The 124150-nt window shown below is 50.1% G+C and overlaps 7 protein-coding genes, 1 long non-coding RNA gene and 1 pseudogene across 12 annotated transcripts; 6 read left to right on the top strand and 3 right to left on the bottom strand.

Annotated features, from left to right (window-relative positions):
• Positions 1-3338: 3338 nt before the first annotated feature.
• Positions 3339-8349, bottom strand: ITPRIPL1 (ITPRIP like 1). Of its 3 annotated transcripts, none has more exons than XM_081155839.1 (3): positions 8189-8349; positions 7467-7550; positions 3339-6627 (listed from the first exon to the last, which is right to left on the bottom strand). In XM_081155839.1, the coding sequence occupies exon 3, from the start codon at positions 6611-6613 to the stop codon at positions 4961-4963; it is 1653 nt and encodes a 550-aa protein (XP_081011965.1). In that variant the 5' UTR covers positions 6614-6627; positions 7467-7550; positions 8189-8349; the 3' UTR covers positions 3339-4960. The 3 variants fall into 3 exon arrangements, with proteins under 3 accessions (XP_081011965.1, XP_081011963.1, XP_081011964.1); XM_081155837.1 differs by lacking the exon at positions 8189-8349 and adding an exon at positions 7701-7942; XM_081155838.1 differs by lacking the exons at positions 7467-7550; positions 8189-8349 and adding an exon at positions 7701-7920.
• An 8183-nt stretch (positions 8350-16532) lies between these two features.
• SNRNP200 (small nuclear ribonucleoprotein U5 subunit 200) lies at positions 16533-45471 on the top strand. The gene is made up of 45 exons (XM_081157173.1): positions 16533-16682; positions 17106-17269; positions 21238-21409; positions 22083-22275; positions 22739-22794; positions 23904-24002; positions 24338-24490; positions 24594-24693; positions 24859-24995; positions 25541-25624; positions 25719-25892; positions 26172-26309; positions 26545-26700; positions 27258-27428; positions 28619-28812; positions 29032-29155; positions 30669-30818; positions 31029-31139; positions 31691-31822; positions 31989-32177; positions 32423-32620; positions 33013-33165; positions 33277-33357; positions 33613-33696; positions 34545-34651; positions 34998-35116; positions 35408-35562; positions 35670-35859; positions 36029-36202; positions 37346-37506; positions 37823-38050; positions 38371-38562; positions 38653-38831; positions 39054-39205; positions 39983-40091; positions 40882-40990; positions 41713-41902; positions 41986-42150; positions 42343-42464; positions 42676-42819; positions 42922-43098; positions 43361-43521; positions 43621-43702; positions 44848-44940; positions 45034-45471. Exons 1-45 carry the CDS (start codon positions 16638-16640, stop codon positions 45175-45177), a joined length of 6411 nt encoding a protein of 2136 aa, XP_081013299.1. The 5' UTR covers positions 16533-16637; the 3' UTR covers positions 45178-45471.
• On the bottom strand, positions 19312-19882 carry LOC308565991 (solute carrier family 25 member 16 pseudogene; annotated as a pseudogene). Its single transcript has one exon. The product of its transcript is annotated as a solute carrier family 25 member 16 pseudogene (transcript).
• A 778-nt stretch (positions 45472-46249) lies between the features above and the next one.
• Positions 46250-52017, bottom strand: CIAO1 (cytosolic iron-sulfur assembly component 1). Its single transcript, XM_081157174.1, has 7 exons — positions 51714-52017; positions 51049-51197; positions 50795-50906; positions 50600-50688; positions 50161-50362; positions 49430-49517; positions 46250-48354 (listed from the first exon to the last, which is right to left on the bottom strand). The coding sequence occupies exons 1-7, from the start codon at positions 51850-51852 to the stop codon at positions 48114-48116; spliced, it is 1020 nt and encodes a 339-aa protein (XP_081013300.1). The 5' UTR covers positions 51853-52017; the 3' UTR covers positions 46250-48113.
• Positions 52018-52156: 139 nt separating this feature from the next.
• Positions 52157-63320, top strand: TMEM127 (transmembrane protein 127). 2 transcript variants are annotated; one of them, XM_081156808.1, is made up of 4 exons: positions 52157-52314; positions 52688-53003; positions 60075-60239; positions 60968-63320. In XM_081156808.1, exons 2-4 carry the CDS (start codon positions 52760-52762, stop codon positions 61273-61275), a joined length of 717 nt encoding a protein of 238 aa, XP_081012934.1. In that variant the 5' UTR covers positions 52157-52314; positions 52688-52759; the 3' UTR covers positions 61276-63320. The 2 variants fall into 2 exon arrangements, with proteins under 2 accessions (XP_081012934.1, XP_081012935.1); XM_081156809.1 differs by having other exon boundaries at positions 52161-52314; positions 52614-53003.
• A 10545-nt stretch (positions 63321-73865) lies between these two features.
• Positions 73866-83799, top strand: LOC308566280 (ral guanine nucleotide dissociation stimulator-like; the record flags this gene model as incomplete). The annotated part of the gene is made up of 13 exons (XM_081156439.1): positions 73866-74024; positions 74687-74797; positions 76445-76638; positions 77996-78186; positions 78344-78687; positions 79422-79637; positions 79991-80094; positions 80564-80633; positions 82228-82296; positions 82732-82803; positions 83090-83122; positions 83467-83582; positions 83766-83799. 13 exons carry the CDS (start codon positions 73866-73868, stop codon positions 83797-83799), a joined length of 1713 nt encoding a protein of 570 aa, XP_081012565.1.
• A 12968-nt stretch (positions 83800-96767) lies between these two features.
• MTLN (mitoregulin) lies at positions 96768-97741 on the top strand. The gene is made up of 2 exons (XM_081155921.1): positions 96768-97064; positions 97634-97741. Exon 1 carries the CDS (start codon positions 96806-96808, stop codon positions 96974-96976), a length of 171 nt encoding a protein of 56 aa, XP_081012047.1. The 5' UTR covers positions 96768-96805; the 3' UTR covers positions 96977-97064; positions 97634-97741.
• Positions 97742-101594: 3853 nt separating this feature from the next.
• Positions 101595-109574, top strand: LOC308566035. The gene is made up of 3 exons (XR_014000103.1): positions 101595-101722; positions 102967-103141; positions 105619-109574. It is a non-coding gene; the product is annotated as an uncharacterized lncRNA (long non-coding RNA).
• Positions 109575-111818: 2244 nt separating this feature from the next.
• On the top strand, positions 111819-122462 carry LOC308566033 (augurin-like). Its single transcript, XM_081155920.1, has 4 exons — positions 111819-112117; positions 115889-115936; positions 117786-118027; positions 122106-122462. Exons 1-4 carry the CDS (start codon positions 111853-111855, stop codon positions 122247-122249), a joined length of 699 nt encoding a protein of 232 aa, XP_081012046.1. The 5' UTR covers positions 111819-111852; the 3' UTR covers positions 122250-122462.
• The last annotated feature ends 1688 nt before the right edge of the window (positions 122463-124150 follow it).

Raw genomic sequence — 124150 nt, 5'->3', positions numbered from 1 at the left:
TGGGACTCCTGTCCTCTGTAGGACTAATCAACATCCCTGACACCATTTGCCAGCCAGATGCCATCAGTGCCCCTCAGCCAATCTGGCAACCAAAAAAGTACTACTCTTTGTTGAAAGTCGCTTTTTTAAGCCTATTTGTTTTTTGCGTGATCTTGTTTTCCCAGTGATAGAGGAAAGAAAACACCGTATGCTTCATCCCCACAAATGACTCCAGCCACCCAGGAGCCCTCCTGGATGCCTCCCCCTCCCACTCTCCACCTACAACTCACTGAGTTCTCTTTACTTCCTAAAAACCTCTTCAATCCTGTCTTTCCTTGTCCCCACACTTGGCTGGTCTGCAGCAGCCCCACACCAGCTCTGGTCCCATTCTCTTATCTTTGGGCCCAGGATGGCGGTTGCCAAGTACAAATCGGACCTGTCACTTTTTCCCCAATGTCTAAAACCATTTGAAGGGAACTAAATTTTTGCCACCCTTAAGCTGCCTTTTTGGGATATTGATTTTAAGCTGTTTATTAGGAAATAAGACTCAGAAAGAACCTTTGACCCTTACTCCTTTGCTGCCCAAGAGATTCAAACAGAAAAACCTGCTTTAGGAAGGGAGCCTTGGCTTAATCACCTTAGCTTTCCGTAGCTTTAGTCAGGGACTGCAGGCCTGTTAGCTAGATGCCCCGTGTCCCATTGTTTCTGAATTGCCTGGCAAGAATTTCCTGCCATGTATGTTCCACTCTTCAACTACTTATAAATCTCCCATTCTCATTTTAGAAATCTAGTACTCCATTCACTCCCTTTCTCTTTTGTCTAAAAATGTCGTATATACTGAATGTTGCCTCACTGTCTTGAACAGTTTATGTTTGCGTGAATTTCCCAGAAGCATGTATTAAACATTTTTCTCCTGTTAATCTGTCTCAGTTCATTTGATTATTAGCCTAGTGAGAAGAACTTACAAGGTGGAAGGAAAAGTATTAATTTTTTATTTTAGCCCCCACACACATTCAAAAATTGCACTGCTCTGGGAACTTTTAAAATGTTCTGCAAGGTCCTAGGATCCTGTCCCTGCAGCCTCACCAGCCTCATCTTGCACCTTGCCTCCCTTTGTTCCCTGCCCTCCTATCACTTGGGCCTTCTTTCAGACTCACCCTCACCATGCCCACTCCCAGCACAGGGCCTCTGGCACATGCTCTGTCCTCCACATAGGATTCTCTTCATCCCCATCTGCACCCAGTTAGGTCATGTCACTTCCTCAGGGAGGCCTTCCCTGATATACTCAAGTGTCTGTACTGGAGGCTTTAGCAGAACTTGTCACCTGTGCAATTTTACATCTGCTGGGGTGACTATTTCATGTCTATCCCTTCCATAGACTGTCAACTCTATGAGGATGAAGCTGTGTCCTTGCTCACCTTTGTTTTCCTTGGACTTGGTTCTAGCCCTGGACACAGCAAACACTTAAATTTGTATTGAATGAGTGACACCGGAACACAAGTTTAAATCCTAGATTGGGCATCTTAACCTCTCTGGGCCTCATCTCCTTTCCCATTTATTGAACAGTGTAATGAGAATACCTCCTTTCACTGGGCTTTATGAGGAATTAGTAACAGATTAAACTCCCTTGACCACATAGGGTCAGTATACCTTAGGGTCGAGGAGTGTGAGCCTCTGGATTCTATGTCTGCACCTTCTAAGAGCAGTGGGTGCTGGGAAGGTGGTAGGTGGCACAGAATCAGGATCCTCTGAAGAACTGGCTTGGAAATCCTGGCAAAGAAATGCTACTAGGTGACCCATTAGGTAAGGCATGAGGCTGTTTTGTGGTTATAATAGAGCCTCCTAAGCTGACTGTTTGGGGCTCCATGTGCTGGGAAGAAGGGGCCCGCTCCACCCTCTGCTCTCTGTGAATGCAGGTAGCTCATTCACCTCCCACTCTGAATGCTCATCTTTTGTTTTGGAGGATTAGAAGTATAGAGGGTGTCAAAAGATTGAATCAATGGTGTCAATGGTGTGCAACACTCAGTTACCCTGTCTATACAAAAGTAAAGTAGTGGGAACCCTCCCCCATCCCTTCTCAGCAGAAAAGCAATGCTGAGGCCATTCACCTTCCTCATTTCACTCCTCACTGAGATTCTACTGCCCCCAGATGAAAGCAAACAGCCTTAGTTTAGGCGAGAAACAATAGTGTTATAAATTGGCTCCCTGAACAAGCAATTTTTTGGCTTCAAATTTGCCCTGAACTTGCAGCTTGCAGCTGGCTTTTATCATAATGTAGTTCATGATACAAACCATGTTGTCACTGGGGCTCAAAGGACACATAGTTGAAATGGCTTTACATTAATTTTGGTCTCTGAGCAAATGCCTTTAATTTTGTGATATGAAACTCCCAACGTCCTAAAGACTGGGCTAAGAACCAACGATTTTGTCTTCTGGAATTTCCAAACAACATACCACCCTTTGGCTTAAAATTAATACACTGCTTTTTGCTTTTCAAAGAACTTTAAGCTCTACATGTTGTTTGATTCCCAAGACACTGCTGGAAGGTTGCTGGGACAGGTAATTTTCTCCAGGCTCTGCCATTTACCAGCTATGTAACCTTGGGGAAGTTGTGTGCCCTTTCTGTGCCTGTTACCTCGTTGGTAAAATGGAGACGGTAAAGCACCAACTTCATGGGGTGCTAGCGTGAGGATTAAATGAGTTACCAGATGTGAAGCATTTAGAACATTGGCAATGCTCAGTGAACGCTACTATTTTCATTACTATAACTGCTGTTCTATCCTGGGTGCCAGCCAGGTATTGTTTTAGAAGAATACTCAGCTTCCTAAATATCTGGAGGTTTCCCCTTTCATTGTAGTATTCCCAGAGCACTATGGCTCTGTTCTTCCTACTACTTGTTTTTTCTATGCTCTTTCTTATACCTGCTGCCCCACCCAAGCTGTGCTGACTGTTCCCTTTGTCTTCTGCCCGCTCATAACTTCATGTTTTCTTTCTTGCCTCTTACTAGTCTAGAAACCCCACAGTGCTAGAACATAATACCACCTTCTCACTACCTGACAGACTTATGCTCGCTAGAACTTATGTATGTTGTCTGTAACACACTAAGATCTTTCAGTTTCGCTGATATTTTGGGTTGGGCACCCATGAAAATGAATGACTTAGATGTTCCTTAACATTCTGAATTATTCTTTTCTGGCTATTGGCCAGGCCACTGGGAAACCACAGGGCAAACTTGTTCAAGGCACATTGAGAAACACCAGGATGTGCTGGATGAGCCATCAGGGTAATGTGAACATCGTGGGAACAGGCTGGGAGAATGCGGATCTGCTGTGTGTGTTATTGCACAGATTCCAACTGATACAGAAAATAGTCTCCTTTATTTAGAAAGAAACACCAGTAAATTATTTTCTAAACAAAAAGCATATGGATGTTTATAATACATCAAAATCCCACCAGCTGGAACCAACCATCACTGCATCTTAACCTGAAAGCAGTTCCGGCAGATACCAGCAGACAACATGGGAGCACAGTAGCTACTGAGTAGTGGGAATCCCAGATATTGACTGGTATCAGCTTCTGGGACACTTGTAATTTATTTTTGCTTGGGGGAGGGTGTGGATTCTACAACCAAAGCCCATACAGCCAGCATCTTAACACCCCTGAGGTCAAGTTAAATGTGCGGCCCGGTTCTCTTCCGAGCAGATCTTCCTGGCTTGCAACGTAGGAACAGCATTGGATTTCCAAAACAGCCACACCCACAACTGTTGTCACATTTCTTAACCGTTCTCCTCAGGCTGCCCAGGGTTTTAAAGAACAGAAAAATAGATCAATCACATCTCCAGAATCGCGACTTTGTTCGAGTTGGACAGCTTCATAGTCCCTTCCAGTTCAGCCCTGCCAGAGATCGACTGTTCTGACCTTTCTTTGAAAAACTGCAAATATAGTTCAAGTAATCCCTTTTCAATCTTTGAAAAGAGAATATAAAGGCATTACCAGACTGAGAAAAGGCACAGCTACACATGGTAGCTAAAACTTCTTCCTATTTAACAAACAGGTGGCTCCCCTCAGAAACAGCTGTTCATCTCAGAGCCCCGAAAAGATCACCCTCTTTAAGGGTTTTATAATGTTGCTTCCAGGCACTGAGAAGTCATCAGATGTTGGCCATTTAATTTTAGTAAACACATTATCTCAATTATGGGACAGGTCACTATTTACTTAATATTTGTGAATCAATACTAATAAATTACTTGAGTAGTACTGGAATTTTTTCAGGTGCATAAAAACAGCTATACTGTCTCATATAAAGATTAGGCTAAATTAAGAAAACAGAAAATAAACATCTTGGTTATATCTTCAAATAGTGAAAGTCTGAAAAATTAGCTCCTAAAATATGAGGAGTGAGCTGGAATGGAGGTATTCTGATTCTTTCATTTCCAGTGTTGATACAAAACACAACTTCACAGGCCACCTCTGGATCTCTTTAGCAGCAAGATCCTCCGACAACATCCGTTTCCCTGGGCTCTCTGTGGGTCATGATGAAAGTTAAGTCAGGAGAAGAAAAGCTCTGAAGACCCACTGGGACCCATCTTTGTGACCACGAACTCCTTAAAGTGTCTTAATCTATCATAACCCCTATGCACAAGGTAAAGGTCATATACACCACTGATGTATCTGAAAAATAAACTCTTTTGCAGCCTGAAGAATCGGAAATATGCCCTGGCCATTGTTGCTCAGTGGTAGAGTGTTGGCTCGTGCACCGAAGGGTCAGGTTCAATTCCAGTCAAAGGCATGTACTTGGGTTGCAAGTTCGTTCCCTGGCCCCTATTGGGTTGCATGAGGGAGGCAATAAATCGATCTCTCTTTCATACACTCTTTTCCTTCCATTCTCTCTAAAAATCAATGAAAAAAATATCCTCTGGTGAGGATTAACAACAAAAAAAGAACCAGAAATACCTTCTCCCCTTTATTCATGGCCTTTACATTAATGTGCCCCAGCCAATGGGGCACAAGGCAGAGCTTTCACCTGGGTCAGAAGGTTGTGGAACTCTTCTAGTGCCTGTGAATGTGCCATGGGGTTTAGCACCAGGTGTTGGAAGAGATTGACAGGCTCGGCATTCCGAAATTTCTTAGGGATAGGGATGGTCAGGGGCAGGAAGCTGTTACCAATGAGGAAATGATGGAGGGACCTCTGCTGGAGGCCACGGCCCAAGAACCAGAGGATGTCCTGGAGCCGCTGGGAGAGCATGCTGTGCTGCCAGTCCGTGAGGGGCAGCCACAGCAACAGGTGCATGAGGGCTGTTTTGAAGTGGTAAGAGGTAAGGATGGGACAGGATGCTCCCTGGGGTAAGCTCTGAAGGTCCTGGAGACTTAAAATGATCTGGAGGCACTTGAGGTGACAGGTGTTCTCCGGAGCAAAACGCCCTATTAGCTTCAGGAACAAGTGCTCACAGGCTGCAAAGGACTCAGGCCAGTCCACATTAGTGAGCTGTTCCTGGTCAGGGGCCTGACTCACCAGATAGACCAAGGTATCTTCCCTTTGCACCCCCAGGACCAAGCGGATTGAGAGGAAGCGGCCTGAGCGATAGTCCAGCCTGAGCTTGCAGGAAGTGGTAGACGGTGGGAGGCTGAGCTGAAAGTCATACTTGTGAGCCACGAGGGCCCAGGCATTGCTCACCATGTTCCGGAACCACTGTACGGTCTTGCATACATCCAGGTGGGAGCCGGTGCAGAGGGCTGCTTTGATGGAGCTGCTGCACTTGCCCAAGAGGCCCGAGTGGTCCCTGTGGTGGTGCACCAGGCACAGAACATCCCCCAGAAGCTTCTCGCGTTTGCACACGCATTCTGACTCCACCAGCACACTGCCACAGCGGCGGCCTAGAGATGGATCCCTCATCTCCAGCACAAACATGGAGCCCTGGGGGGGAACAATGGGCACCAGGATATCGAATTCCTGGGTCTCATGGAGGGTTCCCCATTTCTCAAAGGCAGCCCCGATGCCCAGGCAGTCCTCCAGCTGTGGGTGAGCCTCCCGGTGGCTGACCACCTGGCGGCTGAGCACCCGACAGGCCTCAATGAGGTCGTCCACAAAGCTCTCCACGAACTCGCAGGTGCAGGGCAGGTCACGGGTGACATTCTGGACATAGTGTTTGTAAAAGGATTCCAGGGCCTCCTGTGAAGGGAAGTCAGTAAGCCAATTGTAGGAGGTGGCAGGCACCACCTGGACTTCCTCCTCCTCCTCATCACTGCTGGAATCAAAGGCTGGCTCGTGCTGCATGTTCTGTCGCAGAAGCTCAAAGATGAGAAAAAGGCAAAAGAGGCCGGCATTCCACAGGTTTTCCAGCATCCAGCTCAGTGGCCCCTCTTTGGCCTGGAACGGCCACCCCATGTCTTTCCTTCCGAGCACTAGCTGGTCACTGGATGTGTCTCCTCTCCACAAGTTCTGTGCCTTCTGCTTCTGCTCAGCTGCTCGCTTTCTCTCTTCAAACTCTATCTCTAACTGGCGCATCTCCTCACTCATGCGCTTCTCCAGCTGCCGACTTCTGGCTAATGTGTCCAGGTCCATCCGGTCGCTGACCATCAAGGGGTGGTGAACAACATACATCACTGCCAAGAACAGAAGGCTTAGCACAGCCATGGAGGCCTCTGCATCTGGAGAAGTAGGGGTGGGAGTCAGTGGTAATCTTCAGGACTCATCTGCTCCCCCAGTGCATATTCCCCAGAGTCCTGGATCCCTAAATCCTGGAAGCCAACTACCCAGGACGAACAGAAAGCTCAACAGAGCTGGGTTGAACAGAGCCTGGGTGATCTGCCCCGAGGAGTTTTGGGAGAAAGGGGGACAGCAGGATATGCCTCTCAGTCTCTCTACTGCTTTCCTTCCCCATGGTGTAAGTGGTATTTAGGCTTCCAGACTGTGGACATGGGACTGCTTTCATCCCTGTGTAGGATGGGGAGGGGCATCCTAGTGGTAGGGTGGCCTTACCCAACTCATCAGTCCACCATGGGAACCAGGTGTGCCCTGTTGATCCTAGAGGCTCCCTTCCACGGGCAGGAAGCACTGGTCTGCCTGGGCAGTACCTTTCCTCTTGCCAGGCAGTCAGACCTAGGCCCCACTTGTAGCATCCCACTTACACTGTGACTTCACAGTCCTCAATTCTATCTCTATCACCCATTGTCTTCAGACAACTCAGCCTCTTCTCCCTGGTGCCCAGTGGTCCAACTCCCAGTGAGCACCAGAGAGGCACAGTGCCCAGCCACCTCTCCACTGCTTGCTGCTGTGCTCTCTGAGGTCCTAAGGGGGTTGCCGGATGCCTCATCAGGGCCCATAGGCAGGCACAGCTGCACCTCTCAGCCTAGGAAACCTGTGAAAGGCCCGGTGGCCAAGGCCACCTGACAGCTGACAGTAGTCGGTTCCTCTGCCCCCCCACCCACCACAGAGGCCTGACGCTTCCTGTATTCACCCCACTAGTTCACAAGCTGGCTGGGCTTACCGAGATCATGAAGGAAGGGCGCTGAAGACAGAAGGGGTCCTCTCCTCCCCTTGGAACTTGGCCTTGCTCAGGCTCACCCGAGCCCTGTTAAAATTTACAAGATACCTGGGGCTTTGGCATAAAGCAGTGTGCCCCCTCCATTCATAACCTCCCAAAATTCCACCCCAAAGACCTGAGCACTCAAATGCCCATCCTCCCTGGGGTTTTCCCGGGACCTGGGGCCAGGTTCCTCACCATCGGTTGTCAGCGGGAACACGGTCTTAAAGAGACAGTGCGGCCTGACCGCTCCCGCCTACTTCCCCGCTGCGTCGGGGCTCCTGGTACCTCGCCGGGTCCGCCCGCGGGAGTAGCCCCATTTCCCTCTCCCGGGGAGCACACCATGTCTGTCCAAGTGTCCGGTGGTCTGTGCGCGCCGGCCGCTGAGACCAGACAGCAAGGTGCCGCGCGCGGTTCTGAGGGCGCCAGCCCCGCCCAGCGACTCCCGCCGTCCAGGCCCCGCCCAGCGCCGTCTAGGCCCCGCCCAGCCCAGCCCAGCCCAATTCCGCGGTGCAGGCCCCGCCCATACTCTCCCACCACACCCAGGCCCCGGAGCTTGCAGCCGTAGCTCGCCCTCGGGCCGCGGTGACCCTCGTGGCGCGCACCCACCCTCTGTCGCTGCCCCGGCTCCCAAGCGTTTGCGCACAGGGGCTGCGGCCCCGGACTCGTAGCTAAAGGGCGCTCACCCTGCAGCTGCTCAGCCCCGCCGGCGTGGCGGCAGGGGGCACTGCGGTGCGGTGGCCATCCTCACTCAGCTCGGTTCAGTGGGGAATAGACGAATTTAGGTGTGAGGGTGCTGGTGGCTTAAGTAGGAATTGACAAGGGAAACGTCCTTTCCACTTCGGGCCTGTGCAACATGGTACAGATGAGGTGAGCTGTCAGCATCACTCCCAGCCCACCCCCAGACCCGGGAGTTCCTCCCCAGCTCCTTCTGGCTCTCATGTTGGACCGGCCACACAGCACCCAAGGACCTGGCTTGAGGCCTTGCTTGCCACTCACTAGCCATGTAGCAATAAGAATTCTAAACCTACGGTAGCTCTGCTTATGAGGTGAGTGTATAAGAGAACTTTATAAAGTGTGGAGGCGGGACAAGCCCTAGGATTAACACTGAGAAACACCAACGGAATGGATTTCCTGAAGAGCCCCAGCCTTCTGCCCTGTGTCAAACACCCAGGGAGAAAAGGAAGGGTGATCTCGATAGTAACTAAAGTTCTTCTGCTGAAAGACAAGTTTCAGGTCTCCTTATCCCGTGGCAGTGAAGAGGGAGCCCCAAACAACTTTGACCATCCTTGCAAAAATATTGGCTTAATCACGGAGGGGGAAAGACTGTCTTCTGGATGACTGACTGAAGTTCCAAAGTTCCTCTTTATAAACTTGCAATGCAAAGAACAGACCATAGGCTGCTACTAAGCATTCAGGTGATGATAATGAAATTCTCCATTATTTTTAAATTTGTGACATGACAATGTCGGAATGAAAAAAATACATTTCAGAGTGCGCAACCCAATGGTGTTTCAAGCCAAGTCTTCATGGTCAGGTGAGGATTTTTTGGTTTTTTTTGTGTTTAAATGTGCTTATTGATTTCAGAGAGAGGAAGGGAGAGGGACAGAGAGATAGAAACATCAATGTTGAAAGAGAGTCATTGATCAGCTGTTTCCTGCATGGCGCCCTACTGGGGACTGAGCTGGAAATGTACCCTGATGGGAATGGAACTGTGACAGGATCCTGGTTCATAAGTCAATGACCAACCACTGAGCCACTGGGCTGGGTGTAAGGATTTGTTTTAAAAGTGATCATTGGGTTAGAAGACATTTGTTAATTCATGATTGGCACAAAAATGAAGTTGGTTGTTAAACAGAATTAGAGACTCCAAGCTAGAGAACTATTAGACATTTCAGCACAAAAAGCCCTCAAAGAGGGGACATTTGTTAGCCTGTTTTTTGTTGATTTTTCTTCTTCAGCATGATGTGAAATGACTGTTGGCTTAGTCAATGGGACTAATAGGAAACCAAGTCACTGGGACACCTTATCACTCACGTTAATTGGTTACTGTACACAAATGACGTGTGAGTCAATTGTAGCATTGGTTAGACTCCACTGTGGTGGAACTTACCTCCTCAAACAGTGAAACATGGTAGTATTTCCCCAAAATAAATTTATTTTATCATTTAAAGAAGTACATTATAACCCGTCTGGTGTGGCTAGTGGTTAGAGGGTTGGCCCAAGGACTGAGGGGCCCCAGGTTCAATTCCGGCCAAGGGTTGTACCTTGGTTGCAGGCTCGATCCCCGACCCCTATCGGGGTGCATGCAGGAGGCAACCAGTCGATGTGTCTCTCTCACATCGATGTTTCTCTCTCTCTCCCTCCCTCCCTTCCACTCTCTCTGAAAAGCAATGGAAAAAATATCCTCTGGTGAGGATTAAAAAATATATACATATATACATATGTTTGTATATATGTGTATATATATATGTGAAGAAGAAAAAGGTTGAGGTGGACCAATTGACAGTGTCTGTGAAAATGCAAGGGGATTAAAGCCTATAGTTATTCAGTGTATTTGTCATCAACAGATACTTTGTGGAAAATATTTGAATCCATCATGTATTAGTGAACAGTAGTGTCAATAGTGAACTTTGCTCACTCTCATGAACTTAAAAAATCATCAGTTCAGCCCTGGCCGGTGTGGCTCAGTTGGTTGGAGCTTTGTCCTGTACATCAAAAGGTGGTGGATTTGAGTCCCAGTCAGGCACATACCCTGGTTGCAGGTTCAATCCCAGTTGGGGTGCATGTGGGAGGCAACCAATCCATCTCACTCTCTCTTCCTTCCTCTCTGTAGAATCAACAATTTGTTTAAAAATCATTAGTTTGGTGAGTTTTGGTCAGAAATAGAAGCTAAATATTTTGACTTGCCCTTGCACACGTCAGTTTGGTGCTTGGCGGTTGTAAAGTCTTACTGCAATTTTTTTTATCTTAAAGCTGAGATTAAATTTTCTCTAAATGAGAACTGCCCTCAACTACTATTATCAAACACTGACTTTAGACGTTAACTTTTGTAGCAGACTTGATACTGTTTCTTAATGAATTCAACTTAAAATCACAGGGCAAAATGGCATTTATGTGTGAAATTTATACTGTGGTGATATCATTTCAACAGCTAACTTTAAATCACAAGTAATAGCAAGCTGCTTAATACACTTTTCGTGCTGTCAAAGACAAAACAAAAAGTAAGATGACCATTCCCACATAAATTTTGCTGCAGACATATTTTTCTGAGCTCAAACTACAGTTCCAGCAGTTTATTGGATACCAGTGCAAGTGGAAGGGACAGTTCCATATTTCAAAATCCATTTAACTTCACAGTTGAGCATCTCCTAGGTAACCTTCAATTAGAAGTGATTTATCTGTAACGTGATGACACACTAAAAGGCTAATATCAATAATCTAATTATATGTTTAAAGTGCCTGGCTCACAGGTTAGTCACCAACCCCTCCTGGGCTTGATATCTGTCATCTGTGTTCACATTACAAAATATGGCACTTACCACAGAAAACTGCACCCTGGTAGTTGGATGTCTGTTGGTTTCTCTAACATAAATCTGAGACTCTTAAGGGCAAAGACCAAAATTGGACCTAGCTCAATTCCTGTTGTGCAAGAGCTAAGTGTTTTTGAATGAATGAATGACACAGTGTTCCAGCCATGAAGAGTCGGAGTGTTTTGGGTTGGGTAGAGACTGTACCATCTTTGTTTGTATAGGCTGTTTGGAAGTTGGAGATAACTTATAGGAAGCAAGCTTAGGATCCATGCAGAATCCTAACCAAGAGGATGCAGAAATTGGGTCTGTGGCCAAAAATCAGATAAGTAAATAAACATTTAGAGCTTAAATAAAATGTTTGGGTTTGGGGCTAGCAGTGGGAGATCAGGGAAACTGAGCAAAATAACTGTGATATAATAAACAACCACAGGACAAGCCATTTTAACCATAAATTTCAAAAAATCATATTTTTTACAACTGCAAGATTTTAATTGAACCAATTTCTTGTTATCACAAGCTCAAAAATGTTTCTTGCTCTGGTGACAAATGTTTGTGAAGCTTGCCTGTGTAGACAGACTGGCATGTTGCTGATACTTCTGAGCATAAAGGGAAAGTAGAAAACTGCTGCATTGCTCTCAGTTCTCAGGGGAGCTTTGTGGAGGGGGATTATTGGTAGAAGGGCTGCTACCTGTGCACAGAATGCACCAAATCTGAACAGCATCTTTACTTCTCATGTATTTCTTAGAAAACAATGAATAGGTTCTTTCTTCTCAGATGTAACACTTGTACTGTGGGTATGACAACAATAGATGCTTACGATTAAATACATACTTGAAAGATGTAAGCAGGTTCCAAAGTTTGTCGTGACAAATTGTTTGTTTATGCACACATATTTATTTGAGCATTTTCATAAGCATGAAAGGTATATTTGGACCAAGATAACGAGAGGTATGAGAACAGGATCAAAGTTCTTGACAGGGGTCACAGTGCTACACACACGTTTCCCGAATTGTCTTCTCCTGCCTTGCTCTCAGTTTGCTGACACCCTCCTCTCTCCTTAATGTTCTGTTCTTCATTATGGATTTTTTCCCCCCCGCATTCCGGTCTATTTATTTACTTTTTCTTCTTGTGTGTCATTAGCATTTTCTTCCAAAGGTTTTTAGAGTTCTTATACAGATTTCTAGCCATTTATATATTTCTGAAATATTTAAGGCTTTGAATAAAGTAAATATTCAAAAATGCATAAATATATTTATCAAATAAATACATGGTCATAAAGGTATTCTATTTCCTCACAAATTACATTTTGAAAATGTAATTATTGATTTCAGAGAGAGGAAGGGACAGGGAGGGAGGAAGAGAGAGAGAAACATCAGCGATGAGAGAGAGTCATTGATCGGCTGCCTCCTGCACGCCCCCAGTTGGGGATCGAGCCCACAACCCGGGCATGTGCCCTGACCGGGAATCGAACCGCGATCTCCTGGATCCTAGGTCAATGCTCAACTGCTGAGCCACGCTGGTCAGGCAATCTGACACAAAAGTCCATGCTTCTAATCACATCAGACTGCCTCCTGGCTAAAAGGAGGGCATTGCCTCCTAAGGTAAAGACCTGAAAAGGAACAAAGCTTGTTTAGAAACTTACACCAGATGAATTAATTAGAAAATCAATCTCGTTGCTACATAGTTAAATCTTATATATATCTGCATATAATATCTTTCTTTTCATTGGCACAGCCCTAGAAACTGGTGCAGTGGCTGGCACATAGGAGACAATAAAATTTTGCTAAGAGGGAGTGAATAAATGAATAATGTGTGCATTATGGCTCTGGCTGGTGTGGCTCAGTTGGTTGGGCATTGTCCCATGCACCAGGAGGTTCCCTGTTCAATTTCAGGTCAAGAGCACATTCCTGGGTTGTGGGCTCAATCTCCAGGAGGGTGCATGCAGGAGGCAGCCGATTGATGTTGTGCACTCAACTCACATCAATGCTTCTCTCTCCCTCTCTCCCTCCCCCTCTCTCTAAAAATCAATAAAGTATTCTTTTTTAAAAAGTGTGCATTATGGATGGACTGATGTTCGAGGCAAATAGAGAGGGAACTACCATTTATTGAACCCCTTCTCCTTGTGGACACTGTGTCTACTGGAGTCATTCTACTAGAGTCATTTGACTTAGCCTCAGTCTAACCCTATAAGGTGTATGTTCAATCTCAGGTCAGGAGGCATTTCACCATCCAGTACACAAGTTACCAAGGGGCTTTTGGGTGACCTAGTACTCTTGTCTCCCAACCTCAGGAGTTCAGGCAACCTAAGAGCTTTCTGGACACGCCAAGACAATGACCAAGTTCCTTTGAGTTTGGTTCTCATTTCTAATGCTCCTTAACCCCTGTCAATGGCACCTGCAGCAGGTATGCCTCACCTCTTGCTTCACCTCTTGTAATAGCCTCCTAGCTGTACTTTCTGTCCCTGGTCCCCCTGCCCCCACTCCCAGACTGTCTTACCTTCCTGATGCCCAGCTTTGGGAGGAAGCCCCTGTACATTGATGCTCCTCTCCCTCTCCCTCCCCCTCCCCTCCCCCTCCCCTCCCCTCCCCTCCTCTCCTCTCTCTGAAATCAATAAAGGTATATTTTTTAAAAAAAAATTAAAAAAGTTATGTCTCAATAAAGTTGTTTTAAATTTTTTAAAAAACAAGATTATCCCTAGGAAGCTCAGGGACCTGGGAGCACCCCAACAGAGGGACTATTAGTTACGAAGTTGGGCTCAGATATAGCTTTGTTCCAGTGTGCTCCATTGTGCTGCCTCTCTGCAAAGACGACCTTTGGAATTCAGTACTTCCTAGCCCAGACCCAAACGCAGGGCTACCCAGGCTCCTGGGCCTTGCATTCCTGTACCTGAAGACTCGTCCCTTCATTTAGTTACCTCTCAAGTATTTATATGTGCACTAAACTCCGTGAGCACTTTTAGGGACTCAAGAGAAAAACAAGGTGCAATTAGAACCCTTGAGAAGTTTCATTCTTGCAGGAGAAATAAAGCACACAAATAACTACAGTTCAAAAGCAGGATGCAGCCCTAGCCGGTGTGCTCAGTGGTTGGAGCGTTGGCCCACGCACCGAAGGGTCTCGGGTTCAATTCCCTGTCAAGGGTATGTACCTGGTTTGCAGGTTTGATCCCCAGCTTTGGTCAAGGTGAGTCCAGGAGGCAACCAATTGATATGTCTCTCACATCGATGTTTCTCTCTCTCTCTCTCTCTCTCTCTCTCTCTCGCTATCTATATCATCTATCTATCTATCTATCTATCTATCATCAATCATCTATCTATCATCTATCATCATCTATCTATCTCTCCCCCTCATTCCTTTCACTCTCTAAAAAAAATCAATGGAAAAAATATCCTTGGTTAAAGGTTAACAACAAAAAAACAAAAGCGAAAAAGCAGGACGCAGTCAGTGCCACAAGGGGGCATTGTCGGGGATCAGAGTTTATTTCTGGACTATCAATTCTATTCCAATGACCTATGTTTATTTCTCTTTCAATCTTACAATAAATTGGCTCAAGCTTCATTCTACATGTTATGAGGACAACAGCATCTCTCCACTGCCAGAAATCTGGGAATTCTGAGGGACGTATTTTTCCTCCATTACCTCTTGTACCAAATTCTTGCTTTCACTGAATTTACTCTCAGCTCTGGACCTTGTCTTCTATGACCTAGCCTTCCTCTCTTCATCTCAACTTTCCCTAAACATTACCTTCATTCTTTCGTCCCCTAAAGTACCATGAACACAACAGTGTGTGGCAAACTTCCACTCAGGATTTGAGAAAATAAATGGAGAATGCTGCAAAGTTCATATGGGTAGCAGCTGAAAAACAATTTGAACATCACTACCTAAAAGTGCATCAGCCAATCTCCACAATGTGGCTCCTTTAGGTTTTGGCTGATTGTCATCTTCCTGGGCTCTCTTGCCTCCTGGATACCTTTCTCTTCTCTTCTCTTCTCTACATGCCAACCTCCAACTGTGGCTAATCTTCCTTTTCTTGTTCAGTTCTTTCCTTGATTTGCCTTTACCAAGACTCCCAGCCTCACCCTTTTCATTAAGAAGGCCCATGAAGTTTCCTTGAACTGGCGCCCCAACAGAAATCCCATCTCTAACATAAACATTGCCCCTTCCCTAGAGTGGCAAAGCATAGCTGTCATTTTTCCCCTCCTGTACATACATTTTTGTGGGATAATCCTCTCTTGGCTGTGCTAGGGGAGCACGCCAGCACCATCTCCTTCCTCCTTCTTCCCTCCGAGGGGACCCCACGAGACTCGCAACCAGGGGAGCAATGGGCAATGGCAGCTCGTCCAGGCTTACTTCCTGAACTGTCTCTAAGGCCCCCTTCTCTCTCTGACTTCTCAGTGAGCGAAAGCAGCACAGCTTAGGCTCTCCTGTTGCTTCTATGCAGCTTTCTTGTTTCACCGTCCTAAGTATACTTGACTGGATACTCTTTGACTCAGTGCTATGTAGCCTTTCCCTTTGGTTATCTTCATTCCCCATCCCCTTTTCCTTAAATTCAGGTTTTCTTTATTCATCGTCTGAGGTGGCTATTTAGCCTGCCCACGCACCACCGACCTTAACCTTTCAGGAATTTTCCTTTCCCCTGCTTCAGGCTTGATTGTGAACATGAGTACCACTCCTACAGAAATGCAGAGCAGAACCGCAGAAATACTTTTAAGACCCTTTTGTGTTAGGTGGGTGAACCACACCATGGAATTCAGATTCAGATTTCAGTAATCTTCAGTGAGCCCCTACCTTGAGCCAGGCACTTTGCTGGTGCTTTTAAACACAGTGCCTCGCCGGGCTGGGCGTGTGAGGGCAGGGGCTTTGTGGTAGGGTAAGAAATTAAGTTCACTGTCTTTAAGGGGTTGATCTCCAGGAGGGCAGCTGCCTTTACCGAGGGACGTGCAGAGAGCCTTGCCCTGGAATATGACAAGCGTTTGGGAGCAAAGTGAGGGCCCCAGCTGGCCCAGTAGTAGGGCAGAGGAGGGGACAGAGTTTTCCTTCAATTCTTAAATATAGACGAGAAACCCAAAGGAAGATATCAGCTACACACACACACACACACACACACACACACTTAACTCGTTCGCCGGGTTCTTCAGTTTCCAGACGCAAATGGGGCTAATAAGCCCCTCTGCCTGCACAGCTCTCAGAAGTTGCCAGAGCCAGAAGTCGGTAGAAAAGAGCTTGGGTCAGAACCAGGGTAAGCAGGCCTAAGCTTTATCATGAAGTTAAGAGTCTTGGAGGTCGAAGGCTGGAGCCCGAGGAGCGGGGGAGAGTATAGGCTGTGGGTCCGAAGGGGCAGGTGGTGGTCGGACGCAAAGCCCGAAGGATCCCCGGATTCCGAGACCTGGAATAAGCCAGCAGCACCTAGAAGGCCAGAGAACAGCGCCGCGCACGCTCCAAAGTCCCGCCCCCCGCACTTCCGGCGCGCGACCCGGAAGCGGAAAGGAGCTGTTTCTCTGCCTCCAGTTCGTCTTTTCTGCGTTGAGAGGGACCGCTGAGCAGCGGGTGTTCGCGGCGTGTGGCTTTGTGAGCGGGTCGCTGAGAGCCCTGAGCGGCCGCAGCCATGGCGGATGTGACCGCCCGGAGCCTGCAGTACGAGTACAAGGCGGTGCGTGTGGGCTTGGGGAGGACTAGGGCGCCCAGTGGGGAGCAGGCGGCTGGGGAAGGTAGTCTGAAGGCCTACCGGAGAACCATGAAAGGGGAGGGGAGGTCAGGTCCCGGGCCCCTGCCCTCTTAGCGCTATACCCATTCTCTCCCAGCTGTCACCCCAACGTGCCCAGCACTTTCCCCGCGTGGATTTTCATGGGCAGTGTAAGGAGCGGCATGGGTCTGCTGAATTGCTCATCCTTTGCTCACGCGCAATTATACGATGGTCTCTCTTCAGGAAAACATCTTTTTATTCCGACTAGTGATTATCAGCGCTTAGTTGCTCCGATTTTTACTTCCTTTGTTATCATCCGCTGGCGTCCTTCTGATACAGGAATTGGCCCAGCTTCTGTCAGAGCTTCGGTAATATTGTGGTCTGTTTCAGAACTCGAATCTTGTCCTCCAAGCTGACCGTTCTCTCATTGACCGGACCCGCCGGGATGAACCCACGGGAGAGGTGCTATCCCTGGTTGGGAAGCTGGAAGGCACCCGGATGGGAGATAAGGCTCAACGGACCAAACCACAGATGCAGGAGGAAAGAAGAGCCAAGTGAGTACCAAGGGGAGAATGACTTTTCTTCAGATGCGAAGACCATCTTCCCTTGAGCATTTGAGCAGCGCTTTTTGCTGAAATGCTGGTGCAAGATGAGATATCAATGGCATTAAAACAACTTAGTGAAGGTAAAAACAACAGGAGAGTTAGAAGGTTCTTTGGCCTTAACAAGTATATCTGAAGTGAAAAATAAATTTTAGACTTTTTTTTTTCATTTAAAAAGTATTTGCATTCCTTTTTATTGATAACATAACTGAGATACTTATTTTATACATTTAAATTATCTTGAGATTTAATAACAATATTAGCTACAGTGCAATCCATAAATGAAAATAAGCAAAATAGTTTAGGAACACATGTATTTCTACCTGCACATACAGTTATAAATCATACAAAGATACATACTTATTTTAAAATAAAGACTGAAGATGAGACCAGTTCATCTAATTTCTACCAAGGTGTGACAGATCTTTTATGCAAAAATAAAAATTGAAGCAGAAATAACACTTTCAGCTTAGTTTTCTAATGTCTTAAAAATTACATCAGTTCTACAAATTGCTATTTCTGAGGACAGAATTGTAACTGTTCCACTCCCATTTCTGTCATGCTTATAATAGAACATAAAAAGTACTCTAAACACAATACTTGGAAGTCTTACATTTTAAACCATTTTAATATAAAGGATAGCAATTCAGATCATTATTTGTTTTTAATCCTCATTGGAATACACGAGAGAGAGAGAGAGACATCTATGTAAGAGAAAAACATTGATTGGTTGCCTTCTGTTCTCGCCTCAGATGGGGATTGAACCTGCAACTCAGGCACAGGGAATCTATTCAGCAACCTCTCAGTGCACAGGGTGATGCTCAACCAACTGAGCCACTCTGGCTGGGCCAATTCACATCATTTTTACATTTCTACTTAAATTTATATTGCACTAAAATTATTTTACACGGAAGAACTAGTTGATGTATTATAATAATACTTTAGAAACAGTCTTTGACATTCACATCTTTATTAATGGATATTTCAGTCTACTTAAATAAATTTTCTAGCATACACCAAATCATCTAACAAAACAAATCTATAATGCTAATCTATTTTGAGAGCAGTTAGTATTTACTATTACTGCCTTTGGGAAATATATTGATGTTTTAAAATATTTACATCAGTCATAGTACCCGGGAATAACATTTGAGCAATACCTGAAAATTCTTCATTTATTGTTGAGTCTGCACATGACTACTTTTTATTTATTTATTTATTTATTTATTATTTTTTAATTTTTTTTTAATATATCTTTATTGATTTCAGAGAGAGGAAAGGAGAGGGAGAGAGAGAGAGATAGAAACATCAATGATGAGAGAGTCATTGATCAAACCCACAACCTGGGCATGTGCCCTGACCAGGAATCGAACCCCGATCGCCTGGATCCTAGGTCGATGCTCAACCACTGAGCCACGCCTGGCTGGGCCATTACTACTTTTTAAATACAATATATTTTTTAAAAATGACAAGAAAAAGTGTTTTTCCTTTTATTCAGTGGAGCAGAATCTTAAGAAGAGAATTGATAAGAATATTTCAATGCTGGCTTCTAAGCTATGGTTTATATAACTTAAAAGTTCAGTTCTCATCATTCTGTTGCAAAGCCTGTTATAATAATTATAACCAATATCAGTATCTTTGAAAATCAAGGTTATAATGAAAAGCTAGGAACAGCATGATAAAGCTAATGGCGGCTTCTTGAATCCCATTTTAAGTTACTTCTCTGTTCAAATAACACTTTTGAATGGTTTCAAATAACCTAACTGATTAGCCAGCATCAGTTTAGGAATTTTTTTCAATGTTCTGTAGTATAACTTTTGGCATCAGAAGGTACAGTAAGCACTTCTGATTTGTGATAAATAAAAAAATCAAGTACTAAAATACCAGGGGTTCCTGTGACAGGGTAAATACTCCCCTTCAAGTAATGTTTCCCCCCAAATTGAAGTCCCATTTTATTTCTCCCTCTGAGAGTTTATTAAGGAAAGGAAATTATTTCAACTGAGGTGAAAAAACTGCTTTATAAGTTCATATGTTGTAAAAGCCACTGCTTAGAGGGAATGCAGCAAATATAATTCAGAGGTAAACCATGATGTAATCCTTTCTGATTCCATGGTGTCCGCAAACATACTTCATAGTCTTCTGTGTGGTGAGGTGCTTTTCAAATTCTGGAAGAACAGTTCCTAATTGCATTTGCCTGTGAGTTATGTCAGATGGGTAGGATATTGCCTGTGCTATTGCTACAGCAACCACCAACCACAGAGTAAGCTTATGTGAGTTTTCAAAACTAAGACATTAGGATTGTCTGATGAAGGTCTGCCCAGAATGGTAGGAACATGGGAAAACCCAATACTCTTTAAGGTACCAAAAGTAAAAAATGAAACACCTGCATATGGAGCCATTCCTAGTATAGTATTCTCAGGCCTCTGTAAAAATCCAAGGAAACAGCCTTCCTTTGCATACATTGTTTTGAATGCATGAATAATTCTGTGTGTGTTCCCCTTTCACCTGGACTGCTAGGCGTACTCTAACCATGTCAAGAGGGTAAGCACAGATAACTGCTGTCATACCTGCCATGGATCCAGCCATTAATCTGCATGTGACCAGAAATTCCCAGCTTTGTAGTAACTAACATTTTATAATGCTCAAATACCATAAAGTGGACTGCACCACAGTGAAAGATTTGAATCATCATTGCACCACTCCCCCAAATTTATACAATCCAAGGTATCCCTCCTTTTGGGGAATAGCATACCATACTGAAAACATTCCTAAGTGTTTGTAATGGTGATTGTGAGCTTGTAATAAAACCTTTGCTCCAGCCAAAGAAGTAACTGTTTTAGCACAGCATCTCGCAATACCTCTGGCTAGGAAGGAGCGCAGCCAGAAGTCTCAGCGGGCGGCGGGCCATCTGGCTCCTGCTCCCTGCGGCATTGTGAGGGGGGTCAGCTGCTGCCAGGGCCACCATCACTGCCACCATCAAGACCAGGGCTGTGTGGAGCTTTAGTCACCAATTTACAATCCAAAAGCTGAGGCCATGACCATTGCTGGCTCTGACGGCAGTGACTGCTGCGCGGGTGGGGTAGAGTCCAACTTTTAGACCTTTTTCTAACTTATGCGTTTCTGGTCCATAATGTTTTCTTTATGATATTTTCAAGACCTTTGCTGTTCCCTTGTCTCAGTAACTTTTTTCCTTTCATTACTAACTTTCTACCCCTACTTAACTTCTGCTGTTGCCCGTTTCCTACTTTTGTTAAACTAATATTCAAGCATCCATGGTATAAATGACAGGATTTTTGTTTTTTGTTATTTTTTACTTTTTGGAGGACATGTTTCAAAACTTAAAAAATCATTCAACTTCATCTCACCCTGATCATCTGTTTTCCTCTTCCCACGAAGAAGTCTCAAAAATTTGTAGGCCCAGTTTTGATTAAAGTAGTTACATTTGAAGTGAGTTAATGCATTATTGGTCTTTCACTTTACGTAGTATGACTTCTTTTCCAGTTCTCTTATAATTTGTTGGAACTCAGTGGCAGTAGATACCTTTGCAGCTATAGTGTCTCTGGCTGGAAAAAGAAAATGTATCTGAAAAATCAGTCAAAATCCAATTGCATAATGTCATACAAAATAAAAAGGGCTGTGTTTTTTAAATGAATGAGAGGATGTCTCATTGTAGATTTCAGTGTGTCTAGTGAGAGAATGACAGAGGACTCCCTTTGTGTTAGTTACTATGTTCCTATAAAGAAGTAACTTCTGCAAGTGACTAAGGTCAAATGGGAATGATTTACTGAGGTACAGATTCATGTTTTAATATAGTACCTGTGTGCCATGAAGCTGAGAAGGAGAGGAAGGTGGGCCTGATTTAGTCTTGCCTCTGAGAAGCAAGGTTCTGCCTGTTCACCATCATGCTATGTGTCCATTAGGCGAAGAAAGCGTGATGAGGACCGGCACGACATCAACAAGATGAAGGGGTACACTCTGCTCTCAGAGGGCATTGATGAGATGGTGGGCATCATCTATAAGCCCAAAACCAAAGAGACTCGGGAGACCTACGAAGTGCTGCTCAGCTTCATCCAGGCTGCCCTTGGGGACCAGGTGAGGCAGCCAGAGGGGTAAAGTGATGGTTTTGGAGAGGGGGAGAGTCACAACTGAGAGGCACCAGAAGAACCTTGTCTGCAGAACCTTGTCTGTGGTGTTCCTCTGTGGGCTGTGCAGTTTGCGGAAGTGGCTAATGTTTCCCGAGCACTTTATGTGGGATAGCTCTATGATTAGGTGCTGTTAATACTCATTTTCAATTTTACACAAGAGAGATGTGAGGCAAAAAGTAGGTACATAATTTTCCAAGGTCACAAAGGTTGTATTTGCAGAGCCAGGATAAGAGCCTGGTAGTCAGTGTCCAGAATCTGCTCTTAACCAGGACCTTTATGAGTGTCCAAGAGGCTCTGGTGAGGTGGGCGCTAGAGGCTGTGGGGACAGAATTACCAAAAGTCTGGCAGGCTAGAGGAAGACGAGTGCCTCTGACACCGGGAGAGATATGGCAGGTGGTCATGGAAGTTGTGTCCTGCTTCCTAAGACCGCCTACCTAATATTTTTAAAATGAGTTTTCCTTCAGTTGTGTGAATGTTTTTTATTAATGTTAATGAAAACGATCAAAACCTGGTGTGCAGGTTTTAAAGGGGTATGACTTTTCACATCCAGTCACATAAAGCTGGTCAGTGGTATGCTGCCTCTCATTGTCCTAAATGTTTCTGTCGTTTTTGGCCACCAGCCACGTGATATTCTGTGTGGGGCAGCTGATGAAGTTCTGGCTGTCCTAAAGAACGAAAAGCTGCGTGACAAGGAAAGGAGAAAGGAGATTGACCTCTTGCTGGGGCAGACAGATGATACCAGATACCATGTGCTAGTGAACTTGGGCAAAAAGATCACGGACTATGGCGGAGACAAGGAAATCCAGAATATGGGTAACTGAGCTCTTTATGTCCTGATTATATTAACTGGTTGCTTATTGACCCCTAAACATGGTCTCGTTTTAATCATTAAAACACCTAGATATGTCAGTTCCCATATCCTGTTTGGTGTTTATTGAGAAGTTATGATTGATAGGTACTGGAATCCCTAGAACAGAAGCCATTTCTTACTCTGGACCCTTTTATTGTATAGAACCTGGGAGGGGATGGCTTGGCCAGAGCCTTGGGGGACTCAAGTGATTGAGCAAGTGGAGCAGGGCCATATCCAAGGTTGGCAGGTCAGAGGAGGTCTCACTGGTGGCAGTACAGATGGCTCTCTTACGTTGATCCTGAAGTGTCTTTGAGTCCTTAGACCTGAGGTCTGTCCTGAGGAGAGGCAAGTCAGGCAATTGGGGAGGAAATGTGCTCTGTAGCACCTCATTTCACTAACCCTTTCTCTAATCCCTCATTGTTTCAGATGACAACATTGATGAGACATACGGTGTGAATGTACAGTTTGAGTCTGATGAGGAGGTGAGTGTTAAAACAAATGGACCTCGTTTATTCTTGTTTTTTGAAATTGTCATCCTCAGGTTTTATAAAGCAAATTAAAGTAATAATTCTAAATTAATGCAGTAACTTAAAATAAACTAAGACCATCAACAAAAAGAAAAAGATACATTGAAGGTGTATTCTTCCACATTTTACTACATTTTTACTTTACTGTGATAATGTCCCACTGGTCAGTGCTCTGTCCTGCTGCCAGTTTCAAAAGATGTACATTGCCCACTGAGGTTTACCACCTAATCATAATTTCACGACTATAAATTGGAGCAAGGGGGGGCTCTTGAAAATCTTTGCAAAGTTGCCCTAGAATTCTCAGTGGGTGGGCTTGGCTCCTGAAGCTGAAATGCTGGCCTTGAATATCATATGCCAGGACGGGAAGAAGGGGCAGCACAGAAGCGGCAGGAGAGCACCAAGCTGGGAGTCAGGAGGTCTGAATTTTGGTCCTGTATCTTGAGCAGGTCATTTTGCTTCAGTTTTTCCATCTATCAAATGAGACGAGTGAAATAGTTGACTGCTAAGCCTCTTCCCTGCAGTACAGTTAACAGAATTTTAGATTTGCAGTAGCAAGACCCTGAAAGAATGCTTTACTTATAGAACTCATTCATTTAACAAATGCTTATTATTAAGTGCTTGCTTTAAACAGTACTGTTCTGAGTCCACCGTGTTAGTGTGAGCCAGTGTGTTAGTAAAGACTGGTGAGCAAGCTAAGTGTGGTCTGCACTTCAGGATCCAAGTGTGCTTCTGCATAGCTTGTCTCTGCTGCTAGCTGCTAGCTCTTTACATGTATTGATTGCTTGTGTGTGAGAGAGATTGTGGTCCAGTTGGTTGCCTTTGTGGTGGCCTCAGGTGAGAAGCAGAGAAGAGAGTAGAAGCACCTTATGAAGCCATGCCACGTGGACTTAGAGTAGTGAGGGTATCCCATTAAATGTATTCTGGATAAGGCTGACCCTGGTCCCAGTAAGCAGTTGGTTTCACCCCAAAGCCATTGCTCTAACCAGTCTTAAGTGACTCAGGGGAGAGGTTCTGTGGTGATGTCAGAATCAGCTCGAAGCCATGGGTTGGGGCTCTTTGCACAGGAGGGCGATGAAGATGTGTATGGAGAGGTTCGAGAAGAGGCGTCAGATGACGACATGGAAGGGGATGAGGCAGTGGTGCGCTGCACCCTCTCAGCTAACGTGAGTACAGACTGCTCTTGCCCGTGCAGCCCAGGTTCTTTTTCATACCAAGGTCCTGTTACGTCATTTACGGAGCTCCTTTTTATAGGGCGGGCCATGATAAACATGTAGTATCTTGATTTCCTTATGATTTTTAGTCAGCCATCCTCCCTCCCAAAGGCATGTGCTGATAAGCTTGGTGCGCTCCCAAATTCAGGATAGCAGACTTTTCTTTCCTCTGGAAAGTTCTCAATAGAAGATGGGCCATGGGTGGCAAGTAGAGCTCCCTTGCAGGATGATGAGAGTGTAGTTGGGGCAGACAGATGTGGTGAGCTCAACGCCTGGTACTCATGCAGCTTGTAGCCTCTGGTGAACTGATGAGTTCTAAGAAGAAGGATTTGCACCCTCGGGACATTGATGCGTTTTGGCTGCAACGGCAGCTCAGTCGCTTCTATGATGATGCCATTGTGTCGCAAAAGAAGGCAGATGAAGTGTTGGAAATCTTAAAGGTATGGCCAAGGTCATATTTTTGCATTTAGTGTATCGTAGGGGATGGGACAGTGTATGAAGCAGATGTCTGCATCCTTAATCCTGGTGTTCCCTTTTCTGCAGACGGCCAGTGATGACCGGGAGTGTGAGAACCAGCTGGTGCTCCTCCTCGGTTTCAATACTTTTGATTTTATTAAAGTGCTGCGGCAGCACAGGATGATGAGTGAGTACACAGTGCCCTGTCTGTAGCATGTGTGTGTATATATGTGCGATGGAGACCATTGTTTTCATAGCTCCAGCACATGTTTCATTCATTTCTATCACAAGGTTGAAGGTTGATTGTATTCACTACCTCCTCACCTTCTCTTTCTCCTTTTGCTGTTGATAGTTTTATACTGCACCTTGCTGGCCAGCGCACAGAGTGAAGCTGAAAAGGAAAGGATCATGGGAAAGATGGAAGCTGATCCAGAGCTATCAAAGTTCCTTTACCAGCTCCATGAAACGGAGAAGGAGGATCTGATCCGGGTAAGGGCTGGACTGGTTTTTCTGTCTGATTCCGGAGCAAGAGTGTTTGCTTTGGAAAAGAGACATTAGTTAGAAGATTGCAGCAGAAAGCTAAATGCCTGTTAACTGGAAGGTGAAGGAATAAAGTATTTCTCTAAATTTTGGGGGGGTTTGTCAGTGGTACAGATTAGAATTGACAAAAATCACAAGTGTGGTTGAGAGACCAGCACTGTGGGCCCTTTTCTGTGTGCACAGTAAATCATGGTATCTCCTGAAAGTAGAGGAAGGGACATGTGTTTGCTGAACAGAGGGAGAGCCCTTGATGCTAAATTGTTGACTGTCTGTGTTGGAAATCCCCACATTCCACATTGTTCCTTTAAGGCCATTCCCTTGCTTTCATCATCTGATGGTCTCTGTGGCAAGTGTCTGAACATAAAGAGCTGTCTTTCTGTTTTGGGGTTTACTGGTCAGCGCCCATGAGTCAGGTTCAGCTAAGGAGGGACTGAGGAGGACATGAACCTGGAATGGTGATAAATTGTCACCCTTTTTATCTTTCCCTACTGCAGGAGGAGCGGTCCCGGAGGGAGCGAGTGCGGCAGTCCCGAATGGACACTGACCTGGAAACCATGGATTTGGACCAGGGCGGGGAGGTTGGTGGTCAGGCCCTTTCCAAGGCTATGATGGCTGGAAGCTCATTTGTTTATCTTCCTCACTGTCTTTGTATTTCTATTTTTCTGTTCTCAGGCATTGGCTCCGAGGCAGGTTCTGGACTTGGAGGACCTGGTTTTTACCCAAGGGAGCCACTTCATGGCCAACAAACGCTGTCAACTTCCAGATGGATCCTTCCGGCGCCAGCGCAAGGGCTATGAAGAGGTGCATGTGCCTGCTCTGAAGCCCAAGCCCTTTGGCTCAGAGGAAGTGAGTTCTTTGCTTCTCGGTTTTCTCCTCAGCTCACCTCCATTCCCGTTTGGATTTCAACTCATTGACCACAGTGTGGCCTTTTCTCATAGACAGTTTATTCCAAAAATGGAAGCTTTCCCATTTTGATTTTGAGCCCAGGGAATAGTACTGATCCCTCTGGTCTGGCCTTCAGTGGAGATGACACAGGGAGCTTGCCAGGAAATGTAGTCCTGGAGATCCCACAAGAATACAGTCTGCTCAGGGTGCTGCCAATACAGAATGATACCTTTTTTTCAGCAATTGCTTCCAGTGGAGAAGCTGCCCAAGTATGCCCAGGCTGGATTCGAGGGCTTCAAGACACTGAACCGTATCCAGAGCAAGCTCTACCGGGCCGCCCTGGAGACGGACGAGAACCTGCTACTGTGCGCTCCCACTGTAAGCACTGCCCTGGCTGCCTCTTCCTTGTGGAATGTGGTGTCTGTTTTTGGTGGCAAGAGGGTTCATCTCAACCAGTACCCCCCAATTATTCATTCTTTGATGGAAGAGATGTTAAATGGTTGAATAAAATTCTCAGGATGTGCTGTAGTCTCTGTTTTGGTGGTAAGCCCATGGGAGTTAGGGTGGTGAGCATTCCCAGGCAAATGGTCCTCATCCCTGGCCTCTATTTTAGGGCGCCGGGAAGACCAACGTGGCCCTAATGTGCATGCTTCGGGAGATCGGGAAGCACATTAACATGGACGGCACTATCAACGTGGATGACTTCAAGATCATCTACATCGCTCCCATGCGATCCTTGGTGCAGGAGATGGTGGGCAGCTTTGGAAAGGTAAGGGTAGCACTCTCCTCTAGACGATGCTGCTGCAGCCATCACAGAGTTGGGCAGGCCGAGTGCTTCCCTGCTTTCTGTATCCGGGCATCTCTGCAGTGCCTCAGATGGTGTTTTTTCCACTTCAGAGGTGATACTTGACCCAGGTACAGAGTTTCTGAACCAAGAATGTCCTTGACCTATCCTGGCCTTCGCAAGGGTGTATCGTCTTTCTGTCACCCTCTGCACAGCAGTTTCCTCTAGTTGTTCTCATGACCATTGTTAGAGTAGTTGTGAAGCCCTCACGTGGCTGGGATTGATAATACACCTACTGCTGTTAGTCCAGGTCCTGTGATATACACATTTCCATTTTCCCCTCGTGTGCGGAGCTCCTAGAGAGTCTTTGTCTGCTTCATTTGCCCAAGTATAAACTTGGATTTGTTCATATGGCCAGTCTAATTCACCTGCTGTTTCCCTGATGGGTTGATACCTACTTCCAATAGCCTGTGCTCAGACTTCTCAGATTGGTGCCAAGGCCCCTGCAAGCATTCTTACCTGATGTGCTTTTCCTCCACCAGCGCCTGGCCACGTATGGCATTACTGTTGCAGAACTGACTGGCGACCACCAGCTGTGCAAGGAGGAGATCAGTGCCACTCAGATCATCGTCTGCACCCCTGAGAAGTGGGACATCATTACCCGCAAGGGTGGGGAGCGCACCTATACTCAGCTTGTGCGGCTCATCATTCTGGTGAGGAGGGGGCACTTGTGGTGGTGCAGAGACCAGTCTGGTCCAGGAACTTTTCTCCAGTCACTGGCCTTTGTAATGACCTCTGTTGTCAGCATTGCTTTTACCATTAAATGACGCTCTGCACTTCATTGACAATTTCCTAGTAGGTGCTGCATGGTGATTGCCATATAATTCTTTACGTCTTTTTTATGTTTGAAATATTTTTAAGAGAGATGTAAACAACAAATGAAAAACTAATTGTGTCCTTCCAGCACATCAAAGGACTTTATAAATAAATAGTCTATTCTCAGAGGGAATGAGCAAGGAGTCAGGATGTTGTGTTTCATCGAAGCAGAAGTACCCAGGGACCAATGACTGAGTCTGAGTGTAGTTTACATTATTGGGAAAGCAGAAAGGAGAGCTAACGTGTTCATTTTCAGTGTTCTAGAGGACGATGGTCCAGTGAGCTGTGGCTGCTGGTTTTTGTTTTATTGGAACACAGCCATACCTGTTGTTTAGCTATTATTTACATCTGCTTTTGTGCTGCCATGACTGAATTGAGTATTTGTACTGTGGCCCACAAGCCTAAAGCATTGACTATCCGGCTCTTTAAGAAAAAGCTTGCCGGCTCCTGCTTTAGAGCCTTGGTGCTCAAAGTCTTGATAGAAATACAGTTTCTCTGGCTCCAACCCACAGCTATTGAAATGCAGTGTGCATTTTAATGAGGTCCCCTGCTGCTTTGTGTCCACGATGAAATTTGACAAGCACTGTCTTAAGCCCTATAACTCACCCTTTGATGCACAGTATCTTTTGTTCTTGGTGAGGGTTACTGCCCAGAGGTGAAGCCTTGTATGATATAAATGTGGTTTGATAAAAAGCTTCATTTGCAGTAAAATATACCTTTGAGTTAAGCTATGAACCAATTTACTTGAAGTATCCGATTTTCTTGCCATAAAGCATCGTTTCATTGATCTGTAGCAAAGCAGCTTATGGCAGAGCATGTTATTTTCTGGGGTGTTTCATGGTGAATTTTGTCTCATCATTGGTTTATCCAGTTTGGGATCCCTTTCTTGTTTATCTGCTTGGGATCCCTTTTCTTGTCTTTTTTTACTTGGTATATTAGGTATATACCTATAAAACGTGACTACTCTCAGGAAAGGGGGCTACATTTCTCTAGTCCTGGAGGTGATTTGCTGCTCTCCATGTCTCAGGATGAGATCCATCTTCTCCACGATGACAGAGGTCCTGTCTTGGAAGCTTTGGTGGCCAGGGCCATCCGAAACATTGAGATGACCCAAGAGGATGTCAGACTCATCGGGCTGAGCGCCACCCTCCCCAACTATGAAGATGTGGCCACCTTTCTGCGTGTTGATCCTGCCAAGGGCCTCTTCTACTTCGACAATAGGTATGAGAAGAGACGGGGAGAAGTTTAACCAGGTGACCTTCCTGTTATCTTTCCCCTTTCCTGAGGAGCTCTGTGGGATTGGGTTTAGGAAGGGCCTTTGGGTTTTGATGTGGTGTGACTTGGAAAAGAGGAATATTGCTTCTGGGCAGTGGAAAGGACCATTTATTTCCTCAATATTCTGTGCCAGAAGCCTCATTTGTCTAATTGTTGAACCTCTAGCTTCCGCCCGGTGCCTCTGGAACAGACGTATGTCGGCATCACAGAGAAAAAAGCCATCAAGCGTTTCCAAATCATGAATGAAATAGTCTATGAGAAGATCATGGAACATGCAGGAAAAAATCAGGTCTGTCTGTGGTTTCTTGTCATTCTTGAACTCTGTTCTTTTGAACTCTTGATTTACCGATTGACAAAGTTAACAAAGATAGAGAAGACACAACACAAGTCACCAATATCGGGAATGAAATGGGATATTACAGAAGCTGTGGCCATTGGAAGGATAATAAAGGAATACTCTGAACAACTTTTTACACACAGATGTGACAACCTGGAAGAAGTGGGCCATTTCTTCAAAAACTACCAACTACCAAAACTCAGCCCAGATGATACAGATAACCTTAATAGTCCTAGAAACCATTGAAGAAATTGAATTTGTAATCTAAAAACTCCCAGGAAAGAAATCCCTAGGCTCAGATAATCAGTCTGTCTGCATCATCTAGGGTCCTTCCATAAAAGATATGGGTGGCTTATACTAAAAATGTAGCAGTGAAAAGGAGATGAAGCTTAGCTAGTGAAAGAGCATTTTACTAAAAGTATGATACGGCTTTTTTAATTGAAAACTGACTTTATCCATGTTAAGCAAGACAATAAGGAAAAGTGATAGGTTGTGCATTTATTTTTGATAAAAAGCAGTGCATTTAGGTGAGATGAATTTAGATGAAGAGACAAATCTTTTCTTGGCACTAAATACTTGGACGACTTTATTTCCTACAAAATGGTGCTCGTCTTACACTGAGACTTTTCTTTTTTAAAAAAATATGTCTATTGATTTCAGAGAGAGGAAGGGAGAGGGAGAGAGAGAGAGAAACATCAGTGATGAGAGTCATTGATGGCTGCCTGCTGCATGTCCCCTACTGGGGATCGAGCTTGCAACCCGGGCATGTGCCATGACCAGGAATCAGACCTCGATTTCTGGGTCATAGGTTGATGCTCAACTGCTGAGCCACACCTGGCCGGGCTCACTGAGACTTATTTTTTTTTAATTTTTAAAAAATATATCTTTTATTGATTTCAGAGAGAGGAAAGGAGAGGGAGAGAGAGAGATAGAAACATCAATGATGAGAGAGTCATTGATCAAGCCTGCAACCTGGGCATGTGCCCTGACCGGGAATCGAACCCCGATCGTCTGGATCCCAGGTCGACACTCAACCGCTGAGCCACGCCCGGCTGGGCAATTTCTTAACATCCTTTTATAAAGGGCAGTACCCATTATTTCATAAATATTTTAGTTGTTATTCTGCAGACACATTCTTCAGGTGGCCTTAGAATCTCATCAGGTGCCTGCACACAAATTCTTAATTGAGATTCCTGAGTTTGCATCCTTGTGTGTAAACTTGCTGTTAACGATGTGATGCTGGCCGTTAGTTTAGTTTCCCAGTGCAGGGCTTTCTCACTGTACTGTGTGGTTCATTCTCTTAGGGTCTTACCAGCCCGATTTAGGCTTCTGAGCCAGTACATTCCTGCCATGGCTCCTCTTCATGATCTTGGCTTCTGGATCCTGTGATGCTGCAGCTTCTGCTTCTTGCTGCTGGTGTCTTGGGAGCTGTCTCTTGACTGTGGCAAACCTGGTTTCTACTTAGGTGCTGGTGTTTGTCCACTCCCGGAAGGAGACTGGGAAGACGGCCAGGGCCATCCGGGACATGTGCCTGGAGAAGGACACTCTGGGTCTGTTTCTGAGAGAGGGCTCTGCCTCCACAGAAGTCTTGCGGACGGAGGCTGAGCAGTGCAAGGTGAGGAGAGACAGGCCAGGTACCTTATTCCTCTCTGAGAACTGGCTCAGTCGAGGTTGTCGAACATTCCCTCAGGACTGCACCGGTTGCTGCTGTTTGACCCGGTTAAGGTTGATTGCCTGTGTTTGTGTGGAGTAGAGATTTGTTTCCTCTAAGGGAGAGCTTGCACGGCAAGGCTCACCTCATCGCCTGTTTTCCTCTGTTCCACAGAACCTGGAGCTGAAGGATCTTTTGCCCTACGGCTTTGCTATTCACCATGCGGGCATGACCAGAGTTGACAGGACACTTGTAGAGGATCTTTTTGCTGATAAACACATTCAGGTGAGGGTGGCCCAAGCACAGACTTCAGAAGACCTGAAATGTCAAAAGTTGTACCATACGTTTGCGCCTGCTACTTTATTTTTTCTGGCTCCGGTAACCCGGGTCAGAGAGTTGTAGGCACAGTTATGGTCCCACTTCTCCCAGCTCTTCACATACTGCCTGGGGGAAGGGGAATGATTTAGGAAAGTGTCCAGAGCATAGCATGTTGGTGACTCCAGACAGTGCCAAACAAGGCCTCACACAGTCAGGGCCTTCCTTGTTGACTCCCTGTCTTAGGGGAGCCTGTGTGTTTAATGTCCAGTAACCCTAAGTTGACTACTTTAAGTCTGCACTTCTGCCTCATAGGTATCTCTAGATCCTTGAAAAGTCAGTTCTTGACTAGATGCAGTGCCCAAGGACTCCTTTCCTCTTTATTCTGGCCTCACACTGACAAGGATGGGACCCACCTCAGTCCTGCTAGAAGCTCTGGGGCTGATTGCCTAGAGAAGTTGGGGATATTGACCTCTGGTGGTAACGTCTATTTTCCTTATTATCTTGCTTTACCTCTGTAGGTTTTAGTTTCCACAGCAACTCTGGCTTGGGGTGTGAACCTCCCTGCACATACAGTCATCATCAAAGGCACCCAGGTTTATAGTCCAGAGAAGGGGCGCTGGACAGAACTGGGGGCACTGGACATTCTGCAGGTACAGATCCTCCGCATGTATTCTTGGTGGGGAAGGGTACCCCTTGTATAGAATGCCAGGATGCTGAAAATCGAGCAGATGGGAGGTGAGCATCTATAAAGGAGAACCCTGGAACCCACCCAACAGCCCTGTGTCCACAGCCCTCTTGGTTTGCTGTCTGCCCTAGATGCTGGGACGAGCCGGAAGACCCCAGTATGACACCAAGGGCGAAGGCATACTCATCACATCTCACGGGGAGCTTCAGTACTACCTGTCCCTTCTCAACCAGCAGCTTCCCATTGAGAGCCAGATGGTGTCAAAGCTGCCTGACATGCTCAATGCGGAAATTGTGCTGGGGAATGTCCAGAATGCAAAGGTAGGGAGGGTGTTGCCCTTGGCGCCTTTTGCCTTCTCCAGAGAGGCCAGGGTACTAGGAGTAGGATGGCCTTTGTGGTGCTGCAGCCTGACAGTTTCCTTGTTATAAGATCTTAGAATATAGTGAAATACTATAAGCCCTCAGAAGGCATGTAATATACATTGTTATAGTTGGGAGTTAATTTCTAATGATCCGTGGGAGCTTTTTTGGACACCATGCTAAGACCCACGAGCTGTCTCTCGTAGGATGCGGTGAACTGGCTGGGCTATGCCTACCTGTATATCCGAATGCTCCGATCTCCAACCCTCTACGGCATCTCTCATGACGACCTCAAGGGAGACCCTCTGCTGGACCAGCGCCGCCTGGATCTGGTTCATACTGCTGCCTTGATGCTGGATAAGAACAACCTGGTCAAGTATGACAAGAAGACAGGCAACTTCCAGGTGAGTGGGCTGAGGAATGGAAGCAGAGGTCTCAGCAGAAGTCATCATCCCAGGAGACGTTTTCAGATCGCCCTCTTGATTTGAGCCCTGCCTCATGCCCATTGCTCAGAACAGTAGAAAACAGGTGGGGTCGCGCTGTGCCAATTGAACATAAAAAGTCCTAAAAGGGCGCAGTCAAACCTTGCCAGTGCCTCCTTTTGGTAACTTGAGTGGAGGTGGCTACTTTATCTGTTTTTCTGTGTGGGCATCAGTTCACTGTAGGTCAGATTATTGTGCCGTCTATCTTTATGTGCCTGGGCCATGCACTTGACTGTAATGCGTTCACCCAGTGGGCACCTGTTCGCAGTGAGAGGTTGCAGCTCAGCATTAGATTACGTCTCCCTTCTTCATAGGTGACAGAACTGGGCCGTATAGCCAGCCACTACTACATCACCAATGATACAGTACAGACCTACAATCAGCTGCTGAAGCCCACTCTGAGCGAGATTGAGCTCTTCAGAGTCTTCTCGTTGTCTTCAGAGTTCAAGAACATCACCGTGAGAGAGGTGAGTCTGCGGCATGTTGGGACAGGAACTTGGTACTCACCGCCAAGTCTCTGGGTGTGTTCTCTCCTCTGCCACCTGGCTTTTCCTTGATCTGTTTCCTTCTCGTGGCAGGAGGAGAAGCTGGAGCTGCAGAAGCTGCTGGAAAGGGTACCCATTCCTGTAAAGGAGAGCATTGAGGAACCTAGTGCGAAGGTGAGCCCAGCACGTCTGCTTGGGGCAAGGATAGGTGGTTTTCAGAATCTTCTGAAAGCTGGACCTTGGATTGGGCTTTGTGCTTGGTCTTCCCAGCATTCTTCTCAACATGTTCTTTTCATGTGGGACAAGTTACTTAATGTCTAAATCAAGAGCTGTAGAAGATCTTATCTGGCATGAGTGCCCAGAGCAGAAGTGTGATTTATTTCCTTGGCCTGTTCAGTGATTGCCTTCTGGCTTACCTTACTTTTTCAGATCAATGTGCTTCTCCAAGCCTTCATCTCACAGCTGAAATTGGAGGGCTTTGCACTGATGGCTGACATGGTATATGTCACACAGGTGAGGGCAGAGTTGTGCCTCTGGGAGAGGGGGCCTGAACAGTTTCCTTCCCCGTGTGATGTGTGCGTGTTAGAGAACGTAGGTCTAACACTAGTAAGGGAGAGGGAATGCTGAGATTTGCCCTAGTTGGCTCATTGGTTGATGCATTTGTGGTATAGCTGCTCTGTTTCACTGCTCTTGGGCGTGTGGGAAAGGTAAGGCCTTGAGAGAGGGCTGCTTGGAGAGAACCACAACACACAGCGTCAGCTTTCCTAGAGGGAGACTTCCCACTGTGGCTGCTGGGCTCATAAATAATCCAGAATTGGCAAAAGGCTTTATTAACTACTCTTTGTCTTTACCTCCAAGAGCAGGTCACTAGCATCCTTACTTTTGCTAGAGCTCTAAATGCTAAATGAGCCAAAAGCTTTAAAATCATGCAGTGAGCTTTAGGTTAAAATGTGTAATGATCTCAGGCTGACTTTTTTAATTAGTCTGTGTTCAGCAAGCACCTACTATATGGAGAGGGAAAGAGTAATTACAGAGGAACTTTGTGTTTTGTTTTGTTTTTAAGATTTTTTATTGATTTTTAGAAAGGGAGAAAGAGAAACATCGATGTTAGAGGAAAACATCGATAGGTTGCCTCCTGCACGCCCCCTGCTGGGGATAGAGCCCGCAACCCCGGTATGTGCCCTGACTGGGAACAGGATGATTCCCAACTAACTGAACCTTACCGGTTAGGGTGAGGGACTTAGTTTTTGAGTTGGTGAGGCTGGCCGCATCAGAGTGAGGCAGTTACACTCTGTGTAGAGTGGCTTCATTAGTCTGGAAACAGTGGGGACTTATAGAGGGAATGCTTCTTTTTCCTCCAGTCAGCGGGCCGGTTGATGCGGGCCATATTTGAAATTGTCCTGAACCGAGGTTGGGCACAGCTTACAGACAAGACCCTGAACCTCTGCAAGATGATCGATAAACGCATGTAAGGTCCCAGGGCGCTTGCAGCTGGTCACCATGTTGGGGCCCCCAGGCTGAGGGTGGTGGGAAAGCCATAGTGCACCTGACCTCTGGTCCTGCTGCATGAAGTGGGACCTGCACCTGGGGGAAGTTGAGAAGAGAAAAGGCCCTGAGGGGTGGAGCTGGGGAGTGGGCACAGGGTGGTGGTGAGGGTTGCCTCTCAGGTCCCACAGCTGGCACAGTTTCGAATGTCTGTCTTTGTTTAACAGCTGTGTCTTATGTGGTCACAGCTAATCTGTTGGGAGCCATGATGAGGGCTGTTTGTTACAGGCCCTGCACAAGGAACTAAACAGTTTTTTCTCCCCGGGTAGGTGGCAGTCCATGTGTCCGTTGCGTCAGTTTCGGAAACTCCCTGAGGAAGTAGTGAAGAAGATTGAGAAGAAAAACTTCCCCTTTGAGCGCCTCTATGACCTGAATCATAATGAGATAGGTGTGTGGGAAGCTGTCATCTGCCTGGGCTTACAGCCCAGATGTCTTTCTAAGCCATTATACATTCCAGTTCCTAGGCCTTGTTCCCTGATATCCCGGTCACCTCTCATGCCCCACTCAAGCACTAGCCCAGCCCCTGGTCTTGGCCTTTGAGTCCTTTGGGCTCCACTGAGAGTGAAGGGAAGAGCCTGCCACACCTGAGTAGAATCTGCTGCTTCCCTGGAGGCCCCCAGGGTGCAGACACATTTGGCAGGCTGGGCTGCAGCCCCTGAGCCCTCTCATGTCCTCACAGGGGAGCTCATTCGCATGCCGAAGATGGGCAAGACCATCCACAAATATGTCCACCTATTCCCCAAATTGGAGCTGTCAGTGCACCTGCAACCCATCACGCGCTCCACCCTGAAAGTGGAGCTAACCATCACGCCAGACTTCCAGTGGGATGAAAAGGTAAGCTTTGCTTGGTGCAGGGACTGGCTTCAGTGTGATCTGGAGAGCTGGGTGGGAGGGCTGCGTGCCCACGCTGGCTCACGTCCCTTGCTCGTGCGTGCTTTCAGGTCCATGGCTCGTCCGAGGCGTTCTGGATTCTGGTGGAGGATGTGGACAGCGAGGTGATACTGCACCATGAGTACTTCCTTCTCAAGGCCAAGTATGCTCAGGACGAGCACCTCATTACCTTCTTTGTGCCTGTCTTTGAACCGCTGCCCCCTCAGTACTTCATCCGCGTGGTGTCTGACCGCTGGCTCTGTGAGTGTCTCCTCTGTACAGCCACCTAGGGACAGGTCTTCCCAGGGCAGTTGTGAGAATGAACTTGTTGGGGAGAGCAGGACATCTGCTGCCTTGGGGTTCCAGTGTACCCGGAGGGGATCCGGGGGCATTAAATAAAGAGGACCGCTTCCTGTCTCTCTTCTGGCAGCTTGTGAGACCCAGCTTCCTGTTTCCTTCCGACACCTGATCTTGCCAGAGAAGTATCCACCTCCCACTGAACTTCTGGACCTGCAGCCCTTGCCCGTGTCCGCCTTGAGAAACAGCGCCTTCGAGAGCCTTTACCAAGATAAATTTCCTTTCTTCAACCCCATCCAGACCCAAGGTAGGTGTGTCTCCCCCTTGTAAGGCCACCGAGAGAGATGTTTTCTGGACTGGAAGGGAAGCAGGGTGCTCAGGTCTCGGTAGATGTGGCAGCCCACCAGTGCCGGCGAACGGAGTGCTCCTCTCAGTTCTTCTCAAATTCTTGGTGGGGTTAGATTTGCTTTGCTTCTTTGTGTGTCCCATTGAGGAGGGTTGGTGGGGCAGGGTCTTATCAATCATGGAATGTTGTCATTTCTCAGGCTCAGGAGGCTGCCTGCCTCTCACATTCAAGTATTGGGCAGAGCGTCCAGCATTGACTGAGGCCTCTCCCTCAGCACTTTGGATAACAGCTGGGTCCACAGAGCATGCCTGTAGACCTAGGGCATCACGGATGTTTTCTCTTTTATTCCTCCCGCTAACGCTATGAGGGGTTTACTATGTGAGATATTACTATCAGTGTCCTACTTGACAGATAGGGAAACTGAGGCAGAGAGGCACTCAATTGAACGAGTTAATAAACAGGACTTGGACACTTACCCAGTCTTGATGCCTGGGTTAGTCCGCTCCCTTCTTTCCACATTAGACTGTTTCTGGGAAACATAAGCGCGTTGGAGGCAGTGAAAGGTAGCTAAGGCCCTTTTACTCTGAGTCCTGGGCCCTGAGAAGACCAGCTAAGAGGCAGAGGAGACTTGGCCTGCTTTTGCTTTGCTGCTGTCCTATAAGTGTCCATGGAACTGGAACCTTATTTTTAAATATATATATATTTTAAAATTGATTTTAGAGAGGGAGGGAGAAGGAGAGGGAAAGAGAGATAGAAGAAACATCAATCATGAGACAGAATCATTGATCAGCTGCGTCTTTCACCCCCCTTCCCACCGGGGATTGAACCCCCAACCTGGGCATGTGCTCTGACCCGGAATTGAACTAGAGACCTCTTGGTGCACGGGTTGCCACTCAACCACTGAACCATGCTGACCGGGCAGGACTGGAACTCTTTATTTTCATCCCTCCCTTCCTTCTGAGGGAGACCCATGAGGGGACAGACGGGCAGCCCGACTGCAGGGAGGGGCCCGCATCCCATCGCCCCTTGGTGCTCCTGCTGTCTCTGTATGATGAGCGCTGTGTCTCCTTCTTGGTTTCATGCTGCTGCTCTGTCGGTCTGCAGTGTTTAACACCGTGTACAACAGTGACGACAATGTGTTTGTGGGGGCACCCACTGGCAGTGGGAAGACCATCTGTGCAGAGTTCGCCATCCTGCGCATGCTGCTGCAGAGCTCGGAGGGGCGCTGTGTCTACATCACCCCCATGGAGGCACTGGCAGAGCAGGTAAGCAGGAGGACGCTGTCACCTTCTGCCTCCCCAGAGGCTGTTTCCATCTGTGAGTCCAGGTCAAAGCTGCTTTAAGCTCTGAAATTTGCAGGGTCGTTTGGGGCAGGACTGTTTGCTTTTCCTCAGTTGTTCCTCCAGTTTATGAACTAAAGAGAAGCTTCCCATTGCTTAAAGGTTGGTGTGGGTTATAAAGTAGCTGAAGAGCTTCAGAGCAACAGGTCTCTCCCTTTGTCTTCTCGGCTTTTTCTCATAATAAAGGAAACGTTGCCAGACCTGGCCTCACGCTTCCTCCCTCCCTCTTCCTGCCTGCCAGGTGTACATGGACTGGTACGAGAAGTTCCAGGACAGGCTCAGCAAGAAGGTGGTGCTCTTGACAGGCGAGACCAGCACGGACTTAAAGCTTCTGGGCAAAGGCAACATCATCATCAGCACCCCCGAGAAGTGGGACATCCTCTCCCGGCGCTGGAAGCAGCGCAAGAACGTCCAGAATATCAACCTCTTCGTGGTGGATGAGGTCCACCTCATCGGGGGCGAGAATGGGGTATGGCCTGACCTTGCAGCACAGAAGGGGACTGGCCAAGTGACCTTGGCATTGGGCCTCATGTTTGAGTCTGAGGCCAGGGACTAGGGCATTTTCCCAGGAGGACTCTCCTTGTCACCTTACTCCAAAGGGATGGTGTTAACACTTTTTGTGGTTCTTGTAGTGGAGATTGGCTGCTGTGAAAGAGATGGGATCCCTAATTAGAGGGGGAACTAGGAGATCATTTCAAGGGCATTGGGCTTTACACGAAGGGTAACTCAGGGCCAAGAGTGGCGCCTGGACCTGTGGTGACTCTCCCTCCCTCTGTCCCTCTCTCCCAGCCTGTCTTGGAAGTGATCTGCTCCCGGATGCGCTATATCTCCTCCCAGATTGAGCGACCCATTCGCATTGTGGCACTTAGCTCCTCACTCTCAAATGCTAAGGATGTGGCCCACTGGCTGGGGTGCAGTGCCACGTCTACTTTCAACTTCCACCCAAACGTGCGCCCCGTGCCCTTGGAGCTGCACATTCAGGTAGGACCTGCACTTCCCACTCCTTGTGGCCTCCTGTCCAGAGTACCAGGTCTTGTAACCTGTGTCTCTCTTCTTTTCCATGGTCCCCAGGGCTTCAACATCAGCCACACACAGACTCGCCTGCTGTCTATGGCCAAGCCTGTGTATCATGCTATTACCAAGCACTCGCCCAAGAAGCCTGTCATCGTTTTTGTGCCGTCGCGCAAGCAGACCCGCCTCACTGCGATTGACATCCTCACCACATGTGCTGCGGACATCCAGCGGCAGAGGTAGGGGAGGGGCCAGGCTCTGTCCACTTCATCTTGTCTGGTCTGGCTTCTGTGGGTGGGACTGAGGGGAGTTGGGTTAAGTGCGCTTGGCCCACCCTGAAGGGTGGTTTGTTTATGAGGGTGGGATTAGCCCCTCTGGCTAGGGGCTGAACGACTGCACTTTTGGAGGGTGTTTGTGGGGCCAGAACCTCTCTGAGCTGAGTCAGTGCCTGTGCCGCCCAGGTTCTTACACTGCACCGAGAAGGATCTGATCCCGTACCTGGAGAAACTGAGTGACAGCACGCTCAAGGAAACGCTGTTAAATGGGGTGGGCTACCTGCACGAGGGGCTCAGCCCCATGGAGCGCCGCCTGGTGGAGCAGCTCTTCAGCTCAGGTGAAAAGTCTTGTGCAAGAGTGAGATTATTTTTGCGGGGGTACCGCAGGTGGCGTGCTTTCAACTGCAGGGGGTGCTGCTAGCTCTTCAGCACACTAGACATTTTAAAGTACTCCACTGATTATTGAATCTGTTATCTCTTGCCATTCCCCCAGTGCTCAGCATGTTGGTGGGACAGATGTTATCCCTACTTGCTAGAGGGAGAGCAAGTGGACATGCAGGGCTGTTTCGTTTCAGAGCCTGGTTTCTAGACCAGCACCTTCAGCCTCTGTACCTGGTTTTCCATGGAAATCAGACTTGCCAAGGTTGTTAGACCTCAGAGATATGTAAATGGTATTACATTTTGGCAGTGGTGGAGCTGCAATGGAGATGGTCCTACTAGAATCACTTCCTATCAGCTTGAGACCCTTGGGTCTGTCTGCTTTGGGGCACACTCAGAGAGCTCAGTTTGAGCCAGCCATGGTGGAGTTGGTACTTTCCAGCGAGCAAGGCCAGTCTATCTGGCACGCATCTAAGCCTAGCTTTCCCTGGGCTGGGAATTTTGTTCTAGGGTTACATCCTTGCCTCTAGGATAGTCCCCCAAACAGGTGACACTGGCATGGAGCCACCTCTTACAGCACTGTGTTCACCCTCTTAGTCATATCAGATCTTGTTCCCAGTAAGCTTTGCTGGGTTCTGAAATAAGATAAACCCTGCCTGCTCAGGATCAGGAGGCAGTAAACCCTGCCTCAGCCAGGGAGCCCTGCACTTAGTTGTCTTCTTCCCTCTGCTGCTCAGGGGCCATCCAGGTGGTGGTAGCTTCTCGGAGTCTCTGCTGGGGCATGAGCGTGGCCGCCCACCTGGTGATCATAATGGACACCCAGTACTACAATGGCAAGATCCATGCGTGAGTCCAGCTGCGCTCTGCGCTAAGGGGAGCCATTCCTAAGATGGACACAATACCTGCAAATCCAGACACTAGCTGTTACTGAGCAAAGGTGTTCGGGTAACCAACAGCCAGCTGAGTTCCAGCTCAGCCTGGTTTTGAGGGGAGTTTCAGTTTCAGGACCTAGACTCACATTGGTTTTATAGTTGTCCTCTAGAGTTTCAGTAAGTGGAGAAACAGGGATTGAGCCAGAGGAACCTTAGGAATTATGTAGTTAGCTTATTGTTTTGTAGATCGGGAAAGTGACTTGGTCCAGGTCACACACTCTTGGGGTGGCAGGAAGTAGAAGATGGGGTTTTCTCAGGAAAAGCTCAAATGATTTAACTCAGCAATTTTTCCTGAAATGCAGATTATTTATGAAATGAGTTTTATTTTTAATGTCTGAACCTACTTGTAGGTTTGGTTTAAGTCAGGTAACTTGATAACTTATGAAATACATAGTTGTGAAGTTTGGGCAGCTTGATTTACACATGTGATTTTTTTATTAGGGAGTTACTTTTGCCATTAGATGGGTTTGTAGCTTGAATCAAGGACCCTGAATAACAAAGTCACAACTCTTATACTTGAAAACTGCAGTGACATAGAGATCAGCAAGTGAAACTAGAGTCTCAGCGCAAAAACACAAAGACCTGGAGTTCGCTGCGATGTGCCTGTATCTCCTTTGTTTGCATTTTGTTCTAACAGTTGGAGGCACAGCATCCTGTGAGGTCTCTGAGCTGATGCACTCTGCCTCTTTCGCTTCTGTCACCAGGTACGTGGACTACCCCATCTATGACGTGCTTCAGATGGTGGGGCATGCCAACCGGCCCCTGCAGGACGATGAGGGGCGCTGTGTCATCATGTGCCAGGGCTCCAAAAAGGTCAGTGCTGGCCTCAGCGCCATCTGGACATGCTGGGCCTCAGAACACGGTCTTGCATTTTTCTGTAGTGGTTTTAGTATTCTTTCTGTCATCTGCTGCTTATATTCTCCACATTGCTTTGTAAAAAGCTTTTCAGCTCCAGGGAATTTTATAGCCTTTTTTTTTTTTTTTTTAATATATCTTTATTGATTTCAGAGAGAGGAGGGGAGAGGGGGAAAGAGAGAGAGAGAGAGAAACATCAATGATGAGAAAGAATCATTGACCAGCTGCCTCCTTCACGCCCCCTACTGGGGATCGAGCCTGCAACCCAGGCATGTGCCCTGATCAGGAATAGAACCTCAATCTCCTGGATCCTAGGTTGATGCTCAACCCCTGAGCCACGCCTGGCCGGGAGCCTTTTGTTTTTGTTGCTGTTGTTGCCGCGTCCGTGTGCTGAGGTCTTCATCCTCTGGCTGGTTCCATCTTCCCTGTGCTGCTCAGCCCACGGCGAATGACTCTGTGTATCCCTGTCCCCACAGTGAAAATAACGGTGAAGCCAGTGGGCATAGGCACACCTTCAGCATTCCCCATGCAGACCCAGCTCACTTGTTTGTAGCTGCTTTCCTCCACTTTGGTGTTAGTTGTGTCTGTCACACAAGGGCCATCTCCTAATGATTGCCCTTGGCCCTTCTTTGTGACTATGGTGTCATTGACTAGTACTGTCTCCCCTCCCCAACCCACAGGATTTCTTCAAGAAGTTCTTATATGAGCCCTTGCCAGTAGAGTCTCACCTGGACCACTGCATGCATGACCACTTCAACGCTGAGATCGTCACCAAGACCATTGAGAACAAGCAGGATGCTGTGGACTACCTCACCTGGACCTTTCTGTACCGCCGCATGACACAGAACCCCAACTACTACAACCTGCAGGGTCAGAAGAACATCCTTTTATGGTTTTCTCAGCTCTTGCTGGCCGTCTCCCTGCGTCTCCTCACTAGTCACTCTCCTTCACAGGCATCTCCCACCGTCACCTGTCTGACCACCTGTCAGAGCTGGTGGAGCAGACCCTGAGTGACCTGGAGCAGTCCAAGTGCATCAGCATAGAGGACGAGATGGACGTGGCGCCCCTCAACCTGGGCATGATTGCTGCCTACTACTACATCAACTACACCACCATTGGTGAGGGCCGGCAAGGGCTGCTGCCCAGGGAGCCCCGCTCCAGAGGGGTGTAGCTATTGCAGGAGATAACGGGTTTCTAGTACCTGAGTCTGGTAGTGGGATGTACTGCAGGGGGCGGGGGTGCCCAGGCTGTTAACTCCTCCTTGCTCCTTTCTGCTGCTTTTGACTCCTCCCAAATCTTGTGTTTGTCAGAGCTCTTCAGCATGTCCTTGAATGCCAAGACTAAGGTGCGGGGGCTCATCGAAATCATCTCCAATGCGGCCGAGTATGAGAATATTCCCATCCGGCACCACGAGGACAACCTTCTACGGCAGGTGAGGACACTTTGGCTTCAGGAGAATGGCCTGTGCGCCCAGAGCGCATGGATCTGTCACCACAGGAAAATCCCTGCATGCCCCCATCACCCACCCCCTCCCTGCTCTGAGTTTTGAAGGGTTGTGAGCCTGGGATGGATGATGCCTTGGCCCAAGAGCTGGTCTTAGGCTGGGTCACCTGTTTATCACCTATTTTTTGTGTGCTTTCCAGTTGGCTCAGAAGGTCCCGCACAAGCTGAACAACCCTAAGTTCAATGACCCACACGTCAAGACCAACCTGCTCCTGCAGGCTCACCTGTCCCGCATGCAGCTGAGTGCTGAGCTGCAGTCAGATACCGAGGAGATCCTTAGCAAGGTAGAGTATGAGCGCAGTGTGGGTGTGGTTGGGAGGGCCTGTGGGGGCCTGCGAAGTAACAGTTCCCAGCCTCACCTGCTCTCATGCTCCTACCCCACTCAGGCGATCCGGCTCATACAGGCCTGTGTGGATGTCCTCTCCAGCAATGGGTGGCTCAGTCCTGCTCTGGCAGCCATGGAACTGGCCCAGATGGTCACCCAGGCCATGTGGTCCAAGGACTCATACCTGAAGCAGCTGCCACACTTCACCTCAGAGCACATCAAACGTTGCACAGACAAGGTCAGCTGGCTCCAGACCTGGCTGAGCCTGAGAGCTGAGTGTCCTGGACTTGGGGTGGGGGTGGGGGGTGAGTCACAGGAGGGGAGACCTCTAGTTCTGTCTCGTTCCCTTAAGGTGCTGTACACTGAGATTTAGAGAGCCTGACAAATGTGGCTGTATTCTGTCTGAAGCCATGTCTTTAAATGTACGGCCGTGTAGGGTGGACATTAGCAGCCACTTGGAGCCGTGTCCTTTGTGCTAGTGCGTGTCCTCTCCTCTGCAGGGCGTGGAGAGTGTTTTTGACATCATGGAGATGGAGGATGAAGAGCGAAATGCGCTGCTTCAGCTCTCCGACGGCCAGATGGCAGACGTGGCCCGCTTCTGTAACCGCTACCCTAACATTGAGCTGTCATACGAAGTGGTGGATAAGGATGGCATCCGCAGGTGAGCCAGAGGGGCCAGGTCCCTGCCCTGGGGTCCCTGCTCGTGTGCTCACCCCACTGCCCTGGTGCTGATGTGCTGCCCGGCTTTTCCCCCCACCAGTGGAGGGCCCGTTGTGGTGCTGGTACAGCTGGAGCGAGAGGAGGAAGTCACAGGTCCTGTGATTGCACCTCTCTTCCCACAGGTATGTTCTGGTGTCTGCTGGAGGCCTTTTGTCCATTGGTAGAGGCAGAGTAGAAGGGTGCTGTGTCACCGGGGAGGGAAGTTTAGAGTAATAATGAAGTCATGATTTACAGACTGAGATAGTCTTGGGGCCATTGATATTTTTTGTTTTTTTGCCTTAAAAGTTTAAATGGTCATTGTTAAAAATACCAGTTGAATGGTATTGTCAGTCTGTGACTGTTAAAAACACGTCTTTAGCCTTAAATTAAATGGCTCTAGGACAGTTGGGCTTTTCTAGGTGTTTCTTCTCTCTTCTTTCTCACTGCCACGTACTGTGCTTCCAGTTGCTGGGTTCTTAGCACCAGAAAGGAAATTGACCCCTTATATGGGAGAGTAATTGAAGGTTGAAAGCAGAGACCAAATGCGCTAAGTTTAATCTTACAAACTGTTCTGTTTTTTTTAATCCTCACCCAAGGAGTGAGAATATTTTTTCCATTGATTTTAGAGTGTGGAAGGGCAGGGCAGGGGAAAAGAGAGGCGCGAGAGAGGAACATCGGTGTGATAGCCACATCGATTGGTTGCATCCCACACACACACCCTGATCTGGGGTGCTGGGATCAGACCTGCTACCCAGGTATGTGCCCTCCCATCCATGGGCTGACGCTCCAACCACTGAGCCACGTCGGCCTGGGCCAAACTGGTTTAATACGCTTTGAAGAATGATGCTTGGATCTGGGCTTTCTCACAGTGTGGTGGCCAGCAGGTTTCTTGACAGAGGCAAGGCCCACTTCAGATCCTCTCCTCAGGCAGGGTCCTCTCCACGTTTATGGTTCAGTTTGGCATATGTGCCTTAAAAGGGTGTCTGAAGAACTCAGAGCTGCCAGGCCAGAGTCTAGATCTCTAATAGTGGAATCTTGGGTGCAGGGGCAAATACTGAATGAAGAGGTACTTTGGGATAAGAAGTAAATAAGCCAGAATGAAAAAATGAGTCCATTGAGTTTGAGATACCCTGTAACAGTTTCAAAATCTTAGTTTTATCAAATTTTATTTCAGGAGGAAATTTTAGAAAGCTTTCTGGTTTATGTGTTTTTTTTGGTAACCATTCTCATGGTCTCATATGGCTGTCAAGTTTTATGTGCTGAAAATCTTGGCTTTTGGTCACTGCAGAAACGTGAAGAGGGCTGGTGGGTGGTGATCGGAGATGCCAAGTCCAATAGCCTCATCTCCATCAAGAGGCTGACCCTGCAGCAGAAGGCCAAGGTGAGTGTCCACTGGCCCAGCATTTGTTCTGAGACGGGCAGGCAGGCACACTCTCCCTGTGTCCTCACCCTGATTCCTGTCTGCTCTCTCTAGGTGAAGCTTGACTTTGTGGCCCCGGCCACTGGAGCCCACAACTACACCCTGTACTTCATGAGTGACGCGTACATGGGATGTGACCAGGAATACAAATTCAGTGTGGATGTGAAAGAAGCTGAGACAGACAGCGACTCGGATTGAGTGCAGAGGCCTTTGCCTTTGCATAGAAGAGCTGAACCTGAGTTAGGAACTTGCAGAGTTGTGTGGGTCACAGTTGTGACCAGGTCTGCTGGCAGGGAGAACAGAACTGCCAGTCAGTGCAGGTGCTGTTCCAGCCCGCCTCCACCGTTTCCCTCTTGCCACCTTGCCATCCAAGCTTTGGACCAATGTCTGTAGGTGTTGTGTAGCTGTCAAGCAAAAACTGTACAGCATTTTTAGGCATGTTTTTGGTAGTTGATTAGTCAGACATTCTAATAAAATAAGTTGGAGAAACCATTTGTTTCTGGTGATTTCAGATTGTTTCCTTTTTCTAACCTAAGGTCCATGGTCAAAAAGATTTCTTTTTTTAACCACTGAACTTGCTCAGAAGGAACACTTTGGGAGAACAAAGCTGTTCTTTGGGCTGTCACAGGCCGCCATTTCAGCTAGTGCGGAGGAGGGGTTAGGTAGCTTCCCTTTCAGTCAGTATACCTGGCCTCCCACCTCATTACCCAGATATTACCACCACTGCAGGAACTAACACTGAGCTGCAAAGACAGATCACAGGCTAGAAATTTCTCAAGATCTGTAGTCCCCCCCCACCTGCCCCCCCCAGGAGGCATGAAATGTAGGAGCTGGGCGTGGCCCAGGCTTGGTACACTGGTACTGTGATCCAGACCTGTAAATCTTCCACTTCAGATTCTTGCCTTGTGTTCTTTAGGAATAACTGCATAAAATTGGAAGGAGATTCTCAAGGGTCATTTCCTTAGGTCAGTAGTTTTCAAATGATTTGGTCTTAGGAACCCTTTACACTATTAAAAATTAAGAACCCCAAAGAGATTGTTACCCATTGGTATTTACTGTATTGAAAACAGCCCTGGTTGGCATGGCTCAGTTGGTTGAGTGTTGTCCCATGCACTGAAGGGTTGGCAGTTCGATTCTGGGTCAGGGCACAAGCCCAGGTTGTGGGTTCGGTCCCTGGTCAGGGTACATAAGGGAGGCAACCGATCAGTGTTTCTCTCCCTTCCTCTTTCTCTAAAATCAATAAAAACATAAGAAAAATAAAAACAATGCATTAAAATTAATAACTTAATTGACTTTTTATAAAACTATTTCCAAAGCAAATTCAGGGAGAAGAGTAGCCTGTGACGTTTGTACAATCTCATTCCTGTCTGACTTAAGACAGGGATTCTTGTAGTTGCTTCTACAATTGAAGTAAAGCCGACTTCACACACATAAGCAGTTGGAAAGGGAGTTTTTAGCCATTTCAGGAAACTGGCTATTCAATGCTATAGCGAGACTCCACAAGTGATAGTTTCTTAAGTGCAATGTGAAATCTGAAACCTATCAATGAGCTTCCTATTCTGTTACATTAAGATCCATGGATATCTCTTACCCATGAATGATTCTGTAACATCACATATTACTCATTTGGAAAATGCTGATTCACTGAATCATGCAGATCTTCCAAATGTCAACATAATTCATCATACAAATCACTGGTTAGTATCACCACCAATCTCATCAGAAGAGCGTAAGTACTAGGAAGATGTCGAGCTTTCCAAAATTCCAATTTTTGCTTGAAAGCTGGAACACTGGCAATGCTATCAGTTGCCCTTGAAGTGAAAGGCTCATTCATTTCCTAGAAATCATCTGTCAAGTAGCCAAGTTTCACTACCACAATTTGCTACTTCTTTCAAATAAAAATGGTACAGAGCTCACTCAGCTACACCTTTGCTTCTGCATGCTGCCACTGTCACAATGTGGCAGCGTTCCCAAAGGTCAAGATTTTAGGCAATTTGTATTTGTTTTTGAAGGACATTTCTAAGTGAAGCTGGCAACACTACTCTGAGCGCAAGGCAGTGAAGACTACAACTACTAGCTGGTGCCACTGCCACGGTTCCTGCCCACATGGCAACAGCTGACTTCTTAGACCCAATCCCCAGGTGCTCGGGTTGGTACTGCCCCAGCTGTCTCTTCAGTCTGTGTCATGATTTTTGTGGGGTAACAAATTAATGAAGGCTGTAGCTTTGGGGCAGTCCTCAAGCCAAAACCCCTTTGGAAGTGACAACTTGAGTGAGATGGCAGGAATGATCGCCCATGGCACTGATTTGCCACCTTTTTTTCATTATCATTCCCCTAAGATGCTGGATAAGACATTTTTCCTACTTGCCTTCTCGATGAAAATTTAATACCACAGATACACTGTGTATTGTGTACTGCAGTCCCTTAGCCAGAAATTACTGTCTCTAAGTAATTTTTCTGTCCCCCTCGACGGACGAATTTTCAGCCCCATTGAGAATGTATAGCCTATGGACAGTAACAACTTTCCCTTTTAGGGTTCACACCCTTCCCTATTTTTTGGCATTCCCTGCAGGCACAGAAGATACACGAGGGTTTCTAAGGGAAAGGAGAGGTGTCTCTTACTCTAAACTAGCCTACATTAGGAAATCTTCAACCGATCGAATGTCTTATATGCAAGGACTTTGCCAGAAATCAGGAAGGCAGGACCTATTTCAGAAAAGGCCTCACCATGGAAATGTTTTAAATTGTGAATGTCCTAATAACATAAACAGGACTTGGGACTCAGATGGATTATTTCTATACGGCTTACAATTTCAGAAAGGTCTGAGATACATGTCTCCTGCACATACACATAGTGACTGTAAGTAGTACACCCCCCCAAACTTTTAACTCTGCGCCCTGAAGGGAAGCAAAACCTGTGGCATAACCAAGGTATTGCTCTTCATAGTTTTTCACCAAGGGCCCCATGTCAACAAGGGAAAGTGAGTGGTTCGTGGCCCTGCACATCCATCCAGGTTGGAGAGGAAAAGAGCCAAATGGAACGAAAGCCAGGCTGCTCCTCCAGTTCCTCTAGAGCTAGAAAAGTCTTAGGACATTTTGGGGGGAACCACGATTCCGTATAAAGTTGAGGTGGCTCAAAGGCCTTCAGGCCGCTGATACTTCCAGAAGGCCACCTCCCCATCGTCACTGCAGGAGGCCAGGAGCCCCCGCTCCTTGGGGTTCCAGGCCACACAGTTGACATCCTGGGAGTGGGCCTGAGGCAAATGGGCTGTCAGAGAGAAGGTGGGCTGCTGCGGATCCGCGCCAGGGTCCTCCTCAAACACTCGGATGGCATCGTCCCCACAAGCCGTAGCCAGGGCCCCTGTCAGCGAGCACCTGGGAGGAATGCGTGCATCAGTGCATATGCTGGTGGCTCCTCCCTCCCCAGCCCGGCGAATTAGTAGAAGTTATTGCTTCTAGTCCCCCGCTGGCTTTCTTCCCAAACTTCAGGTTTCAGCTAGCATCTCTTATTGAGGAGCTCCCCTAACTAATATACAGCCACAGGCATCACCCCCTAAGCATTCAAGTGCTGCCCTCCAGATTTACCCCAATATAATTAACCTAAAAAATTACCTAAGATTCTGAATTACACTTCTGTCACTTAGCATAAGCTATTTCCACTGTCATGAAGTCTGCTTAATCATTTTTTAAAAGTGATGTAACAGGCCACTGAATTTTACCACTTAGTTCTTGTTATTCCCAAATGCTTGCTAATGTAAGTAAAGCTTAGAGGCATACCAACTTTTTTCATTGTTCAGGGTTATTTCCTAGGGATAGACTCTTTGGGCCAGAACTGCCCCTTGACTGACTCTCCTATACGAACAGTATGGCTTTTCTAGACTCCACAAGGGTAGAGTCAGTGTCACTAAATCATAAAAAACCCAGCCATGCCTGGCCTGTGTGGCTCAGTGGTTGAGCGCAACCCATGCACCAAGAGGTTGCCAGTTTAATTCCCTGTCAGGGCACATGCCCAGGTTGTGGGATCGATCCCCAGTATGGGGTGTGCAGGAGACAGCTGATTGATCTTTCTCCCTCATTGATGTTTCGATCTCTCTCTTCCTCTCTCTTTTAAATCAATAAAAACATATTTAAAAACAAACACACAAAAACCAACCAAACAAAAAACCCAAAACAAAAAACCCCAGCCACGAATCCAGCTTCATTAATGAATATTTCTAGATGGCAGGATGCTGTGTGACCTCCCCTCTCCCCCCAAAGGCCGGTGCTGCCCTGGGTCTGTTCCAGACTCCTGTGAACCAGGGCCAGCCAGCTCTTAAGAGATGAAGGTGCTGCTCTCGATTCCCGTGCACTCTCAAAAGGGGTGGAGAGCAGCACACAGTCTGGCTTCTCGAAAATGTCTCCAAATTGGGGGGGGGTGCAGTGGAGATGGGGAAGGAGATGGTCATCTTACCAAGCGATGTCGTAAATGGTCCTGGAGTGGAAGCCTGACAAAGTGCAGATACATTTCCAGCTGGGGTCAGAGCTGCTGCAAGCCACCCCTGCATGACAGACTTCTCTTGAGTCCAAGACACACCTGTGTCCCAGGGACCTCAGGGGTCTAAATGCCTCACTGCAGAGGAGATCCTAGTTTGCCCTCGCTCACCCCTACCCTCAATCACCAGTCCTCATCTTCACTCTTCTGTCCCCACCCTCACTTATCTGCCTTACATACTGTGGCCAGACTGGTATTTTTGCAGCAGAATTCTGAGAATGTCTTGTTTTTTAAAAAATACTTTTGCTGCAGATCAGGTCTGACTAGTTAGCCTGCCTTTGAAGGTCACCCACCAGCCAGCCCAACCCACCTTATTTCTCCCCAAACCCTTTATATAAACCCCGCTTCATCTAAAGGAATCACTGCTCCTGGTGTAGATCTAGGCTTTCCCATCTTTAATGCCTTTGCTCATGCTGTTCTGTTTTCACCCAGAATTCTCTTCTTGTGCTAAAATCCTGCACACCCTTTCAAGCTCTGATGAAATGGCCTCTTCCACATAGCCTTCCCTGATTCTCCCAGTGCTCTCTGGTTCCCTCTCATGGCACATCTCCCCTTCTACCCTAGTTTGCTGTGCTTCATCTGTGTCTCAGCCCGAGCAGACTGTCAAACTCCTGGAGAGGAGTCTTCTTAGCTCTGTGCCTGGCCCTCACCTTGCTCATTGCCTGGTAAATACTGGCGCCAGATGCGCACAGTACGGTCATCACTGCAAGACGCCAGACGCTGGCCACTGGGGTCAAAGGCCAAACTCCACACGGTGGATTCATGGCCCTCAAGGGTGGCACAGCATACCCAGTCATCTTCTTCCTCCCGGTAAAGCTTCACTGTGTCATCATAGCTGGCAGAGGCTAATAGCTAAAGACATGGGAAAAACACAGCACTTTTGGCCCAGGAAGTGCCTGTGGTTCCAATACCTCTCCCTGCTAAGCCAGGACAGTCCCAGGTAGCTTCTTTATAACGGGAGTTAATGGCTTTTGGCCAGATACAGTGATCTCTATGAAAGCCAGGCTGAGGCTGAAGAGCAGAGGGGGGCTGGGCACAACCCTCCAGACCAGAATTCCTTCCCACTGAGATACTTTGCCAGACTCTTACCTCCTGGCTTGGGTGCCAGACCACATGCTTGACATCCTGCGTATGGGAATTGAGGACACTGACACATTCATACTCATCTTCTTCATCAACTGTGGAAAGAAAACGAAAGGAGCCCACGAGATGACCCTGTCAGGGTCACACAGCTGGTAGTCTGTCTGCTGGCTCCCACCTGCACCTGGAGGGACCTAGACTCACCTTCCCAGACCCACACACTCTTATCTCGGCTGCAGGTAGCAAGGAGGTTGCCAGATGGGGCCCAGGCCACTGACTTGACTTCATTTTCATGGCCTTCCAGAGTGGTCACACACTGTGAGAAGGGAAAAGGGATAGGAATCGAATGGCAGCTAAGCCCTCGGGACAGCCCACTGGCCCAGGCTGGCTTGAGAAGTTCCTCAACTGGCCCTGGGGAGCAAATGGGCAAGAATCCTGGTCCCATCCAGTCTGGTTACCTCAAAGTCATCCTGATTCTTCTTCCAAATGCAAGTGGTAGCATCAAAGCTGGCAGAGGCCAGGTAATTGCCGCAGGGGGACCAGGCCACCTTCCTCACAGTGCGCTGGTGGCCTTCGGAAAGGACAGATTTGCAGACCCAGTTGTCACCTAAAAGCAGAGAACAGGACAGGCACTTCGGCTGGGTGCATAAGAAGACACTGAAACACTATCACTGCCATCTTATAACTGGGGCTAGTACTGGGGGTCAAGCTCAATGGGCATATTTAATAATATGCTTTTAGGAAGCAGTAACTGACCTACTTCCTCTACAGGCATCATCTGAAGACCGTCCTAATTTAATATAGTCAATGGCTCCCGAATGCCCTCGGGATAAAATTTAAACTTCACCGTTGTCGCACATTACTCTGCAGGTTACTTTCCACTGCCCTTCTCTTATCAGTTTCCTGCCTCAGCAGCTATCACAATTTCCTCCACAGTTCCAGGCTGTCTCCTGACGTTTTGGCTTCTAGTACTTGCCCAAAAAGTCTTTTTTGGAGGAGCTCAAGTCCATCTCGAGGTGGCTTCCCTCCCTCTCCCTGGACGCACCCCTAGCCCTGCATCCGCACTGCACGCACGCACGCAGAACACCGGGCGGCGGGGTCGCGTGCCCAAGCTGGGCCTTACCCTCGGTGCCCCAGATGCGGACTCTGCGGTCGCCCCCGCACGAGGCCAGCAGGGTTCCCGCGGGGTTCCAGGCCAGGAACCAGCAGCGCGAGTCGGGGTGCGCCGGGACCCGGCCCAGCAGCACCAGCGAGTCCTTCATGGCGATCTGACGAAGGACCAGGAGGAAAGGGGGAGCGTCCCCACCGCCCACCCCACCGCGCAGGTCGCCGCGACCCCTACTCTACCTCCCGCGGCCGCCAGTCCGGGCACTTCCGCTTGAGAACCCGGTGGACCTGGGAACTGAAGAGCCCACTAATGCGGCCGCGCTGCCCTCTGGGAGTTGTAGTCGACCTCCTTCCCCGGCGTAGAGTGTAGAGGGATGGCTTCGAACTACCAGTCCCATGAGGCCCCACGCAGGGAGGTGGTGGTGCTTCGCTCTGTGACGCGTGCGGGAACGGGGCGGGGAGCAGGAGGAGGCGGAGGCAAAGGCAGAGGAAGCGGAAGTGGGTCGGCCCCGGGTCTGTCCGGGCGTAGTGGGTTTAGGGCCTGGGATCGCTCGGCCCGGGCAGCTTGGGAGCCCGTGACAGGACGGAGCGGCGCCATCCCTGAGGCCTGCTGACTGGTGAGAAGCAGCGACCTGCGTGGGAAGGGTCTTTTCTGGGCAGAAGCCGCACCCCAGGGCGCCGTTCCCGGATCCCAGGTCCTCGATCGCCGCGGCCCAGCCTGGTCTTCCTTGGCACCCTCTGGCTGAGACCCCGGGTTCGGGTCTGTCTCCCGGCAGTAACCCATATCCCCGCCCCCACTGCGGTCTGCCCAGCCCAGCCCTCTCCGGGCCCTCATTCCGCGCCTCCTTTCTAGGGACCCAGTCCCCATCCCCGCCCCCCGAATCCCTGCAGCCCTCCTGTCCACTCTCGGCCCCAGGTCCTACCTCCCCAGCCTCCGGTGTCAGCCCTGGGAGCCCTGCGCCTTCCTCACCTGCGTCCTCCCTGAAACAGGCAGACTGCGCTCCCCGCGGAAGTCGGCAGCGAGCATCTGCGACCGCGGAGCGGCGGCGGGCGGCCCCGGGCATGTATGCCCCCGGAGGCGCTGGGCTGCCCGGAGGGCGCCGGCGGAGGAGCCCGGGAGGCAGCGCTCTGCCCAAGCAGCCGGAGCGTAGCCTCGCCTCGGCCCTGCCCGGCGCCTTGTCCATCACGGCGCTGTGCACTGCCCTCGCCGAGCCTGCCTGGTTGCACATCCATGGTGGCACCTGTTCCCGCCAGGAGCTGGGGGTCTCCGACGTACTGGGCTACGTGCACCCGGACCTGCTGAAAGGTAAGGCCGCAGCGCCCCGGCCCTCTTATTCCTGGGCGACCCGGACTCCGGCGGGGAGCAGAATGTGGTGCTGCCTGGAGAGCTGAGACAGCCAGGGGCAGGACTTGGTTGAAGGAAACGGCCCCATTGCTGCCTGGTGTTCATGCCCACCAGGTGGCTCTGTTTGGGGCCCGGCCCCTCATTAATTACATGTTATTCAACCAAGCACCTACTTTTCACGTCATGCTAATCTGGACTGCTGGTATTTTAGGATTCTGCCCGAGGAAGGGTGCTGTATGCAGAGGAAAGATAAGGGAGCTAGACATTACAATTAGCTGTCCCCTTCTAAGGAACCTCTGGGATGTAGGGAGGTTTCTTTGGGTTGGCTGATGGACAAAAAGAACTTTTAATATGGCAAGATTAAAAAATATATTTTCCAATTTTACAGTAGTTGGATTTTTATTATAGAAAAAAGGAGTCTAGCATTTTAGATAACCAGGAGTCAGTTCCAGCCTCAGTAAAACAGTTGGAATTTGGCTCTCAGAACCATACACCTATGCTCGACGGAGCTCATCATGCTTCCCAGCCTGGTGTGCGGAAGAAAGGGGAAAGGGACTGGTCTCCTTACTGGACATGGGGAAGGCCACAGCCTGACAGGGGTGGAGGGGGGTTGGTCGCAGTGGCTGCTGTCCCAGGGAGCCCAATAGCTGCTCCTGCCCAGCCCTGTCTCCAGGAGTGAGGGTACAGGCTGTGTAGTGTGAGCGCAGAACTGCACTGCCTGGCTTTTATTTGACAAATGGTCAGTGGAGCCCATACAGCCCTTGGTACCAGCACGGTTCATCATTGCCACCGTCTTTTGAACCGTCCTTGAAGGTCTTCATATTTTCCCCCTGTGCCGCTTTGGCTGTGATGCGCTCCAGCTGTTTGCTGCACCATGTCTCAGAAGCCCTTCCTGTTGGATAGCTTCACGTCACCTCTTTAAGGACTCAGACACTGGCATTTGGTGAAAAGGTCAAGTTCTCTGTGCCTTGGATCTTAGGTTGAAAAGCTGTATCCTTTTGGCCTAATGTTGTCTTCCTCTGAGAGTTCTCCGACTATTTTGCACCTCTGGAGTTTTTGAGGGTTTAGGATGAATTAGAGAACAGGATGGGGCTTCTGGTTTGTTGCCAGGTTCTTTCCTGATTATAGCCTTCTCTAGTTTGGCTCATTAAGACAGAAGTTTTGCACATGACGGAGGCTTTGTGACATGCAGCTTTTTCTGTGGCGTGTAGCTGAGGGCAGAAAGACCATTAAGCTGGAGTTGAGTCTGGATGACTTTTCCCTCAGCACATTCCCTGCATTTGCTTTTGAAGCACAGCTGCCACCTTCCCCCCTCTTCATCCTGACCTGTGCACTGATCCCCTGCCTTTCAGTGCTTCAAGAGCCTGATGTCACCTGCAAACTGGGAGAGAGTTCCCGATGCTTCTCCCTTTCAGATCATTTGTAGGGAGGCTCATGAAATTCGTGGGGCATGTGGAGAGGCAGTGTGATCCCAGGTCCTTATTTCAGAGGTCCAGGAAGCTGTGTCTCAGAGAAGTGAAGTCCCATTTCTCCAGGGCCACACAGCAGGAGTGGTATAGCTGCGTCTGCCTCATCTATCGACTCAGTTTAAAATGGTGCTGTCTCGTTTATATTTTTACCCTTTGTTTTATTTCAGCTGTCATAGGAATGATCTCAGGGTTATTCTACTTTAGTGTGCATCCTTGTCAAAGCCATATAAAAAAATAAAAATAAATTTTTAGTGCAGGTTCTTCTTTGTTCACAGATATATTTTTATATATACAAAGCATGTTGCCTTAACCTTTATATTTGCTTATGTGTTTAGGGATCTTAACCCATGGACAGTTTCGGTCTGTGGCCTTCTCCTTGGCCATTGCAAGCTAGCAACACTTGGTGTCCATTCATAAGAGAGTTGACGGTGGTACCTTATGAGCTATCACAGAAGGTGGCAAAAATTCAGGAGTCCCTGATTGCTTTGCTTCTTCCTTTTCTCTGTAATGGTTGGTTTTTGGTACCCAGTGGGCCTTCAGACTTGCTCTCCTGTGTGATTATGCTGAACCTCAGGCTCTAACAGATGTCCTAGCATGGAAGTCTGGTGCCTATAGATGCTTCCAGAGGGAGAACAGTGCACCAGGTCTCTGCAGGTGACAGGGAGTGGGCTGGGCCAGCAGGCTTTGGAGCAGTTCCTTCCAGTTTCTTGGACCCCTGCTTAAGGGCCAGGCATTGTGCTCAGCACACTTCATGCCTGCCTTTAGTTTCTCCTAAACTACACCTTGATTCAGTAGGTACTGTCATCAGCACCACTTCACCGCGCCTTAGGCTCAGGGAGGTCAAGTGACTTGTTCAAGGCCACACAGCTGATCTGCCTCTACTCTTACCTCGCTGCTTTTCCTTTTGTCAGTGCTATCGAAGGCTTATTACTTCCCCTCCCCATTCTAGTTCTTATCACAAGCCCAGCCCAAGCTCTGCTTTTTATTCTTCATCACCTCAGTGTTCTCGCTCAAGTTGGTGATCTTGAGGCAAAGCCACTCATCCTCCCGCTGTCATTCACAGAGTCCTGGAGATTTTAGCAAATGTAGGCTGACTCAAATGACTTTGTCCCGAATTCTCCCACTTCCCAGGGCTGCCTGCTTCTCACAATGCTCTTCAACCTGGGCTCAGGTCCAGAGATGTGCTCAGGCCTCTAGTGGCCCCAAGCATGATAATCGTTCCTCCTGCACCCCACTCCCTCTCTGCCCCTCAAGTGTGGCAGCGAAGGGCAGCACTGACAGCAGCCTTTGGAGAATGAGGAAGTCTGGGATTTGAAGTCAGGTGAAGCATGATTGACAACAAGCCACTGGAAGTTCAAGGGCCAACCAGAGGGCCAGTATGCCTGAGGGGTGGTGACTGATGCACCTGGCACCTCCAGGCCCTGTGAGGCTGGACCTTTGAGGCAGCTTGGCTAGGACCATTGGTATCTGTGGTGAGGGCCAGCCAGGCACTAGGGGGCCCTGTTGGAGTCCTATGTCAGAAGCCTGTCTGAAAGCTAAAGTCACAGTGGGGAGAGGCTATGCAGGTGGGGCCGATGAGTGCTGAGAAGGACGGGGCTGGGGCCAGGGTGGTGCGGCAGTGCCTCTAACTCACAGGGACAGAAGAGCGGGGTGGTGGGACAAAATGGGAACTGGAGAGAGGCCACTTCAGTCTTTCTGCCTGCAACCTGTTTGGATTGGGAGGGGCTGAGAGCAGTGGGCTGGCAGACAGACAGGAAGAGCCAGGCCTTCAAAACAGATCCTGCCCCGTGACTCACCAGTGACCTTCGGTAAAGTCAGTGCTTTGGGATCCTGTTACACAGCAGCTTCCTCTTCCCTGGCGACTGGAGGGCACTGTCAAGCAGTAGTTAGCAAAACAAACAGGCCACAGCACCATGGGGAAGATAGGATGTGTTCTGTCTTACCCGAGTAGTGGGCTGCACCACTGGTTTGAATTTAAAATGAGGACCTTTCCCCATGTGCCCTTTCTCCCCCCAAATAAAATAATGCCTACACAACATCTGGGGATTCTGTTTCTCTTTAGTAGCCCTCTCAAGGGAGCAGATATTTGTGGTCCTCCCCACCACTCTGACGTCAGGCAGGGGAGGAGGGAAAGAGCCCTGAGATCCTGACCCAGGAGAGCCTCCGCTCAAGTGTGTCCCGGATACTCTGCCTGTCTTCTCTGCACTGAGACCCTCTGATGCAAGACCGCTTGGGCTGTGGGGCAGACTCTTAACATCACTTTAAGGGAAGTTCACATTTGGCTTCCCCACTAAATCTGAGGATTTGCTCACAGCTTTGGAGTGGAGAAAGGCAGTCACACTGAAACAAAACTGGTTTGATTTTGGGTCAGAAGTACCTTGTTTGTACTCGCCATCCTTCTGGTAGGGCACAAGCTTAGCCTGGCTTTAGCAGGCTTTCTCTGGCCCACACTGGCTGTAAGCAGGAAAGGCACTCCAGGGCTGACACTGCTGTGGCCCAGTGCAGAGTGAGTGGGCAGTTGCCACTTAGGGTGCTGAGCATTCTCTCCCAGTGCACCCCTGTAGATGGGAGCAGGCAGTACTGCCTTCATTTGACAGATGAGAGAGCAGAGGCCAAGGGCAGGTAAGTGACTTGCTCAAGGTAACACGTCATCTATGGTAGATCTAGGGTTTGGTGCCAAGTCCAGTGCCTTTCTGGTTTCCCCACTGCTCCCCAGATCCAGACTCTAATGGCTGCAACTTAGACTATACCAACCAGTTTGTGCCCAATAATTGCCAGTATGAGCACTTTTCTTTGCTTAATGGCCCACACCTGTTTTGCCTAGAAGGGATTTAGTGCTTCCAGCTGTTCTGCGCTCAGCAGCTACTGGCTCTGAGGGTGGCATTTATACTAACCATTCATTCACACCCCACACTTTAGGATTTGATGGATTGTCTCCATCAGGGAAAGATAACACGGCCAACTCTGGCGCTTGGCAATTCTGAGCATCACAGTGCAAGGGAGCCTGCCCCGGGTTGGGAGTCTAGCTCTGGTTTGGCGTCTAGCCCTGCATCGTGGGGCCTAAAGGAAGTCACTTAACATCCTGGAGCCTCCAATCTCTCACCTGAGCTGCATGATGGATCCCCAAAATGAGTGAGGCTTAACTGAGATAATGTGTGACCTGTCAGTGTGCATAGGCTCTTCCTGGAGGGGACAGAAGAAGCTGCCAACAATGTTTGTCTCGGGAGGGGCAGTTTGACATGTGAAAGGGAGGGATGTTCTCTCTGAAGCTTTTTATCATGTGCGGCTCTTATCAAAATAGGTGTATTATGAAACACGAGACATGAGGGAGTGTATATAATAGATGTACGTTTTTAAGGATGGTAATAAAATAAACATCCTGTACTCACAATGCAGCCTAAGAAAGTAGCTTTGAAGCCACCGAGTGTTACTTTTTTGCAGTTAAGACTAGTTGTTAAATGAAAACTTAGTGGATTTTTAAGAACCACAATTAAAGCCCAAGCCAAGCGCCTGGCCACATTAAGTAATCTGAGCACAGCCCGCTGCGGAGTGGAGTGTGCTGTACGTCCTTGCACCCTGCTGCTGCGGGTTATTCTTGGAAGCACTAGAAGTACACGTTCATCCTGCCTCATCCCTGCTAATGCCATGTGGACCAAGAGGAACTATCTCAGAGAGCTCTGAACAATATTCAAAGTAAAGCCAGGAGCATTTCCTCCAGCAAAGTCTCCTGCAAGCCCACAGCGGGTCTCAGGCTATGTAGGGCTGGCAGGGCCATCACACAGGCAAGCCTCCTGCTAGTAAGTGAAGGCCAGGCTGGGTGACTGGGTCCAAACAGATGGTCAGCTGAGAAGAGAGTGACAGAGAGCTCTGAGGGCAGCTTAGTGGATGACCTAAAGCCAGGTCTTGGCATGAATCTGGAGTGGGCTCAGCCACCATCTGCCTGGTGAATTCTTAGCCTGGGGCAGGGAATGCGTGCGTCACAAAGGCCCAGGGTCTCCTGGTATCTGCTTTGGTTCTGTGATCTGGACGCCGGATCCTCTGTCCAAGACCCCATGATGCCACTGTCTGTGGGTCTGAGTCTGCTTTGTTGGCTTCAGGTCCCTCCCTGGTTCTTGTCCTTTTTTCTCAGTCCCCCGTCCTCGGAGGCCCAGGATCTATGTTTTTTAGACGATAAGGCTTGGGCCACCTGCATGCGATTTACCCGGGCTGCTTGTTAAAATCCAGATTCCTAGGCCCTGCTCCAGACTGAGCTTAGAGTGCCTGGGGCCTGGGAACATGATTCCAGCCAGCGCCCCGGTGTGCGCTGGAGAGGGATGCGGGCCTCCCCCAGCCTCTCTGCCTGCTGTAGGGGCTCAGAAGAGGAGCCTGTCGTCTGAGTCTTGCCAGCCTCTCCAGATGCTTCTAAATCACTTGATGACCTAGCTGAAAGAAGAGCCCGTGGGGCTGGAATAGAGGGGAAGCTAAGGTACATAAATGGCTTCTTTTTAGATCAGCCCTTATTCTGTCTGTGTGTGTCTGGGAGCTGTGGCATTTTGTATAGACATCGCAGGGGTCTGACAGTGTTGTCTAGACAAAATTTAAAAGAAGTAAGATTGGTAAGACGGTCCTAGATTGGTTGCTCTGTGTGCCCGGTGTGCAGTTGTGGTCCTGGGGTTTCCCCTCACCGTGACCCTGGGGACTCGTGAGTGCTGGGTCTCCTTTCAGCACCTTCCTTGGCCTTGCTTCACTCCCTCACAGTGTGGAGTGTGCACCCTCTACGGTTTTGCACTCATTTTAGAAGGTGTTTGGTGCTGTCAGTTTCTGAGCTTTTCAGGTATTTGTGGTGTAAATCTGGTTGTGTCTGAGCTGTCCCACTTCTGGCTGACATCCCACTTACCCGGCCTGCGAAGGCAGTTCTAAGTCCCTTTAGTGTCCAGCTTCCAGAATTGTGTTTTGCCCTCTCCCCTTTGGGTGGGTTTATGCCTTTAAAATGTTTTGTTTTGTTTTGTTTTAGTAGGGTTCAGGGAGTGAACAAAACTAAATGTGAAGGGCTAGTCTACCATGTTTCCTAACTTATTTAGTACCCTCTTGTAAGGATACATTTTCTAAATGGCTTCAAGTTCTTTTTTAACAAAAAGGGGGGTGACTGAGCGGCTGGGTGGAAAATCGACACTGCTCGGCCTCTGCTTGCCTCCCTGGCCATCGCAGCACAGTAGTGAGTGGGCTCTTCCACAGACTAGGACATGCTTTAGCTGAATGGGCTGACATGTCATATTAATTGTCAGGATCTTTAAAAATGGTTAAAAGACCATGGCAAGCACGACAGCGTGGAGGCCTGCACATAGACTGGTTTTGTTGGAAGGGAAGGAGTTGAGTGTATGGAAACGGTGACAGGTCCCTGTCTGCTAATTCGGATGCTGTTCCACCTTGTCTGTGGGCCAGGTGGGAGCAAGAGTCATGACCACATTCTCTAGGACTCCCCTGGCACTCCAGGACTGACCAAGGGGGACAAACTCCTCCCAGGTGGGGACTTTCTGCTCCAGAGTGCTGCATGGGGTCCCGAAGATTTGGTTTCCCCCCACAGATTTCTGCATGAATCCCCAGACGGTGCTGCTCCTGCGGGTCATTGCAGCCTTCTGCTTCCTGGGCATCCTGTGCAGTCTCTCCGCGTTCCTTCTGGATGTCTTTGGCCCCAAGCATCCAGCCCTGAAGATCACCCGTCGCTATGCCTTTGCCCACATCCTCACAGGTAAGCCCAGGCCTGCTTCCAGTGGGGGAGGAACTGCCACAGGGCGGGGGCACACTGTGTGGAGTTATAGGTGGGGATGGCGGGGTTTCTCTGAGCAGACACTGGTCCAGAGGCTCATTTCAGCCCTAGCCTTTCCTGGAGCACTGGGGCGTGATAGCAGCTTGCTTTCATCATTTGCATGTATACCTGGCCCAGCTGCGGGAGGGAATATTGTTAGAATTCCCCAAGAAATCTCACGGCTCTCCAAGAACTGGGTTTGAGGCTCAACTGGGTCCTGGGGCCTGCAACCAGCAGGGAAGGAAGCAGAGTGTCTCACTGTGTCTCCCTGGAGTTCATGGTCTCATCGGATCTTTCCTCCCCTTTTCGCTTCCCCACAGACTAGCCTCTGCCAGGATTGGGCTGGGTGTTGATTTGATTTGTGGTGGTGCTCACTCCAGCTCCCAAACTGCATGGCTTGTCCGTTCCTTTCAAGCATGCAGTGACTTCTAGCAGCCCTTGTATTCCAATTCCAGGTTCTTAAGATGGAGAGACTGACTGGCCCAGATGGGGTCAGGCATCTGTCCCAGCCTCAGCCTAAGGACCCTAGAGTTCCCCCCCTTGCAGGACCCAGGGCCACACAGGTTCTCTGACATTGGGGTTTGGGTAGAGAGGCTGCAGTTGGTTCCCCAAGCATCCCAGCTGCTGGGTGCCTGCTAACCCCCCTTCTGTGCTGTCCCTCTGTCCCCCAGTCCTGCAGTGTGCTACTGTCATCGGTTTTTCCTACTGGGCTTCCGAACTCATCCTGGCCCAGCAGCAGCAACATAAGAAGTACCATGGTTCCCAGGTGTATGTCACCTTTGCTGTTAGTTTCTACCTGGTGGCAGGAGCTGGCGGAGCCTCAATCCTGGCCACAGCCGCCAACCTCCTGCGCCACTACCCTACAGAAGAGGAGGAGCAGGCGCTGGAGCTGCTGTCTGAGATGGAGGAGACCGAGCCTTACCCCTCGGAATATGAGGTCATCAACCAATTCCAGCCACCCCCGGCCTACACACCCTAATGCCAGCCTGGGCTTTCTGCCTCCCTGCTCCCACTCCGTGGCTCCTCCCACACCCAGAGGCTGCCTTCCCCCAGGAGGCCTCACTGGTAGGATCCTGAGCATCTTCATCAAATCTTCCCCAGGAGAGACTCTGCCTTTGGGGTTGTTCATGGATCCCTGCTCCTGAAACCTGGGGTTCACGGATTTTATATCATGCACTGTTTCCCCTCTTGCCACCTTCCTGTCCCTGAGGTCACTAGTCATTACCAACCAGGGATGGTCATATAAGTTTTCTTCCTTCATGGGCCATATCTTCCAGACCAGAACTTTCTTTTCTTGGGAAGCTGCTGACAGTGGACAGCCTCAGGTAGAGGTGACAACAGGCCCAAGGGAAAGAGGACTGTGCCCTACAGGCTTCCTTCGTGATGGTCAGCGTTTGTTCCACAGCTGCAGCTGTGGGCAGACCCGCCCCATTCCTCCTCAGTGCCCAGGGCCAGGCCGCCCGCTCTGCGGACTTCTCTGCACTTTAGTCTTTGGACTTCCCGTCCTCCATGTTCTGGTTTAACAGGGAGAAGGAATTGCTGTTGGGAAGCAGAGCGAGTCTTCTCCCTGCCCTGCCCTGGCTTGGGTGGCTGGAGCCCAGGCCAGGACAGAGCAGGTGTGGGTCTGAGACCACCTGGTGCCCAGAGAGGACCAGAGTGAAGGGGGCTGAACCACCCTAGCCCCTTCACTTTTGAAAATCGAGTGGCTTTAAAAGGAAAAAACAAAACCAGGCAACAGCAATGATAATCTGTTTTTAAACTCGTGACAAGACTGTTGTCATTCTTTCCATACTTATCCCTTTCTTTTGGGCTTTGCAGTGTTTTGGGCCACAGCTCCTTCCAGACCCTCTTAGTTCTTCCCTGAACCTCTCTCAGCAGAAGGCAGCCCTCTTCCCTTGCTCTTGCCCTCCCCGCTCCCAGTGGACTTCCTGTGGAACCCAGAACACCATCAGCAGAGGGCTAAGGACGATGGCCTGGCTGGCTGGCCAGCGTGGTGCTCCTCAGGACTGTGGCACTGAGATGGAACCTGGCCTCCGTGCGGGAGCAGAGGTCAGGCAGGGCAGGAAATCTGCCACTCTCTACATAGGAACCGCAACCGGGGGACCCTGTTGCGCAAGGCGTCAGATGGCAGACCTGGCTGTGTCCTTCAGGCTTAGTGCCTCCCCTAAACTGACTTTGGGGCAACAGTTTGCTGTGTGCCCCCTCCCCTTCTTGAATGTTCTCTGGTCTTGCATTGTGCTACTTGCTGGCTCTTTCTTGCCCAGCCATCGCTCTGGCTTTCCTGTATTGCCACACGTGGCTCTGGGTTTGGCAGAATTTTCTGCCCTGAGATAGGTGTCAAAGTGGGAGAAACTCGAGAGACCTGCAGTATGGGTCCAGATGGTCGACCTTTGGAATCAGTGCCCAGTGCGGAGCTGAAAAGCAGATGGCTCCCAGTCTTCTCCTCCAGGTGACGGAGTGAGACCGGAGAAGGGACACGGCTGTTGGACCGTGGCTAGGAAGGAACTGTTATGTGCCTCGTTCTTTGGCCGAACCGCCTGGGGATGTCTGGACAGACGCCTGTGTGGGTGTGAAGACCATGTCTCCACGGGAATGAGTGGCTGCCTGGAGGTCACTGCGATGTCACAGTGTGTCCATAGTGACTCACACTTCTAGACGCCACTGTTCAGCAAGAAAGACTGCCGTGTGAGACTTGCACGCAAAGTCAAGGAGTGACATTGTCTTGTCTTTCTGTCACTCCCGAGTTTGCCTGGCAGATACCTAGGGTGTGGCCAGCTCTCACTGACCTTGGGGCAGATCAGGAGACCAGGCACCGGACACGCATGCCAAAGTGACCGGTCACTTCGTGAGGCCCCAGACATGACCCTGTGGACTGTTCCATGTAATTCGGAATCCACTTTTTATTAACTGTCCACCCCCTGGCCTTTCTCTTCCCCTGCTATCCTGACACTATCATATAAATTCCCCTGGTTGTGTTTTTTTTTTTTTTTCTAGGAAAAAAATAAAAAGCAAAAACAAAACAAATGAACAGAAACCACAATAAGAATGTAAGTACCAGTGGCTCCCTGTCGTTTTTCTGTCACAGTTGCCCAGTTGGTTGTTCCCTTCCTCTTGGAGAAGCAGGAGAAATTGGTGAAGTGTGTACCCTAAAAAGTCAGAGGCAGCCCGGCTGGCGTGGCTTAGTGGTTGAGCATTGACCTAGGATCCAGGAAATCGTGGTTCAATACCCGGTCAGAGCACATGCCCGGGCTGCGGGCTCCATCCCCAGCAGGGGGTGTGCAGGAAGCAGCCGATCAATGACTCTCATCATTGATGTTTCTATCTCTCTGTTTCCCTCTCCCTTCCTCTCTCTCTGAAATCAATAAAAATATGTTTAAAAAAAGAAAAAAAGAGGGAGTACATGTGCCTACTCTGTGTGGGGCATTGCCACCTGGATGCCTCTCTAACCTGAGCCTTCCCACAGCCAGGCCCCATGGAGCCCAAGTGCCTGGCTGCAGACCCTCCTGCTGAGTTCTGGGTGAGCTGCAGGAGAACTCTTGTCTTGTGTGGGGAGAAATAGACCCCAGGGCTGGGACTTGCCAAGGAAGCTGTCCTTTCTTTTGAAACCATTAGGAGATGCATGTGACTGTCATCAGTCCAGGATGTAACTTGTTGGAGAACCATCCATCCATCCATTCATTCATTCTTTAATTCATTTCTACATTCAGCTGACATGCTGGGCCCCAAAATGTGCATCATAGTAAAAGATCTCAGGGCTCCCTTTGAGGAACAGCCTGTTTTGGTGGTTTTAAGCATTTTTATTTTATTTTTATTCCTGGGAAGAACACACATCTTTCTTGGGGATTAGGAATGTGTTCTCTCTCATTTCATTTCAGGCATTTATCAAAGGTGACTTGTGCTTTGTCCAAAGCATGTGAAACACCACGAGAGAAGCATGATGACCCTCAGGGCCCTGTCTCCACGGGCTTTATGTTCTCAGTTCTGGAGGTGAAGTTGTCCACAGAGAGGCAGTAAGTGGTCCAGGGCACAGCTGGGAGAGGGGCGGTGCCAGCAGGGGCTGTGCTTGTGGCTCAGATCTGAGTACCAAAGGTTTTGTGATGGCAGCTGGAGCTGGGCTCAGGGTGAGAGAGTATTCGGAGGTGGGGTGGCGGCCAGTCCTGCAGAGGGGCTAGCAAGAGGGAGGCACAACTGGTGGCCAAGATGTGGCAAGAGCAGAGCTTAGCAAGGTGAGAGGGCCCATTGAAGGCACTAAAAGCAGTGTGGAGCCCTGGAAGGGTTCTGAGAAGAGAAAGAAGGACCAGGTTTTTTTTTTTTTTTTTGGTTAATCCTCCCCGAGGATATTTTTTCCACTCATTTTGAGAGCGAGTGAAAGGGATGGAGGGAGAGAGAGAGAAACAGTGTGAGATAGAGAAACAGTGTGAGAGAGAGACATCGGTTGGTTGCCTCCCGCCTGCTCTCCGACCCGGTCAGGGATGAACCTGCAACTCAGGTACGTGCCCTTTACCGGGAATCGAACCCGAGACCAATGCTCCAGCCATTGAGCTACACTGGCCAGGGCAAGAAAGGACCAGGCTATTCTTAAAGACTGGTGGCAGTGTGAGGAGGGGCCTGTGTTAGTGGAAGGGTCTGAGGGCCTGGAAGTGGGGTACGGATGGGAGATGGTGTGGAGTCCTGGAACTGCCTGTTGTCTCAGCAGGTGCTGGAGTGGACCTGTCTCGAGGTGGGAGGGGGAGCCAGTGCTGTAGGCTGTGAAGGGCTCAGCAGAAGTCGCAGGATATGCAGGGCACTGAGGCCCTTGAGCCCAACTGTGTGTCTCAAGAGTTTGGTAATGAAAGAACTGTCAAAGAGACATCTGGTTCCATCTTGTTTAAGGGCTGCCGGGCTCTGAGAATGGGGCCCGAAGGGGCAGGACCGGCAGGCAGCCCTGTTTGGAAGCTTCCCCTCCCTTCTGGCTCTAGCAAATGGCAGCTAGCCCTGTGAAGGAGCACTTCACGGCGATGTCCGGCTACACCCTGTGGCCCAGTCTGCCCTCCCCCTTGGTTTGACCTTACTCTTGGGGTTCCTTACCTAGATTTCTAGTGCCACTGCTGTTGGTGGCAAGTTTCCTTCTGGAATAACCTTAGGATGGGGGGTGGGCTTTGCTTTGATCAGGGGAGGATGCTCCGTATCTGTTCTTACCCACTTGTTTGCCTCCCTGTGTTTTAGTAAGTGTGAGGGAAATTGGCATGTGTGCACTTGCACTCACTCACACACAGTCTCTGTCAACTGTCTGTCTTTTTTCTATGTGGTAAGTTCATTAGGGCCAGAGGGTCATGCTTTCTTTTGCAACGTTTGCTTATCAAAAGGAGGTAGGTACTAGTGCACACAGTCCTTGCCCTGTAGTGCCTTCCAATCCAGCTGTCAGGAGAGGAAACCTGACAAGGCAGAAACTTGATGCCCCTTGAGACTGATGGTCCAGGAAGGCTTCACGGAGGAGAGATGGAATGTTGGCCCTGAAGAATGGGTAGGTGTTCATGAGAGATGGTGTGAAACACAGTTGCAAGATGCAGAACTCTTGCCTGGCTGGCGTGGCTCAGTAGTTGAGTGTTGACCTATATGAATCAGGAGGTCATGGTTCGATTCCCACTCAGGGCACATGCCTGGGTTGTGGGCTCGATCCCCCAGTATGGGACATGCAGGAGGAAGCCAATCAATGCCTCTCGTTTCTCTCTCTCAAATCAATAAAAACATGTTTGTAAAAGAGCTTCATTTTAAAAAAAAGCAGAACTCAACACAGAAATTCCTTAATTTTTTTGTTTTGTTCATCCTTACGTGAGGATATTTTGTCCATTCCTTTTCAGAGAGAGGAAGGAATGGGGGGGAGGGAGAGGAAAAAAACAACATTGATTGGTTGCCTCCTGTATGCACCCCTACCTGGGGCGAGGAGTGAGCCTGCAACCCAGACGTGTGTGCCCTTTACAGGGAATCAAACCCTCAAACCTTTGGTGCAAAGGTTGATGCTCTAACCACAGAGAAACACCAATCAGGATGGAAGTACCTTACTTAAGTGGAATTTATTGGTTCCCGTAGCTGAAACGATGAGTTGGCTGGATCTGGGCACTCAACCAATGATATGAAAACATGATTTCTCTCTGCTCTGCTTGTGGCCTCCAGAGTCCTCCCAAAGGTGGTGAAGATGGTCACCAGCAGCCCCAGGCTCACACTCAGCTCCTGTTTAAGGGCTGGATGAGCCTCTTTTGCCCGAATTATATCAAGCCCTCTCCCTGAACAGTGACCGAGGACTTGGAGCTTCAGCCTGTGGCCCAGGATGAGGATGGTTACATTTGCCGAATTGATTCAGAGATGGCATCACTCATGGTGGGTGGAATGTGTGAGCCCCAGGGCGAAACTACACCAGTTAGAGATCTTGCTGGCATGAGCCTGTGAAACAGATGGGCCGCCCGCAGTCTCCCTCAGCCTTCCTTCCTGTGGTGATGGCTGCGGGCACTGCCCAACTCTGCTTCCTTGTTGGAGTCCGGCGCGTCCCATCTTTACCAGGGCTGGGCCTTGAAGTCAGGTTTGCACACTGTCACGCAGGCAACCTGGGTCTTGATTACACTTGCCTGGCCTCCAGAATCGGGTCTTTTCCTTCCCTCCTTCATGTGCCCCTTTCTTCCTGCCCATTCCAGTTAGAAAGAAAGGAGAGCCTATTACTTATGACATAGCAGAGGACTATCACCAGTTTTGTGCCAGATCCCTGAGCCCCCTTTCCCACAGGGTGATGTGAAGATGGCTGGTGATGTCAGCATACACACTGGGTGGCATCAGAGAAAAGGAACAGCGAGCTTGGAAAACCCCCATCTTAATAAGGGACAGTGAGAACTCCTGCCTCTGGCTCAGAGAGAGAGGCGTAGCTGACAGCAAGCCTGCCCCTTGCTCCTCCAGAAATGTGTCCTACCCACAAAGGAGCAGGGCAGACAGCGCCCCTTTGCAAGACAAGCGGGGCTGTGAGGGACCCCTGGAGGTGTCTCCAGCTTGGCAACATTAACTTTTACTCTGAGGAAACTGCTGTGCACAGCGCTGCTCGCCAACATGAAGCTTCTTCTGTGTGAGTCAGCTAAGGGCAGGGAACCTGATTCCTGCAGGACCCGGCTTAGTCATTTCACGCTGTGGAGCCATGTCTCCACTAACCTAGGGACAATACACGCTCGTGCCTGTCCGACAGCTTCTACAGGCAGGAGCAGCGCACGACATAAGTGGTTCCTCTGACTCGGGCCTCACCAGACCAGGGTTTGGCTGACACTGGGGTCCCCTCTGAGTGTCTACGAGGCAAGGAGCAGCTTCCAATCTCCCTCCGGGGTGGGCACAACCCGGTTTCCTGCAGGTAGAGGACTCGGGTTGGATTTCTGGCTGGTTGCGGGCTGCAGGCTGCCCTCAGCTCCCAGAGGCCACAGGGAGCTTAGCGACCTGTGGGGCTCCCCAGCACTGCCACTTGCTACTCCACAGCCCACAAAGGACAGGGCCAGCAACCCAGCAAAATGGGCACTGCAGGGTGTGTGAGGGAACCCCATCACTGTGGCGGTGCCATCACGGGGGACATGTGCTGTGCTGCTGGCTTCAGATGTGTTCCTGGGCGGGGCTGATGGGATCAGGTAACCCAGGTGGGTGCTAGGGTATCTTACCAGGAGCCACCATTGGGGCTGGGTGACTGTGTGTGTGTGAGGAGGGCGTGGGCATGAGGTGCCTGTGGACTTAGAAGCTTGGGAGAAGTGGCCGCCTGCTGAATTGTCATTTGGGTGATCTGACTGGGTCTGTCTGTCCTGCAGCTTGACCATTCCTTGATCCAATGCCCTGAAAGTTGGTAAGTGGAGCAGGGTCCCAGGACAGGAAGCGCTTACTGGGACTTCTCCCCAAAGGCCTGGGATCCCAGCAGCACAGTCCATGGAACCACCAGGGAGGAGGTGCGTTCTCCTGAGATCTGGGGCTGCATGTGGGATTATTGGGGGCAGGAGTCCTGCAGCTGGTAGTTGCAGGGTTTGGGCTTCCTCCAGGTCACACTCTAATGCCCAGAAGAACCGTCTCTGACCGGGGCCTTCATGGGCTTTGACCCTCTGCTCTGTTCACAGATGTAGACCCAGGCCCAGTGCAGCCTACCCCAGGCCCTTGAAGCCACCCCAGGCAAGTTCCCATGCCCTTGGAGGGCAATGGGTAAGATCTTGCTGCCTGAGCTCCAGGGGCCAGGGATGTTCAGGACATGTCCTCCCGGCCCCACACCAGGCCCCCAGCCCAAGGTTCCAGGGCTGGGAAGAGACGTCCCCATAGCTTTGGGCTGTGAAAACCAGCGGGGATTGTGGCTGATGGAGTAGAGGCTGCAGGAGTCCCAAGCAGCTCCTCTTAAAGGGCCAGAGCAGGGACACACCCTCTGAGCCCTAGCACCGGGCAGTACCTTGAAGGGAACCTGGGACATTCAGGAGGAACTAACTTGCCTGGAACCAGGGCAAGAGCTGGAGGGTCAGCTTTCTACCAGACAGAAGGGCTGGCAGAGGTCATTGCTCCGTTGGCCTTCACCCCACAGAGCCTGCAGGCAGGCGCCTTCTCTGAATCTCCAGCATCTGACTCACACCTTTGGCCCCGCCCTGGTAATTCCGGAAGACCCCGCTGCTCCCTAGTTGCAAGCTCATCCAAGCCATTTCCAGTGGCTTTTATATGCAAGTGGCCTCTCTAGCCTCATGCTTAGGACTTTCCTAAAATCTCTCATACAAGCAACAGCAGGCTCATAAGTAGCCCCAAGCCTGGTACTAGTGACAACCTGCATTGGTTCATAACTTGGCCTCTCCTGGACACCTCCAAGCCCAGCACAAGTAGCAGCCAACTACAGTTTGCTGTGTAGCTCATGCTGTGTGGCTCTGAGCATGGCACAGGCAGAGGCTATCTTTGCACCTCCCAGGAGGCCCCAGAGACAGAGCACCTGGTGGTCAGCTTTGACCACGCTAGATTGCAACCCTACTACATCCACGAGTGACAAACTCAAGGGGTGGACTCAGTGAACACCAAAGCTCCACTGAAGTAAATCCTGTTCCATAGAGGTGTCTCCAGCACACCAGCTCTTCAGTTGTAGCTGTACCAATTCCTGGGGATATAGCAGCTCTATCTAATACATAGAAACAAACACCAGGAAGTAGCCAAAATGCGGAGGTAAAGAAACATGTCATAAAGGAAAGAAGAGAAGAAATCTCCAGAAAAAGAACTAAATGGAGCCAAGCAAGCTACTAGATACAGAGTTCAGAATAATGGTTAGAAGGATGTTCAAGGATCTTAGTAAGACTATTAAGAAAACTAGTGAGATCATCAATGACATAATAACCAGTCAGAAAGGAAGGCCACACAAACTGAAATGAAGAATAATTTACAGAGAATCAACAGTAGAGTAGAGGACACTGAGAATCATATCAGCAATTTGGAATATGAGGAAGCAAAAAACACCCAACTGGAAGAGCAAAAAGAAAAAAGAATGCAGAAATATGATGACAGTGTAGGAGTCTCTGGGTCAACTTCAAGCGGCCCAACATTTGCATTATGGGGGAAACAAAATGAGAAGAAAGCAAAAAATTATTGAAAACCTATTTGAAAAAATAGTGACAGAAAATTTCCTCTAGCCGGTGAAAGAAATAGACTTACGGATCCAGGAAGCACAGAGTCCCAAGCAAGAGGAACCCAAAGAGGCCCACAGCAAGACACATAAGGAAAATGCTAAAAGTTAAAGACAAAGAGAATCTTAAAAGCAGCAAGAGAAAAGCAGTTAGTTACCTACAAGGGAGCTCCCATAAAATTGTCAGCTGATTTCCCAACAGAAGCTTTTCAGGCCAGAAAGCAGTGGCAAGAAATATTCAAAGTGATGAAAAGCAAGAACCTACAACCAAGATTGCTCTACCCAACAAAGCTATCATTTAGAACTGAAGGTCAGATAAAGAGCTTCACAGAAAAGAAAAAGCTAAAGGAGTTCATCACCACCAAAGCAGTATTACATGAAATGTTGAAAGGTCTTTAAGAAGAAGCTAATGAACAAAAGAATTTGACAAACAAAATAGACCTAGAGACATTGAAGCATGCAACAGACGGTCATATCTCAGAGGGAAGAGGGAAGGGGGTTGGGAGGTGGGAAGAGATTAACCAAAAAGTTATGCATATGTGCATAACTCATGGACACACAGACAATAATGGGGTAAAGGCCTGGGGAGGGGGTGGGAGCGAGGTGGAGGGGATCAATGATGGGGAAAAATGGGACACCTGTAATACTTTTAACAATAAAGATAAATTAAAAAAAATAATAATTGTGGCCCAGCCGGCACAGCTCAGTGGTAGAGCACTGACCTTAGATCTAGGAGATCATGATTCGATCCCTGGTCAGGGCACATGACCAAGTTGCAGGCTAGAACCCCAGCAGGGGGAGTACAGGAGGCAGCTGATCAATGACTCTCATCATTGATGTTTCTAGCTCTCCCTCCCTCCCTCTTCCACTCTCTGAAATCAATAAAACATATTAAAAATAATAATTGGGGTAAAATACACGTAACACAAAGCTGACCATCTTAGTCATTTTTACGTATACAATTCACTGGTATGAAGTATTTTCACACTGCTGTGCAACCATCACGACCCCCACCTCCACAACTCTTTTCATCTTGCAAAATGGAAACACTAACTTTCCGTCTCTTCTCCTCCGTCCTCTGGCAGCCTCCCTTCCACTTTCCCTGCCTGGGACGATGATGCAAACAGGACATTATTTGTCCTTTTGTGATGGGTTCATGTCCCTTAGCATAATGTCCTCCAGATGCATGCATTCGGTCCTGGCATGTATCCGAATTCCCCTCCTTTTAGGGCTTAGTGATACTGTGGGGGCAGGTAGTTTTAAGGTGGGGAGGGTAAACGGGCTGGCAGCTCCCTCCCCACTGCCCCCTGTTTTGGGCTTTGTCCTTGGAGGTTGAGGTTTGCTCCTGCAGGCAGCAGATTCCCAGCCCACAGATAACCATCCTGGTCTGGGACCAGGAATGGAGCTCCAGCTGCACCTGGGAAAGGGGTCCTCATCCTGGCCCCCCAGACAGTCCTGCAGCGTCCACTCAGCTGTAAGTATTAGGCACATGTATAATTTTAAACAGAAGTTGAATTTCTAGCGTCAAAAGGAGTCATTCAAATATCTCCCCCCAGGTCTTTCCACGCAGCAGGAGCAGCCGGTAATATGGACCCCAAGAGTCTCCTGCTGGCCTCTGCCTGTTCCATCAGAGCCTCCTGGGCAGTGTCTGCTCCTTTCTTGGCTTCCAGGCCTAGGGCTGGGGCAGGTTTTGTCCTCAGCTCAGTGCTCCTGCCTTCCACCCGAGAAGGCTTGGCTGACCCTGATGACCACCCCCACCCACACCCAGGGGGTCCCATCTTTCTCAGAAGTCCCTGAGAAGTTTTGGCCTCAAACCATAAACAGACACACAGATCTGTGGCCTGACCCAGCTCTTCACATGGACGATGTGAGGCCAGGGCAGGAGGGGACATTTGCAAGGCCTTCCAAAGTGTCATCCGTTCATGCATTCATTGGATGTTGAGGAGTGCTTCCTGCCTTGGGCCAGGTGCTCATCCCCACCCTCGGGCACTTAAAGACCCTGGAAGAATGTTGAAACTGATTTTAACATGTAGACACGGCCCTTGTGATATGCCAGGTGTTCCCACCGTTAATTTTTAACACTATAACCTCAGAGAGGGTAGGGTTTTTATTATTGCTGAGTATCAGGTAAGGAAACTGAGGCACAAATGACACTGCTCTCAAACCTTCCACATGTAAAGTACAAATATTAACACCTCACAAGTGCTGTGGACCAGGCTTCTGGGCACGGTTTGGCTGGGTGCCTCTGCCTCAAGGTCTCTGTGAGGCAGGAGATGGGTTTCATCTGCAGCTCGACGGGAGAGATCTCGTCCCAAGGTCACTAGCCTGGTGTTCATCAGGGTGCAGTTTGGACTGAGAGCCCAGGTTCCTGCCTGTTGGCCTGGACCCTCCCTCGGTTCTCTCCTAAGGGGTCTGTCCATAGGGCAGCTCAAAGCATGGGCATGTTCTCTCCGTGTTCCAGAGACATGACAGAGACAGAGAGACAGAGAGACAGAGAGACACATACAGAAAGGAAGTGAAATAGAGGCCGAGAGAAAGGAAGGGAACTCAAGGACGAGAGGACGAGAGAAGGGACAGGACCTGACATCCCGTCCCCTGGGCTGTGCTCTCCGTGGTTCAGAAGCCAGTTCCTGAGCCCTCGGCAGATACACGAGGATGGTCCCCCCGGGCGCTGGACTCACTAGAAGCCGCTGGGACGGCTGCACCACGTGGACCCGCATGAGGCCCTCGGGCTGATTCTGAGCCTCACAAGAGGCCACGGAAGGCTTCAGGCCAGTGAAGGACAATATCTGAATTTCCTGCCATTTCAAACCCTTCAACGTGCAGACTTGAAAATGAGGCCAAGGTGGGCAGTGACTCCCCGAGACCACACGCTGGACACAGGCCTGTTTTACGCGGGGTTCATCTCGTGGCCCCCTCATTCTTGTCCCTCTTCCACCTCTACCCTTGTGCAGCAGGTTCATGGGAGGCCAGCCCACAGGTGTGAGGGACCTTGTGTCATCCACGCCTGATGGTGTCCTTGGGAAATGGTGTTTAGTGTCATCCTCATTGTGTGGGTTGGGAGACTGGGGAGGCCCTGAGAGGCACAGAGGCGTCCCCAGGACACGGAACTGGGGGGCAAGGGGCTGCGAGCTCGGCTTTCCCCTCCAGCCGGGCCCTGCCCATCCCCAGGGAGCTGCGGGAGGGCTGGGTAGGTGCTGGGGTGCGGGTGTGGACAGGACCTGGGCAAGCAGGGTGAGAGGTCAGAAGCCCAGGGGGGCTTTGGGTGGCTCTGATTGGAGGAAGGGGCCCAGGTCACAGAACCTTGAGGCGTGACCTCACTTCCTTGGTGACAGGTCCCCAATAGCATTTAGACATCTGGTAACCAGGGACCCACATTCTAGAGGCAACTGCCTTTCCAGCTCACTTGACTGGAGTCGGTTAGGAGACGAGGATGTCTCTCTGTTGCTTCCCGTGCTTCCAAGGCTCTGGGCACAAAAAAGCCCAGAGTGAGAGATGCTTCTGTTGCTGGAGAAACTGGTGCAGACGCCACCATCTGGTAACTGAGGGCAGCCCAGGGCAGGCCCATCCAGGCCAGTCCCCAAATGGGGTCCCCCCTGGGAAGCCCCACACCTCTTACCCCTCAGCCTGGGTCTGTGTGTGTGTTGGGGGTAGCGAGGGAAATCGTGGGGTGAGGGGCGCTCATCCTGGGCAGGAGCAGCTGTTAGGTGTCCGAAGCCTGGAGGGTCTGTCATGTTCATGGACCAGGTCATGGCTGACAGGAAGGGAAGCTGAGGGCTGGGGACCAAGCTCCTCTCCCCACTTGTTACTCAGGAGTCCTCCAGGGGTCATCATGTTCCCTCCCTGCCTGGAGGTCTTTGCAGATGGCCCTGTGTGCCTGATGTGGGGAGCAGCATTTGTGGTGGCATCTCCCCCAGTGGCAGTGCTCAGGCAGGCCCCTGATGCCCCTGCCCCGGGCCCGGGTCCTGTCCCTGCAGACCTCCAACGAGGACGTCACACAGGAGCTGACCGATGGGTTCACTTACGCCAGGAACCTGTACAAAGGACCAGAGCGCCAGGCCAGGAAAACCATCCACTGCGGGTCTGAGATGAGAGCTCAGGTGACTGGGGTGGGACCAGAACCCAGGTGACTGGGGTAGGAGCAGAACCCAGACTCAAATCTGGGGCCTCAAAATTTTACAGGCCCCCTCCCAAAGAAATCTATACCCCAACCCTCCAACCAGTTCCCGGTAGGCTAGAAATCCAGTCTTCACGTATTGGGTGGGATCACAGAGGAAACATCTTTGCTGTCTTTGCGTTTTGCTCGTTTCATTGTTTAACTCCCTGCCCCATGTATCCTGTGGACCAGTCCCAGCTCCACTGACCTTGCAGACCTTCTCCGAGCCTCACACACCATCACACTGACAGATGCTGTGTATTTAAACAAAATGGGAAAGGATTAAGGTACTGGATACATTTCTCTGCCACTTGTCATCTCAGAGAGCACGGCCAACCACTGTGGTCCGGCCGGGTCAGAAGCTGTGGCCTCACTCACCACCCTCACAGCCCATAAAGGAGGGAGTTTCCCTAAGTGCCCCAGCCTCTCACTGCTTTTAGACCTTGACATGCTTCAGTTCTTGCTAGTTCAGCAGGGCTGCAGGGAGCATCCCCACTGTGTCCTCACGGACTGTGTTAGTTTGCCAGGGCGGCCGTTACACAGGACCACACATGGGGTTGGAGGATCCTGATGCCTCCTGGTTCAGTGCCCGCTCTGTCTTTGCAGAGCTCCCAAGAGAACATAATCAAGGTGCTGGACCAAGGGCCCCACTCCACCCCCTACCGGTTCAGGGTGCAGGTGCAGCAGGCCGACAACCCCGTCCAGTGCTGGTCTGAGGTGAGAGCTGGCCCAGGTCGGTCTCCACACTGAGGACCCCAAGATGACCAAGGAGGGCCATGAACCCAGACTCACATCTAGGGTCTTCCCCAGGGCCCTCCTAGAGCTTTCCCACAACAGTGTCCACAGTCCCATGACAAAGGATCCTGGACCTCCAGTCTTCCCTCCAGCTACACGGGACACAAAAATATCACTCCTCACATACTTGTAGGAATATTAGGGAAAAGAATATGTTTCACTTCACAGTAGAGCACGAGCACATTGGCATGTTGCTGTTTTCTTCTTTTCTTAAAAAAGACACATATCTTTATTGATTTCAGAGAGAGGAAGGGAGAGGAGAGAGACAAACATCAGTGATGGGAGAGTCATTGATCGGCTGCCTCCTGCACACCCTCACCTCGGGACTGAGCCCGCAACCCGAGCATGTGGCATGACTGGGAGTCGAACCACAATCTCCTGTATCCTAGGTCCATGCTCAACCACTGAGCCACGCTGGCCAGGCTGTTTTTCGTCTTTTAACTACCCACCCCAGGTATCCTGTGGAGCAGCCAGCTCCACTGTCCTTGCAGACCTGGCCCAGTAACGGAGGTCGCTCGCCACAGCGATGTGGCCTTTCAGTGCTGTGGGCATCGCCCTGATTCAGTCCAGCTGCCAGGTCGGCAGTGCTGCCGGGAACACTTCAGTGTGTCCCAGGGGACTGTGTGAGGTGCTGGTGCTGCCCTAACACAGGACACACTGGGTGGTGTGAGCAGTAGATATTCATTTTCTCACAACTCCAGAGGCTAGAAGTTAGTGCAAAGGCTGGAGCAGCGACGCTGCCGGCAGGAGTTTCTGCTGATGGCCGCTGCCTTGCTCCCAGCCTGGCTGTTGGGTTTCTCACTCTCTGAAATTTTTACCTATCCGATGTCAAGTTGTCCAAGGCAATCACCGTGTTCCTTCTCTGACAACTGTCTCACTGGTCCTTAGGCCCATGTGTCAGCTTTCCACAGGCCACGTGAATTTGTTCCTTCCTGAGTCATCTGCTCAGATTCTCTAGCCATTTGCCTCTTTGCGGAATCTGGGGTCTCCATAGTGAGGGCCTCACAATGCCCTTTAGTGTAAAAGGAACAGACATAAGGGTCTTTTTGAGGTCAATGGTTTTTATAGGCCAGGGGTACAGCGTACACTGTCCCCACACTGGGGAGGGACAAGATTCCTAGACCCTTTCCATCAATGTCAGGAGCAAGTTAGTCTCAGGGAGCTGAGAGGGAATGTCATACAGGACAGTTCTCAGTTCTGACCTGCATGACCTTGAGCAGACATTTGACATCCCCAGGCCTCTGTGATCTCACCTCTATAATGGGGATGTTTCTTAAGGACTCACAGGGACAATGCTCTGCATATGGACTATTAATACAAGGAGGTCAGATGTTCCTCAGCCAAAAAATGAAAACATGCGTAGAAGGTACCAATTGTATGAACATCCTCCCACCTCCCAACTTAAGTGGTGCTTTGAAAACCTAGAGCCTCGTTCAGCCTGGGCACTGCTGTCCCTCCTCTTGCACACGCCCCTGAGGGGCTGGGACTTCCTGGGTGGGCTCCAGGCCTCAATCCTCCTGGGATTCCTGGTGGGGAGGCTGACTGGATGTCGCCCCTTGTCCCACCCAGTGTTCGGCTGAGTTAACTTTTAACCTCCGTGAGGCCTCCAGGATGCGGGCCCTCCAGGAAGGCTGCCTGGAGAAGGTGGCGGCGTCCACGGTACCAGCTTTCCCCGCTGGAAACATCCCCCACATCTGCAGCTTCATGCCCGTGCACCCGGCCTTCTCCAGAGCCCAGTGGTTCCTGGACGAGCTGTTTACTAGGTGAGCACACGCCCCCTCTTCTGCACACTGGTGACTCTGCCCACAGTTAGCTGTGTGTCTTGAAAATGTCACCATCCTGTGTGAGCCTCAGTTTGCTCCTCTGAAGAAAAGTGGGTGGTAGAGGAGATACCTCATAGGGTTCCTGTAGGGACTACTGTGGGGACAAGCCAAGGCTGGTCTTACCTGCTGCCTGGCTCTGCAGAAAAGCGTGCTGGACGTGCTGCCGTGGTTTGTGGCAATTATTTCTCTCTGTCCCATGAAAAGCCCTTGGACTCACCCATCAGCAGCCTGTGGCATCTGAGTTTGGAAAAGCACAGGGAAAACAGCCTGTCAAGCAGTTTGATTTCACCCAGCTGGTCCTAGTCCTGGTCCTTGTTGAAGCCAGATTATGGACCTCTGGGGACAGATAGCGGGGGTCCAGGCCCACTCAGACATCTGGGATGGTTCAGGTTGGAATTCATTTGTGGACAATGTGTATTAGGCTCCTACTACCAGCAGGCACTTTTGGAGACACTTAGCCTAACTCAGTGAATGAAGCAGACACAATCCCTGGACCTTAGTCCAAGTCAGCGAGTCAGACAGTCACACTGCACGTCATTCCCAGGTCCTGTGCACCATCCGTCAGATCTGACGTCATCAGGGTATTTACTGCATATGGAGATAAAGGACCATATAATGACCAGGGTGACACACCAGAGGACCAAGTCAAAAAGTGAGTGGCCTTTGGGTCCAGGAGGAGGCTTCCTGTGCCTATGAGATGGGGGCTTCGGGTGAACAGGGCCTGGCAGAGCCCTGATCTTACACATCTGCTGATTCCCAAGGGAGGGCTGAGGTCTGGAAGCTTCTACTCCAGGAGGACAGGGGTCAATGAGAACTGCTGATGGGGCCCCAGGCCCCCTAGAACGAGAGATGAGGCTGGAATGAATTGTCCCCTAGAGTCCTATACCCACCACAGACCCATCCTGCTCTGCCTGCCCCCTCCACATGCATCTCTCCTGACAGCCATGGCCAGGCTCAGAACAGGACTGTGGTTCTCAGGCTGCTCACATGCCTGGCTCAGTCCTCAGCCAGATGCCCAGGGGCATGGAGCTCTGGGCTGGACTGGGCAGTGTGCAGGGCCTTCAGGGGAGCTGGCAGTGGGAGGGAGAGACTCACACAGACTCTGTGTGAAACCCGCTGGATCACCATGCCTGCTACTCTCATGACAGCCACACAGGGGTCGGGGGTGGCATGGGGCTGACCCCTGGATGGGCAGGAACAGCCAGAGAGGCTCAGTCCCAAACAAGGGTGCCATGGGAGGGCAGTGTGGAAGGAAAGACCAGGACTCTGACTCTGCTGCCCACCTGACTCTCCGCAGGGCCATTGCTTCTGTAATGGGCACCTGGCCGGACCGGCTGCAATATTTCGGCCAGCCCCTCCATTTCCCCTGGTTCACCCTGGAACAGGCCTTTGTGCGGGGCAAACACCCTGCCTCACACCTGCTGCACCGGGTCCCAACTGTTTGGGTCGAGCTGGAGCATCTTGAGCCCACTGGAGCAGAGCTGGAAGGTGAGGGGCTGCAGTCTGGGAAGGTGATCTGGGGGGTTGTGTGGATGGGGGTTTCATGGGCTGGAGGACCCTCAAAGGCAGTGGTATCTTTCCTGTCTCTGGGAAGGTATGGGAAAGTGAGGCATGTGGGTGAACCAGTCTCTCTAACCTGCTCCAGAACCACCTCCAGAGCTGCAGAGGACTCCAGAGCCAGAGGAAGGTACTGCTCCGGGGCTAGAGCCTGGTCCAGCTGTGCCAGTGCTGGAGCCAGTGTCACCTCCATCAGCCCCTCCACACCTGGAGCAACCACCAACATCCCCTGCAGCCCCAGGGCCAGCTCTGGAGGTGGAGCCACCTGGACCACCAGCTCTGATGAGAATTCCGAGAGCAAAGGCAGCCCCAGCCCCAGCAGGCGACTACCCCCAGGCTGTGACCAATAAACGCCTGCTAAGGGAGGCCAAGTATAGCATCCGGCTCTTCCCTCCAAGACTGGTGGCAGAGCAGCTCACAGCGATGGATGCAGTGAGCAGGGGGCTCTCCGGGTGAGGTGGGAGAGGCTTCCCTCTGTCCTTAGCTGCCTGGACCTGCCTTTCCCTACTCTGTACTCCTATGATCTGGATCCAAATCCCAGCTCCACCACTTGGCACCCGTGGATCCTTGACAACTTTCTCAACTCCTGAGCCTTCGCTGTCCACCTGTGGACAAGAGGGGAACACTCACAAGATCTGCTGCACAGAGTGGCTGTGCGGATTAGATGAGGAGGGTCACACAGAAAGCTGGGTGGGGCCTGGACCATAGAGAGCTCACTGTGCGCAGCCAGGTCCATGCGTCGCCCATCCCTGTGCCCATGAGGCTCAGCGGCTTCAGCACTTATTAGGCACCTGATGTGTACTGAACTACAAGGGAGATAAACAGCCTGTGGTTGTTGCTGCCACTGAATGGGGATCTGGGCCAGAGGGGTGATCAGATCCTGCAAGATGCCCCTTGGTGAGCAGACATGAGTCACATCCTGGACTTTGGAGTAAGTGAGGAAGGGCTGCAGGCAGGTGCTCCTGTCCCTTCCCCACCAGTCTTGGGCCCTGGGTCATCCAGTGCTGGGTGCCCTCAGCGGACAGAGAATGAATCCCAGGGACTCCAAGGCTCAGGCCACATCCCCAGAGTCTTGAGTTTCAGCCTTGACCACTGACCCCTGCTGGAGGTTGGGGACCCTTAGCTGGGGTGTTGCAGGGCCGGGTGACACTGCCCTTTCTCCCCAGGAGCTGTTCACGGAGGTGTTGCCTTCCCAGTGCCTGGGCTCCATCTGGTCCCACTGGGAAAATCCTGCCAATGAGCAGCTGGAACCAACTGCCCGTGCCACCATGGCGCAGTTCAATCGCGTGGCCACCTGCGTGATGACCACTTGCCTTGGGGACCCAAGCATGATGTCCCAGGACAGGGCCAAAGTCATTGAGTACTGGATTAAGGTGGCCAAGGTATGTGATGGGAGGCCCACTGGAGTCCCTATGTGGAGCCTTACAAAATGCCTCTACTGCTTTGTCAGCTGGCAGGCCTGAGGCCTAAGGTCTGAGCCCCGGCACAGTCTCTAGGTCCTCTCTGCCAGGGGCATGTTGACTTTGACTCTCAGGTCCCAGTGGTGGGAGGCTCACTTCCTACCTGGCTCCTTCCTTGGGTTGAGCTAAGACCCTCCTCTCTGTGAGTGTTGGTCTTTGGATGCTAAGTGTGTCTACCCTGAGCATCTGCCTCACCCAGAAGGGGGTGTCAATTGGGCGGCATTGAAGCTAGAGCTTCAGCTCCCCACCTCACAGCACATCTCCCCCCTTCCCAGGAGTGCAGAACCCTGGGGAACTTCTCTTCCCTCCATGCAATCCTGTCGGGTCTAGAGAGCACGCCAGTCCATCGGCTGAAAAAGACGTGGAAGGAAGTTTCCAGGTGTGCAGGCCTCTCCCGTCAGAGGACGGGGGTGTCTCCCATATGTCTCCCAATATCCCCTCACCTCCTGGGAGGCAGCCAACCCTGGGGACAGGAACTGGGTTCGTGGGCGGAGACTCTCAGCCTCCCTGGGACCTCAGGCCACCAGCTCTGTTTCAAGAGTCAGTTCCCTTAAATGTCAGAGGCTGCACTGAGCCAAATAGGAGATTGGCAAGTGTTTCCAGCACCAGAACCCTATGCCCAGCGGAAACCAGAACTGGCTAAAACTGCTCAAGAGCAATGGGAATGGAGGCCCCGGTGACCAGCATGAGAGCCCCGCCCCAGTCCCACGGAGAGGGTCCTGCTCAGAGGAACCCATGAGGACCCTCCCCCCCGGGAGTTTGAAACTTTAGATGGTCAGAAGGAGTCTGCCCTTAGCGCCCCTCCCCCATCTTTCCTGGACATGTCTTTCCTCTGTCCCTCCCCTCAGGAGGAGCAGAGTCCAAATGAAAAAACTCTGTGAGGAGGACAATCCCGAGATCTGGAGGAAGCTCATGAAGGTAGAGCGAGGCTGGGGGTCTGGAAAGAGAGGAGGGTGAGGGAAGCGGGGACGGTGCAGGATGTGGCTTTGGTCGTTTGTCCCTTAAAGATGCTCTGAAAATGTTCCCCCTCTGTCCCTATGAGCAGGAAGAGGATCTGCTTGGTCCCTGGGCAGGTGGGGGGCAGGTTCAGGGACAGGAGGCCAGGTCCCGGCACAGAGTGGCGGTGGCTAGGCTGCTCCAGGACAGGGTGTGGGGCTGGCAGGTTGAGCGCGTCTCTGGCTTTCATGCGGGTCCATCCCGCTGGCACTTGGCTTCTTCAGGCTGTGGGGTGAATGGGGTGGGGGGGACCTTTCTTCCCCAAACCAGCCCAGCCTGCCCTCAGGAAGCCAGGGCCCTGCTCTCCTTCTGTCTTCATCACGCCCGCAAGGGGAGCGACCCTGCCTGCCCCGGGCTCGGGCCTGCTGGGGGTTCCCACGGGCCAGGTGAACAAAAGGGCTGCTTGGCCCCAGGTCCCCATTGCTGGACCAGACACAGAGAGGTGTGCATTCTGTGACTTCCCACTGCCCCCTGTAGCACTGGCTGCCAGTCAGTCTCAGGATTCTCACCCAGTGCCCAGTGGGCACTAACACAGGCCAGGGAGCTTCTGAGAAGTGTCTGGGGAACTGGGGCATTGTTAGTGAGGTGGGGAGCTGGAGCTCTAGCTTCAGTCCCCCTCAACTGACACCCACTCCTGGGTGGGACTGATGCTCAGGGTGGGCACGTTGAGCACAGATCTCAGGTGCTTCATGTCCATGAGGAGGCAAAGTGTCCTGTCACCTGCTACCCAGCCAGTCAGATGGGACACCTTGAGGGTCCCATCCCCGAGAACCAAGAAATACTGCTGCCCAGGGGAAGGTCCTGGGTGGTCCTTGGGGAGGTGAAGGCTTGGCATGGCCTTGGCTCCGGTCTGATGGACACAGGCTCCAGTGGGGTAAGCCAGGCAGGGCTGCTCAGCCAGGCTCCTGAGACACCTGTCCATCTGTCTATGCCTTGGCCCAATGGGGGCCTCGGCACAACCTGAGAGCCCAGAGGACAGGGTTCTGGACACTGATGGGGCTGGTGAGGGCACATGGGACAAAGTCTCTGACTGGGAGGGGCAGGTGGCCTCTCCTGTGTGGGCCCCTGAGTCAGTCACTGTCCCCCTCTGGGCCTCCTGTCTCCTAGTGAGAGAAGTGGAGGGATGACCACCCTGTGCTGCAGGCCTCATAGGGTGCTCATGAGGTTCAGGCAGGAAAGGACTGTGCAGAGCCCCCTGCACTGTTCCACCTGCAAGGGTAGGGTGAGAACAGTGATGACAGTAATGACATTGAGTCCTCCAGAGGACCTGTGAGCTAGGTGGAAGTCTCACACTTTGCAGAGGAGGAAGCGGGTCAGGGAGGTCAGGCTCCTGCCCAAGGTCACACACCGAGTGAGAGTTGTAGCTGAGAGCTTGCCAGAATCAGAGCATGCTGGAGGCACGGTAGCCCTGGTTCCAGCTGACTTGGGTCAGATGTCCAGGGTCTGAGGTCGGGGTGGAGGGCGAAATGGGGTGAGGGGACTATGGCCTCAATGACCATGTGCCGGACCCTGGCAGAAGCGGCCCTCCAGATTTGTCACTCTGATGCTGACCCTCTGTGGAGCACAGAAGCGGCTGCAGAAGAAGGTGAGTGAGCCTGTCTGGTGGGTGCTTCAGGGTCAGAGGACAGGGGGCGCTGTCCTCCCAGCTGGAGGCCTCCAAGTGAAGAGAGGGAGGCCTTCCTCCTGCATCCGCCCCCTGTTCCCACAGAACCCAGGACCTGTCATTAGAGGTGACCAAGAGGAGGGCCTGGGAGAGCTGGGTGCAGCAAGGATATGGGGGTGGGGCTGGCCCCTGACCACAGACCCTGTGATTTGCCAAAAGTAGGCCCAGACGGGTGGTCAGGAGGACTTCTTGGAGAGTGAGGGAAGGGCCCATTGAGGGGAGGCTCTAAGGTCCTGGGCTGCTCCATGTGGGATCCCTGGGGTGGGCCAGGAGACTGAGGGTGGCAGGCTTTCAGGGGAGGGTGTGTTGGGGCACCTGAGAGCAGGAGCTCATCCCACCTTCATCCCGATTGCCCAGTGTGTCCCCTTCCTTGGGAAATTTCTGGATGAACTGATGATGCTGGACACAGACATAGAGAATTCTCTAGAGGTGGGTGACCTGGGACCCAGGCTGAGATGGCATCAAGGGTACCTCTGGAGAGAGAGCCCTGAGTTGTTAGCACAGCAGCCCCTGGGAGCTGGGGTGTCTTGCCCATATAGCAATCCATGTCCCTGTCCTCTGGAGCCCAGAGCGTGGCCTGGGTCCACGCCCTCTCTTTCCATGTTTCCTGCCCTTTCTTGGAACCTGGCAGTAGTGCAACATGAGACGGGGTGGGCACGGGGGGAAGTCAGGGCCATGGGGTCTTTCTGATGGACTTTGGCTGTCGGCCTTGCAGGGAAATCGGATGAACTTAGAAAAAGAGAAGATGGTGAGCAGTTGTGGCACCTCCCGTGGGGCAGGGAGGGGGTGAACATCAGGGACGCCCCTGCTGGTGCACTCCTGGGCTCCATGCCCTGCATCTCACATCTACTGGGAGGGTTGATAACAGAGGCGGGAGGCCCCTCCAGTTGGTGGCTGGGGGAGGGGATGGCATCAAGGATACCTTCCTGCAGGAAGAGCTGTCCATGGGCAACTCTGAGCATGGGTAGGGCTTGCATGGAATTAGGGGAAGGGCAGTGCCCATGGGCAAAGACCCGGGGTGGGCCCCTGCCCCACTCCCCACCCCCCACTGGTGCTGTGTCTGCATCCCCTCTCTCTCTGGCCCCGGAACAGAAAATAATGGAGGAGATCGTGGTGCTGCAGGAGGCTGCTGAGAAATATGAAATCGAGCCCGACGAGCAATTCTGGGCCTGGTTCAGGGCTGCGGAGCAGCTCAGCCTGAGGCAGAGGTGAGGTCGGGCAGGAGCTGGACCAGGGCGGGGGTGGGGTCTCCCTGTGGATAGTCCAGGGAACCTGTGTCCATGGCTCCCTGGTCAGCCCCAGACCTTGTGTAGCAGCAACGTCACCTGACACTGGGAGGGACACCTGAGGTGTGGCTCCTGGGAGCTCACATGTGCCCCTCTGTCCTGCAGTTACCTCCTGTCCCGCAAGCTGGAGCGCCTGTAGCAGCTGGCCAGCAGGACACTCAGGGCTTGACTTTGAGACAGAAGGATGTCATTGAATGACTGACAGCAAAAGTGGAAACGGTCCTTAACCTGATCGCATTTTCACGGACTTCATCCTAATTGAAAACACAGAAGCATGGAACAGCCCAAGGACGCTCAGAGGGAAGGGGGGGTGGGCAGGAGGGTCATGGGGACAAGAGGGGACCTCTGTAATGTTTCCGATTATAAATTGTTTTAAAAAGAAAGAAACCATGCTTGGATACAAAATCTCTCTTCACGGAAATTATTCGGTCTTAGGTGGAAGTTTATGAAAGTCAGACAGTAGAAACCCTTCCTCTTAAGAGCAGCGCAACAAGTAGCGGACACCTCACACTGGGAGGGACACCTGAGGTGTGGCTCCTGGGAGCTCACAGGTGCCACTCTGTCCTGCAGTTACATCCTGTCCTGCCAGCAGGAGCCCCAGGCCTAGGTGGCCAGCTGAACACTCAGGTCAGGAGCATCAGGTGTCAGTGGGTGTCCAGGTGGCAGAGCAGCCTCTCCATCACCGGTGGGGACACAGCTGGGCCCTGGGAGCACTGGGCAGCGGCTGCTGCCCTGGAAGGAGGGGCGCTGGGGATCTTGCTGGTGCGCCCAGGAGGCCAGAAGGGAGGGAAGCACCGCCGCCTTCCCCACAGTTCTCCCGGAGTCCTCTTCGTCCACGGGAGGGGCGATGCTTATCTGTGGCCAGCAGGCTCTGGGTCGTCCCCTCTACAGTCCTGGGCAGGCATTTCTGTCCCTGTGTCAGCTCCCCTCCGGCCGGGAGGGCGCCCTTTCCCCTGAAGGTGACTGCGCCCTGGACTGGAGCTGAGACCCTGATGCCGTCTCCCCGAGCAGAGCAGAGCCGACCAGGGCGGCTCAGAGGGAAGCCGACCAAAGCGAAGCCGTCCAGCCAGACAGGGGCCGGACACTGCTCTCGTCATGATGGGGGCTGACAAGTCTGAAGTCCCTAAGGCCGGCCAGCAGGCTAAAAACAGCAACATTTCACACTGCGATCTGAGGCAGAATTCCCTCTTCACCAAGGAATCTTCATTTTCACTCCTAAGGGTTTCAGCTCAGGAACAGACCCACCCCATTTCCAAGGGAATGACCCCCAAAGTCAACTGATTGCAGATGCGTTTGGTCAAATAACTGGGTGCTAGAGCCCAGCCAAATGGACACAACTCTCACCAGCACATGTTGCCGGAGTTCTTTATCTGGATTAAGTATAGGACCCGTCCCTGATATTTGCTCTGCTAATATTTCCTCCCATTCCATGGGTTGCCTTTTTTCTCCTGATAGTGTCTTCAGATGCACAGAAGTTTGGCACATTGATGAGGTCTTTTGTTACTTGTGCTTTGGAGCTCAATAAATGTTCATTCACTGACTTAAGAAACAAAATTGAACCCCTGGCTACCTTGGCCCAGCTGGCTGACCTCGAATGGTTGCCAGCTGACCTCTATGACCTGTCTTACCATTTTGACCTTTCTTAGCTCTGTGACCTGTTGAAACGTGATACCCCACAGAGCTGGGTTGGGGCTTCTGCAGGGTGCCTCTCTAGCAGGCTCACAGGAGGGCTCCCCAAGTTCTTGACATATTTCAACTCAGACTTGGCTGTTGAGACAGAGCTGGCCACATGGAGAACTGGGGAGCCACCAGTAAAGGGACAGCAAGTGCTCCCAGGGCAGGGAGAACCAGGCTGGCTGGGGTGCAGGAAAGGGGGGACAGGCAAACAAAGGGCCCTTGGGTGGGTGGAAAATGCTATCGCAACCATTAAGGCTTTGAGGCAGCAAATGACATGATCTGATGTATATTTTTTAAAGATCACTCTGTGATTTAGCATTTGAAATAATATCTGAGAGGGTAGGGTTTACACAGATGAAAGACTGTGGGATGTGCTTCAGGTACAGACAGTGGAAACATGGCCTGGAGGCAGGACAGATGAACACAGGACACCGGAGCCCACAGGCTCTGAGACCTGTGACAGAGCCTGCAGGGATATAGGGAACCTCCCTGAAGGTTGCAGGGCATTGGACAGGGGACCGTCCTTGAAGGGGGCTGGGCAGAGGAATAAAGGACCCTCCAAGGATGGATGGGAAATGGACAACGGGGGACCCTCTACCAAAGGGGAAAGGTAGGGAGGACAGGGGCCCACCCTGAGTTGGGCAGGGCAGTAGGGTGAGGGGAGGAGGGAGAGGGGAGTGATGGGACAGGACAGAGAAACAAGAGACCTCCATAGAGGGGAGAGGGCGGGGCGGACAGGGGACCCTCCATGGGAGGGGAGTGGGTCGGAAGACAGGGAACCCCGCTTTGAGGGTGCAGGGTAGGGGCAACAGAAGTCCCACCATGGAGGGGGGAAGGCAGGGGGACAGGAACCTGTCTTTTGAGGGGGCGGTGCACAGGGACAGGGGATCCTCCATGGAGGTGAGCAGGCAGGGCCAAAGGGGACACACCATGGGGGGAAGGGGACAGGGAGGGTAACGGCAGGGGGACATGGGACCCTCCATAGTTGACCAGGGCATGTAGGACAGAGACCCATCCAATTTGGAGATGAGAGTGTGTGGGGGACAGGGCACCCTCCATGGAGGGGAAGGGGCAGGAAGACAGCGAATCCCCCTCTGAGGGGTAGGAGGTGAGGGACAGGGCACCCTCCGTGGAGGGGAAGGGGCAAGAGGAACTGGCCTCTTACATGGAGGTTAGAGGGCAGGGGGGACAGGGGACCTCCGTGGATGGGGCAGGGAAAGGGGACACGGGACCCTCCATGGAGGGGTATGGTCATGGGGACAGGAAACCCCTTTTTGAGGGACAGGGCAGGGGTCAGGGCACCCTCCATTGACAGAGCCTGCAGGGATATAGGGAACCTCCCTGAAGGTTGCAGGGCATTGGACAGGGGACAGGGGACCGTCCTTGAAGGGGGCTGGGCAGAGGAATAAAGGACCCTCCAAGGATGGATGGGAAATGGACAATAGGAGACCGAAGGGGAAAGGTAGGGAGGACAGGGGGCCCACCATTAGTTGGGCAGGGCAGTAGGGTGAGGAGAGGAGGGAGAGGGGACAGGGGACAATGCCCCCTCCATGTAGGGTCCCCTGTCCCCCTATGGAGGGTCCCCTTTCCCCACTGCCCTTTCCCAGGGTCCCCCGTGTCCCCTGCTCTGACTTATCTGTTGTTAGTCCCTTTTCCCCTCTGCCTTGTCCCCTCCATGGAGGGTCCCATGTCCCCCTGCCCTGTCCCCTCAATGGTGGGGTTCCCTGTCCCATTGACCAAGATGGCACAGGGGTCAGCTTCATTCAGAGCCAGCAATCACAGATACAGACTATGTGGTTAAAGAAGATCAATATGCTCCTGGAGTGCTGATCAGTTAGAACAGTGATTTTCTACCAGTGAGCCACAAGAATTTTTAACACATGCAATACCTGACTATTTAGTCAGGGGCACTGACCTCCTTTCCCTTAGATTGTCAAATAAAAAAATGACAACAGCCCACACAGCAGCCGTCCGTTGTTAGTGAATCAAAATTATACCTATTTTTTGGTAAGATTAGCAAAAAGTATAACATATATTTTGGTGGCCACAGAATTTTAGTAATTGTTTCATGTGTGCCATGAGATGGAAAAAGTTGACCACTGCTGAATTAGGAGGGTCCTGAGGCCCTGGCCAGGGAGCGCAGTTGGTTAGAGCGTCTTCCCCATAGGCCAAGGCTGCGGTCAGGGCGCAGGCAGGGAGTGATGGATGGCAGCCCAGATAAATGGAGCAGCAGAGCAGTGCTCCTTCCCTCCCTCCCTCCCCCCCTCCCTCCCTCCCTCCCTCCCTCCCTCCCTCCCTCCCTCCCTCCCTCCCTCCCTCCCTCCCTCCCTCCCTCCCTTCCTCTCTCTCTAAAAAAAGGGGACTCAGAATTGCAGGTCTGGCTTATAAACAATGGATGGGGAGGCTTGTCCCGTATAATTGACTTGTCTGAAGTCCCCTGGAGGAAGGACTAGGTTGCTAAAGGCCCAGGCTGGTAGCCGCTGTCTAGGAAACTGGCTAGAAAGGGGAGGCGTCTCTGTGCAAAGGGAACCAGGCCTGAGAAAGCGCTGTGACCTCACATCTCAAGAAAGGCATTTTTACTTTTGAGTAGGTGGTACATTCACACAGCTCAGCAAACTATGAACATTTGTAAATGTGTGTGTGTTCGTGTGTGTGTGCGTGCGTGTGTGCGTGTGTGTGTGTATGTGCACTTGTGCACGAGAAATGTTTCTTTGCCTCTGGCCCAGCCTTGTTGAGTTCCCAGCGCCACCACCCATTTTGAAGGTCGCCCCTTTATTACTTAGCGTCTCCTTTACCTCCGAGCATTTCTTTAAGAACATAAAAGCAAGTATTAATATACTTTCATATCCACCTTCTATACAGAATACAATATACCCTGTTTTTACCTTTTTCACTTACACCTTAGAGTTCTTCTCATCAGTACACGAAGGGTTTCTACATTCTTTTTTATAACTACATAGTTTGGACCTTCAACTTCTTATCTGCATTTCAGAAAAACAAAATAAAAACCTTTAAATTGCTCAGTATTTCACTCCTAGATATATATCCAAGGGGAGTGTGTACACATAAACTAGGTGAAATGTATGAGACTGTTCCTCGCAGCACTATTTATTAAACCAAACACTGCAAATGACCCAAGTGTCCATCAACAGAAGAAAAGAGAAATAACTTGCTGTGTGTCCATCTAATGGAATCCCATGCAGCAGTCTGACTAAACAACCTACAGTCACATAAAATAGCTTAGATGTATCTCACCGGCACCAAGAGGGAAGCCACAACCAAGAGAGCACATATTTTATGATTCCATTTACGCCAAGTATAGAAAAGGGCCAAATTTGCTTACATATTTGAATTGAGGTCTCTATGGAAGGGAAAGAGGGTGAAGGGGGAAAAGTACAGATTGGTAGTTTCCAGGGGCTTGGGGCCCATGGCTGAGGGGCGCTGGAGCTGGTTCAGAGCCACTGCAAGGTCCATGGAGGGCCGGGACCCAGGTCTGCCTGCCTGTTACCAAGGCACAGGTGGCCGGGACCCTCCCTGGGAGTGTGCTGGATCCCACAGCTCCCAGGACCTGCTGGGTGACCCTGCATGGATGCAGAATCCTTCTGGATCTCCATGAACTGCTTTCGGGGGTTAAAGGGACAAAAATAAGGCACTAGAGGCGCAGTGCTCAACCCAAAGAGCTTGCAATGAGGGTCCCTTTGCACAAGTCAAAGTAGCCAGCACAAAGCTATGCAACTTGAAGTCAGGACCTGCCTCTCCACTCCTGCTCTGGCTTTTCCTTGCTGTTCATGCTCCGCGAGCTCCCGCTCTGCCTTCAGGCTCTGCCTTCAGGACAACCCCTCACCTTTGTGCTGAGCTGGATGCAGGGTCAAGGGGAGAACATTGCCCCCCTCCTCCCTGTCTGGGCCGCTCCTCCTTTTGAGGGGCCTCTGCTCCTGCCAGCCCCTCTCCTGCCTCCCTTCCCCTCCCTTCTAGCATCCTGAGCCTCCCAGCTGCTCAGGGCTCCCGCTGCCCCCTGCTGGGCTGCGTTGCTGGGCCACCTGCATCCGGAGGCCCAGAATGGGGCTGGCCTGGTGGACACTCTGGCCATGGAGACACGCAGGCCAGGGCAGAATGGCAGTGGTTTTAATTTCATACATAGAGCTACTTATTCAGCAGCATTCAAAATTAAAGTGTAGAAGATGGTCAGCATCACTAGTCACTGGGGAAATGCAAATCAGATCCACAAACTATCACCTCCCACTGTCAGAATAGCTATTATCAAAAGATGAGAAGTGACAAGGGGTGGTGAGGGTGTGGAGAAAAAGGAACCCTCTTGCTCTTGGTGGGATTGTAAACTGGTGGAGCCACTATGGAAAACTGTGTGGAAGTTCCTCAAAAAATTAAAAATAGATGCACATAAATTCTATACACAACTCAAGGACATGGACAATGGTGGGGAGAGGGACTGGGGAGGGGGAAGGGATGGGGTGGAACGGGTCATTGGAGAGAAAAAGGGACATCTGTAATATTTTAAACAATAATAAAATTTAAAAAATATATAGCAATATTTTAAAAGCTTTTCTTTTCTACTATCAGTTTTAGTTGTAGCTCAGGTACTTTGATGCTACTACAATGGGTTAGGTAGGAGCTCAGTAAATGTAGGAAAAATAGGAAAAAAAAAATTTAAAAATAGAGCTAGCATATGACCCAGCAATTTCACTTCTGGATATTTGAAGAAATCCAAAACACTAATTCAAAAAGATATATGTATCTCTGTGTTTACTGCAACATTATTTACAATTACAAATATATGGAAGCAACCTAAGTGTCCATCGATAGACAACCGGATAAATAAGATGTGGTACATACACAATAGAACATTACCCAGCCACAAAAAAAAATGACACTTTGACATTTGCAACAACATAGGTGGTCTTCGAGGGCATGATGCTGAGTGAAATAAGTCAGATAGAGAAAGGCAAATACCATATGATCTCGCTTATATGTGGAGTCTCAAAAACAAACAACCTCATAGATACAGAGAAGAGATTAGTGGCTGCCAGGGGTGAGGGGTGGTAAAAATGAGTGAAGCAGGTGAAAAGGTAAAAATGAAAAAAATACAGGGTATTTTTTTGGAGCAAGAGCAGAAAAGCTTGTTAGTGGCTAGTGATTTGTGACAAAACAAAATGAAAACCCTTAAAAAACACTGTCAAAGAAGAAAAACAAGCTCAAATCGGGTGTCAGTTACTTATATTCTGAATCTAAACGGTGGCAACAGAGCCAGACCTCAAGTTCTAAAAGTTACCTGCCAGGAAATACACAATTTATCCCCAGCGGTTTCCCTCCGTCCTAGCCTCAGAGGGCACTGAACCCCCTGAATGAGGGTTCTAATGAAGGGACCTCGCAAAGTGGTGATTTTTTAAAAAGGGAACACAGGAAAAAATAAAAATTATAAAAAGTTGAAAAAAAAAAGGGAACACAGGAAACTTGGATTAACTTCACATCATATAAACTATTGAACCAGTGGATCTGTTTATTATTTGTCTCCATAGTCCAATAGCTTGAAAGGTGCAGTGTATATACTGGGCCTCATGGGAACCCAGGGAGCCCCTGTTCCTGCACTGATGGCAGAGCGCCATCCTTTCATTCCTCTCAGGCAGATTCGCCCATCTGTGTAGTGTGGGTAGGACAGGAGCAGGTCCCCCGAGTGGGCCCCAGTGGCCGCTGACAGTTGACACTTGGACGAAGTTCTGAGCAGGAAAAACCCTTGAACAACTGAGCTTGCTAGTTTATCCTCTTATCTGTCAGGGAGACAGGGCTTCCTGAGCTGTGCTGTTGATGTGACTTGGGCTCATTCCATCACACGTATCACTCAGGGGACTCAGCACCAGCTGCCACATCATCAGCCAGGTGACGGGATTTTCAGGAGCCATTTAACTGGCTGGGGTTTGCATGTCACCAGGAGCCCTGCGAGTACAAAGGGACCCCCTGTGCTTCACTTTATTTTCCTGTGAACAGTGTTCAGTCTAAAGTGGACGCTAACTTTGTTCCTGTAAAGGGACCTGGTATGCGCTTATAAATTTGACTCTTTCTGAGGCTGTTTCATCTACTTTTTTATTTCCTAGTGAGCCGGTGAAAGAGGAGAATTAAGCTGTGGGTGTTTCTTAAACATTTTGATGCCAATGGAATTCCTGATCCAGCAAAGCAAGTTGCTATATATGCCTTCCAAATGGGTAACTTGGTGGAAATTCAGTCCTTAGAATCTAGGTACCTCAGCTTTATGGAATGTCTGCTCTGTTAGCATTTCAGTAACTTGTGGGGAGAGGGCTTTGAATGATGATTTTATGGTCCTTTACGTGGTGTGTGAAAACAGCATGTACAGTCTCATGCTAGGGTGGGGAGGTGACAAATAGAAAAGGGATCTTAAGAGATGTTTGCACCACTGTCTGCTGAGAATGTTCTCAGTGGGATTAGCAGTTTTCATGGTGCTGAAACAGCCCAGTTCCCGCCAAAGAGAGGGAAAGCTAAGTTGAGGTCCCCAGGGCCTCTGTGACTTTGCCTTTCTTTTGTACGGGGCCGCCGACATGGTCTTGGCAGCGACTGTAAGCAGATGTAAAACTTATGCTTGATAGTCAAATTGGTAGCAAAGTTTTGGAATATGTACATAACAAAAGATTACTACCCCTGATATAAAAAGAGCCCTCAAAAATTGAAGAGACAATCTAAATTCTAAAATGGGCACACACAGACATCTAACTGTAAAATGGGCACACACAGACATCTAACTGTAAAGTGGGCACACACAGACATCTAACTGTAAAGTGGGCACACACACAGACATCTAACCGTAAAGTGGGCACACACAGACATCTAACTGTAAAGTGGGCACACACAGACATCTAACTGTAAAATGGGCTCACACAGACATCTAACTGTAAAATGGGCACATACACAGAAATCTAACTTTAAAATGGGCACATACTCAGACATCTAACTGTAAAATGGGCACACACAGAAATCTAAGTGTAAAATGGGCCCACACAGACATCTAACTGTAAAATGGGCACACACACAGACATCTAACTGTAAAATGGGCACACACAGACATCTAACTGTAAAATGGGCACACACACAGACATCTAACTGTAAAATGTGCACACACAGACATCTAACTGTAAAATGTGCACACACAGACATCTAACTGTAAAATGGGCCCACACAGAAATCTAAGTGTAAAATGGGCTCACACAGACATCTAACTGTAAAATGGGCACACACAGACATCTAACTGTAAAATGGGCACACACACAGAAACCAAGTCTAGGATATAAACAGGAAATTCACAGGGATACAGGTGGGCACTCGGGAAGAGGGTGATGAAGATCCAGATTTGCATAAAGTTCAGGGCTCTAGTTCCCTTGTGTCTGTGTAACTCAGTCTCCAACCTGCAGTTTCCCCAATTTGAGAATGGGGGTTATCATAGTTTGTAACCACAAAGGTTTAATTCAGGTCATGCCCTCCCTCCACCGCTGCTGACACCACAGGGTGGACAGCACCTGATTCCTGCAGGACCCGGCTTAGCCATTTCACGCTGTGGAGCCATGTCGCCACTAATCTAGGGACAATACATGCTCGTGCCTGTCCGACAGCTTCTACAGGCAGGAGCAGCGCACGGCATAAGCAGTTCCTCTGATTCGGGCCTCACAAAAGCAGGGTTTGGCTGAGACTGGGGTCCCCTTTGAGGGTCTATGAGGCAAGGAGCGGCTTCCAATCTCCCTCCGGGATGGGCACAACCCGGTTTCCTGCAGGTGGAGGACTCAGGGGTTGGGTTTCTGGCTGGTTGCGGGCTGCAGGCCGCCCTCAGCTCCCAGAGGTCACAGGTTGCTACTCCACAGCCCACAAAGGACAGGGCCAGCAACCCAGCAAAATGGGCACTGCAGGGTGTGAGGGAACCCCATCACTGTGGCCGTGCCATCACAGGGGACATGTGCTGTGCTGCTGGCTTCAGATGTGTTCCTGGGCGGGGCTGGATGGGATCAGGTAACCGGGGTGGCAGCTAGGGTATCTTACCAGGAGCCACCACTGGGGCTGGGTCACAGCGTGTGTGTGAGGAGGGTGTGGGCACGAGGTGCCCATGGACTTAGAGTTTGAGAGAAGTGGCCGCCTGCTGAATTGTCATTTGAATGATCTGACTGGGTCTGTCTCTGTCCTGCAGCTTGACCATTCCCTGACCCAATGCCCTGAAAGCCGGAGCAGGGTCCCAGGACAGGAAGCACTTACTGGGCTTTCTCCCCAAAGACCTTGGCTGGGTCCCAGCAACACAGTCCATGGAACCACCAGGGAGAAGGTGCGTTCTCCTGAGATCTGGGTCTGCATCTTTGATTATTGGGGGCAGGAGCCCTGCAGCTGGTAGTTGCAGGGTTTGGGCTTCCTCCAGGTCACACTCTAATGCCCAGAAGAATCGTCTCTGACCAGGGCTTTTATGGACTTTGGCCCTCTGCCCTGTTTGCAGATACAGACCCAGGCTCAGTGCAGCCCACCCAAGGCCCCTGGAGCCACCCCAAGGAAGTTCCCATGCCCAGGACATGTCTTTCCAGATGGGTGTCGGTGTGATTGCAGCTTCTGGGCAGCCCTGAGTCATTAGTGTTTTTGTTTTGTTTTTTGTTAATCCTTACCCAAGGATATTTTTCCCATTCATTTTTTTAGAGAGTGGAAGGGGCGGGGAGAGAGAGAGAGAGAGAGAGAAACATTGATGTGAGAGAGACACATTGACTGGTTGCCTCCGATCTGCAACCCAGATATGTGCCCTTGACCAGGAATTGAACCTGCAACCCTTAGGTGCTTGGGTGGATACTCTACCACTGAGCCACACCCGCTAGGGCACCAGCTCATTAGTTTTAATAAAAATAATTGTGGTAAAATACACATAACACAAAACTGACCATTTTAGCCATTTTCAAGTCTACAGTTCACTGGTATGAAGTATATTCACACTGCTGTGCAGCCACCCCCACCCCCACCTCCAGAACTCTTCTCATCTTGCAAAACTGAACCACTAACTCCCCATCCCCCTCTCCTCCCAGCCTCTGGCAGCCTCCCTTCCACTTTCCATCTCTGTGAACCGAAGGACACCAGGGACGCCATGCGAGTGGGATCATCCATATTTTTCCTTTTGCGATGGGCTCATTTTCCTTAGCAAGTGTCTGTCTCCAAGGTTCATGCATTTGGTCAGGTCACATGACAATTTCCTTCCTTTTTAAGGCTGATTAATACTGTGGGAGCAGGTAGTTTAGGTTTGGGAGGGTGGAGGGGCTGGCAGCTCCCTCCCCACTGCCTCCTGTTTTGGACTCCTTCCTTGGAGTCAGAGGTTTGCTCCTGCAGGCTGCAGATTCCCATTCAGCAGAAAACCATCCTGGCCTGGGAACCAGGAACAGAGGTCCAGCTGCATCTGGGAGAGGAGGTCCTGGTCCTGGCCCCTCAGACAGCCCTGCAGCTCCTGCTCAGCAACAAGGTTCACTGGTTTGAAGATTAGACACAGGTATAATTTTTAACAGATAAAGATTAATTGTCTAGAGTCAAAAGGAATGATTCAAATATTTCCTCTCAGGGCCTTCCATGCGGCAGGAACAGCTGGAATGAACCCCGAGAGTCTCCTCCTGGCCTCTGCCTGTTCCATCTGAGCCTCCTGGGCAGTGTCTGCTTTCCTACTTGGCTTTTAGGCTCAGGGCTGGGGTGGATTCTGTCCTCAGCTCAGTGCTCCTGCCTTTCCCCCAAAAGGCTTGGCTGACCCTGATGACCACCCCCACCCCCAACCAGGGGGTCCCATCTTCTCCAGAAGTTTCCAGGACCCTAAGAAGTTTTGGCCTCAAACCATTCACAGACACACACAGATCTGTGGCCTGACCCACCTCTTCACATGGACGATGTGAGGCCAGCGCAGGAGAGGATGTCTGCAAGGCCTTCCAAAGTGTCACCTGTTCATGTATTCATTGTATGTTGAGGAGTGCTTCCTACCTTGGGCCAGGCGCTCATCCCCACCCTCGGGCACTTAAAGACCCTGGAAGAATGTTGAAACTGATTTTAACATGTAGACACGGCCCTTGTGATATGCCAGGTATTCCCACCGTTAATTTTTAACACTCTATAACCTCAGAGAGGGTAGGGTTTTTTTTATTGCTGAGTGTCAGATGGGGAAACTGAGGCACAAATGACACTGCTCTCAAACCTTCCACATGTAAAGTACAAATATTAACACCTCACAAGTGCTGTGGACCAGGCTTCTGGGCACGGTTTAGCTGGGTGCCTCTGCCTCAAGGTCTCCGTGAGGCAGGAGGTGGATTTTATCTGCAGCTCGATGGGGGAGAGATCTCGTCCCAAGGTCACTCGCCTGGTGTTCATCAGGGTGCAGTTTGGACTGAGAGCCTAGGTTCCTGTCTGTTGGCCTGACCCTCCCTCGGTTCTCTCCTAAGGGGCTTGTCCATAGGGCAGCTCAAACCATGGGTGCATTCTCTCCCTGTGCCAGAGACATGACAGACAGAGACAGAGAGACAGAGAGACACATACAGAGAGGTCCCTGTCTCCAAGGCCCCTTTTCCCTGATTTTTCTTTTTTTATATATATCTTTATTGATTTTAGAGAGAGAAAGGGAGAGGGAGAGAGAGATAGCAACATCAATGATGAGAGAGTCATCATTGATCTGCTGCCTCCTGCAGGCCCCTTACTGGGGATCAAGCCCACAACCTGGGCATGTGCCCTGACCGGGAGTTGAACCACCATCTCCTGGATCCTAAGTCGATGCTCAACCACTAAGTCACGCCTGGCAGGTCTGACTTTTCAGTAAGCTAACAACAACCTCCCCTTGGGTCACTTCTGTCACTGTGACTTACATCTCAGTGTGTCCCCACAGCCCAGTGTGGCTCACTTCTTTCCTATAAAGTTTCTAGAGAACCAAAGCGGCACCACCGAGGCTCTCTCCTGCTGCTCCTCTATGCGAAGTCCTGCCTTTGTTTCGCTGTCCCAGCTTTAATAAACCTCGTATTGTAAAATCTTTCCTGCATGAAGTCAAGAATCTGCACACTACAGCGCAGGGAGGCAGAACGCTCAGGTCACCTTTCTGGTGACAGTTGTAGGATGGAGGGCTCTAGCTAGCTAGCTTTTGGCTGCTGTTGGCTGTTGCTGCGTTTCTAGAGGCCACATCAGGGCTCTGCTAGTTGAGCTTCTCCAACATGCGTGCTTCCTTCAGCAAGCCCACAGGAGAGTCTGCAGTCTGTGAAGGAGGTTTATGTAAAAGTGATCACAGGAGGGACATCCCTGCAAGTCACAGGTCCCGTCCCTGCTCAAGGTGGGCCCTCCCTGCGTCCCGGGTGAGGCGCTGCAGGTCCGCCCCCCGAGCAGCAGGCGGCGCTGGGCTCGCCCTCCGCTCCTCCTTGGAGGCGGCGCCCTGTGACCGTCCCCTCCCCGAGGGCCCAGTGCACGCGGCGGCCGCGATGGCGGACGTGTCCGAGAGGAAGCTGCAGCTGTCCGTGCTGCTGGCTTTCGTCTCCGGGGTGCTCGTGGGCTGGCAGGCGAACCGGCTGCGGCGGCGCTACCTGGACTGGAGGAAGCGGAGGCTGCAGGACCAGCTGGCGGTGACGCAGAAGAAGCTGGACCTGGCCTGAGCCCGGGCGTGGGCCCCGCGCCCCGCGCCCCGCGCCCCCTCGCCGCGCCCCCGCCGGGTCCCGCCCGAGCCCGGCTCCTCCGCAGAGGGTGAGCAGCGCCTGGAGCGGCTCTGCGGGGACTTGGGGTGGGGGGTCCCCCGGGGCAGCTCGCAGGAGGTGGCTTGCTCCCACTGACCCCAGAAAAGGGAAAGTTTTCCCCGGTGACTTGCGCTGGTGCCCTAGCTCGGTTCCTTGTGCGTTTACTGGGAATTAATTACCACGTGCAGGGGCGCTGCATTCAACTTAAAATGTAAATACTGGAAAAAGCGAAAGGGCAAAAGAAATACTGCACCGAGGTGTCCCCATCCCTTCCCCGCAGATCATTCTTTTCAGTAGTATCCTTGGTGGCCCTGTAGTCTGCATTCGTGTTTTGTCATCTCCAGTCTGAATCCTTAGGTGTTTGGCCCCGCGAAAGTGGAAAGGGCAGTGGCCTGGCAGTCAGGAGCCTTGCATCTGGGCCTGGCTTTTTCATGGGGGCTGTGTAGGTGTTCAGGGTCTCAGTTTTCTTACCTGTAACCCCAGATCTGTAGTTCATGGTTTAACTCTACATACAATTGGTTACATTGAAGTTAATAATTATGCATTTCTCAATTTTTTTCTCTTTTCTGTTTCCAATAGCTTGTTGAAGATGGATATACAGCCCTGGACAGAAATTATTTCTCCTTGCACTTATGCACCAATTTTATTTTATTTTTAAAATAAAAATTTAAACATCTTTGAACTTTTTATTTAGAGAAGTGTCTTGCTGGCCATGCGGTTCACTGCGTCAAGACATCTGGATTCTCAAAACTAGATGTTGGTGTCTTTGAGCAGATACCTTGTTTCTTTAAAAAAAAAATTTTTTTTTTTATTGATTTTAGAGAGAGAGGGATAGAGAGGTTTCTAAAACATGGATGTGAGGGAGAAACATCTATCAGTTGCCTCTTGCACACTGACAGGATGTGTGCCCTGAACGGGAATCGAACCTGTGACCTCTTGGTTCATGGGTAGAGGCTCAACCACTTAGCCACACTAACCGGGCAGATACCTCATTTTTTAAGGAATCTGTGCTAGTTCCTTGGTACAACTGCAAAGCAGAATTTTCCTGGGCACCATTGTGAGTCTTTTGGTCAGTTGTTTACTGGACCTGGTCAGGAAAGTCAGACACTGCGTAAAAATAACTGAGGTAAGAGTGATGTGTAGAAGACATTTGCGCTTCCAGGAGTATTATGGAATATGCATGTGAAGGAGAAAACCTCTTGAGTAGAGCTTAGTGATAAATTCCAACTACATCTAAAAAATCAAGAGTGAGGGACCAAGTCCCTGGTTACTGTGGATCTGCAAGGGGTGTTTTCTAGAACACTGCCCTTGCTCATTTCTGTAAAGACTAATTTTTTGTCTTAGCCAATTTAATGGCAGCTCCATGTTAACAAGCAAATTCAGAAAAGTTGTAAGGGGGGAAAGCTCCCTCCCCCTCCTTTTACTGGGGCCATTATGCTTTGTTACTTCCAACGTACATTCATTCTGTGAATGCAGTACTCAAGGACTGAAATGCTGGTTCTGAGAGCTCTGCCCCATCCAGGCTGCAGTTCGCTAGAGTGTCCTAGTCACCATCGCTCACTGAGGCTCAGGAGTTGAGGCTCTTTGAGACAAGGTAGGCTTCTTAAGGCTCATGGTGCTCCCTGACTGTTGGTTTGTGCTCAGCTAAGCTTCTGGGTTATGACCAGTTCTGCCTGTTTGGGCCTGTTCGTGTGCCGTGTTACTTGTGGACCTGATCGTTCCAATGGTGCTTCCTTTCCCCTTACTTATGGGTACTCCCCTGACAAACTCATCTCCCTCTTCTGTCTCACCTCAGTGTTCTGTCATCCCTTCGCCTCTGGGCATGTGCTGCTCACCCCCCGAGTCCTATCTAGGTGCTTCTGTGTTTTTGCGCCACTCCATGCCCCTCCTCATCATTCTCTTGTTTTCTGCCTACTGCCTGTTTACACTGTGGCGCTGTGTCCCCAGCTCTGTGGTGGGCAGTTCCCCTTGATGTTGCTCTGTGGCCATTTCTCTAGCCTTCTGCCCCTTGCCCTACTTAAATGTGTTTGTTTTTCCCCCCTAAAAATGTGTCACGTGGAGATGTTACTTTTTCCATGTTAGCTAAAATTGGCAATGAGGAGGTTGGGAAGTGGGTTACGATGCCAGTCATGTACCCTGGAATTGACAAACTGTTCACTCATCGAAATACATGTTCCCTCCCCTGCCCTCAACCCCACCATTTTGATGGGGATGCTATTCCAGGACTCACAGGAATAAGTGCTTGTAACTCTGAATGTGGTACAAAATGTGTAAAATCAAAGTCACCTGAGGTGAAGAAGAGTCATGAGCTGTTTGGCAGCCTTCTCGTTGCTCTTACGTACTCACATATGCAGGGAGTTTGTCTACTTCTCCCAACATTGAGTTAAACTAAACTATGTTCATGACCCTGTAACTTTTCATTTAAAATATGGACATCCCTATAAATCAGATATAGGGTATTTTTTCCTAATTTATTTATAGACATTTAAAATAAATAAGGATTTCATAAATGATGGATTGTCTTTAGGGCAATTTTTTTCTTTTTTCTAACCTCTTACAAGATCACTTGGAAGTTCTGATTTATCAGTACAACTTTGGGGAAATGGCAGCATCTACTAAACCTGAACATGAAACATGCCCTGTGGCCCCGCACTGTACACATATGTTCCCACTATGCACTTAGGTAAGTAGTAGCACTAGGTTGTAATAGCCCCAAACTCGCAGCTGCCCACATGTCCAGCAACAGCAGAAGGAATGAGTCTGAGTATAACACAATGAAATACCAGGATGAACAACCTACAATACACAATGATACAAGTGTATGTCACAAACATGTTGAATGAAAAGCCAGACAAGCTGCCAGGACACAGTTCAAAAAGGCAAAATAAGTTTTTGCTGTTAGGAATTAGGGTAGTGTTTATTTTTAACGTGGAAGGAGTGGAGGTGGGTAGGGCCTAGGAGGAGAAGACTACTAGGGTATTGGTAATGTTCTGTATCCTAATCTGGGTGATGTTTTGTGTGGGTGTGTTCAGTGTGAAAATTCAGTGAGGTGGACACTGCTCACTTTTCTTCATATTATACTTGAAGATAAGAACTGCACATAAATAACATGGCAGTTAGGCCCTGGGAATCAAGTTGTGTGTGGTACTGAAGAACATTTATATTAGCGTGAGTCATCATTTGAAAAGTGAGCTCAGATCATTTTCCTTATTTAGTGTAGTGGAAAGAGCTTGGGAATTGGATTTATAGGATCCAGTCCCACTTGGGGAAATGTTATTACAATCTGAGAGATGTAAAATTGAAACCAAACTCAGGTCCCACTGCCTGCTGCAACAAAGGCCAAATACGTTAGACAGGAATTGGTGAGAAGAAAGCGGTTTATTCAAGTGTGGGCGACCTGAGAAGATGGCAGACTCCTGTCCTAAAAACCATCTTCTGATCTTAATGAAGCCAGCAATTCTTATAGGGTAGGAGGAAGGGGGGAGGGGACACCATGGACATGAAGAGAAACGGGATGGGCAGGCTGCCTTCTTGGTGGTCCCGTTATAGATCTTTACGGTCAGTATTCTGGAACTGGTCAGCCTCAGCCAAATTCCCAAGGTTGGGAGATTTGGGATCAGGCCATTTCTTGTTCACATGGGAACTGGAACTGCTGAGTCCTGCAGGGTGCTCATAAGGAAACTTAGTGTATAACGTCTTTTTTATGAGTTTTGTTGTGTTAGTGTATTTTATTCTAGTTCTTATAGTAAGTTGGAATAATATAAAGTTTTCATATCTTTATTGTAGGAACCTATATTAGCTCAAGTTAATGTTCTAGTTTTCCCTAAAGTTAGTACAGTTAGTCTTATATGGATTAAAATATTTTTTTTGTTATAACTAACTTAATTCATGTTAGGATTCTTTTTAACTCTAAATTCTGACTAAGTTTAGTATTATTAGTCCTGTATAAGTTAAAGTATATTTAAAAAATGAGATATATGTTCATGGTTACAAAATGGAGATCATGTTTACTCACAGGCTTGCTGTAGAACAGAAAGAATCCCAATCCTCCCCAAACTGCAGACAGAATGAAATGAAACTTCAGCAACACCCCAAATGGCAAAGAACTAAAAACTGCCTTTTGAAAGGAGTGTGCAGAACTGTGTAGCCCACGAGGGCCATCGAGGAAAGCTGTCCTTGCAGTTAATTTAAGAGTTTAAGATGCTTAACTGCTCTCTTAAGGTTGCTTTTGCAAAACTGGCATCAGAAAACTAGGGGCTAACCCCGCGGCCTGCAGTCCTGTGGCCACACTGCGGTTGGCGGGATGTGCGGTTTCGGGCGTGGGACTCCCCCGCCTCCACCCCAGGCCTATGGGTGGGCCGGTTACCGGCGGAGAGCTGGAAACCTGCGAAAGCGGAGGGGGGGTTGGGGGGGGTACGCACGCGACAGACGACCGTCGCCCGCCCGCACTGTCTCCGCTCTCGCTCAACCTGGGATTGTGAGGCGGGCGCGCGCTGATGGCGTCACCGCGTGCTGATGGCGTCACCGCGTGACGTCACCCGCCGGGGCCGCTGGGGCGGTTTCCCTGGCAACCGATGCGGGCGGCGGGGAGGCGAAGAGATGCTGGCGCGGCTGCCGCGCGACCCCCTGCAGTCCCTGCTGCGCAGGGGCCGGGAGCTGAGGCAGCAGGTACCTCTGGCTGTTCCTCCGGGCGGGTGGCGGGGCGGCCGGGCTCTGGCGGGGCGAGAGCCGGGGGTCCGAGTCCTGGGAGCCCTGACCCTCAACCTTCCCCGCAGTACGGCCCCCATCCCAGCGTCCCTCAGCCACCCGGGGCTGCCCCTCGTGCCCCCACCACACGCCGGGGACCCCGCCTCCGGAAACGTGACGGAGGCCTGAGCGCCCTCAACCCGCCGCACCTCCCAGTCCCGCCTTTTAACCGTAACCGCGGCCACCTCACCTGCGCCGGCACCGCTCCGCTCCCGGCCCCTCGCCCTCCGCCCCGCCCGCCCGCGGGGCTGCCGCTGCTGTTCACGTGACCTGGGGCTGAAGGGCCAGTCAGGGGACAGTCCCCGTGTGTACACGCGAGAGCAGGGACTCGGACCACAGCAGGCGCACGGGTACCTGCGGGGCGTGAGGAAAGTTAGCTTCAAGATCACCAAGCCACTGCAAAGGAGAGGTCTCAGACATTTCAATTTTATTTACTTTTTAAATGTTTCTGTTGGTTTTAGAAAGAGGGATTGAGAAATAATAAACTTGAATATACAGTATTTCAACTAATTTTTTATATATCGGGTGTTCCAAAAAATGTATACACACACTTTACATAATTGTAAGGGCCGTGTTTATGAAAATACATTTCATTTTCAAAATTGAGCTACCAGCTATAAAAGTATGTAAACTTTTTTTTGGAACACCCTATATATGTAGAAAAAGATAGAAGGAAACATGCTAGGATGGTAGCTGGTAGCATGCTGATGATTATTGTGTTTCTCTCCATTTTGACATTTTCATGATTTTGAATACCAAATATATATTACTTAAAAAAATAAAAGAGTGGGTTATTTTCTGAAACTCCTATTTAACTGCTAATTTTACATTTTATTTTTCATTTGAAAAATTGCCAAGTGTTTCCACTAAATAAAATTATTTTATCATTTTGGCAGAGAAGAGATTTACTGAATGCTCATATTTTATCCAGTTTGGACTCTTATTTAAAAAATACCAGTTATGCACAGCTTTGGCTGGATATTTAATATGGTTCTGGATCTGATTGTAGTTTAGTGTGATGTTGGGGGAATAACAGAAATTGTTATGAAAACAAGCTGCTAACAAGGATTGTCAGCCTGGAGAGGAATTGTCTCAGGAGCCTTTAATGCCCTGCGTCTGGGAAGGGCCCTTGGATAGTGTGAGCTCATTCTTCCCTCTCCCCACAGAGGACGCCTAAAGCAAACTGCGGAACAGATTTCCAACTTGGTGTCCAGGGGACAAGAGTCCAGTTCATTCATGCCCCTACAAGATGCAGAATAGCAAGAGCAGAGAAGCTAAAGAACTTCCCTCTTTCTTACACACTTTGTCTTCATATCATTTATAGAAAAGAACCCAGCAGAGGTACGTGGCTCCTTCATGAGGACATTGGCAAAGGTCCGTGTAGTGTGTGGAAAATACTAAGTCAAGGTGTAAGATGTAAGAATGAGGACAGCCCTGGCTGGTTTGGTTCAGTGGTTAGGGCGTTGGCCCGCGGACTGTAGGGTCCTGGGTTTGATTCCAGCCAAGGGCACGTACCTCGGTTGCAGGCTCTCTCCCAGGTCCTGGTTGGGGCAGGTGCAGGAAGTTACCAATCGATGTGTCCCTCTCACATCAATGTTTCTCTCTCTCCCTTCCATTCTCTCTGCAAAGCAATGGAAAATATATCCTCTGGTGGGGATTAAAAAGAGTGAGTGAGGGTAAGCAACAGTGTGGTGAGTTCATTCAGTGCATACTCCTCAGCAATAAGGAGGAATAAACTAATGATACACACAACAAACGATACGGCAGTATCTCAGAAACATGCCCTGAAAGGATTACACAAAAGAGTACATACTTCCTGGGAGTGTTCTGGGGTAAAGGTACTTTTCTATACGTTGGTGGGGTTTGGTTACACAGGTGTATACAAACGTATACTTAAGATTTGTGCTTTTCATTGTATGTAAATTTTACACTAAATGTTGAACTCTAGTTAGTGATACCATGGTGCATTATTTAGGGGGAAATGTATTGATGATTGCAGTTTACTTTCAAATACATAACAAAATAAGACTGATGAACAGATGGATCAAATAAGTATAAGTATAGTACAATGTTAATGTAGAATCTAGCTGGTGGGTATATGGGTGTTCACTGTAAAATTCTTTCCACTTTATGTGTTCATCCTAAAATATTGGGGAAAAGATTACATTTTTATTTCCTAAGTTTACATGGTATTTAAGAATATGATATTTAAAACAGTCTCTGTTTATTGTAAGTCACTAGTTTGCTTTCTGAGAGTCGATTGAAAGGAGTTCTAGAAGCCAGTAAAAGGCGAGATATTTACCAAAGGTAAAGCATACTAAATGTTATAAGCTTTCCAAGAACTGTGCTTGCATTGCAATGAGCTGTGTTTACAGCATTGAAACTGAGACATTATTTCTTTCCTTTTTTTTTATTAGTACAATTAAAAACACTAACAATGAGAATAATGAAGTAACAGTGAAATTTTCAAAATGTATTTAAAAAGATTTCTTGCAGTTATCTATATCAGGTCTAAATTTTGGAACGATAAGATTAAATTGAGGATTACAAATATTAAAAAGAGGCAACTTAATTTATTTTGTATTCAAGTAGTGTGGTCCACACTCTAAAAACTTTTCTTAATTTTCACAATATACCATGAGAAAATTAAGGTTCACAGTGGTTAGTTAATTTTTCTAACATTACTTTAAGACATTGAAGTGGAGAGGCAATAAAAATGTCAGTTTGCTAAGAAATGCAGGATTCAGTCAAGCAGGAGAAGGAACATTATGAAGTTGCAGTGGGGATGCAGGCTTCAGTCCATTTGAGTCCAGTGGAAGAATTACATCATGGCCTAACTTGATCTCGGAGAAACCACCCTGAACCTGAAGGCTGTGAACTTGCTGTTGTGACAGCAACTGTAAAAAGTGCTCAGAGTGAACCTCGGTGGTTTACGCAGGATTCTGGGAGGTCCTCAGCCTGTGTAGCCCCAGATCCTGTGACCTGGTCAGAAATCTCTTTCTATTAACAATTCCAACTCCCTTATGGTGGGAAAACTGTTCTCTTGGTGGATGAGTGTTTTTGTTTTCTTTTGACTTTTTTTTTTTTTTTTTAATCTCTGGAAAAGTTTAAAATTAAATAGAGTTTAAAATTATATAGTCATGATAAACTAAATTGAATTAGATTATTAATACTTTTGTTTAGGACATCATTAAGATAATCTGTGTTTTGGGGTATTGAAAGAGTTTATAACATTCAAAGGAACATGAGATTCATTCTACTAGTTAAAATGGTTCATTGGAATCATTTGAACATCTTTGACTTAAGTCAGGTATTCAAGGCGCTTAAAAGCAAAATTAAGTTTATATGAATTTTAAAATGTCTAAGGGAATTTAATTAACTACATTTATTATTCGGATTGATTCAGGAATTTAGGTCAAGTTGAATTAATCAAACAATAGTGAAAGAGAAAGTAGAGGTGATTGTACTTGCTCTACATCTTATTAAAAAATAAGATGTGTACGCTGAATTTGAAGCCCCAGGGAAAACTAGGTTTTTAAATTTTATTTTAATAAACTAATTATTTTTAAACCCAAGTAACCATAAAATAGCTTTCTCAATGTGTAAAAAGACCTCCTCACAGCCATTTAAAAAATTCACTTCTCGTTTGGTTGGCTTTCCAGCCCCATCACCTACATTTCTCTTCGTCTTGTTCCTCTAAGGGGGGCCTGGTCTGGACTGGTATTTACTTTGTTTGCAAGCACACATTGGAGTCAGTTTTCTTTTAAAGTAAATATAACAGGAGACAAATTTTTAGTGAAAAGGACTCGTTCTCCTAGGCCGATGAACCTGCACCTGTTGGGAACCGTCATCAGGAAAAGGCGGAGGCGCTCGTTCTCCTGGACAAGCCGACCCACCAGCTGCAGGAACTTGCCGGGTCCATAAGTAGAGAAAGTAGAACTGAGTATGTGTCTCCCCTTCCTTCCTTCAGATGTTACGTGGCCACAGTTTTAATGATTCACTCAGGACACAGACACAACATGTAGATATAACAAGGGGCCGTGGCAGGAGGCTCCTAGTCACAGCCCTCTTCCCTCCCTGATGACTCCGAAGGGCCAGTCTCTCTCTGTCCTTGTATAGAGACATGAAATGCCAGGAAGGCATGGTTTCCACCCAGAAGAGTGCTGAGTAGACTTTGCAGATGTTAGATTCCTCCCCCGGTACTTCTGGGGAAGGGCAGAGACCTTGTTCACAACAGGTCACAGCAGATAGTGTGCTCACTCCCCTAGTTCCCAGGAAAAGGCAAAATCCATATGTGATGAGGTCAGCCGGGTCCCATGTGGAGAGAGTTTCCTGAGGGGTTTTCCTGTTACTATATCATTGGATTTTTGTGGGTATTAGCTTATGCATGCAAAGCATCACAGTGCTCATTTCCCTGGAAAATTCTAGTTAAGAGCAGGAAAGATGCCAGTGAAAGCGTGGCTTTTGTGCAGTAGTTTCATTTTACACAGGACAACCCGTTTGCCGATACCAGAGATTCTAAGTTGCTCTATTAAGTAACCACTGGAAATGTGATGCTCTCAGCGTGCAGATGTTGGGAAGGTTTCTTCTCCCTGTTCGCAGTCTGATGTATGTTCTTTTCAAATATATAAATTGGAATGTCACAAACTAAACTTAATCTGTGGCAAATTTGTTTCTGAAAACACCTGCAGAAATCTGTTTTTTCTTTTTATTTTGTTAAAGATTCATTGATTTGAGAGAGTGACAGAGGAAAGGGGACAGAGAAAGAGAGAGAGACACACAGAGAGAGAAAGACATGGATTTATGTTCCACTTATTTAGGCGTCCTTGGCTGATTCTTGTATGTGCCCTGACCAGGGATCAAACCCACAACCTTAGAGTATTGGGATGATAATCTGACCAACTGACTATGTGGCCAGGGCCAGTGTCTTTTAAGCAAAAATAAAAAATAATAAAAACCCCTCAGAGACCAAGTTTAAAAGGGGCTAATTCGGGTGCCAGGTAGTGCATAAGACTTCGATCTGGTTGCAGTAACTTTAGCACAGTCCATTGTAAGGTCCGAGTGAACCTGATGACAGTGAGGACACGGGCCATGAGAGTTTATATTTAATCGAAGGAGCGTTGCTCAGCACACATCCTCCCTCCTTTCCCATAGCCTTAGACCCACGTGTTCCCCAGGAAGATGAAACACACTGGGCTACCCATTTGGGTTTAGCATGTGGTCTGCTCCGGTGACACCCCCACGCTGTGAGGGGGGGTCCGCCAGTCTCACATGTCCCGCCTCACAGGCCAGGCCCCTGACATGGGAGCGAAGGAGCCATCATGGACTTGGAGGCACGACCTGGAGAAGAATCCAGGAACCCAGCAGACGCCTGGAACTGGCACTCCAGGTGGATGGCGCCAGTCTGGGCCAGGGCCAGGGCCAGGTCTGGGTCCAGTCCAGCTGAGGCCCCGGCGCCCTGGGGCAGGATGGACAGCGCCCACTGTGCCTGCCTGACTTCCTGTCCCCAAAGTTGGGAGACTTCGGAAATGGCTCCCACATTTAAAAAATGTGATAGGGCACAGACACCAGAAGCAGAGGCACAGAAGAGTATAGAAAATACTGAAAAATAGGGAACAGTTATAACAAATCTCAAATTCTGGTTGCTGTTCTATCCATTCATTCTAGAAAAGTGTATCGAGATGGCTGCAAGCCAGCATTATAATTAGTGCTGGGGATAGAAGAATGTACCTGTGTCTTCAGGGAGTGTCTAGTTTAAGGGGAGGGCATCAAACATGTGAACAGTTGCCATATAGTATGATACAGGCTGCTCCGTAGTAAGGGTTTGCGGAAGAAAGTAATTGCACTGAAGATGCAGAATCTCCCAGCCTGAGGGAGTCAGGAGAATTGTGGGGTACACTCTGCTTGGGATAAGTCTCAAAGCCCGAGCAGAGGTTTGCCAGAGGGCCAAGGCGGGGCAGGCTAACCCTGTGCTGCAAAGCACAGGGCAGACGGGTCGGACACTGGATCCGCTGCTCCTGTGGTCGGTTCCTCTGCCTTTCGCGGGCAAAGCACTGAGCGCATAACCAAAAATCAGAGGCGTCTTCCCCTGTATCTGTGGTAAGTAGGACCGAGAAGAAACAGCTCATGGATGTGGCGCATCACTGAAGCCAGGCTCAGCCCGTGAGGGTCCAGAGGGGCCTGGTCTGCTCAGCAGAGGGGCCCAAACCTCTTCCAGCCTTCAGCGCAAACTAAGTCATCAGCTTGTTTTTGAAAGCGTGCTTACCAGTCAGACGTGACCCTTAAGACAGAATTTCAGGCCATCCGTCCATCCAGTTTGCTGTCCTAACCCTTTAGGACAGACAAACCAACAGGTCCTTTGGGGTGGACCCCTGAAGTGAGGGTAGAGACAGATTTGCCTCCACAGTAGGGCAACGGGGCCATGATGAGGGAAAGCCTGTGTTCTAAAATCTCTGTGCTCTGCATCTAGAAGACAAAATGGGTTACAAAGCCTTCTTCAAACCTTTCCCTGCTCTTCAGTTTGATGAAACTCTGACGGCATTTCTAACATTGGTTTCATTTGAGGACGCATCTGTCAAACGGCTCCCAGAAGAAACGGAGGGAACCTGTTAAACCATTGCAAGAAAAATGGTTGTAACCTCAGTAGAGCAACTTGGTCAAGGACTCCACTTAAAGAGAGTGAAAATTGACACATTTTAAAAGTACCAAGATATCACAGCAGTGGAAATAGTGAAACAGAAATGTTGAGGGAGAAAGGAGCCTGGGCATAACTGGAAAAGCAATCGAAAGCGCTTGATGTGTGCATCTCTGTACCGCCTTGTTCCAGAGTAGATTTTGCAGGGAGTTGGTTTCCTGGGCAAGTGAAGGGGCTGCTCTTTATGCACCACTTAGGTGCAGAGCACATGCTGCCACAGTGCTTGGAGCTGGGAGTGGGGCTGGCATCTGCTTTAGAAAAGCAGCCATCTGAGCAGGGCCCTCCCAGTAGAGACAGGCTCTTCCACTTCCACGTGGAGGTGACTGAGGAAGGACTGGTCGTGACTGAGGAAGGACTGGTCGTGGCTGAGAAAGATGTTAGATTTCCTACAGCCTTAGACCACTGGGACTGGAAGCAAACAAACCAGTAAACAGCAGGGAAGAGTGCAGGGCCCAGGAAGGCAAAAAGGAACTCCTGTCTCAACACTGACGGCCCTTCTTATAACTTGTCTCATCTGTCAGCCACAGCCCCATGGAGACTCACTCGATGCCCTCGGGTACCCTGGCTGCCTCCCATGTGTCGGCCCAAGCTGGCCGGTATGCAGACAGCCCCTCACTCTGCCACCAGCAGTATGTCCACAACATTCATTGGGTGCTTACTGCATACGAGGCTCTGTACATGTATATGATCTCTGGTCTCAGCATGCTGGACAATTCCCATCACAGAACCAGGCCTGGGAGGACACGTGATTCACATGGTGACAAATGACAGGTATATGAGCGAGCTCTGCGCTGTTTTATCAGTGGTGATAAAATGTTACCCACAATCCATAAAGCGGACAAGAATCCTGGAGCTGGGGACATTTCACTCTGGAATATTGTCCAGGCAAAGGATGGTCAGTGAGCATTTTGAGAAATAGACATGGGGACAGGATTGAACGGAACTGAATTGGTAAATTGACACAGTCATAAATCTTATGCTTTTTAACACTTTTTTCATTAATTAGTGCCTTCCTATTGGTAAGCATGGCCTTTATTTTATGGTGCTTTTAAGTAAGTGAAAATAAAATACCAATAAAATGTTTTTAAAAAAGTGTTGTGCCAACTGCACAATTTTGTTCCAGTACATATGGGTGGGGAGGGCCTGGGGGCAGGGACCCCGGGAATGGGGATGATGCTCTTTCTCGGTCATCATGCCGTGAACTTGATCTCACGTTTCCTTCTATTACATTTCAATATAAGCTGCACGAGAGGAGGCTGTGTCTCTTGTTAGTAGAGACAAAGCTCTGCACGCTTAGCAAATGGGCCTGTTACCTCACACGGCGATCTTTTTTTAAAACAATGTCTTTACTGATTTGAGAGAGGAAGGGAGAGGGAGAGAGAGAGAAATATCTATGACGAGAGTCATTGATTGCTGCCTCCTGCAGGACCCTTACTGGGGATCAAGCCCACAACCCGGGTATGTGCCCTGACAGGGAACCGAACCCTGACCTCCTGGTTCCTTGGTCGATGCTCAACCACTGAGCCACGCCTCCCGGGCACACGGTGGTCATTTTTTATCCTCTTGCTTAGGAAGCGTGGACTTAGCTTCAAAATGAGGACTTGCCATCAGGGCCCAGTCCTGGCCACGCCCCGTCTCGGCCCTTCCTGTGGAAGTTGCAGGGCTCCTTCCCCTGCCTCGGGGGCCGCTGGAGCAGTTTGGAGTTGGCAGGAGGAAGGGCTCATTTCTACCCGTCCTTGGGGAGAAGAATCCGGGTTAATCCTCAGGAAATGTTCTTCTCACCTATGGGCAATGATTTTAAAATAATTTTCTGTAGGATCCCTGATTCATCTTACCAATTCTATAATAAAACAGCCATTAAGATATTTTGTATATAGTCCCATTAAAAATTAGGATTCGATGCTTACTTTGTCTTCAAATCCTGCAAATGACTGAGCTGATTAAAGAAGACATTTTCCCCCTGGACTCTGAATTAACACAAAATAAAATTGCCCCTGCACTTTCAAGGGTACTCAGGAGGAGACGGGTGGGGGCGCACCATGTGGGCCTGCTGCCCAAGAGGGAAGGAGGACACTGTGCAGGGAGGTGGCTACTGTCCTTCTGGCCCCATGAGCTCAGTTCTGATCAGATTCTAGTTAAGAGACAAGCATTTAAATGTTGTATCAGAAGCAAACTCTGTTGGAGATTTGAAGCAGAGGGAGGCGCTCTCCACAGGACAGATCAGAGATTATAACTAATATCCTGATGCATGTGCTAAACAAATCCACACAGAACCTCGACTTTCTATTTGCTTTGATTTTCCTCCTGATGAATTTCTTGTCTTGGGCAAAAGTACACATATCGCCATTCTTAGTTTTTCTCTTTACTTGGACCCCACTCCAGAGTTTCTCTGCATCTGTAAGCTTTTCCCTACAGTCCTCTGATGCAGAACCTTGTCTTCCTGCTTCTCTCTGGAAACCTGTGCAGCCCAGTCCTGGGGTCTGTCAGACCCATGTCACCTGCCACCATGTGTCCTTTTTTGCTTGACATGAACACACTCCCTTCCCCCTGCCTGCTGGAGGGCTCTGCGGGCCTTGCACCGAGAGCTAGTTATCTGGGGAGACAGTCAGCAGGTACCCCTGGAAGGTATGAGAAGCAGAAAGGAGGTAAAGGAAAGAGACGCTCAGCTGAGCTCAGAGCGGGTCTTAGATGGACCGGCCCTGAGGGTAATTTCAGCATTGCGGCCATTGTGCAGACAAGGTCTCCAGACACTGATTAGGCGAGGCCCATCGCCGGCTGGGACAAGTTTGTCTGTTTTCCTTCCCCCCCCTGCGAGTCCTCTACCTGCGCAGGCCTGGCGCTGGGCCTCACCTCAGTGTCACAGAGCCCACAGCGGGACACTTATTCTGCCAACACCTGGGGGAAAGAGCCCTCCCAGTCCACGGCTTGGGAAAGGCCTTCTGTTCCAGGAGCCTGGGGGCGATGCTGTCCTGGGTGGCAGCTCTGAGCCCAGACGGGCCCCTCAGTATCTCCCCCATCGCAGCGCAGCCAGAGCGGCTGTGCCCGCAGCGTGGGGATTCAGGAGGCCCCGGAGGCCTCTCCATGAGCCAACTGTGCCAGTGAGGGCGCCCCAGGGGCAGCAGCTAGACCGGCTGGGGCAGGGGTAAGGAGAGGGGGAGACCTGGGCTGGGGTCGGCCAGCTGCCTCCCACCATTCGGGGCCCTGAGCCCTACCCTCCTGATGGCATCAGCCCCTCCCTGGCAGCTGGAACCCCGCTGTCCTCACCAGCCCGCTGCGCCCACCCTGTGGTCCTCGGTGGCTCCAGCGGCGAGAGCTTCTGCGGCCTTGGAGCTGCGCCCGAGAGAGAGGCTGCGATGCGATGCGTTCAGGGTCCACTTGGCCCGCGGCCCGGGGACACCGCGCCCTCCTGGAGGCCCCGCCCCGGCAGGAACGCCCGCCCCCTGCGCCCCTCTCTCCCGCCCCCTGCGCCCCTTTATCTCGCGCGCCAGTCCTCCCGCAGCCGCTAGTGGTGCGCGCATTTCCCTCCAGCCTGCTGGGTGCAGCCATGGCCTCCTCCTCCGCGCGGCCCGCCGTCCTGGCCTCCACCGCACTGGTGCTGTTCCTGCTGCTGTGCCTGGGCCCAAGTAAGTAGGGGCGATGCCAGGGAGCATTTTGAGTCCCTGAGAGGGCCAAAGGGTGAAAGGGGTGTTGGGCTTTGCACTCGCACAAGTAGCAAGTGGTGCTCTTGGGCAGGCCGACAGAGTACCAGGGTCAAGGGCAGGGCCTCAGACCCGGGGAAAAATGAGGGCCAGAGGGTCCCAAAGAGGACTAAGGTAATGAGGAGGGGTAATGGGAGCTTGACTCAATCAGGTGGTGCCCCGCCTTCCCCCCACACCCCCGATGGTGAACAGACTTTGCATCCCACAGGGGGAACCGCTCTTAGGGGAGAAATGCTGTCCCTGGCTCTACTTCATGGAGCCCTCAGCAAATGGGTTGAAAATTCCCAATGGAACACTCCCTATAACATGTGCACTTTCACACACACCCAGAATGAAGCAGTGTGGTGGGTGTGCAGCCATCTGGACCCTGGGAGTGGACAGACCCTGCCTTGAGAAAGGCAGTGGGAAATAATGTTTTGTCTGGACACCACCGCCTTCCCGTGTGGGGTCCTCTGTGGTTCACTAGTGGCCCCACATGCTCCAGGGCCTTTGATGCTCACAACTGAGAGAGGCAGGCACTGTGGCCCCAGATCTCCTGCTAAGGGAACAAGGGCTGGAGTGAAGGACTTGCCCAGACCTGAGACCCCAGGCTGGTGCTTTCCCCACTGCGGAGTAGCTGGGCACTGGATGGAAATGGGAGTTTGCTGGCTACTGTATTTTACTTACTCAAAGCAGGTACAGAAAACCAAGTTCCTGGTGGAGGGGAGGGAGGAGGCATGCAGCAGGAGCCCGGAGGCTGGAGCTGGGGTCCTTCGGACAGCAGGGGGCCTGTTCAAGTGTGTGTTGGGGGGGGGGGATGTGTTACTGCAGTTCTAAATTACAAGTGCAGAGGAGGCTAATCAATAATTTCCCATTACAGAATTTATCTACCTCACACCCTCTGTTCCGCTCATTTTAAGAAGCACATCCCAGGAAGGAGAGTGAGCCCTGGCTATAAGCTTCCCTCTTCAGGGCTTGTATTTTGTTTCCTTCATACCAAGAACGTAGTGAAAGCAGTCAGTTAAAATATTACAGTATCAACATTGAGCTGGAATGGAAACGTTCTTATGACATAGAATGAAAATATTTTTATCTAGATAGAGTCCCAAAGGTGGCCCTTTGTGACACCCAAAAACATTTAATGGAGAAAATGATCATCACCCTTCTTGATCAATTAGTAAATTGATCAAAGGGGCATCTTACAATTCTAAACCTGCTGGGAGATCTCTGCCAGGTAACTAGATTTGATAAACTCAGAAGTGCCAATTACCACAGCCTAGAAATAGTAATGATGGTGTTGGGGTAAAAAAAAATCCCATACTACAGAAAAAACATCACACGTGTTCACTTGTTCTTTGCTTTTTTCCTCAAACAAATGTAGTGTGGTGTCGGATCATACGTGTGAATGTTTATAGTTCGGTGTGTAGTGATTGGTACAGTGGCAACACTGAAAATTCATAATTCAGGGATCACCCATGCTTTTCCGTTGCATTGCTGAGAATCGGTGAGGCTGCAAGTCTGGAGCAGTGGTGACACATTTGCTGCTAGAAATTGCAGCCTCATCGAAAATGCTTAAGCCCGTGTCTGTTTCAACATCAGACCACATTTCATTCATTAATTGTTCAGCTTTCACAGAAGGCCAGCATAGGAGGGACTTAATTCCGCAGGAGTTGTTGCAGATGGACAAAGGTTAAGATCGTACTGAATGCTACCACTAGTGCCAGGGAACACAGCTGTCTGCTTTGGGAAGCGTTTTCTTTGATTCCTTCCTATAAGAGGCATGCGGGCCCTCTAAGGAATCCCGCCTGCGGGAGCCTCCTCAAGGGCTCCTCTCTGCTTATTTGTGCTCAGGAGCCTCCAGCGGCTCCTGATGTGAAACCTCCTGGCGGACCTATGCCAGTGCTGCAGGGCTGCCAGGTGTTGGAAACCTTACTTCACGTCCTAATCTGTGGCCCTGTGGCCCCTCAGAGCCATCACTTTCCTCCCAGAGCTTTTATTCCTCCGGGTTAGACATCTAAATTCTTTTACTGTGTCTCATATAACACATTTGGGCCCTTGTCCTCCCTGGACTCTCCCTCTGACCACGACTCCAGTTTTTCTGGGCTCTTCTGAAAGTCATGTTCTGAACTGAACCAGATGACAGAGGGGTGGTCTGATCAGAGCAGTGAGAAAACAGAGACAGGAGAAGTGCTTCCTTTCTGCAGGATGCCACCGTGTCATTAATGAGTCTAAAATGGCAATTGCTTTTTAAACCATCACATCACCGTAGACTGGCGCGCGCACAGACAATGGAAACCCCTGGGTTCTTCCAGAGGCCACCGCACATTGTGCTACCACCTGGGCGCACTGTCCAGCAGACACCAGCCCTCCTGTGGAGACACCAGGGCAACCGCTCCCCACCCCGCACACCCAGTGCTGTAATGTGGTCTCTAGAGAGTCTTCCCGAGCCGGCTCCCCACCTGGCACACCTACTCTAAAGGCAGCTGGGTATCACCCAAATTCAGATGCTTACAGGGGCTAATAGAGTGGCTGTTTGGAGACCAGGGTGTGTGCTGAGTGATGTAGACCCAGAGGTGTTCAATTCAAATTCTGTGAACACTGGGCATCCCAGTAAAACACACCTGCAGGAAAAGTTCAGCTGTGGGCAGCCAATCTGTGACCTTTCCCTCCAAATGTGTTCTTTTTCCCCTAGTGAACTACCTTGCAAATTCTTTCAGCAGGGTTCTTAATCTCATGTGGGTGCCAGACACTTCTGAGAGCTTAGGCTTCTTTCCCCAGAAAACTGTACCCTTGCAGGTAGAAATCCAGGCCTTGGGGCCTGACCATGGAGAGGGAGGCTGAGTACCTGCCCAAGAAAGTGCGCACCTCCCCTCAGTGCCTGTCTCCTTCCTGGGGCCAGACTAGCTCCTGACACCTGGAGCTACCTTGCTCCCTACCTGAGAGGCTGGGCTGTCCCGGGGCTTTGTTCCCCTCAGAGGACAGGCCTTGTGCTGACAGGTTCACCTAAGGACCAGAGGCGTGGACCGGTCCTCACACCCGGAGGGGTCCTATCAGGCCAGACGCGTTGTTTTCCATTGAAACGACTATGCTGCTGAGAAACATTTTTAGAAGTGAATAAAAATAAGAGCAAATGGTGCAATTACGTCTGCTTATAAGGAGATCGGGATAAGCTACAAACCGGGCTGAGTTCTAGAGCTAAGGCGCCGGCTTGTGGCAGCACAGCTCCCAACGTCTGCCGCCCCTGCCTTCTGCCGGCACCTCTTCTGCATCCTCTCGGCTTCGGGCGAGGACACCAGTCCTGGGGTGTAGAGCCCGCCCTGGATTCAGTGTGATAGCACCTCGAGGGCTTTGACTCAAATGTCTGCAAAGACCCTATTTCCAGGAAAGTTCAATTCAGAGGTTTCAGGTGGACATGAATTGGGGGGCACTTCCACCCACTCTACCATGAAGAGAGAAAGCCTGCAGGAGGGCACCTGTGACAGATGACTGGCCCTCATAACATGACATAAGGGCTGAAAGAACAATGTCACCTTTCCCGGGGACCAGCTCATCCCATCATGCCCTTGGTCAGCCACGGTCACTGTCTCCAGGCTGAGCCATGGGCAGCCTGAGCTGCTTTTGCTGCACAACAGGGAAGCCACAGCCCTAAACAGTGTGATACTATCAAGCTGCCAGATCAAGGTGGGCGCAACCTGACTTCTGTCTTCCTTCCTTTAGGTGCCATAAGTGGAAATAAACTCAGGCTGATGCTTCAAAGACGGGAAGGTAAATACACCCCCGTGGGTCAGGGTTGCGGTCTCCCCGGGATTACATGAAATGGCCACGCCGAGCGTGCTCACCGGAGCCTCGTGTTCGGGCATCAGGCGTGTTTAGCCCTTACCAGGTAGCAGGTCTAAACAGCGTATTCTGTGGGTGTGGGGTGCGATGTTTCATTAGATAAGTACTATTGCCAGGAGATGGCTGAAGGTTGTTTCCCGAAAGCTGTCAGTGTGGACTCGGAAATGAGAGCGGCAGGCTGCAGTGTGACCTGGGTGCTGTTTGTGCGGGAGCGTGGGCCGGTCAGAGCACATTCATCCAGAGCACACTCTGGAGCCAGCAGAGCTCGGGGGCAGCAGGCACTGCCCCGTCCCGATGGCCCACATCCAGTTAGCTCCTGGGGGGTCAGCTGGAAAGACGTCTTCTCACTGACACCTGGAGAGACGCTCCTCAGGTAACGTGGTGGAAGCCGCGCAGGGTCTAGGGAGAGCGCAGTCTGGGCCCGCTGTCATCAGCTCCGTCCATGGGACCAACGCTGTGGTCTGTGAAGGCCATTTCCCTCCTGGAACTTCATTTCACCTGTAATATTAAATTAACTGTCCCTTAGAAATTAGGAAGTGTGACACACTCCTGACTTGAATATTTAATCACTCTTGTCTGTCCGAGTCAGCAGGGACTCTAGTAGGTTCAAGTGGGCTCCCGAAGGGGCCTCCAGCTTCCCCTCGGGGATCCCGCAGGTACTGGGCAGGGGCGCCCCCTCAGGGTCGGGGGCTCCTGGGGCATCTTGCCCAGCACTTCCAGCCGCTCCCACGGCCCCGGGCCCCTCCGCAGTCTCTGGGGCATCTCGGAGAGCTTCTTCCCCATGCTGGGCAGCCAGTGTCTCCCCAAGCACGGCTGGGTGACAGAAAGTCTCTCAGGGCCAGCCTGACAAAGGGGGACTGGAGCAGAAACCGCCAGATACCCACATGTCCTGGGTGTACATCCTCAACTTTGATTCATTTCAAGCCAAGAAATACAGATGGAGCACCTACTGTGTGCCAAACGCTGTAACAGGCCCGGAGGGAATTAGACATGAACAAGAGTGAAAACAACCCCCCGGTATTTATCCACCTGACCACGAACACACAGGCACTTCACTCCCATCACCCCCTGCTGCCTCCGTAGCAGCACAGAGGCAGGGACGGCAGCCCAGCTTCATCGGAGGGACAGGCTCAACCAGGCAGCGGGCAGACCCGGTGGCTCGGCGGCCCCCTGCCGAGGGGGTGCTGTTTAAGCAGCTGAGACCACGCAGACAGACGGGAGGCAGCCCGGGACAGCAGCACCGGGACCCTCCCAGACTCAGTGGCTGCCAGTGATCCGAGGCAGAGGTGGTGCCCACGGTGGCACTGTGTGTCCCAGCAATCTGGGTGAGCACTGGCCACACCACGCGCTGGGCCTGGTCTGGCCCCCAGGGCTCATCATTCCAGACCTTTCCACTCCCTGGTTTCCTGAGCAAGCCCCGTGCTCTCTTGGTTGCGTGTACAGTGCATGTGCACCAGGGCGGACTAGACACCCGTCTCCTGAATGCAGAGCCCGGGGGGAGCCATCAGTCCTGAGTGAGGCCTGGCTCTGAGCACGGGAGAGCTGCAGGGAATGAGCTGAATTTCATTTCCACCCTGGGCCTGAGAAGCTGAGGGTCAGCCACCCCTTTTACATGGCTGGTCCCAGACAGACGAGCTTATTAACAGGACTCAATGTACCAGTGACGCTGAGTCAAACCACCCTCCCCCTGGGCACCTGGTGGGATGTATGACAGCGATTCACCCAGCAGGAGAGCAAACCACGCTCTTTCCTTTCTGGGTGGGAATTGCTCTTTCAGCACCTGCTCCAAAGAAAACGGACCTGGCTGTTGAGGAGAACAAAGCCCAAAACTTCCTGGGCAGCCTGAAGCGACAGAGACGGCAGCTGTGGGACCCGACCTGGTCCAACACCCAGCAGGGGTACCCGCAGTGGGACCCGCAGTCGTACCAGCAGTGGTACCAGCAGTGGTACCCACAGTGGGACCCGCAGTTGTACCGGCAGTGGAACCAGCAGCTCCCCAATACAGGCTCCAACAGGAGGGTGAGTACCCGCTCCCACTGTGTGTGTGTGTGTGTGTGTGTGTGTGTGTGTGTGTGTGTGCGTGCTGGGGATAGCTTGGGGAAACAGGGCACAGAAAATAAGGCTTCATTGTTGGCTCCAAAAGGACAAGCCCCCCCCCCCCCCCATGGCAAGGCTACCCAGGCTCTGGGTTATGTGACCATCAGTATGGGGACAGCAGCTGGAGTTGTCCATCACACTGGGTTCAGATGGGAAGCCCTCCCAACATGTTTGGGAAGCGGAATTCCAGAGAAGTCACTGCCCAAACTGGCTGGAACTGATTCATCAAGTCTGGTTTTCCTAGGAACAGTTCTAACAGCTCTGCCTTAAAATAACTCACAACCACACCAAAACATTTTCAGCTTTACCTCAAAAAATGTCAGAAACGACAAGGTCAATGCGAAGACCCAAGAGGACAATGGAAGGAGATGGAAACTGACTTTTAAAGAGAGATGGGTCTTTGCAAATGCTTTGGGGATAATTTGTCAGTGCATTTGCAAGAAAAGATGGTTTGGTTCACGTGCGCAGGTAGTGAGAGTGGACATATTCACCCAATTACAGGAAAAAATGTTTCTAATCACAGACTCCCAGCTGGGGACCAGGGGCAGGTAGGACAGTGCAGGGTGGAGGTGGGGAAGGCAGTGCACAGAATTCTGCAGAGTGACGGCCAGGCTGCCGCTGGGAGCAGCACAGTGTGCGAGGCTCAGGGTGCAGAGCGCTCAGCCCCACCCAGCCAGGGAGCAGATGAAGGGCGGCCTCTCCGAGAGCAAACAGAAGGGCTTTTCCACACGGGCCGTGATTCATGTTGTCAATCAAGGGCGTATACAAAATACTGCAGTTGGTGAGAGAAAATCAAACTCTTTAGAGACATCATTCTTAAAATTAATTTTATTGGGAAACAAAACAAAAATAAATGGGACTACATCCAACTAAAATGCTTCTGCACAGCAAAAGAAACCATCAACTAAACAAAACAAAAAGGCATCCGATGGAATAGGAGACAATATTTGCAAACAATACCTCCGATACGGGGCAGATATCCAAAATATATGAAGAACTCACACAACTCAAGAGCAATGAAACAAACAGTCTGATTATAAAGTGGGCTGGGGACCTAAGGAGACCTTTCTATTTTTGTTTTGTTTTGTTTTGTTAATCCTCACGGGAGGAAACTTCTTTTGCACTGACTTTTTTGAGAGAGTGGAAGGAAGGGAAGGGGAGGAGAGAGAGAAACATCAATGTGAGAGAGACACATGGACTGGTTGCCTCCTGCACTCGCCCCGACTGGGCTGGGGATCGAACCCTGCAACCTAGGTACGTGCCCTTGACCGGGAATCGAACCCTTGACCCTTCGGTCTGCAGGCCGATGCTGCAACCACTGAGACAAACTGGCCAGGGTGAGACCATTTTTAATGGCTGCATAAAATGCATCCCACTGAGTTATGCAGCAGTGTCAGAATTTCCTTCTCGTTCCAAACCATTGGCCATATCAGTTGTTCCCCAGTTATCTTTTTGCTACTCAAATATAATGTTTTGCTGTACAAATAGCTAAACTCTTATAGCCAGACTCTATGCCAGGAATATTCTAGTTCTTACATGAATGAACTTACTTAACTTTCACAACCCCACAGGCCGGTGCCGTAATTGGCACCTCTTTGTGTAGCTAGATTCTTCCTGAGCATCGCCCGCGCCCAGGGCAGTTACTGGGCGAAGGTGGATACATCTGAGGGTCGCTCCCTAAGCCACAGGTGAGGACCCCTGTTTCCTCACGTCTGCAGCAGCATCTGCTATTCTCATGGAAAGCTTTAAAATTTTACTTATTTGATAGATGAAAATGCGATTTCACCTTTTAGCACTTTGCATTTCTTTGGTTACCAGTATTTGCAATTCATGAAAATGGGTACTAAGAGTTCAACATGGGGAAACGGCTACGTAGTGTCTGAGGACAGAACCAGACTAAAGGAGGAACAAATAAGACCTAATAACTAAATATGCGCAGGCGACACTGGAAGGAGCCCCCTCGGCGGCAGCAGTGGCCGCTGGCAGCGGAACTGCGATCTCCCTTTTTCTTCGTTTCCCTCCCACATACGGATTTTAAAATATGAGCCCGCATCTTTTCTGTAGTCATCAAACATTAAAAAATTTTAATGAAATAAATATATTTTAAACCAAGCTTCAAACGAGATTCTAAAATGAGAAAATCAAGGAACAAGATGATTTCGCTCCAGGAGAAACTGCAGTGTTCGGGACAAGCCAGCGCCCTCTTCTTCCAGGCACAGGCTCCAGGCCCCAGACCCCGCGATGCCCCCGGCTGGGGAAAGGAGCCGGGCATTGCGTTCGGGGCTGCCTGAGCCCTGCTCTCAGCCCGCACAGTTGGCCACTGCTCGCCCAGAGAGGACGGCCACTGAGAGCACGGCCACTGCTCGCCCAGAGAAGACGGCCACTGAGAGCATGGCCACTGCTCGCCCAGAGAGGACGGCCACTGAGAGCACGGCCACTGCTCGCCCAGAGAGGACGGCCACTGAGAGCACGGCTACTGCTCGCCCAGAGGGGACGGCCACTGAGAGCACGGCCACTGCTCGCCCAGAGAAGACGGCCACTGAGAGCACGGCCACTGCTCGCCCAGAGAGGACGGCCACTGAGAGCACGGCCACTGCTCGCCCAGAGAGGACGGCCACTGAGAGCACGGCCACTGCTCGCCCAGAGAGGACGGCCACTGAGAGCACGGCCACTGCTCGCCCAGAGAGCACTGCCACTGAGAGCACGGCCACTGCTCGCCCAGAGAGGACGGCCACTGAGAGCACGGCCACTGCTCGCCCAGAGAGCACGGCCACTGAGAGCACGGCCACTGCTCGCGCAGAGAGGACGGCCACTGAGAGCACGGCCACTGCTCACCCAGAGAGCACGGCCACTGAGAGTACGTGGGCGAGGCCGGCTGCCAGCCTCAAGGAGTCCTGGGATGTCATGTTCACTGGAGTCTAACTGAAATGAAAGCAGGCTCCTGAGACCCAACCACCAGAAGATTCGATCAGGAGGTGGGCGGGGGTGCCTGAGGCTCTGCGTTTTATAGCATCCCGAGATTCGGAGGTGGTGGCGCACTGGCCACACTAAGAAAAACCGGCCCGAAGCCCAGACTTTCACACACACTCCACCCCCAGGCCGTGTCCGTCTGCTTTGCCTCTTTGCCCTTCCACCAAATCACTCACCACATCCTGAGGCCCACAGGTGTGAGTAACCCCAATTCATCATGCACCCCCCCCCCAGCAAACAACTAGCCTTCCTTTAGGAATGGACTAATAGCAAAGAGCAGGTGCCCAAACTGTGAACCTGAAGGTCACTCCCCACTTCTCACCCCCCCGCAGGCAGTCCCTCTCCTTCCCTTTTCTTTTTATTAGTGGCAGATGTCTGTCCTCATGTCTCTCGGGAATTGTAGGCTTCCCGAAGCAGGGGATATCCTACCGGTGTTGGGTGGCCCTCCAGTGCCCAGGTCAGGGCCTGGCATGTTGTGTCCATTGCACCAGTGTCTGAGGGATGGACAGGCCCGTGAGGGCTCTAAGCAGCACCGCAGGTGTGGGGGGGTCACCGTCAGGAGCACCCAAACCCACCTGCCCCGTGCCACGCTGGGCCAGTGCCATGCGGAGTCACTCAGCCACCAGTGATGAAGCCCCCGCGACGTGCAGAGTGGGCCTGGCCCAGGAACGCGACAGGAACACAGTGTCTGCCACAGTCAGATGTGCATGTGCCAGGCATTGGGCCCAGTTGTTACTGTATCAGGCAGATGCCTGTTTCATTTACCAAAAAAGCAAAGTGTTGACGTATGGGATGTGCCTAGAAGTTTTCCTAGGACCGAAGTTTTCATGGGAATGGGTGTGGACTGCTTTGGGGAAAACGTTTTGTGAGCCCCGTCCTGGCTGCAGTGACCTCTGGGCACAGGAGTCCTTCAGCGGGACTCAGCCTGGGTTGTTAATCACTGAGGAAAAACCACCCCAGAGAAAGCCGGGGTGACATGTGGTCAGGGTGTGGCCTAAACCCACTCTCTATGGTTCCCTCTCTTCTCCAGATATTGGAAGGTCTCTGGCTAAATGATGAGAGTGGACACGACTACTCTGATTACCACAGTCACCACAATGAGGATGCCACCGCGGGTCCCCAGAGCCCCGACAGCTCTCAGGAAGGAGCCAGCGACAATTATGACGACTACTAACCAGTGTCCGTCTGTGCAGAGGCCAGGAGGGTCCTCTCTCCTCTTCCTAACCCGGCTCAGAGGCTCCTGCTGTGCTTTGCTTCAGCCACTCTTTCAGGCCCACTTTGTGACCAGAAAGAAAGAGTTAAAACAATGAATATAAACTCTTTTTGATAGTTTATGCAAGTACCTAACAGTGCATTTCATTAAAAATAGCAATAAAAGCATTTTGTTAAAAAGAAAAGTCTCAGACTGGATTTGGATGAAAATTAAGCAGCTCACAGTTTTCATTACTGGAGTGTTTGTAGAGTTGAGGCGCCACCTGAGAGGCCCCTCTCTGTCATCACCCCAGCGGAACCTTCCAAGAATGTCACCACCCCCAGGCGACCCTGGGACTCAGGAGGGGTCTTCCTTTTGTTAAAATTCAGTCCACATTAAATGCAAGGTATAGAACCAGCCAGGAAGCTTAGCTGAACATTCTTTAAGGTCACAGAGGTAGGCGTTCTGGGCGCCAGGCCCTGAGCCAGAGCTGGGCCTGTTTAATGTTATCATCAGGACATGAACAGTGGTAGAAACAACCCTGAAGTTTGGGTGATTTCAGAGCCCCGCTGATCTTTAAAAAATGAACCTTGTCCAATGACTTCAAGAAAGATTTAAGAGTATATTTCCCATCATACTTAAATCGCCTGAGTAAACGAAAGAGAAAAGTTGCTTGGGGAGGGGAGAGGGGGTGAGGAAGGTGGGAAGGAGATGGGGGGCCCCAAAGGCCCTGGGGCATCACTGGTCAGGGGCCTCTGGTCACAGCCTGCTGGGTGCCTGCAGGGATGCTGGGTGGGGTGGGGTAGGGTGGGGTAGGGGTGATTGAACTGTTGGGGGGAGCCCCTCAGAATGGCTCTCATACTTCTGAGGCCCACAGACGCCTCTGACAGTCTGATGCAGCAATTTCCAGCCTTTTTCATCTCACGTCACAGAAACTAATTACTGAAATTCTGCAGTGCACCGAAAAATGTATTTTTTGTTGAACTGACAAAAAAATAGGTCTGATTTTATTCATTCTCACTGGACAGCTATTGGTTTGGCTGTTGGCTGTTGTCACTTTTTTATTTGACAATCCAAGGGAAACGAGGTCAGTGCCCCTGATTAAACAGTCAGGTATTGCATCTTTTAGAAATTCTTGCGGGTGAGAATCACTGTTCTAATGAAGTGTATTTGTTCTTTCTCAGAAAAATGACGCATAATTTCCCATGTGTCTCTGAAACCAGCCCCACGCAGGAGCCGGGTCACAGAGCCCCCTGGGCCGTAGGAAGCGCTGGCTCGGGAGCCTGTGTGGACAATGGTAACACCTCACAGTAGTCACTTTGTTCCTTCCTTTGGAATCCTTACAACTTCTTAAAATTTATGGCAAAACACACATAATACAAAATCTGCCATTTTAACCATTTCAGGGTACAGTTCAGCAGCACTAAGTAGACTCACGTTTGTTTGTTTGTTTAATGCTCACCCGAGGATATTTTCTCCACTGATTTTCAGAGTGTGAAGGGGGGGCTAGGGGAGAAACTCCGACGTGAGAGACACTAGATTCGCGTTTCGTGCCCCATCACCACCACCCATTTCCAGACGTTTCCACCTCCCCAAACTGGAACTGTCCCGTTAGATACCAACCCCCTTCCCCTCCCCAGCCCCGAAACCCTCTGTTCTGCTCGCTGTCTATGAACCGGACTATTCCAGGTGCCTCGCATAAGTGGAGTCCTACAGGATTTGTCCTGTTGGGACTGATTTATTCCACTAGCGTACTGTCCTCCAGGTTCACCCATGTTGTGGCAGGTGGCAGATTTCCTTCCTTTTTAAGGCTGAATAATGCCCCATCGCGTGTATAGGCCACACTTTGTGACCCCCCGTCTGTTGATGGACACCTGGGTTGC

This window comes from Miniopterus schreibersii (assembly GCF_964146895.1).
Source record: "Miniopterus schreibersii genome assembly, chromosome: 13".
Lineage (NCBI taxonomy): Eukaryota > Metazoa > Chordata > Mammalia > Chiroptera > Miniopteridae > Miniopterus > Miniopterus schreibersii.
The sequence above is the reverse complement of the archived record's forward strand: the minus strand, read 5'-3'. Positions and strand labels throughout refer to the sequence as shown.

Excerpts from the sequence above, each read along its gene's own strand:
- CIAO1 (XM_081157174.1), bottom strand. The coding sequence starts at position 51,852 with ATGAAGGACTCGCTGGTGCTGCTGGGCCGGGTCCCGGCGCACCCCGAC. Across the intron at positions 51,198-51,713 it reads CCGCATCTGGGGCACCGAGG|GTGACAACTGGGTCTGCAAA; the intron begins GTAAGGCCCAGC and ends CTCTGCTTTTAG. Across the intron at positions 50,363-50,599 it reads TCTGGCACCCAAGCCAGGAG|CTATTAGCCTCTGCCAGCTA; the intron begins GTAAGAGTCTGG and ends CCATGTCTTTAG.
- ITPRIPL1 (XM_081155839.1), bottom strand. The coding sequence starts at position 6,613 with ATGGCTGTGCTAAGCCTTCTGTTCTTGGCAGTGATGTATGTTGTTCAC.
- MTLN (XM_081155921.1), top strand. The coding sequence starts at position 96,806 with ATGGCGGACGTGTCCGAGAGGAAGCTGCAGCTGTCCGTGCTGCTGGCT.
- TMEM127 (XM_081156808.1), top strand. The coding sequence starts at position 52,760 with ATGTATGCCCCCGGAGGCGCTGGGCTGCCCGGAGGGCGCCGGCGGAGG. Across the intron at positions 53,004-60,074 it reads GCACCCGGACCTGCTGAAAG|ATTTCTGCATGAATCCCCAG; the intron begins GTAAGGCCGCAG and ends TTCCCCCCACAG. Across the intron at positions 60,240-60,967 it reads CTTTGCCCACATCCTCACAG|TCCTGCAGTGTGCTACTGTC; the intron begins GTAAGCCCAGGC and ends TCTGTCCCCCAG.
- LOC308566033 (XM_081155920.1), top strand. The coding sequence starts at position 111,853 with ATGCGTTCAGGGTCCACTTGGCCCGCGGCCCGGGGACACCGCGCCCTC. Across the intron at positions 115,937-117,785 it reads GATGCTTCAAAGACGGGAAG|CACCTGCTCCAAAGAAAACG; the intron begins GTAAATACACCC and ends TTGCTCTTTCAG. Across the intron at positions 118,028-122,105 it reads ATACAGGCTCCAACAGGAGG|ATATTGGAAGGTCTCTGGCT; the intron begins GTGAGTACCCGC and ends TCTCTTCTCCAG.
- SNRNP200 (XM_081157173.1), top strand. The coding sequence starts at position 16,638 with ATGGCGGATGTGACCGCCCGGAGCCTGCAGTACGAGTACAAGGCG. Across the intron at positions 35,117-35,407 it reads CCTGAATCATAATGAGATAG|GGGAGCTCATTCGCATGCCG; the intron begins GTGTGTGGGAAG and ends ATGTCCTCACAG. Across the intron at positions 42,465-42,675 it reads AGGACAACCTTCTACGGCAG|TTGGCTCAGAAGGTCCCGCA; the intron begins GTGAGGACACTT and ends TGTGCTTTCCAG.